Source organism: Neofelis nebulosa, chromosome 2 (genome assembly GCF_028018385.1).
Source record: "Neofelis nebulosa isolate mNeoNeb1 chromosome 2, mNeoNeb1.pri, whole genome shotgun sequence".
Classification (NCBI taxonomy): Eukaryota; Metazoa; Chordata; class Mammalia; order Carnivora; family Felidae; genus Neofelis; species Neofelis nebulosa.
The window spans coordinates 27,993,626-28,125,810 of NC_080783.1; the positions used below are offsets into that span (position 1 = coordinate 27,993,626).

The 132,185-nt window shown below is 38.9% G+C and overlaps 1 protein-coding gene across 1 annotated transcript; it reads right to left on the reverse strand.

The window, feature by feature from the left end:
* Positions 1 to 13,166: 13,166 nt before the first annotated feature.
* On the reverse strand, positions 13,167 to 97,223 carry PTH2R (parathyroid hormone 2 receptor). The gene is made up of 13 exons (XM_058707035.1): positions 96,601 to 97,223; positions 72,257 to 72,359; positions 63,923 to 64,033; positions 63,693 to 63,814; positions 55,256 to 55,353; positions 51,823 to 52,012; positions 50,484 to 50,637; positions 41,863 to 41,923; positions 33,958 to 34,024; positions 24,753 to 24,847; positions 16,963 to 17,101; positions 15,462 to 15,503; positions 13,167 to 14,398 (listed from the first exon to the last, which is right to left on the reverse strand). Exons 1-13 carry the CDS (start codon positions 96,673 to 96,675, stop codon positions 14,003 to 14,005), a joined length of 1,653 nt encoding a protein of 550 aa, XP_058563018.1. The 5' UTR covers positions 96,676 to 97,223; the 3' UTR covers positions 13,167 to 14,002.
* Between the last annotated feature and the right edge of the window lie 34,962 nt (positions 97,224 to 132,185).

Sequence of the window (132,185 nt, forward strand, 5' to 3'; positions counted from 1 at the left end):
TGAGTCCCTGTATGTCTCATGGAGGGGGACTGAAGGTGGAGGACATATGCAGAGCAGGTCCAAAGACAGACAACGAATGAAATCCAACTGATAAAACAAGACACTTGGCAACTCTTTAGAAAAGATGAGAGGGGCGCCTGGGTGGCGCAGTCGGTTAAGCGTCCGACTTCAGCCAGGTCACGATCTCGCGGTCCGTGAGTTCGAGCCCCGCGTCAGGCTCTGGGCTGATGGCTCAGAGCCTGGAGCCTGTTTCCGATTCTGTGTCTCCCTCTCTCTCTGGCCCTCCCCCGTTCATGCTATGTCTCTCTCTGTCCCAAAAATAAAAAAAAGAAAAAAAAAGAAAAAAAAAAGAAAAAAAAAAGAAAAAAAAAGAAAAGATGAGAATGCCCTTTATAGATTAAAAAAAAATTGTCTCTAAAATGAAAATCACTGGTAAAAAAAAAAAAAAGAGTTATAGTTAAATGGCAAAGAGACAACTTTCTTCCCTGTAAGTGCAGCACATAAAACACCATAAACACTAGCAAAATAAGTGATCTTCATGAAGCAAGCAGACAAATAGCAGTTATTCAGCATAATTCTAACCAACCATTATAATTCTTCCCAGGCAGGTCATCTATATAAAGCTCTGTAATAGGCTCCTATGGGTGCCATAACATATCACCACAAACTCAGTGGCTTAACACAATGCAAATTGATTATTTTACAGTTCTGTAAGTTAGAAGTCCAACAAGGGTCTCACTGAGCTAAACTCAAGGTGTCAATACGGCTGCATTCCTGCAGGTTCTAGGGGGGAATTTGTTTCTTTGCCTTTTCCAGTTTCTAGAGATTGCCTATGGGCCCTTCTGCCATCTTCAAAGCTGGCAACAAGAGGCAGTCCTCATGTTACATCACTGACTTCCTCTTCTGCCTCCCTCTTCTACTTTTAAGGACCCCCAGGTAATCCATTTATTTTAAGGTTAACTGATTAGCAATCCTTATACAACCTAATTCTTCTTTGCCAAGGAGCCCCACTTAGTCACAGATTCTGGGAATTAGTGGGCAAATATCTTGGGGAGAGGGGTTATTCTACCTGCCATAATCTCCAAGGAAGATCACCTCTGAATTATATACTATTAATCTCTAGCTGTAAATAATAGACCCCAACTCAAACATACCTCATGCATTTTCTTCCAACGATTTAAAAACCGTGGAACTTTTCAGCAACTTTAGCAAAGGTATTTCCATTGTATTTAACAAGAGCAGAAAGAGACGATGCCATGACAGTAAGAGTTATGTGACCAGAATCATTCTTGTTTACACTAGGCAATGGAATTTTGTTATCTCTGATATCAGCTTCCTTCAGCTACAGGGAAAACAGGGTTTCAAAATATAATATCCATGTCAACAAGCCACCCCTGTAACCTACCATACAATTTAGTCCTTTTTGCCTGTAGAACTTACTGTATTTCCAAAGAGAAAAATATCTGTTACATTAGCAACAAGTCAGAGAGATGACTTAGAAAGTGAAGCTATAAATAGTGTGGTTGGGGTATGAAAGGACAGAAATCATGGGATGAATTTTTCTTTTAATAGACTTATCTAAACACAACTGTGGTTTCAAGCCTAAATACCACTACACATAAAAATACTTGGTTGCAAAACAAACAAACAAACAAAAACACACTTGGTTGCTTAACTTTATTAGAAAAATTAAAATGATTTAGAATTTCACTCCCCAAGAACACTTAAAAATTTTTTTAATGTTTATTTTTGAGAGAGAGAGAGAGACAGAGCGCAAGCAGGAAAGGGGCAGAGAGAGGAAGACACAGAATCCAAAACAGACTCCAGGCTCTGAGCTGTCAGCACAGAGCCCAATGAAGGGCTCAAATTTATGAACCATGAGATCATGACCTGAGTCGAATTCGGATGTTTAACCAACGGAACCACTCAGACACCCCCACAAGCACATTTTTTTTAATTTTATTTTTTTAATTTACATCCAAATTAGTTAGCATATAGTGCAACAATGATTTTAGGAGCAGATTCCTTAATGCCCCTTACCCATTTAGCCCATTCCCCCTCCCACAACCCCTCCAGTAGCCCTCTGTTTGTTCTCCATATTTATAAGTCTCTTATGCTTTGTCCCCTCCCTGTTTTTATATTATTTTTGTTTCCCTTCCCTTATGTTCATCTGTTTCGTCTCTTAAAGTCCTCATATGAGTGAAGTCATATATTTGTCTTTCTTTGACTAATTTTGCTTAGCATAATACCCTCCAGTTCCATCCACATAGCTGCAAATGGCAAGACTTCATTCTTTTTGATTGCTGAGTAATACTCCATTGTGTGTGTGTGTGTGTGTGTGTGTGTGTGTGTGTGTGTGTACAGACACACACACACACACACACACACACACACACACACACCTACCACATCTACTTTATCCATTCTTCCACTGATGGAGATTTGGGCTCCTTCCATACTTTGGCTATTGTTGATAGTGCTGCTATAAACATGGGGGTGCAGGTGTCCCTTCAAAACACACCTGTATCCCTTGGATAAATACCTAGTAGTGCAATTGCTGGGTCGTAGGGGAGTTCTATTTTTAGTTTTTTTGAGGAACCTTCATACTGTTTTCCAGAGTGGCTGCACCAGCTTGCATTCCCACCCCACAAGAACATTTTAGAAAACTGTTGTTAAAGTCTGATGTAAGGCACTACCTACATCAGGAGATGTAGATTAAAGGGGTCTGGAGCCCAGGCAGGTCACAGAAATAATGGATAAAGCCAGGTGGGCATCTGGTGCACTCGCTCCATTGCTGTCCCGTCTGTAGAGGCCAGCCACCACCCAGCTCTAGCAGTTGTTGGCTCATATGATTGTCTGATATTTTCATAATTCAGCAAACATAATTTTTATGTGGAATCATTCATATTTTCAAGGTCGGCAACTTAATAATGGGCCTCTGAACGTAGATAAGACAATCCTTAATAACTACCTGATATTTTAGTTGATAAAATCAAGAGTGGTATAACTTACTGTCTAAGTGGATGCAAACATCAAAAACTAGAAGAAACATGTGTGTACACAGATGAGGCAAAGAGCCTTAGCATGTACATGAGGGGTTCTTTGTTCCTTCCAGGGAATACATTGTGCCTTATGTTCTGTCATGGCCCCAGCACATAGCATAGTATCTGTCACATAATAGGATTTAAGTGAAGGCTTATTTAATTAATGAGTACCTGAACTTTAAAGAAAACATTGGTGGGACATCTGGGTGGCTCAGTCGGTTAAGTGTTTGACTTCTGCTCAGATTATGATCTCACAGTTCATGAGTTCGAACCCCACATCAGGCTCTGTGCTGACAGCTCAGAGCCTGAGGCCTCCTTCAGATTGTGTGTCTCCCTCTCTCTCTCTCTCTCTCTCTGTCCTTGCCCCGCTTATGCATTCTCTCACAAAATAAAATAAGTCTCTCAAAAATAAATAAGTAAACACTTTTTTAAAAATAAAAATTTTAGAGGGAGGAGCCAAGATGGCAGAACAGCATGGAAGTTTTTTGTGTGTCTCGCGTCCATGAAATACAGCCAGACCAACACTAAACCATCCTGCACACCTAGAAAACTGATTAGAGGATTAACACTACAATCTACACAACCTGAACCACAGACTTCAGCGGTACACGGCGCGGAGAAGTGAACTTGGGGAGCGAGAAGGCACAGGAAGGGAGGTGCTTTGGGCGAGGAGAGAGGACAGAGATGGGGGACGGGGGGAGAATACAGGAAAAGCACCCCTCCCCAAAAGCAGCTGGAGAGAAAGTGGAAAATCGGAAACAGCCGCAGGGACTAAACTAAAAAGGGAGAAAGGAGAGGGTTTAAATTCCATTAAGACTGTAAACAAGGGGAGCGCAAAGGCTGCAACTCCGCAGCTCCATACCTGGCGGTGCTCTGGTGGGAAGGGCGAATCCCCAGGAACAGAGTGCGCTCCGGGAGGTTCTCAGGCCACACGGGCAAAAGCGGTTCCACTGCCAGAAGGACATTTGGTAAAGACTGCTGAAGCCACTTGGTCCCAGCAGACCCTAGAAAACGGCCACATTCGCTGGTGCTGGAACAAGGTCCTTAAGGGTGAAGCCTGGTGCCAGATATGTGTTGTGATTTTTCATAATCCCTGAAAAGCTGCTGCTACACTGTCTCGCGAACTTTTTCTGGGGCGGGCTGGCACCTGACCGCAGTCTCAGGGCACTGGCAACAGCAGGGTCCAGCGGGCGTTCCTGGGTGCAGCTGACATTCAGCCATTCTCACTCGGCCATTGCTCAGTGAGACCCTCGCACAGAGGGGCGGAACGGGTCAAAGCCATAGTCTTTCAGAAGTAAGGGGCCAGGGAGAACAGCCGCAGCTGAGACAAAACTCGGGAGAGAGGTACTGTCTGGGGCCTGGTCACGGAGAGTGAAAACGCAGGGAGTGGACGAGAGCTGAAGACAGAGGACAGGTGCGCGACTGCTGATCCGGGAGAACAGAGTGGGTGGCTGGGTGATGCCATTTTCACCCTCCCACGCATGCACATACCCACACGCACCTACGAGCACTGCAATACTCCGCCCCAGCAGGCTAGCAGCGCCATCTAGTGGAGAGCGGAGCCGTTACACTGAGCCCCGCCCAACTGGGCCAACTTCGCTCTTCAAGAACACAAGTCTCCCAGCCTGCTTAGTTTATGGACTATAAAGAGCTACAAGTCTGACTTCTAGGGAAAAATGAAGTAATTTCAGTCCTACATCAATCTGTTAGCAGGTCCATCTATTCAATTTTCTTTTTTTTTCTCTTTTACACTTCTTTTCTTTTCCTTGAATACAAAAAGAGAAAAAATTCATTTTCATTTTCAATTTTTATTAAAAATATTTTTCTTTAATTTTTATTACTATATTTTTTACGTTTGTGTAAATTTTTTCAAATTCTATTTTACTTCCATCAGTTTATTTTAGTCTACTTCAGTCTATTCACCTTTTCAAATTTTCAAACGATTTCCTTTTTTTCTTTTTTCCTCTTTTTCGTTTCTTTTCTTTTTCTTGAATGCAGAAAGAGAAAAACTTTATTTTTACCTTCAATTTCTATTAAAAATATTTTTTCTTTAATTTTTTTACTATATTTTTTACTTTTGGGTAATTTTTTTTCAAATTCTATTTTACTTCCATCAGTTTATTTTAGCCTACTTTAGTATATTCACCTTTTCAAATTTTCAAACGATTTCCTTTTTTTTCTTTTTTTCTCTTTTTCTTGTTTCTTTTCTTGAATGCAGAAAGAGAAAAACTTCATTTTTAATTTCAATTTCTATTAAAAATATTTTTTAAATTTTTTTATTATATTTTCTGCTTTTATGCAAATTTTTTCAAATTCTCTTTCCCTTCCATCATTATTTTAGTCTACTACAGTGTGTTCACTTTTCAAATTTTCAAACGATTTCCTTTTTTCTTTTTTTAATCTTTTTTCTCTTTTTCATTTCTTTTCTTTTTCTTGAATACAGAAAAAGAATAATTCATTTTTACTTTTAATTTTTATTAAAAATATTTTTCTTTAATTTTTTTCTACTATATTCTTTACTTTTGTGTATATTTTTTCAAATTCTATTTTACTCCCATCATTTTAGTCTACTTCAGTGTATTCATTTTTTTCAAATTCTCAAACGATTTCCTTATTTTGTTTTTTTTCTTCCCCCAACCCTTTTTTTTTCTGTCAAACCACATTCAACACCCAGACCAAAACACACCTAGGATCTAGCATCATTTATTCAATTTGTGTGGGTGTGTGTGTTTTTAATTTTTAAATTTTAATATTTTTTAATTTTAATTTTTCTACCTCATTAATTTCTTTTCTCCCTTCAAAATGACAGAACGAAGGAATTCACCCCCCAAAAAAGAACATGAAGAATCGACAGCCAGGGATGTAACCAACCCAGATACAAGCAAGATGTCTGAACCAGAATTTAGAATCACGATAATAAGAATACTAGCTGGAGTCGAAAATAGATTAGGATCCCCTTCTGCAGAGATAAAAGAAGTAAAAAGTAGCCAGAATGAAATTAAAAATGCTATGACTAAGCTGCAATCACGGATGGATGCCACGGCGGCAAGGATGGATGAGGCAGAACAGAGAATCCGCAATATAGAGGACAAACTTACAGAGAATAATGAGGCAGGAAAAAAGAGGGAGATTAAGGCAAAAGAGCACGATTTAAGAATTAGAGAACTCAGTGACTCATTAACAAGGAACAACATCAGAATCATAGGGGTCCCAGAAGAGGAAGAGAGACAAATAGGGGTAGAAAGGTTATGTGAACAAATCATAGCAGAAAACTTTCCTAACCTGGAGAAACACACAGACATCAAAATCCAGCAAGCACAGAGGACCCCCATTAGATTCAACAAAACCGACCATCAACAAGGCATATCATAGTCAAATTCACAAAATACTTAGGCAAGGAGAGAATCATGAAAGCAGCAAGGGAAAAACAGTTCCCTAACCTACAAGGAAGACAGATCAGGTTTGCAGCAGACCTATCCACAGAAAGTTGGCAGGCCAAAAAGGAGTGGCAGGATGTATTCAATGTGCTGAATCAGGAAAATATGCAGCCAAGGATTCTTTATCCAGCAAGACTGTCATTCAAAATAGAAGGAGAGATAAAAAGTTTCCCAGACAAACAAAAATTAAAGGAGTTTGTGACCACTAAACCAGCCCTGCAAGAAATTTTAAGGGGGACTCTCTGAGGGGAGAAAAGATGAAAAAAAAAAAAAAAAAAAAAAAAAAAATATATATATATATATATATATATATATATATATATAAAGCAACAAAGATTAGAAACGACCAGAGAACGCCACCAGAAACTCCACCTCTACAAGCATCATAATGGCAATAAATTCATATCTTTCAGTATTCACTCTAAATGTCAATGGACTCAATGCTTCAATCAAAAGACACAGGTTAACAGAACAGATAAGAAAACAAGATCCATCTATATGCTGTTTACAAGAGACCCACTTTAGACCTAAAGACACCTTCAGATCAAAAATAAGCTAATGGAGAACCATCTACCATGCTAATGGTCAACAAAAGAAAGCCGGAATAGCCATACTTCTATCAGACAATCTAGACTTTAAAATAAAGGCTGTATCAAGAGATGCAGAAGGGCATTTTATCATAACCAAGGAATCTATCCACCAAGAAGATCTAACAATTGTAAACATTTATGCGCCAAATGTGGCAGCACCCAAATATATAAATCAATTAATCACAAACATAAAGAAACTCATTGATAGTAATACCATAATAGTAGGAGACTTGAACACTCCACTCACAGCAATGGACAGATCATCTAATCAAAAAATCAACAAGGCTTTGAAGGACACACTGGACCAGATGGACTTAACAGATATATTCAAAACATTTCATCCTAGGGGCGCCTGGGTGGCTCAGTCGGTTGAGCGTCCGACTTCAGCTCGGGTCACAATCTCGCGGTCCGTGAGTTCGAGCCCCGCATCAGGCTCTGGACTGATGGCTCAGAGCCTTGAGCCTGCTTCCAATTCTGTGTCTCCCTCTTTCTCTGCCCCTCCCCCGTTCATGCTCTGTCTCTCTCTGTCTCAAAAATAAATAAATGTTAAAAAAAAAAAAAAACATTAAAAAAAAAAATCTCATCCTAAACCAGCAGAATATACATTCTTCTCCAGTGTACATGGAACGTTCTCCAGCATAGACCATATACCGGGACACAAATCTGCCCTAAGTAGGTACAAAAAGATCAAGATCATACCATGCATATTTTCAGACCACAATGCTATGAAACTCGAAATGAACCACAAGAAAAACTTTGGAAAGTTAACGAATACTTGGAGACTGAAGAACATCCTACTAAAGAATTAATGGGCCAAACAGCAGTTAAAGAGGAAATTAAAAAGTATATGGAAGTCAATGAAAATGATAACACCACATCCAAAACCTGTGGGACACAGCAAAGGTGGTCATAAGAGGAAAGTATAGGGGCGCCTGGGTGGCGCAGTCGGTTAAGCGTCCGACTTCAGCCAGGTCACGATCTCGCGGTCCGTGAGTTCGAGCCCCGCGTCAGGCTCTGGGCTGATGGCTCGGAGCCTGGAGCCTGTTTCCGATTCTGTGTCTCCCTCTCTCTCTGCCCCTCCCCCGTTCATGCTCTGTCTCTCTCTGTCCCAAAAATAAATAAAAAAAATTAAAAAAATAAAAAAAAAAAGAGGAAAGTATATAGCAATCCAGGCCTTCCTAAGGAAGGAAGAAAGATCTCAGATACACAACCTAACTTTACACCTTAAGGAGCTGGAAAAAGAACAGCAAATAAAACCCAAAACCAGCAGAAGACAGGAAATAATAAAGATTAGAGCAGAAATTAATCCTATCGAAACAAAACAAAACAAACAAAAAACAGTAGAACAGATCAAAGAAACCAGAAGCTGGTTCTTTGAAAGAATTAACAAAATTGATAAACCCCTAGCCAGTTTGATCGAAAAGAAAAAAGAAAGGACCCAAATAAATAAAATCAAGAGTGAAAGAGGAGAGATCACAACCAACACAGCAGAAATAAAAACAATAAGAAGAGAATATTATGAGCAATTATATGCCAATAAAATGGGCAATCTGGAAGAAATAGACAAATTCCTAGAAATATATACCCTACCAAAACTGAAACAGGAAGAAAAAGAAAATTTGAACAGACCCATAAGCAGTAAAGAAATCAAATTAGTAATCAAAAATCTGCCAAAAAACAAGAGTCCAGGGCCAGATGGCTTTCCAGGGGAATTCTACCAAACATTTAAGGAAGAGTTAACACCTATTCTCTTGAAGCTGTTCCAAAAAATAGAAACGGAAGGAAAACTTCCAAACTTTTTCTATGAAGCCTGCATTACCTTGATTTCAAAACCATACAGAGACCCCACTAAAATGGAGAACTATAGACCAATTTCCCTGATGAACATGGATGCAAAAATCCTCAACAAGATATTAGCCAACTGGTTCCAACAATACATTAAAAAAATTATTCACCACGACCAAGTGGGAGTTATACCTGGGATGCAGGGCTGGTTCAATATCTGCAAAACAATTAACGTGATTCATCACATCAATAAGAGAAAGGACAAGAACCTTATGATCCTCTCAATAGATGCAGAGAAAGCATTTGACAAAGTACAGCATCCTTTCTTGATAAAAACCTTCAAGAAAGTAGGGATAGAAGGGGCATACCTCAAGATCATACAAGCCATATATGAATGACCCAGTGCTAATATCATCCTCAATGGGCAAAAACTGAGAGCTTTCCCCCTAAGGTCAGGTACAAGACAGGGATGTCCACTCTCGCCACTGTTATTCAACATAGTATTGGAAGTCTTAGCCTCTGCAATCAGACAACACAAAGAAATAAAAGGCATCCAAATTGGCCAGAGGGAGGTCAAACTTTCACTCTTCGCAGAACACATGATACTCTATATGGAAAACCCAAATATGCCACCAAAAAACTGCTAGAATTGATTCATGAATTCAGCAAAGTTGCAGGATATAAAATCAACGCACAGAAATCAGTTGCATTCCTATACACCAACAATGAACTGACAGAAAGAGAAATCAAGGAATTGATCCCATTTACAGTTGCACAAAAAACCATAAAATACCTAGGAAGAAATCTAACCAAAGAGGTGAAAAATCTATACACTGAAAACTCTAGAAAGCTTATGAAAGAAATTGAAGAAGATACAAAAAAAAAAAGGAACAGATTCCACGCTCCTGCATAGGAAGAACAAATATTATTAAAATGTTGATACTACCAAAGCAATCTACATATCCAGTGCACTCCCTATCAAAATAACACCAGCATTCTTCACAGAGCTAGAACAAATAATCCTAAAATTTGTATGGAACCAGAAAAGACCCCGAATAGCCAAAGCAATCTTGAAAAAGAAAACCAAAGCAGGAGGCATCACAATCCCAGACTTCAAGCTATACTACAAAGCTGTAACCATCAAGACAGTATGGTACTGGCACAAGAACAGACACTCAGATCAATGGAACAGAATAGAGAACCCAGAAATGGACCCACAAACGTATGGCCAACTAATCTTTGACAAATCAGGAAAGAATATCTAATGGAATAAAGGCAGTCTCTTCAGCAAGTGGTGCTGGGAAAACTGGACAGCGACATGCAGAAGAATGAACCTGGACCACTTTCTTACACCATACACAAAAATAAACTCAAAATGGATGAAAGACCTCAATGTAAGACAGGAAGCCATCAAAATCCTCGAGGAGAAAGCAGGCAAAGACCTCTTTGATCTTGGCCGCAGCAACTTCTTACTCATCTCCGGAGGCAAGGGAAACAAAAACAAAAATGAACTACTGGGACCTCATCAAAATAAAAAGCTTCTGCACAGTGAAGGAGAGAATCAGCAAAACTAAAACCAGCAGAATGGGAGAAGATATTTGCAAATGACATATCAGATAAAGGGTGAGTATCCAAAATCTATAAAGAACTTATCAAACTCAGCACCCAAAAAACAAATAATCCAGTGAAGAAACGGGCAAAAGACATGAATAGACACTTCTCCAAAGAAGACATCCAGATGGCCAACTGACACATGAAAAAATGCTCAGCATCACACATCATCAGGGAAATACAAATCAAAACCACAATGAGATACCACCTTACACCTGTCAGAATGGCTAACGTTAACAACTCAGGCACAACAGATGTTGGCGAGGATGCGGAGAAAGAGGATCTCTTTTGCACTGTTGGTAGGAATGCAAACTGATGCAGCCACTCTGGAAAACAGTATGAAGGCTCCTCAAAAATACTAAAACTAGAACTACCCTACAACCCAGCAATTGCACCACTAGGCATTTATCCACGGGATACAGGTGTGCTGTTTCGAAGAGACACATGCACCCCCATGTTCATAGCAGCACTATCAACAATAGCCAAAGTATGGAAAGAGCCCACATGTCCATCGATGGATAAATGGATAAAGAAGATGTGATTGATATATATATACAATGGAGTATTACTTGGCAATCAAAAAGAATGAAATCTTGCCATTTGCAGCTATGTGGATGGAACTAGAGGGTATTATGCTAAGTGAAATTAGTCAGAGAATGACAAATATCATATGACTTCACTCATATGAGGACTTTAAGAGACAAACAGATGAACCTAAGGGAAGGGAAACAAAAATAAAAACAGGGAGGGGGACAAAACAGAAGAGACTCATAAATATGGAGAACAAACTGAGGGTTACTGGAGGGGTTGTGGGAGGGGGATGAGCTAAATGGGGAAGAGGCACTAAGGAATCTACTCCTGAAATCATTGTTGCACTATATGCTAACTAATTTGGATGTAAATTTTAAAAATTAAAAAAATTAAAAAATTAAAATAAAAAATTTTTAAATACAGAAAACTTAGGTTACTCTCACACTTGTTAACATAAAGAATTACACTCACACTTGTTACCATAAAGAAGTAGTGACATAGCTTTAGAATTTTTTTAATGTTTAATTTTGAGAGAGAGAGAGAGACAGAGAATGAGCAGGGAAAGGGCAGAGAGAGAGGGAGACACAGAATCCAAAGAAGGCTCCAGGCTCTGAGCTGTCAGCACAGAGCCCGGTGCAAGGCTTGAACTCATGAACCATGATATCGTGACCTGAGCCAAAGTTGGATGCTTAACCGACTGAGCCCCCAGGTACCCCAAGTGATATAGCTTTAGAATGTGGGGTTGGCTTAGAAAGTAAGAACCCTTAATATTTTCCATATTATCAAAATATATGTATTCTAAAATTTATTATGTCGCACTGACCAAGGAGGTCTTTTATAATGGGGCAAAGCCAGATTTTAACTTGAAAGTATAATATAACAACAACCCAAACCATGTATTTGTATGATATTTTTATGTTACAAAGTGCTTTCAATATATGATTTCTCTTATCATCAGAACATTTCTGTAAGGTAGACAGGTATTATCTTCATTTAATTTTTTAAAGAGTTTATTTTTTTATTTATTTCTTTTGAGAGAGAGAAAGAGAACACATGGGCAGGGGAGGGGCAGAGAGAGCGGAAGAGAGAGAATCCAAAGTGGGCTCCATGCTTTCAGCCCAGAGCCCAACCTAGGGCTCAATCTCACAAACTGTGAGATCATGACCTGAGCTGAAATGAAGAGTCCAACGCTTAATCAACTGAGCCACCCAGGTGCCCCACCTTCATTGTAAAGATAGAAAACTTGAACAAATGAAGTTAAATGACGTTATAAAGACTTACAGAAAACTAGCCATAGAACTGAATCTCTCAGCCCATGATGGTTCTCTCCTGACAAGGAGACAGCATGGCGTGTGACATTAAAGCATAGACTCAAATAAATTAAATCTGCAAATGGCACCTCCATAAACAGGATGAGAAGGAAATTACCTCTGTGTGGCACAGAAGAGGAAGGCAAGAATGAACATAGCAGGAAAGTATATTTTTGAAAAATGTGTGTGGACCTCAGCGTACCTTATTCATCATGACACTAGTGGCATGTTGGGTAAATCATTCAGCAAAATGAGATAGATCAGCTTGACCTGTGTTGTTTCACTTAGAAACACATTGCTCTGTAATATTTTCATGTCCTACATACCTTTGTCTCCCCCACTAGAGTGGAAACTTCATGAAGTTCAGAGGCTAAGACATAATAAGGGTTCTTAAGCACTCTCTACCCAAAAGAAATTAATTGAATGTTTTGATTGGTTAATGGGCAACGTATGTATTGGTTACAGTGGAGCATAATGGTCATGAACCGGGGTTCAAGTCCGTAGATCTGTATCTGAAGCCACATTCTGTCATGACTAGCTGTGCCACTTGTGGGCAAGTTAGTCCACCTCGGTGAGTCACGTTGCCATCTGTAATAAGGGTGACAGTGATACAACTTAACCGTTAAGTTTGTAGTGAGGATTAAATTAAGTTAATGCTTGTAAATAAAAACCAACGGGATGCTGGGTACCTAACATACACTCAATCAATGTTTCACTGCTGCAATATACTGAGGTTTCAAGTTCAGGGATGTGCTGGAGGTACATGCCAGTCTCCATCGATTTGAAGAAGGAACGTTGGGTTGGTTCTCAAAACAAAGTTAGATGCCGAGGGAAAATTTTTACAATTCACCCAAAATGTATTTTTAAAACAAACTTTTAATTTATCCCACATGCCATTTGGAATGTAGCAACAGAACAAAGAACAAAAGGCACGGATGCTGTGTGCCTTACCAGCGATACAAACGATTACAAACACAATCAGCCTGCAGACACAAACTAACGGGGAAAACCGTGTGACATGTCAAGCTTTACAGAGGAGTGAAGAAGACCTGAGATTTGGCTGGTCACAAAGGAGACATTCAAAAGAAGGAATATGTGCAATACTTTTTTGAGTAATTCTCCTTGTTCCTAGAAAGAAACAAATATGTCACAAATGTATTATCTTATCAAAGCCCAGCCCCTTATTTTCCAGTGTGTGTGTGTTCTTAGCTCACGTTTCAACGTACATCTTCAGACCCTAATGGCTCCCCTGCATCCCCCAAAGAAATGCAATGGTAGGAGTACCTTAAAATGAGAAAGAGAAAAACAGAATGCTCATATCTGAAAAGGGAAACGACACATACTGAATGATCTCTATCATACTTAGGGTGATATTTATGAGAGAAAACCAGAGCCAAGGGAGTGAAACGTTTTCTACCCAAGAGCAGCAGAAAAATGAACAATCACAGAGCAATTTGTCGCACAGCAATTTGGAAGAGAACTTGATGCCAACATAAGAGAATAAACTACTCCACTGACACTTCTTCTTTTGTGTCTTTAGGATTTATAGGATCAAATTCATGCAACCTGAAAATTTTTGTGAAATAACACTTTGAACCCTGAATTTTCAGTTCTGGGGCACAAGCAGAGGAATGCCAGCCAAGCTTCTCTCACACAACCAGAGGGACCAGCTCTTTAAAGTCACAGATGTTGACTCAGAGAACATCCTCCGTTTCTCCTCTGCTTCCTTCAGGGTCTGGGTTGAATTCCAACGGCCTGGGAGACTCTGCCATTGGAATCTCATCTCCTCGCCTGGCGTTACCTTCCTTGGTCTCCTCGTGGATCAAGTGTGGCAGGCAGTCCTGCTCCGAGTTACTCCAGACATAGCCGGGTAACGTCACGTGGCTGTCGGGCTGGTGGCCGGCTGTCTTGGTGGCTTTGCCAGAGATGAGCACCATGCGAGCGCTGGCAGCCACCTGCGACTGGCTGCTGGTGCTGTGGGTCAAGGTGGTGAGCACGGAGCCGTATCGGTGGCCGCCGCATGGGGGCGTCCTTTTCCAGTCGATGGAGAGATTCCACCGGCCCCACAACTTCTTCACCTCGGACTGAACCTAAGTCACAGGAAATATTGTGCGTCAGAAACCATCAGGGAGCCTGAAGCCTTGTTAGACGGATATTTGCCCTTCAGCGATAGTAATCGCCGAGTTTCCATTGTGTGCCAGGGAATGATGTACATATTCTCCCTCCACCTCAGAAAACCTCTACATGTTATTACTGGCTCCGAGAGAGGTAAAGGGTCTTGTCCAAGATCAGTATTTTAATATAAGCTGAAATGCAGCCCATAGAAACATCTGACTTGTGGGAAAGGGAACAGAGGATTCTGGGTGGAAGAGGAGGGGGGGGGGCGTAAATAGTGCCAGCTGTGCCCGAGGAATGGCATGGAAGGTACTCAACTTGAAATGTAATACTGTGACTTTGCACAGGCATACTGAGGGAGGAAAAAATGGGAAAGAAGCCCGTACCACGAAAAACAGGCACTGCAAATGACTTCTTAATAGGGTGGGGCTCTTGCTCCCAATCTTGTGGTTGAGGTTTCAGTTCCCCTGCTATTACCATTTACCAGAAGAGAGCTTAGTTGGAATTTCCATGGAAAGCAGTGGAAACCTGGTAAGCTGATAACAGCATGGCTAATGCTCTCCAGCCAACCCTTCAATGAACTAAAAGTGTCCCGTCACCATCGTGTGGTTTTTAAAATATCAAAATATTCTCATGGACTTGTCCCAAGAAAACTTATTTTTTAGCTTCTCATAGGACTTGAAGTTGAATGTAAGTTTATGTATTAACTGGAATATGAAATTAACCATCCTTCCAAGTATCAGTTTACATTCCAACGAGTTGCATGGTGTTTGGGTTTTTGTTTTTGTTTCTGATATCAGGGTTTGCAACTGAATTAACATTGAAAAGTGCTAGAAGAGGAAGACTTTAGCTTATTTCCATTCATTCTTGCTTTCTCAAAATAGTTTATGATCGAAATATCCCCTTTCTCCCTGCTCATTTTTTCCTGCCACTCCTGGGGATCCTGAAGAGATCCAGGCCACCCCGTGATGGCCATTTACAAGCTGACTCGGACCTACACCTATGGGGTGTGGGGTGTCCGGGGCTCTTCAAACCTACCTCCCCGTTGCAGTAGCAGTAGATGATAGACACAAAGAAACCCTGGGGAACAAAACAGAACGTTAGCATGCTGACAATTCATGAAGATCACAGCGCTGACGTGTCTTGTGTCAAAATATGTGAGTTGAAAAAGTGGGTGGTGGTATGATTCCTTCAGAAAATTATATGAACTACTCTCTCCTGATGTTTCCAAATCTTTAAGTTTATGTTATATTTGTCTGAGATCCTTCCTTGGTGTCAGCTGAACCAAACAAGTAACTGAATAAAACACTGTAAGATCCATAAAGAATTGATTCCCATTTTATTAGCTTCATGTATGTTGTCACTCAAGGATCACAGAATAGCACCTGGTGAGTACGAGGTATTTATACATTGTGAATGCTGGAAACTACACACATAGGCTATCATATGGCAAAAAGACAAAGAAACTTTTGTGTCACTCATTCAAAAGTATTTATTGAGCCTCTACAGTGCAAACTGCTCAGCATGCCAGGGGTGAACAATTTAATCAAGACAGATGGGGTCCCTGTTCCCTTAGAGCTTACATTCTAGAAGGAAATACAGATGGATAAAACATAAACACCTAGCCACGCTGGAAAATTGTAAGATAAAAAGGGCTATGCAGACAAAATGTGAAAGAGAGGAATGGAGAAGGTATATTGAATGGGTAACTCAATGAAGAGCGCTTTGAAGAGATAGCATTTAAGCTGGTTTGAGTGACAAGAAGAAGCCAGGCCTTGTGAATATTGGGGATGCTGTGGGGAGAGCCCTCCAGACAAAGGCAACGGCAAGTATGAGCCCCTGAGATAGGAATGAGTTTGAGGAACAGAGAGTGTGGAAGCAGGAGCGTGACTCAAACTCAATGGGTGACAGGGAGCACAGTGTGACACGAGGTCACAGTCGGGCAGGATCCCTGCCACATAGGGCTGGGCACACCAGCAAATGGCATTTGGATGTTATTCTGAGTGCAATGGGAAAACTCTGGGTACTTCGGGTAGATGGGTGACATGATCAAATTTATTTTTAAGATCCTCCAGACTATATACGGGGACTAGATTTAAGGCGACTGGAGGTGGCAGCGAGCGAGTGCCCCGGAGGAGGGAGGTGTCCGCAGTAAGCCATGTAAGCGATGACAGTAATTGTATTTTCAAATGAGATAAAACGGGTAGCAGCTACTTCTCCTTTTTTGTCTCCCTTTCCCTTTTGTGCCTCCTCCCTGCCTTCTTTTTCTTTGACTTTCGTTTATTTTCCATACACACACGCAGAAGTCCCTGCTCTGTACGTGTTCCATATTTTACAGCAATATGCTTTCTTGTCTCACTGCCCAGACTTGGTGAGAAGCAGCTCCTGCTGTGGGCAGAGGTTAAAAGCATAGGCTCCAGAGAATAACGCCCTTCCGTGGCCCCCCGGGAGACAGGTGCATGAAAGCGGGAGAGAGGAGCAGAGAAAAAAGTTGTGGGGGGGGGGGGGGTACCACAATGCAAGAGCCGGAGCTGTCTACCTGAAAGGAATTGAAGAAGAGCTCACAGTGCATCCGGACCTCCCAGCCCAGCCCGGCGAAGGAGTGGGGCAGGCACAGGAACACGATGTAGTGCACTCCAAAGACCAGCACCAGGACCAGGGTCGATTTGGCCAGTTTCCTGAAAGAAGCCTTTTTATTAACCAACTTAGAGTGCCAGTCCGTGGAGATGGCTTGCAGGAAAAAATCAAGCTTAGGAGAGGCTGACTTTTTCCCTGTCTCTTTAGATCCCATGGCTTCTGCTAGATATTTTTCCCCCCTCCCTCCTCTTCCTGTCACATTTATACTAAATAGAAAAAAGGGAACGATTAATTCAAGCTCGAGAGGGACTGAGAAAGGCTTAAGGGAAATAGTACTTTTTTTAAAAGCTAAATTTTTTATACTAAATCAAATTGTTTATTCTCACTTCCCATGATTATTATCCCTTAATTCTCTCTAATCTCATTTCTACTCTCCTGGATTAACAGATATTGTTTTCATAAAGCTATGAAATGCCCTTTGTTGCTGCCCTAAATTTACTTTAACTTCTATGTTTGAGACTTAAACGAGTATTACTTCCATTCATGTTAATTATCTTCACTTTCCACAGACCACATTTTGATTTGTTTTGTTCATTTTAAAATTAACTACTCCCACGGCACATGGGTAGCTCAATCAGTTAAGTGTCCAACTCTTAATTTCCGTTTAGGTCATGACCTCACAGCTCAGCTCAAGAGCTCACTCCCTGCCTCAGGCTCTGGGCTCTGTGCTGACAGCTCAGAGCCTGGAGCCTGCTTCAGATTCTATCTCCTTCTCCACCCCTCTCCTGCTTCTGCTCAGTCTCTCTCTCTCTCTCTCTCTCAAATATAAATAAACACTAAAATTTTTTAATTAATTAATTAAAATAAAATTAACTACTCCCTAGTTTCTTTATCAGTTGGATCTCCATTAATCATTTCATATTTTCTTATAAGCTGCATATGGTCAATGTTTTTTGCTGTCTGTAAATATTCTACAAATTATCTACAGTTCTAGGTTTTGTACCTTTATTTTGCAAGCTAAGCAATTTGACTTTATTTCCCTTAACTACTTTTTCATATATATTTTCTTGTGTATCTGGAGGAACCCCAGGTTTCCAGTATGTTGGTTGACTCTAAAATGGCCCCCAGTGATTCCCCACCTAATATTTACATTCTTGTTAATCCCCTTCCTTTGAGTGTAGACAGAAACCTAGGACTTGTTTCTAATTGACAGACTACAGGCAAAATGATGGGATGTCACTTCTGTGATTACATTTCATAAGATTGTAACTTTCATCTTAATAGCAAAGCCTCTCCCTTGTTTGGTCCAATGAAGCAAGCAACCATGTTGTGAGCTAGTCTACTGAGTGGCCCATGTGGCAGGGTGGGGTGGCATCAGCCAAGAAAAAACTGAATTCTGTCAATAATCTCATAAACTTGGAAGCGGATTCTTCCCCAGTCCAACCTTAAGATAAGCCTATAGCCCTGATTGACATCTCAGTTGACCCTTATAAGAGATCCTGAGGGAGGAGGTCCATGTAAACCATGCTCAGATTTCTGACCTACAGAAACGTTAAAATAGCAAGTTTTTTTTTTTTTTTTGGTTTTGTTTTAAGCCACTTATGTTTGTGGTAATTCATTTGCACAGTAGATAACTAGTACACCCCAGCACATCATTTTCTGGTGTTTGGCTTTGGGGTTTTGGGGGGGAGGGGGTTCTTTTGTACTTTTATCCAAGAATCTGCCAAATCTGGCTTCTTCTTTCTTTTTTTTTTTAATTTTTTTTTAACGTTTATTTATTTTTGAGACAGGGAGAGACAGCGTGAACGGGGGAGGGTTGGAGAGAGAGGGAGACACAGAATCTGAAACAGCCTCCAGGCTCTGAGCTGTCAGCACAGAGCCTGACGCGGGGCTCGAACTCACAGACCACGAGATCATGACCTGAGCCGAAGTCAGATGCTTAACCGACTGAGCCACCCAGGCGCCCCTGGCTTCTTCTTTCTTATTCCTCAAATATTCCCTTCTTTGGAAATCATTTATGCCCCAGTAATCTCAAACAATTGTAACCTTCTCCCTTTCTTACTGGTCTTTCCTCCAGCTACTTTTCTTTCTCCCTCCCTTCCTTCCTTCTTTCTTTCCTTCCTTCATTCCTTCCTTCCTTCTTTATTTGTTTACTTATGTATATACTTACCTAGTTTCCTTCTTAGAAATAGACAGTGTGGATAAGCAGAGATCACAATGGACTGAAACTAAACAGAACTGGATTCAGGTTCCAGATTTGCCATTAACTTCCTAAGTGACTGGGATTCGGTTTTCTTTCCTCTAAAATGAGGTAACAGAGCCCAGAAGTTTATAAGAGCTATAATAGTCTAAGGCTTTCATAGGGATCATCTTCCAGACACATCCACTTTCCTATCATAACCATCTTATCAGTTCCTGCAGGACCTGGGTGTCCCACAAAATCATATTCAAAAGCCTAACTTAGACATTTAGAGTTGCATATGTGTCCCATCTCATTCTCCTCTGCCTCTTGTATCTCTCAGTAGTGCCTAGACCATCTGCTCCTCTTGTCTCAGAGCCGTCTGCTCTGCCTCAGGCTCACAGTTTCCCCAGTGGCCTATGGGCTTTCCCCTGTGCTGTTCTAGCCCCACACTTCATACTTTGACTCATCTACAGTCTACTTAGTTTGAAAATTCTACCTTAAGTCTGTTTCATTCAAGGCAGCATCCATGGTAAGACCATGGATTTCTCTGACCTAACTAAACCTTTCAACTTTCAGAGGCTCCTTGGGATATGCCTGTCCTCCTGAATCCTGACAAGTGACTATCCTTTTCCATCACTGCATAAATGAGCAAGACACTGTGAGTAACTTCATGACATTGGAATTCAGTCTAATCAGATAAAGGGGGACAGCACTAACTACATTTGCAGAACTTTACAAGTCTTGTTTAACATGACCCTGAAAAGGAAGTTGCATTTCCTCTTTTAAGATGATTGAATAGGGGCACCTGGGTGGCTGAGTCCATTGAGTGTCCAACTTCGGCTCAGGTCATGATCTCATAGCTCGTGAGTTTGAGCCCTGCGTGGGGCTCTGTGCTGACAGCTCAAAGCCTGGAGCCTGCTTCAGATTCTGTGGGTGTCTCTCTCTCTCTCTGCCCCTCTCCTGCTCACTCTCTCTCTCTCTCTCAAAATAAATAAACATTAAATTAAAAAAATATTTTTAAAATGAATGGATAAATCCCCCTGGAGATATTCTCAAACTCAAGCTAACTTTGATTGTTCCTATTGTGTGTGACTAGGAGCCATAAACTAGGTTAAAACAGGAAAGAAAGAAGAAGAAAGAAAGAAAGAAAGAAAGAAAGAAAGAAAGAAAGAAAGAAAGAAAGAAAGAAGAGAGAGAAAGAAAGGAGAGGAGAGGAGAGGAGAGGAGAGGAGAGGAGAGGAGAGGAGAGGAGAGGAGAGGAGAGGAGAGGAGAGGAGAGGAGAGAGGAAAGAAAGGAGAGGAGAAGGGAGGAGAAGGGAGGAGAAGGGAGGGGAAGGGAAGGGAAGGGAAGGGGGAAGAAAGAAGTTCAACACATTGTGAAATGAGCACGAATATAAAATTTTAGGGACAGTTTGGTTCAAAGCAGAGCAAGAAACAGTTGTCAAAGACTGCAATTTAGTGGGAATCCTGCTAGCTCAGCCATCTGTTTTTTTCTCTTTTTCTATGACTAGGCTCTTTTACAGTTCTGTAGAGGTAAAAGTTAATTTGCAGCAAACATGATAATTGAATTTATTTTCTATTGCTATGTAACATATTATCACAAATTTAGTGACATAAACAATATCCATTTATTCACTCTCAGTTTCTATATACCCCACGTCCAGGCATGATGTACATAGGTCTTCTGCTCAGGGTGTCACAAGGCCAAAATCAAGGTGTCAGCCACCAGGATTGTGTTTTCATCTGGACATCAGGGCTCTTCTCCAAGTTCATGCATACTGCTAGCAGATCTCAGCTCCTTGAAGTTGTAGGACTGGGAGCTGGCTATTGGCCAGGGATCATTCAGTTCCTACAAGCTGCCCTCAGACTGTCCTCAGGTCCTAGCCATATGCCTTCACAACATGTGGGATTACTTCTTCAAAGCCAGCAGGAGGATCTCTCTCCAGGCTGTCACTCACAGGAGTCACTACCCCATCACTTTTGCCTTGTAATGTAACCTAAGCAAGGGAGAAACTGTCCTATCGCAGGTCTTGCTCAAGAAGGGGTATGGAGGATGATTATAGAGGCATGTACACCAGGGGGAAGGTAATCTTGGCAGGGCAGGGAGGGGCTGGGGAAGGTGGAGTATGCATCTTAGAAATTGGCCTACCATAGTAGTGCAAATAATTCCTGTCCACAGAAATGTAAATTGTGCCCAGTGGAATGTCACTAATTTTAGCCCTGTGGATATTAACAAGTTTTACTAATTTGCATCCATTTGTAAATTCATTTCAGCCTTCATGATTCCCTTTTAAGCGTGTGTAATGTCTTACCAGTTCCTTCATTAATGACTTCAATAAAATCTTTGAAGTGTGTTCATTTATATTTGTATAAAAGTTATGATTACATCCTCTTTGAAAATTTATCCTCCAGTGCCAGGGGTAAGTTGAAGCAGGGGCATGTACCAGGCCGATGGATACATGGGTCATTTGTTCGCTTATAAAGATGGATTTTCGCACTCACATCAAATCATTCAGCAATCCTGGGCACTGATTTGTTCGGCGTCCATCTGGTCACTCACGTCTTCGCAGCCCAGCTCTCTGAAAAGGCACAGCTGCCTAGTGAGATGATCAGGGATGCACCAACTGAACGTGGCCTTCTGGCTTGCTGAAAACACGGTGGCGGCTCTGCCTCCAAGGGCAAAGCCATGAGAGGAATGTAAAGGAATCGAAGGGTCCGAGGGACTCAGTGTCCTATTCAGAAAATAGATACTCAATTCTTGCAACAGCTCTCTCCCCAGGTGAAAAGTGTTGGAAGATCTCTACTTTCCTTGTCAGAGTCAACTTAGCTTTTTGAAAAAAACTACTATTTCCCTTAAGCCTTTTTTGATCCCTCTTGAGCTTGAATTAATCTTCTCCTTTTATCTATATACCTAACACTTTGTAAGTGCATCTCTACTGGTACTGTCCTCACTTTGTTTAATTAAATTAATCTCTCTCTCTCTATCTCTTTCTCTCACCACTCACACAAATTTTTTTGCACACAGAAACCATGTCTTCTTATACTTTGAATTCTTGTGTGGCACAAAAAGGGCACTCAGTCAATGAAGCTGTTGCCTATGACGCCCCTGTTACATACTATACTGGCTGCCTCCTTTTATTCTGCCAACCATGTAAGAGCTGTTATCATCCCATAGCCTGATGAGGACAGAGGCTTGGAAAAACAAAGTATTCGCCTAAAGTCAGACAATGAGTACAAGATTCAGCCTTAAAATCTGCCCTCTTTACTATCATACTGCATAATAGACATTGGTTGAATTTATTCCAAAAATAATAAATAATAAATACGATCTTTGTCTAACATTGAATGGAAAGTCAAATTAGCCAAAACATTCCAATGTTCTTGTCCATTCAATCTTGCATTTCTCATAGCTCATGTTTTTCCACTTCTGGCAATCTTTTCTTACTTTGCAAGGGGATTGAGTTGTAATTTAAAACAAAAAATGCAGGGGTGCCTGGGTTGCTCAGTCAGTTAAGCATCTGACTTCAACTCAGGTCATGATCTCACAGTTTGTGAGTTTGAGCCGTGCTTCAGGCTCTGCGCTGACAGCTCAGAGCCTGGACCCCGCTTCAGATTCTGTGTCTCCCTCTCTCTCTGCCCCTCCCCTGCTCATGCTCTCTCTCTCTCTCTCTCTCTCTCTCTCTCTCTCTCGAAATTAAACAATTAAAAAAAATTTTTTAAAAACAAAAAATGCATCAGCCTTGCTGTTAAATCTGATATATTATTTAATTTTCTACACACCAGTCTTGTTTTAAAATAACTGATGTGGTAAATAAAAAGAAAGACAGAGCCTTTCCTCACCACATTTTGAACTTTGGGCACTAGTAAGAATACGAAGGGTGTTTCAGTTATTAAAAAAAAAAATGTATGTGGCTGGAAAATACTTTCCCTGACTACCTGACTTTAGTCTAGACTCTGTTCAAATTAATCACTTCAAACTTAAAACACTTCTGGGCCCCAGATTATTTAAAAATATGTTCTGAATTCTGAATAGATTATTTTAATCCTTGATGAATTTTTCTCTTCCATTGTTTTGAGAAATACTCCCCCATGCATGAACTCAAAATATTGCCTATTCAAACTATGTTTTAAGATAATTCACCCTTTGTTCTCTCCAGAATTTTTTCTCAAGTCTCTTTGGTAACTTTTAACTGAGAGTTCAAGTTCACATCATTTAGAACTATAAAAATAAGGAGCTTTTATTCAGAACTAGAGAAATAAGCAGCTTTCAAAAACCTTTGTACTTTTCCACTTTATGGAGAAAATTGAAGAGCTATTTACATTTTCCACTGTTCTGTCATCCCCTGGCCTTTGTCTTCATCAGTGGGATGTGACAGGAGACAGGCTATATTAGTATGGCAAAGGTCCTTCACTGTAAACTCTTAGGCACAATTTATATTATAATAATACCGCTTGCAGCACATTAAAAATAATTGGAGCCTGCAGCTACTGGTTTGTTCAGTGTGTGTCTTATCCCAGACTCCAGTCTATACCCGTCATCTTTTCTGCCTGACAGTGAAAGTTGCCTACACAGTAGAGGGAAATAATTCAACAAAGGGCTTCGAGAACAGTTGTGACACTGAACCAAAATACTGACTATGGTTTCTTCCTTTCTGTGTCTCAGACAGCATTTCCTAACAGTCCAAGACAGAAAGAAGTGGTTATTACTTTGGGATTATAAAGATCAATCCACATCCACCTGACCACTGGATGTGTGTACAATTGGATAGAGGCTGTTATTATTCGGGACTCCCAAAACTGTCATTGGGAAAAGTGGGAATACCCTTAAGATAGCTTGATAATGATCATAAACACTCGATTTGCCCTTTTCTTCATGAAAGACTGAATAATGTGTCTTGCTCAGTGTATTTGAACGTTCTTAAAAATTTATATTTGGTAGGGGCCAGTTTGATGGACAGATTGGAAACGATACAGCAAACCCACCTTCTTGATATTTTCTGTTATGACATATTATCTTAAGAACACAGAGGGGCCCCTGGGTGGCTCAGTCGGTTAGGTATCCGACTTCAGCTCAGGTCATGATCTCACGGCTGGTGGGTTCGAGCCCTGTGTTGGGCTTTGTGCTGACAGCTCAGAGCCTGGAGCCTGCTTCAGATTCTGTCTCCTTCTCTCTCTGCCCTTCCCCCACTTGCTCTCTCTCTCTGTCTCTCAAAAATAAATAAACATTGAAAAAAAAAAGAACACAGATAAAATTGTCTGCTAAGATCATCAACAAGAGATTTTCTGGGTAGTCACATTGTTTATGGGAAAATCCCAATCTGCTAAGAACAGATAAAAAAAAAAAAATTATACTTAGTAATTAAAATGTAAGCACATTAGGAAGGTTCTGGATTACTTAGATTTGCCTAAAATATATATATGCATTTCTGATAAATGGCATAACTAAACCAAATGAAAATTCATATTCACAAATTCATCTCTCAGAGACATTTCAGATCAATCAATACCTGTTCTTTACTCTAAATAGTAACCAAAATATTTCCTCTGGTAGATGCCTGTCCTGGAATTACCTGTATTGCTTTTTTGTGTCATGCCCAACTGCATTGGTCTCCCAGATTTTGGTAGCCAGAACTCTAACCGTATTCAGAAACAGAATAAAATTGAGCTGAAAGAGAAGGTAATATTACAAAGAATTATTAACTTAGCCATCAAGATGTTTATAAAAAGTTATACAAATTGAACTTCTTTGTGTTCAAAAACCATAAATTACCCATTCCATATATGTGAAAGAGGGACTCTGAGATAAGATACTGGACAGCTAGTGATTCTTGAGTTGCCCTCATGAAAACACAGAGATAAAAAGTTTCAACAGCACTGGAAACTAAAAATGCCAAAGGATGATCTGCCAGAATCCATAAGGAATTTCCAAACCCAAGTTCAGATGAAGTCCTGTGGCAGACTGGCAGAATAAAGGATAATAGTTATACAAATGTAACTACCTGCCCTTTTTGAAATGAGTTCCCAGCTTCTGTATAGATCTTAGGGAGAGGAATAATAGAGTTGTTTGGGGGATGCTGTCCTTCTTATGACATATGAAAAGTATTGAGTGAAGTATGTAGGTTTAAAAAAAAAAGCAAATGATGCGGGGCATGGATGAAATAGATAAAAGGGATTAAGAGCACACTTATCTTGATGAGCAATGAGTAATGTACATAATTGTTAAACTATTAAGTTGTACGCCTAAAATTAACACTGTATGTTATGTACACTTCAATTAAAACAATATTTTAAAAACACTTCTCAGGCACACACAAAACAAGATGCTGTCTAAGAATAGGCCCCCACTGGAGGCAGTTAGATTGAATTTGAAATATTACAGGTGTGAGAACCCCAGAGACAATCAAGTTCTGGTTTTAAAAATGTTGGGGAGGTGTTGGTAGGATAAGCCCTTTTATGTCTGAGGGCCACAAGAATCAGAGAAGAGATCCAAAATGAAGAAAAAGAAAAGATCTCCAGGTCTAGGGTCATAGGGAAGTAGAAGCCTGAGGCCCTGGAGATGCCTGCAGTCCAGAAAGTGTCACTACTTAGGAATAACGGTAATGTGGGTTGCCAAGAGTGGGCTTGTGTTAGCGGCAGATGAACAGCAGGAAGAGAGGACCGATCAAGTTCTGGATCTTGGAAAATAAAACTTGTCTTGCCGAGTTTTCAACCATTTCTGGAATTCGAAGAATTTGGGTTGTGGGGTGATTCATGTGCCCCTCTCCTGGGTCCAGCTGATCGTCTCCATCAGCCCTCAGCCCCCTGCCACCTTCTTTGTCACCCTACCTACTGACTATGCTCTCACCTCTCACTGATTTCACACTTCTTATAAGAACTAGGGGCTGAGACTTGAGCCCCATACCCTGGAGGAAGGACACAGGTGCACTGTGAGCTGGTGGAAGAATAAGGATTTTTCAGGCCAGTAAGGGCTGCCATTTATTGAACACCTGAGTTTAAATGCTCACAGGAATATGGGACAAGCATAGGTCCCTTTATTACGGATGAAGAAACTCCAGCCCAAAGAGATCAATTGATTTGACCTAAGCTACCCAGCTATCAGGGGAATCTGACCCAGGTCTGTGTGAGTCTGTACTGTGAATTCTTAACCGCTATCTTATACCTTCTCTTCAGGAGGATAAAAAAAAAAAAATGCAAAACATGAGAGCTGAGGACCTCCATTCATCCTCACCCACCGCAACACCTGGCTCCAGACGTAAAATCATTTTCTTTTTTTTTTTTTAATGTTTGTTTATTTTTGAGACAGAGAGAGAGAGAGAGAGAGAGCATGCATGAGCAGGGGAGGAGTAGAGAGAGGGGGACAGAGACTCCCAAGCAGGCTCTGTGCTGACAGCAGCAAGCCTGATGAGGGGCTCCAACTCCACAATAGTGAGATCATGACCTGAGCCAAAGTCAGATGCTCAACCGACTGAGCCACGCCGGTGCCTAAGACACAAAATCTTTTTCAATAAGAGGGTGAGAGCTGCTCACAGATGTCACATGAGTGCTACTTTGTGAACAGCCACTCATGTCAGGCCCCATTAATTCTACTCTCCCTATGACTACAGCCCCGGGCGATACAGTGCAGCTGGGAGTCAAACTGGTGAGAAGCGATGCTGTGTAATTACCCTTAAAGGACGAAGTGATAGGAACTAGAGCTGGCAGAGCTATGGAAGCAATGCCAACTGGGGACTATCACTTGTCATTTCCTCTTCCTGGAAAAGGAAAAATTGTAGATGGCTTCAGGCAGGCCAACCTTAAACTCCATCCATATTAAAAAGCTCGGGGCGCCTGGGTGGCGCAGTCGGTTAAGCGTCCGACTTCAGCCAGGTCACGATCTCGCGTTCCGTGAGTTCGAGCCCCGCGTCAGGCTCTGGGCTGATGGCTCAGAGCCTGGAGCCTGTTTCTGATTCTGTGTCTCCCTCTCTCTCTGCCCCTCCCCCGTTCATGCTCTGTCTCTCTCTGTCCCAAAAATAAATAAAAAACGTTGAAAAAAAAAATTAAAAAAAAAAAAAAAAAAAGCTCACGACCAGGAATTGGCCAGCGGACCACACTAAATAAATACTGAAAACTCCGAAGAATTTGACTACAGAAAATACACACATCCAAAACATCAGTTTAATAACTAAGATGATGCATTTAAGGACAAGGAAGTGGATTATGGAAAGAATTAAGAAAAACTAAGATTGAGTAAAACGTGCTGCCTTAAAAGATCAGCTAACGAAATATGCCGATACTGCGACAATAGTTGGGTGAAATTCCAAATAATTACTCTGAATAATTTAGGAAAGTATAGAATAAAGGGTAATTAGAAACTAAGTTATTGACCACTTAAGTGTATTATGCGAAGTGACTCAGTCTTCACAGGAGATAGGCATATTATTGCCCCATTTTACAGATGAGGAATCTGAGTAACAGTTTACACAAATTATTCCCAGTCACACAGCCAGCACGTGGCAGAGGCCTCCTGAGGCCCTTGCCGCCTGGACGCAATAGCATGCACTCAACCACTGCACCGTACTGTCCATAAAGTAGAGTTGAGTTACCGCAGATTGAGATGGAGACAGAAACTTAAAGAGCAGGATGGATTAAGAAAAGATTGTAAAGAATCTAAACTATAATCAAGTTTGGGGAGCCTGGATGGCTCCGTTGGTTAAGCATCTGACTTCGGCTCAGGTCATGATCTTACGGTTCATGAGCTCGAGCCCCACGTCAGCCTCTGTGCTGACGACTCAGAGCCTGGAGCCTGTTTCGGATCCTGTGTGTGTGTCTCTCTCTCTCTCTCTCTCTCTCTCTCTCTCTCAGTCCCTCCCCCACTCATCCCTGACTCTGTGTGTGTGTGTGTGTGTGTCTCAAAAAATAAACATTAAAAAATTTTTTAAATAAATGAATTAAATAAAATAAGATATAATCAAGTCTTAAAATCAGTATTAGAAACAGCAAACAGCAGATCTAACAAAGCAGGAGAACATATCCAGCAATGTGGAAGACCACTGAAGACGCTTCCCACATGGAAGGTAAAGAACAGAGACCCACCCACACGATAAGGGGAGAGGTGCTTGTGTGGACAACAGGGAATTGCAAGTTATCATGCAGATTTATTTCTCTTTCTGCAGAAAAGATAATGATAAATTGAACAAACCAATAAAAATACAAGAGGGAGAAGTCCCTGCGCCAAAGGAAGGTCTGAGCCTGTAGACGGAAAAATGACGTTATACGCGGGGCAAATGGAATGATAAAAGAACGAGACCAAGAAGAAGCGTCCTGGTGACATTCTTCAATTTTATTTTAGAGGATGAAGACACGATTCTAAGAGAAAATTAGAGAGTCCTCGCATCTTTCATGTGAACCTCTTGTAAAATTTTGCTTAAAGGTCTACTTCAGGCAAAGCACAGATAAAACAAAGAAAAAACCAAAACCGAGAAGATGAATAAAATGCCCCCCTCATCAGCATTAAAACCAGTCACATATAGAATCAATTTTATGCAAATGTGGTTTTTAAATAATGCAAATGTAAACATTAGATTCTCTCTCAATTAAAAATTTAAAGATGGATTCAAAGTGACGCACAGTTGAATTGAAACAAAGAACTCAAAACTTCAGCCTGGAAACCTCTGGCCCCGCAGGCTATCTCTGAGACTTTGTTCCCAGAGCCCTCTTGGCCGGGATCCTTCTCTCACTCCCTCTGCTCCCCCTCCCTCACGAGGGTAGCTCATTTTCCTAGGCTTCAGGCTGAATGTCAGCTTTCCTCAGAAGCTGTTCCAACCTCACCCCAGCACTTGTCACGTTTAAATGTTTGCCTCACGCACTTTGCTTAAGCTTCAGGAGGAAATGGTGTCTGTCGCCTCACCGTATCACGGCCATTGCCTCACCCAGCACCCGCAATGTTCTCGGTGTTTAATCGGGACTTGTTAAATGAGTGAATGAATAATTGACTGCGTGAGATATGCCCTCTCCAAGCCCTAGTTATATTCTGGGAAATCAGCATATCCCCCTTTCATGTAGAGTGTTCACTTCTACGTGTCTATCATAAAACACATCGTCAGAGAAAGAAGTCAGAATTTATGTATAGGAAAGCCCACTGTTGTAAAACCTCTATAAACCCATCTCTGGGCCCCTGCAATTTTCATCTCTGCCTTTGGACACATGCGGGGGAGGGGTGCTTTCTCCTGGTCCCGATTGTCCCTGCCAGGGGGCGCTGCTCAACTGACGTGCACTTTCGTTCTCCCCTTCACTCTCTCCAGCCCTGAAGGAGACAAACCGAAGTATTTAATGAGCAAATGTGGGAAGAATATGGACTTTGTTTGACCTGGCCCATCCTTCTTTGCCTTGGGAGCTTGCCACGAGCACACTTGCCCTGCAGCGTCTCCAGGGTTAGGAGTCTGCCCCTTAGCCTCCTGTGTGAATGTAGGTCCTCCTGTCTCCGGGGGCGGTGGCCCCCTTGGTCAGGATGGATTACATCTGCCAACTTCACCTTTACCACTTTTTCTAGACCATGCTGCCCTGCGTGCCCTCTTCTTCCTTCCATCGATGTTCTGGAAGGCCCAGCACCAAAACAACGCTGCGTCTCTGCTGTCGACCAGGAAGTATTCCTCTCAGAGTTTGATGTTATACAGAAGAATTTTTTCTTAATCATCCTCAAATCAACAGCGTGTTGCAGGTGAAAAACAAATTGTTATATTGGCAGATGTTTATTATCAGAACAAAAAAATGAATGTTTTCTGATGTTCTCTTAAACATGGTTTTAACACTTGTGAACAAGACAAAGCCAACAACAGTGCTATAATTTTAGATTGTGTGATTCCAAAATACAGTGGTTCATCCTAAATTTATACTAAAGTCTGATGATCTCTAAAATTCGATTCTCTCGATATGACTTCTTCAAGTTAGAACCTATAAATGCTTATTCTCTATAAACTCCTATCTTCTCTTAAATTCAGTTTGCTTTATATATAGCTTAGAACTTCTGATCACATTTGCTCCCAGATTTTACTCCCAGATACACAAAATTCCAATTAATAGAATCTCTGCTATTCCAGTATCCAAAGCCAGAATTAAGTGAGGGATCCAACCTATATTTAAAATTCTTGGCAAATAATTTCTGATAGCGTATATGGAGCATATCTAATTACATAAAACCCTGCCATATGCAATGCAAGTTTGAAAGACAAATATTTTATCCAAAGTTAATATATAAAAACTATAAATATTGCCTTCAAAATTGGAAGACCTTTACCATAAATTCAAGAAACAATCTTGACACGTTTTGGAGTGCAAGTGACAAGAACATGGTCAAAACCGTGCTTAGTCTTATTTTGTCACACTATCTGTGACCTTTATCTGCGTGGACTCTAGTTACCTTCTCTGGAAATGAAAAGGTCACGGGAAATGCAGAGGTTCTGTAATTACACAGCACTTTGCTTGGTGCTCTCATTTCACTTCTTGCCTCTTACCAGTTCCCCAGGGCATCTACTTAGCACACCGGTTTTATTTTTTCAACAAATATTTATTGAGTGGCCACTCTGCACCAGGAAACCTGCTAGGCACTAGAAATATAGAAGTTTAGGGAAAATATGGTTCTTGATCACATAATCCTTGTAGCTTAGAGGGCAAGATGGACGCTCAACAACTAGGAGCTTCACACATTGTGATGATCTTGAGAAGGAAAAAAACCTCACCTTGCTCTGTGGGTTATGACAGGTGTGACCTAATTTAGACTGGAGGCATCAAGGAGGCCACAATGAAGAAGTGGCATTTAAAGTGAGGAATGGAAGAAAGCACACCCCCACCTTCCAGGGGTACAGAGCAGAATGTGGGAGAGCCCTGAGGAGGCAGAGGTGGACAAGTTCAAGGATCTGAAAGGAAAACAATGTGGCTGAGGTACTGCATGTAAATGGTGCAGGCACGAGTGACCGGGGGCTTCTCTAGACTATCAGGAACGTTAGGTTTTATTATAGGTGCAAGGAGTTCATTGGGTAGAGACAGTGGGCCTGAAGTTAGAATCCCCACTTACCAGCCACTTACTCCATCACTTACTAGCTGTGTGACCTCGGGCAGTTTCCTCTTCTAGAAGATTAGATAAATCTATGTAAATAAAGCACTTAAAACAGTGCCCACTGCAAGGTAAGCACTGTGCAGTGTTTGCTGTTATTTGTCATGCTTCCCAGTTTCAGGACGCTGAGGAACTGAGAGGAGGGAGCCTTGTCACTCAGAACACGAGGACGAGGTTCAGGCACACCTCTTTCCTTACAGACTGGTTCTACAGTGAAATGAGAGGATCTTAAAGGGAACTGTGATAACTGAATTGTAATACTAAAACAAAATGGTCGCTCAAAGAACAGAAAGCTTCTCTTGAATCTTCTCTGATTCATGAGAATAAATGGGTGTTGTGACATTGGAAAAACATTTAAAAATTCTTGCTTTGGAGCTGTCATAATTTTAGTTCGAGAATATGAAAGTGGCTTCCCCTAAGTTTTCTTCAAAATGCATTGAGTGTACCATCATTTCTAGCTCTCTTTCCCCAATGGGGAATCTTCTAAGAACCTCCATAATCACCTAACTTTACTGTTTTACTTTTCAGTTTAGAAACCTCAGCAAATAAACTTCTCATCCATGTTGACGTTGTAACTAAGATCTGCAAACAAACAAACACAAAAACACAAAGATTTGGCTAAAAAATCAATGGTTTGGGGGGTGCCTGGGTGGCTCAGTTGGTTAAGTGTCCCACTTTGTCCCAGTCAGTTAAGCGTCCCAGATCAGGTCATGATCTCACAGTTTGTGAGTTGGAGCCCCTGGTCAGGCTCTGTGCTGACAGCCTGGAGCCTGCTTTGGATTCTGCATCTCCCTCTGTCTCTGCCCCTCCCCTGCTTGTGCGCTCTCTCTCTCTCTTTTTCTCTCTAAAATATAAATAAACATTAAAAAAATTTTAAATCAACGGTTTCAATGGAAGACGTCCTATGATTTACTTTTCTCCACTGTCCTCTGCTTCAGTTATTAATTTTGCGAGAATCTCTTAGACTTTTCACAGGTCTTTTCTTTCCAGCAAATGAAAACTCAAACTTGATGTTCTTAAACTCACCTACATTTTCATATAATGTTTAATTATCTCTTATTTCACAATTCTAGTACAAAGCACTGAAGACACTAAAAGTAAGAAGACCCCTTAAAAAGAGGATGGTAAGTGATGGATGAGCGAACCCTGTAGAGGAGGAACTAGGAGGAAAGAAAATGAAAGGTGGGGAAGCACAGATGAGGATAGAGTATTAGCAGATAAAAGGGAAATCAGAGTGGTAAACACCAGACCCTACTTCATAAAGTTAATTTGTATCTTTAACTTCATTCATGTTCCCCCAGGGATATAGTTTACCACCAAATGGTTTGATGGGGTGGTTTATCCCCAGACTAAGAAAGCAGCCCTTCATTAAAATTAAAATTAAATGATAAGAGTTTATAAATGTAAGTCATTCGTTCATTTACCCACAGTCTGTTTATAGCTTCTCCTATGACATAGAATCTGTTCTACTTTGCTAACATGCTGTTTTCGCAAGGATACAAACCGGCTTCTCTAAAAGTGTTCTACATTTTATTTCCTCCATAAGCACTTACACCAATGGGCTTTTGAAATGAAGAGTCCTTTTCAATCTTTTCTATTTTTCTTTCTGCATTTTTCCTATGAGATAAACAAGCTTTTCTCTGACTCTGGATAAATACTACAAAACCTCAGTCCCATTAATAGCTGTCCCTCTGTATCCAGTGTGGCAACATAATGACAAACTGGGTGATGCATTGTGCTACAGAAAACAAAATGAGAAAAGTAAGAAACTGGAGAACAAAGAAAGACAAAAAAAAAAAAAGAAAATCATTAAGAATTAGACTCCTACATTACTTTCAAATGATTTCACAGTTAATATGGGAACATAAGTCATTGTATTAAGATGTTTATAATCTTGAATTAACACAAGAAAACATGAGATGGTATAATTTCTTCATCAAACCACAGAGAAGCGATAAAGCCTTCAAGGGAAGTCAAGAGTAAACATTTTGGTGAGTTTTGTCAGACACAAAGAAGTGTAACTTTGTTTTCTTTCACAACACAGATACAATACACCCGTGAAATATTATAGGCAGATAAGGTCCATGCAATACACATTGCCTACTCCAGTCTTTTTCTATTACATATCAGACAGGATTCTGTGGAATATGTCTCCACATAGCATCCTCTTAACTACTGGAAGACATTATGCCAAGGAAGAGGTTTAGTCAATGCTTTATAATGAAGCATCCTATCATTTTTCTTTCTCCCAGTAATTCCTCTGTTCTCCCACTATTTGTCCTCTCCTCCTGACCTACTTACTACCAGGTGATCAGAACAGTAAAGTGGAGCTATAATATAACAGATGTAAAGAGAGAAGAGTTTTAGGACCTTCCAACTCCTTGAACATGTAAATGGTCACAGATATCTTGAAGCCCTGGAATTTAACCATGCGCTAGCTGATTAAAGCAAGGTCTGTGCTTTCTGCATGGATCTCAGCATCAGCCACAAGTACTGGTATGATCCTAGCCCAGACTCTCCCAACAGCTATTGCTGTAATGTGCGAGTCTCCTAAACCTTTGTAGAAGAAAGAGACAGACACACTCTTTGTAGAAGAAAGAGACAGACACACTCTCTCTCAGTTTTAGCAGCAACTTAATTATGCATCCTATTCCTTTCTTTCTACTACACAGGCTTTTTACACTCACCCCGATAGCTGCTAAGATTGGAGCTTGATAAATCCACTTGATGTTTCCAGCACTAAGTTCCCAGCATCTGAGATATGAAAAAGAATTTTCATGAATAAATTGACAAGCAAATAGGCAGTGAGAACCAAGTAGCATTTTAAGTTTTACCGAACATTCCTGTCCCAAGCTTTTTTTTTTTAATGTTTATTTATTTTTGAGAGGGAGAGACAGAATGCAAGCAGGGGAGGGGCAGAGAGAGAGGGAGACACAGATCTGAAGCAGGCTCCAGGCTCTGAGCTATCAGCATAGAGCCTGATGTGGGGCTTGAACTCACCAACTGTGAGATCATGACCTGAGCCAAAGTTGGATGTTTAACCAACTGAGCCACCCAGGCGCCCCCCCACCCCGTCCCAAGCTTTTGATTGAAAGATAAGTAGACACACATACATACACACACACACACACACACACACACACACACACCCCTCACTAAATACCCAAACTAGTGAAAAAATGTGTAATGGGTCTTGGTTTCCATACGATGAACTGTGGAGCATTATAAATACTGTTTAATTTTATATCAACAAGAGTCAAAACCACAGTTCCAGAGCCACAAAAAATTATTGTCTTACAAATGTGGTGCACCTGATACTTCATTTTCTTATCACTGGAATGAGAAAGTCTTCTCACTTCCAAAAGTTCCAACAATTCTATGTTATAACTCCACACGCTATAGAATACTGACAATAATGTGAATCATTCTTATCCATCGAAATGCAATAAAAAGCTGACAGTGGGTGGCTCAATCAGTTAAGCATCCAACTTCGGCTCACGTTACCGGCTCTCGCAGTTCATGAGTCTGAGCCCCAAGTTGGGCTCTGTGCTGACAGCTCAGAGCCTGGAGCCTGCTTTGAATTCTGTGTCTCCCTCTTTCTCTGTCTCTCCCCTGCTCATGCTCTTTCTCTCTCAAAAATAAACATTAAAAAAAAAACTGACAGTAATGCAAATGATCCTTGTTGACAGATATGCATTAGAAAACTAGAAGCAAGTGAAAATATACATAGAAATGAAAACTAGTTGTGTTTGGTGGAATATGATTGATTATTGCCTTATGAAGACTGAATTTTTGCATGAATTTATAAATTTATTTCAGTGTTCATTTTGCTAAATATAAGCGTGTGATTCCTATATTTCTTCTTTGAACGAGTTATAACATCTTACTCGTTCCCTCATTAATTAGTGGGTTAAAAGATCTTTGACAATGCTCATTTTACATTAGCATAAAATCCATGATTTTATCTTTGACTGTAAAAAGCTTGTTTTTTAGCAGTACTTAATAAAAACACTATATGATTTACCTATTTGTTATGTTTATCTTCTCAACTGCCATCCCAACTAGAATTTAGTTTCTACATGAACAGGGAACGTTTTTCTTATTTTCTGATGTAGTATAAGTGCCTATAATAATATGGAGCATGTAGGTAGTTGACAAATATTTTTTGGATTGAGTTGAATTGAAAGTAAGTTGACTCAGTCTCACCCAGGCTGGTCTGCGATTGGGTGAAATTGGAATAAATGGAACAGTGTTGAGAAAAACTAGTTCTGCTTGAAACTTTAATGTAGCACTTTAAACAGTTTTTATACATTAAAGATACATGACTAAAAGCTTCTTTCTTGGGTTCTTTCTCCTTAGACAAAACCTAGCATCAATTGTAGGGACAATAAATGAAATTATATAAAAAATATTAGGGATAGAAGGTAATTTTTTAATTCTAGATGATAAACTTATCAAAAAGTTCCTTTTAAATTAATGAATAAGTTAGGGATAATACAAAGCAATTTCAACTATCCCCTTGAAGGTAAAACATTTTCAGTATATATGTAATGACCATATAGTTTTAAATTTTAACATTTTCATACAGGTGATACATTCCCATTTGAAAAATCAAACTATATGAAAAGACAGCCATTGAGACATCTCAGTTCTTCCCATCTTCCAATTTTCCTCTGCCCCTGTCTCTCTCTGTATACATCACATCTTTTATTACTTTATTGTATATGTTTCCAGTGTTTTCTTATGCATATACAAATCCAAATATTATATCTTATTTTCCCCTACCCTACGAAAAGTGCAACGTATACTCTGTTCTGCAACTGGCTCTTTCCTTTTAACAGTACATTTTTTATTTCTTTTCCTATCGGTACCAAGACAGCTCAGTAGCACAGCATTCCATTAGAAAGATGTACCACAGTAGAATCAACTAGACCCCAAGACCAAAGTATAATCCTGACCCTGATACACTACAATCTGCAGAATCAATGGACTTGAAGTTTGAATAACATGGAAATCAAAGACAGGGAGATTTTGCACTCGCACATTATTAAGCCTTTCCTAGCATTATTTGCATGCATGTATTTTTCACGTTATTCAACCATACAGGAAAGATAAGTGTGACTGAGTTGTGCAGAATGTCTATCACGCTACCCGAAAAATGCTTCCTACTAAATGGAAAGTGGCATATATTGTATGAATATAAATTGAACACTGATTCACTAGCTGCAAGGCTCTTGAATTCTTTAAATTTTCTTTTTGCTTTGACTTTTGGTAATATCTCCACAATCTTTCTTTGCCTCAATGACATTTCATCACGGTGTCTCCTAACACACTTCAGTTCAGTTGTACAATTGCAGCTCTATAAAATACTTCTATTTGGAACTAGGTCAAAACCAGCTACCTCTAGAAACAGGAAAAACTTGACTTTGATAATTTTCAATGTCAAAGTTTCAAATTCACCCTTTGATATGAAAGGCAACTGAGATGTCAGATTTTTTTTTTAAGAAAACACTATTAATCTTTGCTTTTCATTCATTCATTCCTCAATGTCCCAGCTCATGCTGTGTTTGTTAACATGGCTCAGAAACTACCCTCTGTTCAGACTTCACAAATTAAATTTTAACACTCTCAAAAATGCGGAAATGAATGTAACTAAAAATGAAGTTCTGAGTAGTGAGCATGAGGCACAAGGGTCTGACTAAAAACTAGGAACTAGGACTTCCTGGAGCCAGAACTGGGAATAGGAGAGGCACTGTTCGCCAGAACAGATCCAGGGAGTTGTGCTGACTGAACACCACATTGTACCCACAACTCACAATGTGACAAGAGCAGGGGAAGTGCAGAAGCCCTGGGAACCATGCAGATTTCCTCGAAATGATAGAAGCTATCTTTCTTGGTCCTTTGCACAACTGGGTCCCACCTTTCCTGTTGGCATCTCATCTCCTTTGAATGAGCAGGGAGAAGGTAATAAGGTAGCTAATGGGGGGGGAGGGGGGGTTGCTTTCATTAAGTAAAAAGAAAGAGAAACAAATATAGTCACTTTTTAAGCTCATTTGTCCAATCAAAACTACTCAATTTTCTTACCCTAGCTTAGCCAAATAACTTTTGATAGAATTTTAGAACTGTAAGACTTCCTTTGTGTATTCAGTAGCATTTAGAGGATCTTCCAAAACTGAGTCTGGTCGGCTTACCTCTAATGGGCAAGGCTACAGAGAAAATCAGAGTTCTAGCTTTAGAAGGCCAGAGTAGAAAAAAGAAGAATCTCAAATATTTGAGACAGGAGCAGAGATCCCATTCATCCTTTGAGGATGCCCCAAGCTGGCTCCAAAGCTGAACTTTGTGGCAGAGCACTCTCTGTAGGTCAGATTATCCTCAAGAAAACGCACAAAAACTTTCTATCCAGAGACAAGCTGAATTTCATGAAAAATCAAGTTAGGCAACTTTGAAATCATGCTATGTATGTGATAATACAGTTTTATTTTATATGCAAAATAAATATAAAATGACCCCTTAACCCAATTATCACGTTCAGATCAGGACACTATAAAATTCAAAATTTTATTCTGAGTAAGGCAGGAATAAATGTTTTGCACAGAGGAGTCATATGATCTAACTTATATTTAATTTTTTGGCATTAGTTCAACTGTTTCAGAGCAATATTCAGCATCAGTTGTACTTTTTGAAATATTGTGTACCTAAAGAATGTTTTGCCTCAAAAACAATAGACGTATAATTTTTTTCTTAAAAAAAATACATATGACTGTTAATGGTGTATGATTCAGTTTATGATTTTCAAGGAAGAATAAAAGATCGCTAAGAAAACTAATTATCTAATTCAATATAAAATGCATTGTGAATATTTTTGCTTGCTTTCTATGCTCAAGGCTTGGAATATCTGTTGAACGGATGAATGAGTCAAAATTGCTACAGGCTGACCGTAGGTTTTGGAGATGTAACCTGATGTCTCTGGGAGTCATTTTATTCATCTCTCAAATGAGAGGATTGAACAAAAAAATACCTTAGGATCTATTTTCTCTAAAATTCCAAATCTAAGTTATACGGTTACACATCTCAGGGTAAAATTATTTATCATTATTTAGTACCTCTTTACTGACTCAACCTACCCCGCAAGAAATCAAATAGCAGACACTGTAAGTTTTCTTTGACATTTCCAGTATCATCGTATACATACAGCAATAATGATAATGTTGATAACATTAACCCTCAATTATTAGCAAATTTAATGTTTGCATATAAGTTGGCGTTTACAAAGCCCTTTCATAAACGGGCTCTCATCTGATTTTCAAATCTACCCCCTGCAGACTCACAACCTTACTCATCACCAAGAATATTTTCATTTTACAAATGGGAAGTCTGAGGCTAAGGGAAATGGCCACAATTAACAAACGGATGAGAAAATGCATCTCCTGGTAACTCACAGTTTGCATCGAGTCAGACTTTATCTTGCTCAAGAGACACTTAGCAAATGGAGGAAAGTGGCCAAATAGATCCATAACAACTGATCAGCAAGGATTGAAGAGTTCTCTATTATAAAACAGAGAAATTCACTCCTACCCGTTTGTAATTCATAGGTTTTTTTTTTCAAATCTGACAGTTATACATGCACATCAAGAGAAATAAGATAGTATGTAAGAAAGGGAAAATAACAGAATATACATACAAAATGCTACAGGAATTTGTTAAGGAAGATTTTACATGGTGGAATAGTGAGTTCAAACATACTGAAGTTGCAGACTACTTGTAGTTATGGTTTTCCTTTCTGAACACCATGAAATGTAGATTTAATCGTATCATGTGAATGAGAGAAACGTGCTAGTAAATAGCTCTGTATGTTTACATACAACACCGATGCCACAGCATGAGCTCACACCTTGCAAAAAATGTGAACTATTAAAAAGTCCATCGTAGGCGATGAATTATTTCTGATTTAGAGAATAGAACTACAAGTGGTAGAAGGACAAAACGCAGATATAATGAAGGCATGAAAACCTGTCCAGGGTACAATAGGCATTGTCCTCTCTGCATCCCTCCTTACCAGAGGTGTTGAAGCAACTGAAGGGTGAGCAGCTGTCAGTGATAAAGTAAAAGGAATCCCTCTACAACACTCCTCCCCCACAGAAAATAAAAATACCACTAGTCTTAAAAGAAACATCTACTCTGCTCATGGTATTTATTGAGAGCCTCTGGAGCCCAACTGTCTAGACAAATTCCTTCTCTACCACTTGTGGCTGTGCAATGTTGGGTACAACGATTCTGGCCTCAGTCTCACAGGGTTGTTATGAAGTTCAATTAAACTAATAGTTACAGAACCCTTAGAAAGTGCCTGGAATGTGGGTATCATTCAAAAATGCTAGCTACTGGAGTGCCTAGGTGGCTCAGTCAGTTAAGCATCTGACTGCTGATTTCAGCTCATGTCATGATGTCATGATTTGTGAGATCGAGCCCTGCGTTGGGCTCGCCCTAACAACATGGAAACTGCTTAGGATTCTCTCTCTCCCTCTCTCTCTCTGCCCCTCTCCCCACTCCCCTCAAAATAAGTAAGTATTTTTTTTAAAAAAAATGCTGTCATCTTTATTATTACTTTTCTCCCATTTTTCCTTTCATGCTGGTAATGATCTTTATAAAACGCAAATCTGTTGTCATTGTCACTGAAAGGAAAAAAAAAGAAAACAACCATCCTAATGTAACCTATAAAGATCTGGAAGATGTGGCCCCCATCTCTTCTCCAGCCTCATTTTTAAGCTCTAACTTTAGCAGAATCAAGGCTCCACTGGCTCGATAGGATAAGTACCATCAGTTAGGATTAATGAAAACATCAGTCCTGCTTTCTAATGGAATAACATAACAAAAACATTATTTTTGGTCAGACATTACATATAGGTATAAATTAATGAAATAAGGGAATAATACTTGCTAATAAGTATTTAGTACTTACTATTCCAAACTCTATTCCAAAACTCTAGGTATTTTACATACATTCCCATTCAATCTTACAACAATGCCGTGAAGAGTAATATTCATTTTACCTGCACTTCATTGGTGAGAGAGGCCAGGTAGTACATCTGTTTTCACAGACCAACAAGTAGTAGAACAGGCCTATGAGTTACCTGCACCTGAACCCTTCCTCATTATGTCCACATTTAGTGCCTGTCAGCTACCAGGCTGTGCTAAGCGTTTTGTCTGTATTAATGTCCTGTATACATTATTATCTCTGTTTTATATCAAGAAACGGATGTACAAAGAGGTCATGTGTGTTTCCCATGGTCTTGAAGCTAACAGCAGCTAAACCAAGATTTGAACTCAGGTCTGTGTAAGTCTAAAAATAAGGTCTTTTACCATCATTCACCATCACCGCACTGTACTTTAAAATGCTACTTCAGGGGCACCTGCATGGCTCAGTTGATTAAGCATTGGACTTCATTCAGCTCAACTCACGATCTCATAGTTCATGAGTTCAAGTTCCACATAGTTCATGAGTTCATAGTTCATGAGTTCAGGTTCACTGCTGTCAGCACATAGCCTGCTTCAGATCCTCTGTCTTCCTCTCTCTCTGCCCCTCCCTCATGCACTCGCACACACTCTCTCTCTCTCTCTCAAATAAACATTAAATAATAATAATAATAATAATAATAATAAATAACAATAATAAAATGCTACTTCAAATTAGCCCCAGGCTACTTGGTAATCCTAGTGAATCACTTCCAATGTGCATTTGTTTTATTTTTTGAAAACATTTAATTATGCTATAAAAGACCAAAAAAACCCAAACGGGTTGGATGAAACCCATAGTTTGCATCAAATAGAGATAAGTATGTAATAAGTGGAGCCCATGCATGTTAAACATAAGTATAACTGGGCACTATATATTCATGATACACCATATATATGAGACAAAAAATACCCCTGATAGACAGGAAGTGCTCAATATCCTTGACATCTTAATTCCACCACTGATTGGTGAAACCCGTGCCCATGTATTTTTTGCCCAAGGAACACAAATAAAACCCAAAGCTGTTTAGCAGGCTAACTGGCCAGCTATAACTATGACCAAGTATACTTTCTTCTCATCAATCCGAGAAAGCAATTGTGTGTCATTGGCCCAGGGCACCTTCTGTCTGTGGGTCTCCTTGCTGCAACCACATCTCTGGTCTTCAAAACCACACCATCAAGTGGGGATGGCTGACATGGACAGATTGAGAGAGGAGATCTGAATATTGCCTATCCCATGACTCAGGTGGTGCGACCCTTCCACATGCTTGCACCATTATCTTAAGCATGTTAACTTACCTATCTCCTTCCCCTTGAATTCTTACAATATGTTTTAAAATGATATTACAAACCAGAGAGATCAAGCATCCTAATCTGGTCTGTGAGTCTTTCTGTCCCAAGACCTCTGGGATGGATAGCTTGCTGGTAATGTATCAAAGGCTATAATTTCACCAAGGTAACTTCCTACATGATGTCCATAAAAAGAAATGTGGCCCACAACAGCAGCCAGTGTAAATTCCAGGCAGGAAGACTGAGTCTTAGGAAATTTTAGGCTCTCTCTTTACCTCTTCTTTTTCACTCACCTTGCGTCAGCCAGAGTCGCTCGCGCCACAGCCCAGGCTGCAACAAATGCTGCCGGGAACCCTGTAATCAAAAAGGGATTCAGGGACCATACTTACTTTAAGATTAAAGGAATTTTTAATCTCATACTCAGCACACATAAAAATATACTACTAAAAGTTGAGACAGGAAAATAGACATGAAAAAATATGGGTATATCAACACAAAATTCTTCTTAGTTTTCCTCTTGACCCTCCTGAGAAATGAGCCAGGTACATTGCTGTCATTTGCCCCTGAAAGTCTGAAGATTTGAAGGTTGGCCCAATGTCCCCTTGAGGGATGTAGGATCAAGCCATATGGGGAGGGGACAGAAGTTCCTGGAGTTAGAAGCAGGTAGCAGTTGGAGCTTTGGACTTTGATTCTTGCCAAACTGATAGCTACAAGCCTTCACGGAGGAATGAAGCCACAGACTTCATGAGATGCTACAGGGAGGCCATTGTAAAAAATTAGAGCTTTGCCATTCTAAATGTGCAAGCCATTAGAGAAGCTATACTAGGACGTTTTAATCTGTGTAGCCTCTTCTTTTGAGGGGGGTTCATGTTGGCTCAAGACAAGCATATGCATGCATTAAGACCATAGCGAAGGGTGAACCCTATGTTACTTTGAGGCTTTGAGTGCTGAAATATGTGTCCTTCATAAATGATAAACACCTCGTGAGCTTGCAATGTCAAATCTATTACACTGACTTTCCACAAGTGCATAAAGTGTGCCCACAGTAAAGGCTGACTGTTCAGTCCATGTTATAGTTGATTAGACTCTGACATCACAAAAAAAAATCGCAAACCATAACTTTTATGGAACATGACAAAACAGGACCAAAGGGTTGGATGGACAGCTTCTCATTCTGTGGAATTTATGAAAGTGGTTTGAAGAAAGGAAAGACAGAGCATAATGAAAACATTGCAGAAGTTAGGAAGCACTTTACAAGGGGAGAGAAAAAGTTTTAATCTAACTTAGGACATTTTTATTAAACACAATATTAAATTCTTTACTTTTAAAAACACATTTGTAATTTTTTGAGTTTTCCTTTTTAGCAAAAAAGTGAAAAAGAATAGGTTCAGATGAAGAAAAATGCCATTAAAAGTGAAAATAAGATGGTGCCCTGTAATAGAGAAAGTTTTGGCCTCCTTGGTGATCATCTCATTGAATTTAACCTCAGCACCGCAGCCTGTGTGGTTATTTAATTTTATAACTCCATATTCCAATTTTATTTATTGCTTGCACACAACATCTAAATTTCAAATTCTATGTTCCAGAAAATTGTTTTTATCAAAATAGATCTACCCAGGGGGCCACCTGGGTGGCTCAGTCGGTTAAGCTTCCAACTTCAGCTCAGCTCATGATCTCACGGTTGGCAAGTTCGAGTTCTGTGTCAGGCTCTGTGCTGACAGTTCAGAGCCTGGAGCCTGCTTGGGATTCTATGTCTCCGTCTCTCTCTCTCTGTCCCTCCCCTGCTCACGCTCTGTCTATCTCTTTCTCAAAAATAAATAAACAAAAAAAAATAGATCTACCCAATTCTGATTATTTCTTAGGTTCAGTTCACATATTTTATCTATCTCTCCATCCATCTATCTACTCATCTACCTATCCATCCATCCATCCATCCATCCATCCATCCATCCAACCATCCTTCCAACCATCCACCCAGTAAGCATTTATTAAGTGCCCATGTATGTGTCAAGGATTATTCTACTTTCAGAAAATAAAACAATAAACAGATCAACAATATTCCCATTTTTCTGAAGCATATTCTGTAGGGAGATGCAAAATCAATAACATAACTTCAGTTATCAGTCAGAACCCTGAGGAGGAAACAAGAATGATGCTGTGTAATGAAGACAGCCTGGCCCCTTCTGCTAGGGTGGTTCAAAGAGCCCTGACATAGCTCTCTTTACTGTTCTGCTGCCTTGGCTATTTTAAAAAAGTGTCTGCCTTTGATCAGAATTTTCACATTTTCTCATTTACAGGTCTTTATCTTTTGCTTCCTTTACAATCTCCCAATCAAGCAATTTCCTGAATAAAGTTCTATACACATTGATCAAGGGCGATTGAGCTGGAAATCTGCTTTAGATGATCATTATAACAAATATCTTCTGTCAGACACTATGTCTTCATGAAATTACTTTTCTCATCCTCTTGGAAGACTCTCACTCACAAAGCTAGCACAGAGGCAACCATGGAGGAAAAAAGAATTGAAACCATTTTTGGGATTTAAGGATTTTTGATTACCAATCTTGGTATCACATCATTACATAATTGGGAACACATAAGTATAGAGGAAAATGCTTGAAATTTAGATGTTATTTTGAGTCTGAATGCCAATTTAAGTAAATTTACTGTAAATTCAAATGTTACTCAATATATACATTTACCTTGAGAGCTGAGTAATCTTCATAAAATGTCAGTATAAATAAGTGACTCTGAGAGGGAAGCAATCTCTGGTCTAAAAATAAGTAAACACAGGGGTGGAGGGTGCCTGGGTGGTTCAGTAGGTTGAGTATCTGACTCTTGATTTCAGCTCAGGTTCTTGAGTTCAAGTTCAAGGTTCCTGAGTTCAGCTTACAGTTCTTGAGTTCAAGCCCTGCATTGGGCTCTATGCTAACAGTGCAGAGCCTGCTTATGATTCTCTCTCCCTCCCTTTCTCTCTGCCCCTGCCCCGCTCATGCTCTCTGTCTCAAAATAAATAAATAAACATAAAAAATTTAAAAAAAAAATAGACATGGGTTCTCATGTGGCTCCATTACTATTCCCCTTTAAAATGAAGTTTTGGGGGTGCCTGGGTGGCTCAGTCAGTTGGGCAACAGACTACACTCAGGTCATGATCTCACAGATCATGAGTTCGAGCCCTACATCAGGCTCTGTGCTGACAGATCAGAGCCTGGAGCCTGCTTTGGATTTTGTGTCTCCCTCTCTCTCTGTCTCTCCCCCACTCACATTCTGTCTCTGTCCCTTAAAAACAAATAAACATTAAAAAAAATTTAATAATAAGAAAAATTAAAAATTAAAAAACTAAAATGAAGTTTGGGACTAATTAACAGAAGTCAAAAATGCTTAGGCAATTAAAACCCTTCTTCAAATAAAAACTTGGGCAGCAGTCCACACATAAAACAGGGAGGCTTTGAAGCCAAAGGCAGTAAATAGGATCTTCTCGTCTTGGTCTACGGAGTTTCATCTCGTTTTGGATACTTCACAGGCTTCATAAAGCCCTGCCTCATCCTTATTCTCCTCCTGTGGTGCCAGGACTATTTTACAATAGTAAAATAGGTTGATCATGAAGTGTAAAGTTAGTTCTGACAATTAGAGACCCATCGTGACATGGGATTCCTGGATTAGCTACAGACACACAATATCTTAATAACCAGAAATCTTGATTCCCCAGGGAATCTAGTCAACATACTGACTGCTCAGACATGAAGTTCCAGGCTATACCTCCAGTTCCTGCTCTACCCACCACAGAATGCTGGAATTCCATTTCCATTGCCTATCTATCTCTTTAAGGAACTTAGAAGTGGCTCCATTATGATTTTTGCAGAATCGTTCTCAACTCTGAGGAGATTTGGAGCCAATACTGAAGGAGCACATCTTTTTGTCAGGAAAATTGCAAAACCTTTGAAAGTCTTCCACTGTTACAAGGAAGAGTGTCTACTTCTGAAACTTTAGAAGAGCTACCTCCTCCTGACATGGAATTGCTACAGGAAACAAGAATTTTTTTTAAGTATGTTTTATTATTGGGGCGCCTGGGTGGCTCAGTCGGTGAAGCGTCCAACTTCACCTCAGGTCATGATCTCACAGATCGTGAGTTCGAGCCCCATGTCAGGCTCTGTGGTGACAGCTCAGAGCCTGGAGCCTGCTTCAGATTCTGTGTCTCCCTCTCTCTCTGCCCTTCCCCTGCTCATGCTCTATCTCTCTCTCTCTCTCAAAAATAAATAAAAACATTTAAACAAAATTTAAAAATATATATATTATTACTAAATATATATAAAAATATATTTTATTATAATCCAAAAAATGCAGTAATGTACTGCAGGAAAGGACAGTCTGAAATAAAAGAGTTACAATAAAAAAGAAAATATGCTTACTGAATTAAATATTGCCAGTGGGCAGAAACTGTAGATCGAACTGGTGGAGATGAGGTGAAATCTTAAAACCAGATGAACCCACTGAGATAAACCTACATAATCGCTACATACGGAAATCTAAACTTGACTATAATTTGTTTTCTTTTAAAGAGGTAATCATCCACATAATTTTAATTTTTTTAATGTTTACTCATTTCTGATAGAGAGAGAGAGAGAGAGAGAGAGAGAGAGCGCGCGCCAGGGAGGAGCAGAGACAGAGAGAGGGAGACATAGAATCCGAAGCAGGCTCCAGACTCTAAGCTGCCAGTACAGAGCCCGACGTGGGGCTTGAAATCACAAACCATGAGATTGTGAACTGAGCTGAAGTCGGAAGCTTAACCAACTGAGCCACCCAGGCGCCCCTGTAATTTTAAATGGTTAGTAGTAAAACTTCAAATTACATCTGAAAACCTTGTTCTGTATCTTACATAAGGTAAGGCTAAAATATAGATCTTTTATTGACTCTGTTAAATGTAATTTTAAGACAATCTTCAGTAGAAATAATAAGGGAATTAAAAATCATGAAGGATGGGAGAAATGGCTTTTCTAGATTTTTAATTGTGTAAAGGTATCATTTGACTATCAAAAATAATTTTTGTGGAGAACAGGTCTTATAGATCAAATATTTTGAATATAATACATCTGATCAGAACAGGCAAACACAAAACAAAATGACCTACTGGTCAGACTGCATGTTTCTTGTGTAGTCTTTATGACATATCTCTGTATTTCAATTATATTTACTGCCAACTGGATAATCAAAAAATATTTGCTGAATTGACATCAGCTTATACAGACTATTCTCCTGATTATTTTCAGAGAATACAGAATAGGAAAATATTCTACACAAAAGCTTGGCAAAAGAGACATGACTAATTGGTAGAACCAGGATAGGTGATCTTATATGATAATATGTACATCCTGGCACCTTATCTAACAGTTGAAAATTAAGAATGGTTGCTACTAGGGGCACCTGGGTGGCTCAGTCAGTTTAGTGTCTGACTTCAGCTCAGGTCATGATCTCACGGTTCGTGAGTTCGAGCCCAACATCGGGCTCTGTGCTGACGGCTCAGAGCCTGGAGCCTGTTTCCGATTCTGTGTCTCCCTCTCTCTCTGCCCCTCCCCCGTTCATGCTCTGTCTCTCTCTGTCCCAAAAATAAATAAAAAACGTTGAAAAAAAATTAAAAAAAAAAAAAAATGACTACATTCAATAAGAATGAATGAATAAGACTGATACCTTTTCAATATAGAATTAAATATATAGATGGGGCGCCTGGGTGGCGCAGTCGGTTAAGCGTCCGACTTCAGCCAGGTCACGATCTCGCGGTCCGTGAGTTCGAGCCCCGCGTCGGGCTCTGGGCTGATGGCTCGGAGCCTGGAGCCTGTTTCCGATTCTGTGTCTCCCTCTCTCTCTGCCCCTCCCCCGTTCATGCTCTGTCTCTCTCTGTCCAAAAATAAATTAAAAAAACGTTGAAAAAAAAAATTAAAAAAAAAAAAGAATTAAATATATAGAAAAATAATGCATGCATGAAAGAACAAAATGGAACCAAGAACAAAGCACCAAGTTTATGAGAAAACTGAAGCAGGAATAGGAAAAATTACAAATGTGGTTGGTTGAAAGAAAAGAAATATAGTCATCATCAGAATTTGCCTTTACTCCTTGGTATACATCTTGTTTTGTGATGAAGATGTAAAACACAGTTATTTTAAACATTTGCCTTCAATTTACTAAAGGTCAGATATGGCATCTCTTCTTCTTTAGACTGTAATTTCCTTCCTTTCCAATTTATTCTTAAGAATCAGCAAAATCAATGTAAATGATAAAGCTGCACACATCACCATAATGTGAGCAATAATGTTCTGAGTATTATTTAGCCGAAGAGAGCTTAAAGTTATAATGACTGGGTCCAATGAGTAACATAGGAATCCAAGCAAGTTCTCTTCTCTAATGAAGCTCATAAGTCACATCATTGGAAGAAAGCACAAAATTGGATTCACTCTAAACTATTTCCAGCCAAGGATCCTGCAAAGCAGCTATAATGTTGTTGATCATTGTTTTTCTTATAGGAATTTAGAAAAATGAGTCAGAAATAAAAGTGATATTTTCCAATCAGACTGTCAGGGCTAAAGGAAAAATAGTCTATTACTTAAATGGTCTTAGTCATTTACTTCATTAAATGGTAACTGCATTTAAGTATTGGAGAGAGATTCTTAAAAATATACACCTATAATTATATATGCCCTAGACTAGAGCATTTTTTTATTATATATTATTGAACAAGCAAGACGCGTGACAATGAGGAGAGCATTTTGAGGGTTAGAACATTTTTTTTAAATGGAGTTGCAAAGACAGTCAGAAGGTAGACTAAGTGGAGAACTGTAATTCTATAACGATTGGTTGTTAGTGTTTCAGACTGTGGTTAAGTGCACATGACATATCCATGTAAAATGCTTTTCAAAGAAAGTTTCCATGTGAAGCCTACTTGATTTCATGTTTGTTCTTAAACCATTTGATAAAAAGTTTTCAAGTAATGATGCTTCTCTACTGTAGTTATAATTCCAATGTCAAAGTTCTTGTGGACAATTGAATAAGAGTTGTAAAGGAAGGTATGAAATTCATACTTGCATGGAAGCTCACTGGACTGTTTTTTAAAATTCTGTTTTTAAAAATTTTTTTTAATGTTTATTTATTTTGGAGAGAGACAGAGACAAAGACAGAGCATGAGTGAGAGGGAGAGGGGCACAGAGGAAGACACAGAATCCCAAGCAGGCTCCAGGCTCTGAGCTGTCAGCACAGAGCCCAACACGGGGCTCAAATTTACAAACTGCAAGATCTTGATCTGAGCCATAGCTGGAGGCTTAAGCAACTGAGCCACCTAGGTGCCCCTGACCAAATAAGAGTTAATGGGGGAGTTAACCATCAAACCAATAAGTAAAGAGAGAAAAAAGAATTTATTATGTGTGACCAGTGGTGTTGAAATCCAAAATATAAAATGTAACTCAGACAAATGTTTTCTATCAACACCTTTACCAACTTCTAGTAATTATGTACGTACACAGATGTAATTTTGATTTGAAGGCAAACTGCCAAACACTATTGAGGAAATTTCCAAAGTACTCTAAAAAAATAAAATGTATCTTTTTTTTATTTTTAGTAACTGCTAGTCAAAGGGAGAGCTTTAAAACAGACAAGCTGCCTTCAGAAATAAAACTTTATTCACAACAATCATTTCATAATAAATGAAATTTTATAGTAAATAGACCCTTTGCTTTCTTAAATCTTATTCCTTAACTAGCAGGAAATTCAATATTCCTTACTTCACATTTTCAAATGTTAAAACAATATTAAGGCAAAACAAGCAAAGAAATATTCTTATTTTGCAGGAGGAAAAAAAAAAGCCCTTCAAATGTAATCTTGAACCACCTAGTTAATTTTTTTCCAATGCCAAGCACCTCATAATCTGAATATTAAAACAGCAATTGAAGGACGCCTGGGTGGTTCAGTCGATTAAGCGTCCAACTCTTGATTTCGGCTCCGGTCATGATCTCACGGTTTGTGAGTTCAAGCCCCACATAGGGCTCTGCACTAACAGTGAGGAGCCTGCTTGGGATTCTCTCTCCCTCTATCTATGCCCCTCCCCCACTCTCTTTGTGTGTGTGTGTGTGTGTGTGTGTGTGTGTGTGTGTGTGTGTGTTTTCTCTCTCTCAAAATAAATAAGCTTTAAAAAAATAAAATAAAATAACAATTGAGATCTGCAATTGTTGATCATGAGGTTTCTTAATTGCAGCCACATAAGAGTTTTAAGTTCTCTTAAATTTGGACAAAAAAGCAATATCCTTTTCCCCATGTTATGTTGAGTTAGTGCCTAGTCCAGTCTAGTACTGATAAGGCATTTTTGGAATGTGAGCTGATTATCCTTTTTTTTATTTACATATGCATAAAGTAATTTGAATATTTTTTTCCAAAAGACATGATAAGTCCACATAATTAGCTTGTAATTCGTATCATTAAATGCAATGGAGATGCAATCTCATAAATTCCTTCCTGGAATTCTCACCAACTTACCAATGATGTATCAGTACAGCTTTGAAATTTAAAAATCAAAATATTTAGAATGAAATCATTGCTAAATCAGGACACTGACATAAGACATTAGCATAGCAGTTCTAAATGTCTATGGCTAACAATGTGGTCTTTTATATTCCTGCCAAAGAATTCTCTCAAGAATCTGGCCTAAGAACACCAACCATAAGTTAAACACAAAAAGTTTCTTACCACTGAGGGGCTTACAGACTTGATCTTCATAACTTTCCCCAATGAACAATGGAAGAGAAAAAAGGAGGTATAAAGATAAAATGGGGAGAGATTTCAGGAAAATGGCTGAAAGTATGCTAAGGATAGGCTTAACAGAAAGTCCTCAAATCTACAATCCAGTTTAAAGGGAAAGGAGACATAAATACCTTACCCCAGCCTATCAAGGTGAAGCCCCACAGGTATTTGGTGTCCGAAAAGAATGCCACAAAGATTAGACTATGCAGGTAGAGACCTTCCACCAAGATCCAATAGTAATTTGTAGCCAAGAAGTAAATAAACATCACAACAGCAATCTTGCACCCAATCTGTTACAAATAAACCAGAATTGTATCATATTAGAACCCTAAACTGTGCTAGAGGCAATATCAGACCACCAAAAAGCAGTTCTCCATTTCTTTTTTATAATCTATTTCCTGTGTCTAGGAAAGCCAAGACTGCTGGAAGAGAGAACAAAGTTATTTTAAGACTGCATCTCTAAGACTATGGGCTTGATTCTATTTTTTTTAAATAAGATTAGAAGTTACCAAAAAATCACTTTTCCTTAATTTCTCCTGTTTATCAAAATAAGACTTAATCATCAGAAAAAAATAGGAAAGTACAGAAGAGCATAAAGAAGAAATATTAGCCATTGTTCTACCATAAGTTTATTTTATTCTTGTCTTTTTTATGCCCCAGAAGTCAATGGCTAAAACAATAAACATTTAATACATCTTATGATTCTATGGACTGACTACGTGATTCTGCTGATCTGGGCCAGGTTCAGCTAATCTTGGCTGGGCTCACTCACAGAGCTCTACCCTCGACTGTCACACTAGCACGTCTACTTCATCCTATTGGATAAAACAAGTCACAAAGCCAGCCCAGAATCAGAATCAGGAGGACCTACAAAGTTACAGGGCAAAGGCCAAAGATACAGAAAAGGTATCAATTCATACCATCAAGGCATATAAACTAATATCCTTGATTTCCAGATATATTGCATCTGTGATCTAATTAACTGAATTATTGTGTGATATATTGTGTGATTCTGGTCACTAAATAACCCCAGGACATTTGAGAACAGAATCAAGTACTCTGTTGCCTTATATTTGAACAAGTCTTTGAGTCTACAATAAAGAAACTAAATGTTGTGGGCTTTTAAATCCCACACTTCTGGTTTTGCAAGTGGGCTTTTTACTTTTGAAAGCCACGACAGCGGCTAGAAGCCATACACCAAATGCACTCCAGTGATGTGATTTTTGACGTTTCCATGCCAGAATGTTCTGGAGGAAAGAGCCCAAACACTTTTAATAGTCTAAGATGATGAGTAACTAGGTGTGAAGCTTGAGGACAGAACTGAGGTAGTAAACATTATACAAATTGGTCATCTATTTTTGTTAACTCAGAGATGAGATAAGCCCAAACAAGTTAATATTTAGTGGACTGTAAAATGTAACGTATCTATAACGTTACATGAATCAGTAATGAGAGAAAATGGCGAAAACACTTACATACTGTGACTTGTCCACAGAAGGCACTTCCATGGAACTCTGCAGGTCACCCTGCATTACCAGAGACTGCAGCTCCTTTACTCCTACGTGAGTATGGACCACTTTGTCCTTGACAAAGATGCTTACGGCTCTCAGCATGAAAGACACAAACAGGTGCATGTGGATATAGTTCCTAGTGCAATGTAATCGTCTATGGGAAAAAAAAATATCCAGTACTTCGATTTGGATGAAATTAGAAATGGGGAAAGAAAATACATAAATGAGCCCACACTCCTCCACAAAAGGATAAAATATAGTACGCGTGAACAAAGACAGAAACCCATTACTATATATTTCCAATAGAAACAACTGGGATCAAAAACTAAAATGTAACTTTCTGAGATAATAATTTCAAATTTATCCTGATCTGCTACCATGTTTCTTCTGATCTGGCAGTTAATTATTATACTATATTATACTGTAGCCTTATACTAAACTATATATTAAAGTAATACATGGTTAATGAAGAACCATTTTGAAAAGGGATAAATATTAACAGTGGAACTTTCACATTTTCAATACATCCTCTGTAAGAAAAAGTAAAATATTTTGCTAGCATTACACAACTTTATTTCCAAGTAATGTTAAAGAGTAAACAAGCTTATTAGTACGTTAGGGACAGATATGCATGTCCATTCTGCCCAGATAGTCCTCCTCACTGATTCTTTTGGGGGAGTTTGTTCACAAGCAAGTGGGATTTGACCAGATAGGTTTTCAGGTGTCTGTGAAAACCATTGACTGAGAATAGTGCCATCAGAGTGTATAAATAGGTATTGACTTTTAGAAGACTCAACATGATTTACTATCCTATAAAAAAAGTACTTTGTTTTGTGAGACAGAGTTTCTCAAATTTTTGTATACCATTCTGCTATACAGTACAGTAACTGTATAAAAAGTACTATCTAGAAAGAATTTGTTAAATAGAGTGATAAATTACCATGTAAATTGAAGAATTACTACTTAGTGATTTGTATCCTCCCGAAATTCTATGTAGCTTTTTTTTCTCATAAATATTCACCTATTATTCTAAACAACCAGAGCTACACTTAGTATAACGGAATGGACTCTGGATAGGAGTTGGAAGATGAAGGTTCTGTTTCCAACTGGACCATCTGTGACCTTGTGACCTTGGACACTGAGCTTCAGTTACTTGGTCTCTAAAATGGGATAATACCGCCAAGTCAATTTCACAAGACTGTTTTGAGAACCCCTTCATAATTTTACAGATCTGATTGTGTTCCCTTTCTACTTTAAAATTTTCATTAGCTCCCTATTCTCTCCCCTTACAAGACAAAACTCAAAGCCTTTGACAAGGGCCTGCAAAACCCAGTGCCACTAAATCTAGTTTCTTCCTGGCCATTGCTACCTGGCCACTTCTCCCTATGAATCAAATGCTGCCTTCACATTGGACTCTTTTATGTTCCCAGCATCTACTCTGCTCCTTCCTGTCTCTGAGTTTTGCACATTCCGTTCCCATCTTCTGGAATGTACTGAATTCCTTCTCATCATTGCAGTATCAGTTCACATGTCAGTTGTTCTGGGAAGTCTCTCTCTGTCATCTAGTCAGTTTTGGACTAGCTCCTTGGTGTTCCCAATACCTTTTATAAAAACTTGTATTATAGTATTAACATTATTTGATTTGATAATCATTTAATGAGTCAGTCTCTCTCAATGGTGTATATACTCCTTTTCCAGTCTGCAACATATCTTAACTTGTCCTCCATCAGTACTAAAAAGAGTCTATCATATGGTAGAGAAAAATGCTTGTTGAGTAGATGGACTAGTGAATCAATAAAGAAAAAGTTTTGAAAATGTAAACTATACTACCATAATAGGAGTAATCATTTTAGAAGAAGTAGTTGGAATATTAAACTAGTCACTTATTTATTAATTCAACAAATATTTACTAAGCACCACTACATATCAAGTACATTGCAGCTACTAAGAATGCTACAATGAGCAAACAAAAAAAAAAAAAATTAATGCTCTTATGTAGCTTTACATTCTAGAGGAAGAGATAAATAAAAAGATAAGTAAAACATCAGATAGTACATTAGATAATGATAAATCAAAAGAGAAAGACAAAACAGGAAATACATATGAGAAGTTTCAAGGAAGGGGGATTGTAAGATGTTCAGAAACAAAACGTAAAACATTTTGTTTTTTAAATATGTCATCTACCCTCATCTCTTTTCCCACACACAACTTAGCACTAAATTCTTAAAATCGTATTGTCTTAATGAATGTACCTCAAAACCTTCCATTTCTAGCCAATCCTCAAAGCCACTGCTGTTGGCCAGGCCACAATCTTCTTGTCCGGAGTTATTCTGACAGCCTCTTCCAAATGAGCTTCCTATCTTGCTTCCCACCAACTCACCCTCCACCTTACAAGTGACCTTTCATGTCACTCTTCGGCTTAAAATTCTTCAATGGCTCCTCATTGGTCTTTGGATAAAGTTCCAATTTCTTCATATAACCTTCAGGACTCAAAACATCCTCAACCATGCTTACCTCTCCTGTCTCACTCACTGCCCATCACTTACCTACACCACAACTCTGAATTCTCAAATATTCCATGCTTTTCTTGATATAATCTTTTCTTGATATAAACTCTGTTCCCCAATGGTCCTTTTCGGTTAAATCTTATTTATACTCCTGTGTCTTTTGAGATTTCATTTCATTTGGGAGGTCTTTCCTCCTCTTCTTACTCTGCCCTCCCAAATTACCATCCACCACCTGAATCATAGCACTTCTCACACTGTATACTAGTTGTTTTCTCAGCTACTTGAGTCACAAACTAGCTGCAAACATCATGAGTATACCTTTCCCATACATGCTGTGCACTGTTTAATCTCCATACTGGTGCTCAAAATTTTGTATTGATTTAGATTAAGTTCAATTGAATCGGGCAAAAGTCTCAGTGGATAAAAAATAAACCACAACAGAAGCAATAAATATGATTATTTTATATATCTCATCAGATAATTTGGGAAATCATTTTAAATGAATTTCTGTCCAATGGCACCAAAATCATTTGGGAAAAATGAAGTCTTTGCACCAGGAATGAAAATTTTTGTAACTCATTCTGCTCCACTTTGCATGCATCACTTTGCAAACAATACACTGTCCTGCAGATCTATTGGCTTACTGGTTCCATACTGCTTTGATGCTTTTAAAGATTTTTTTAGTTTTTAAACAATAACAAAAACGAAAACCCTGAATTTCCTCATAAAAATAAATCTTCAAAGCCAAATGATATCATAACACTAGGCTGAATTCAAAAACTTGCACTGAGAAAAATATTTGGGGGCAGAAATTTTGACACCTTTACATCTTCTATACATAGGAAACAGAACCTGTCCCTTCACGGAAAAAGGGGTAAGGGATCACTCACCTGAAGTAACCAATGATGAGAATAGCCACAGCCAAGGAACCGAAGGAGACAGAATATCCAATTGTGTACATGACATAGAGGCGTTCGAAGAATTCTTGCTGAAGGGGAAGAGATTTAATTAGAAAAACAGTTTTCAACAAATAAGTAGATGTGCATAAACTTAAGAATCATGTCTTCCCCTGTTTACAGACAGGCAATGTGTTATCCCATTTACAGAACATTGATTATTCATCTGGTCTTTCTTTTACTTCCTAAATTCAAGTCAGAGTTAAAGATATAATAATCTTTGACATTTCTTGCTTAATTGAGGCAAAATTAAATGTTGCAATATTTACTTCATGAATTTTTGTGCTGTCCACTTTAATTAGTGGAGCTGTATATCTAATGTGATATTTGAAGTAAACAAAACACATATTACATGACTATTTTAAGAGGAAACTGGTAAAAATGATGTCATTTTTGGAATACTATTTCTAGCTTTCTTTAAGTTTTTATTGAGCTGTCATTTACATAAAATACAGATCTCAAATGAACTGTTTGATGGGTTTGACAAACCAGCTGTGCTGTGCCCCTTGAGAGTCCAGAAACCCACCCACCATTCATCCCCTTGTAACTACTGCTCCAATTTCTGTCATCGCAAATTGGCATCATCTGTTCATGTACCTCATGTATTTTTTGACCGTTCTTAGACTAAGAATTAAATAGTATATACTGTTTTTGTCAACATACTGTTTTTTATATTCACCAATATTGTTACATGAATCAATGATCCATTCCTTTTTAATTTTTTAAATGATTATAATTTCACAAAAACTGGAAAAGATAGTAAAAAACGTCCAATGTATCCTTCACTCAGTATCCCCCAGTGGTTACATCTTAACATAATTATACTAAAATATCAAAGGCAGAAATTTGATATGGTGCAATGTGTGTGTTTATAATTCTACATCATTTTACCACATATGTAAATTTTTGTAACCAGCAATGCAATCAAGATACAGAACTATTCTACCACCACAGAGTGGGGTCCCTTAAAGTCACATTTACCCGCCTCTTCCCCAGCATCCCTGACACCTAGCAACCATTAATCTGTTTTCTACCTTTATAATTTTGTCATTTCAGGGGCATCTGGGTGGCTCAGTCGGTTAAGCCTCCGACTTCGGCTCGGGTCATGATCTCACGGTCTGTGAGTTCAAGCCCCAGTTCAGGCTCTGTGCTGACAGCTTAGAGCCTAGAGCCTGCTTCAGATTCTGTGTCTCCCTCTCTCTCTGCCCCTCCCCAACTCGTGCTCTGTCTGTCTCTCTCTCTCAAAAATAAATATTTAAAAAATTTTAAGTTTAAAAAATTTTGTAATTCCACGAATGTTATAGAAATAGAATCATACAGTGTGAGACCTTTTGAGATTGTTTTTTTCACTCAGAGTAATGACCTCAAGATCCATTCAAGCTGTTGCATATATCAAGTTTGTTCTTTCTTATGCCAAATAGTATTTTATGGTACGTATGTAACCTGTGTATAGCAGGTTTAATAGATTTCTTCAATCTCTGTTAATTGGTATATTTAAACCATTTTTCAAATATAATATTGATATGTTAAGGCTAAGTCCATTATTTTATTTTTTTGTTTTCTGTTGTTCTATTTTTCATTTCTCTGTTTTATTTTTCCTGCCACGCTGTGGGGTTACTTGAAAATTTTGTAGAATTCCATTTTGATGTCTCCTTTTGTTGTAGGTATTACTGTGTACAGTTTAATGTGCAACTTTTGATTATTGAATGGTTACCTTTCTTCTTTTCTAATTAAGCATTGAAAGCTATAAAAAAGCTCTGTTTTTACTGCTTCCCCCAATTTTTGATATATTCAGCTTTGATAATTATTCAGTTTAAACTTTTGCCATGGGTCACATATTTCCAACACATATTGTCAACTGTCTACATATTTTATTTTAATTGAATTCAATTAGTTCTTTTGTGTTGAGAAAATAGACTCTGTATGATTTTAATCTTGAGATTTATTGACACTTGAACCTTTGGTGTGTAATTTAAAAGAATGTGAATTGTGTAGTGTTTGGCTATTGTATTCTATAAATGTCATTTTAATCAAATTATTTGAAAGATATTCTATGGAAGTTTTTACCTAATTGTTTTACCAATTACTGACAGAATGGCATTTTTATAAATTCCAATATGATAGGATTTGATGATGTCTCCCTTTAGCTTTGACAATTTTTGTTTTATGAAGCCCTTAGATGCATGCATATTTAGGATTGTTATTTCCTCCTGGCAAGTGGATTCTTTTATCATTCTTATATGTCCTTCCACATAGATAATATTGTCTTAAAGTCTACTTAGTCACACTCTTAAATATGGAGAATAAACAGAGGGTTACTGGAGGGATTTGGGGAGGGGGGATGGGCTAAATGGGTAAGGGGCATTAAGGGACCTACCCCTGAAATCTTTGTTGCACTATATGCTAACTAATTTGGATATAAATTTAAAAAATAAAATAAAATAAATTAAAAAAATGTGCCTGAAAAAACCCTGACTATAAACACATTCAGCATGAATTTGTGCTGGGTCTTTACCCATAGATATGTGTCAACCATTTGGGAGGCTACAAGGTCAAATGCAGAGTGAGGAGAAAAGAACCTTTAAAAACAAATAAAATTTTGGGGCGCCTGGGTGCCTCAGTCGGTTAAGCGGCCGACTTCAGCTCAGGTCATGATCTCGCGGTCTGTGAGTTCGAGCCCCGCGTCGGGCTCTGTGCTGACAGCTCAGAGCCTGGAGCCTGTTTCAGAGTCTGTGTCTCCCTCTCTCTGACCCTCCCCCGTTCATGCTCTGTCTCTCTCTGTCTCAAAAATAAATAAACATTAAAAAAAATAAATAAATAAAATAAAATTTTGTTTGGTTAAAAAAAAAAAAGTCTAGTTAGTCACACCAACTCTCTTATGCTTAAGGTATGCTCTGCATATAACTTATCCCCCCTTTTGATATCAACAAATCTATTATCTTCACATTCATCTGTATCTTTCTATTTAGAGTACATTTCTTTAAGACTGTATATAATTAAGCCATACTTTTATTACCCATTCTGCCTTTTAAGTGACTGTTTACTTCATTTACATTGAATACAATCATTGCTAAGGTTGGGTTTAAATATAACACATTGGTATTTGCATTCTGGATGTCTTACCTTTTCTTCGTTCCTCTATACCTACTTCCTTACCTTCCATTTGGGGAGCGGGGGTCCAATTATTTCTTAAAACTGCACTTGTGTTATTTTTTAGCAATTATGCATCCGGAACTCATCAGAGCCTACATTACATAATATTGAACTATCTCACAAACTAAAGTTTCCAATTGTACACTCAATTTTGCTTCCCAGACTATGTCCCTTTTAGATTTTGTCTACATAATTTATAAACCCTAATAAGAGACTATTATGTTTGCCTTAAGCAGTCAATAGACTTTTAAATGAATTAAATTATAGATACAGATATAAAGATTAGATATAAAACAGCAATAAATAATGATAAGAATAGTTTTGTTTATTGATTTAGTCTGTCATTTTTAAAAAAATTTTTTTAATGTTTATGTATTTTTGAGAGAGAGAGAGAGAGCAAGTTGGGGAGGGGCAGAGAGAGGGAGACACAGAATCTGAAGCAGGCTCCAGGCTCTGAGCTGTCAGCACAAAGCCCGACATGAGGCTCAAACTCATGAGCTGTGAGATCATGACCTGAGCCAAAGTCAGATGCCTAACCAACTGAGCTACCCAGGTGCCCCTAGTCTGTCATTTTTATCCACAATTTATACCCATTCCAGTACTTCTCATTCCTTCCTACCTATCTATGCTCCCGTCTGGTAAAGTTCTCTTTACCCTAGAGAACTTTCTTGATTATTTCCTATACTGAAGGTATGAGAAAGATTCTCTCATATTTTTTGTCTGCAACGTATCATTTTCTTACTTTTATCTTAATGCATATGATCACTTTAAAGATGTTATCCCATTGTATTCTGGCCTCCATTGTTTCTGACTAAAAGGCAGGCATCTTTTTTATTGCTATTCCCTTGGATATAATGTGCCATTTTTCTTTTTCTGCTTTTAAGATTTTCTTTTTTTTTTTTTAAGTTTACTTATTTATTTTGAGAGAGAGAGAGAGTGCAAGTGGAGGAGGAGTAGAAAGAGGGAGAGAGAGAGAATCCCAAGCAGGCTCCACACTGTCAGCACAGAGCTCGACTCGAAGCTCAAAGTAATGATCCCCTGAGATCATGATCTGAGCCAAAATCAAGAGCCTGACGCTTAACCTATTGAGCCACCCAGGCGCCCCTAAGTGCATTGCTCCTTTACCATGCTGTATCCAGTATGTTGTTGAATATCAAATGAATTCATTTTTGAACTGAATATTTCAATTTTAGAATTTGTTATTTTTTAAAGTCTTTATTTATCTGATTTTTCCATCTGTTATGTACCTTTTTCACTAAATCATCTAACATATTTCTAATAGTTATTATTAGGTACTCATCTGCAAATTCCAACATCTGGATCATCTGGGGTTTTTTTCTGCTGTTATTTTTACTAGAGATTTTGGGTTCCTGCCTCATAATTTGTGTTACATTCCAGGCCCCATAAGTAACTGAGTAACAGGGACTAAAGTATATGATGGTAACAGCCTGAAAGGCAGGCCTCTTCCTCTGTCAGGGTTCTTTAGGGAGGCTGAGTTACTCTGTTGCTAAGCTGAGTTGAGCTCTGTTGTAGTTTTTTGTTTTATGTTTTTTGTGATTCCTTTTATCCTGGTTTTAGGTTTTGAGAGCAGAATCAAGACTCCTTCAGCAGACCTGGAGATCTTAGCACCAGCAGCCTCTAGTGGCCATCATATGGATTTTAGCACACTTGACATTTTCCAAGCCACAGAACTTGTGCAGCTACTTGAACCATCCGTCAGCATTTTGAGTTGCTAGCGATCTTGCTTTGCTCTCCTGCCCTTCCCTGGCATACGGGCTGTACAATTATGCATCTAGTGAAGGCCCCACGGGGCCTCTGTTCTGTCCTATGCCTTTGGCTAACTGCTGCCTCTCATTCTGAGAGCCCTATACACTCTTGGGGGATTTCTTTCAGCCCACTTGTGCTACCCCCAGCCTTTGGCACACGGCCTCCACACACTCAGGGAAGCCCCATGGGAAACAACTGGTTGGTGGGTGAAAGCTCACTGTGAATGTGGCTCACTTCTTGGAAATCTAAGCCCTCGTGCCAACCCTTGTCTGTTAAAAGTTGGTTTAAAAGCCTGGCTCTTTTCTTTCTGTCCCCTTCGATGGTGTGGTTGTTCCTCTTCTGCTACAAACCCAGCGATAAACAGCAGTCACAGGTCTCTTATAGGAAGGGCTTTCCCACTTGCAGAATTAGGATCATTTAGAGTTCTTGGCATCCGTAGCTCATCATGAGTTATTACAAATTAACAATTTTGCATCTTATTCAATCTATTCCTACATCCTACAGCTTCCTACATCCTAACTGAAAACCAAAGATTTTGCCTCTTGTTCCTTTTTAAAAATGTTTACTACATTTTATTATCAATTAATAAAATATTAAAACCTTCTATAGAAAATATTTGGATAATGTGTAAAATATAAAAGAGAGGGGAGGAAAAATCTCCTGAATTCCTACCAACCAAAAAGAAGCATTGTATTTTGTGTATTTCTTTTCATTCTATCTCTATGAAGCATTTTCTATTGTTTTGACCATCTACATTCTTAATATACATACAACTTTATTACCTGGTTTTTTTTTTCTGTGAACTGTATAACAAAGGAACTTCCTAAGGCCACAAAGTCTTTACAAAAAACATTTATATAAGCTTATTTAACCTTCTCTGGAAGGTGCTTCACTGAAAACTTATATTCTTCAGAATATTCACTATAATAATTAGTGGTTCAATGAACATTTTGTCCATTCAATTCCTCCCAGTCCAAATCTTTATACTCGAACCTTAGACATAACATTATAAGATGAAAGGTTATGACCACTTTGAAGTGTTTTTCATATATATTGCTAAATTGCTTTCCAGAAGTTCATTTAGCCTTTAGAAATGAGATGTATTATATGGTAATTTTTAGAGTATACTACTATTTTAAGTATAATACTCTCAAAAATTTAATAACCTTATGGCTTATCATAAGAGTTCCTTCCCATCTTTTTACTAATAGTAACTGTCTCATTTTGTCAAGCCAACAATAAGGAAATTATTTAAGGAACAAAACAACAGATGTGTAAAATATCTTCATCTTATTTTCCCCAATAAAGGTGTTTATTCTTAATGCACACTCTTTTGGTTTTTACTTCTTATTCCTTATACAAAAGCTCTCCTTACAACCATTAAGAATTAATACCTCATAAATAAGTAATATCACTTTGCCCTAGAGTATATCAAAACTTCAGGAGATATCCAGTTTTCTTAGTAGGGGATATTTAGTTTTCTTAAGTTTTCTCAAATTATTGCTTAAAGGTTGTAAACAATAGAAAACACTCTTTATCTTTTTAATTGAGATAAAATTATTTATGCTAACAAAATTCATCAAAATTTTTAGTTAATTTTTAAGCTTATTTTTTATTTATTTTGAGAGAGATAGCAATCAGGGTGGAACAGAGAGACAGGGAGACAGAATCCCAAGCAGGCTCCCCACTGTCAGTGCAGAGCACAACATGAGGCTCGAACTCACAAACCATGGAGATCACTCCCTAAGCCAAAATCAAGAATTGGATGCTTACCTGACCGAGCCACCCAAGTGCTCCTCAGTTAATTTTTAGATCATTTTCACATGAACTAGTACATAGTTGGGTGTATTACCATCCTTGGCTACTTTGATTGTTGGAAGATATAGTAATCACAAAGAGTGTTTGTAAGAGTAGAGTTCAGTGTAAATAAAACCATGATTTAACTGAATGGCCATTTAAAAGCTGTGGAAGATTTGCATCATCATTTAACGCACAAACAAATTCATCACAGTAAACACTGTTTACTTGTGTCAATGAAATTAAAATTATTTTGAAGCATTTAATATTAACTCATTGTTAGTTTTAGCTCCATAGTGGAATACATCATCTCCTCACATTGACTAATTTTATGCAAGAAGCTTGTCAACAATGAAATATAAAGCTGAAGTTCTTTCAGGAACTTACTAGAGTTCATTAAGGTGATAGCACTATGTGTCAGAAAAGAAGAAAGTTAAGAAAGGAAATCCTAGTAGTGCAAAATCAAAGACATCTTCAACTCACCGCTTCCCTTACTGCTCTCCCTACTCACCACCCCCGACTAAAAAAAAAAAAAAATGAAGCATAAAGAAAAATGTCTAATGCTGGCAGTTTATGTATTATAGACTGTTCTCAGGTCCACCATAGAAATAATTTATACATCCATTTATCATACTCACTCCTAACATCATATGCATATACGTCAAGAATTTTACTTACGAGGGCTGAGTGATAGGAATTTAAGCATGACTTTTAAAGCATATATATCACTTAAAATTGATTATCTAGAAGTTTCCAAAGTTTACATATGATTGCTATACTGTAAACAGCACTGATGAGAAATCTGGAGAACAGGATTCCACTTTAGATCCTGTCATCAGCGAGCTGGGTCAATCTAACACCCAAAGTCTCTGCTTCTGAGTTGACTCACGTGTAAAATTAAGGTGTCGTCTGGAAGACCTATAGGATGCCCTTGCTGCTCCGTAATTCTACAACTCTAATCTTTCATATACTAATGAAATCACCTACTGGCTAATATTATGAAATGAAAAATACATCTTAAAAATACAAATCTCCTTCAGGAATATAGAGTGAAATGAGATGGAACCATTCATAGGTAACAAAACAAGTCATGAATCCTGCTGCTGACTACCTATCTCATTTTACACATAATATAATGTAATATAGCATAATACAATATAATATAAACATAGTGTGCTATAACATAATAGACACCGACACATATTTATTAATATATATGCCTGTATCTCAGCCAGATAACTCTAGCCTAAAGAAAATACAGATTGTTTTAGGTCCTACACCTTTCCTTAACTAGATATCTAAAAAGATTCCAAACTTACTTTTATCTTTTATAATCTTTTTGTCCCAGAATAAAAAGGTTTTTACATATAGTAGTTGACAACCAAGAACTGCATAAAAATATTATTCTGTTTTCCCTTAGGGATTTGCAAATACAAAAATATGATTACCTTTCCCTTTTTTTTTTTAAGTTTATTTATTTTGATAGTATGGGGAGGAGCAGACAGAGAGGATCCCAAGCACACTGACAGTGTGGAGCCAGACACAGGGCTCAAACTTAAAAACCGTGAGATCATGACCTGAGCCGAAATCATCAGATCCCTAACCCACCCAGGCACCCAGGCACCCAGCCACCCAGGCACCCCAATATCATTACCTTTCCTATGCTGATATCTGGCTGCAGAAAGCGAAGGCACTCTGAATAATTAGCCCATGTTTTATTTAAACTGTACATAAAATCCCACGTCCCATTGGGGTTACAGTGTCGGAAAGCAACTCCTGTAAAGACACGAAGAAAAACATTGAGATTGCTCAGTTCCCTTGGCATCCATTAGGGGCAAAAGTACATTTCTATTCCAAATTAATCATTGCAGAAAAATTTAATACCTTTATGATTGAAGTCATAAATATAAGGAGGGCATGGGACAGCCAATATTTTCCCCACTGTTCCTCTGGGCCAACAAATGAGTCCATCCCATTCTGGGAAACAATTTCCCTCTAATAAAGGAAAAAATTAAAAAGCAAATAAACAAAAATGCAATTGGAACCAGACACTAAATGCACTCAAAATACCTGCAGCAAAATGTAAAACAAATTAGTAGTTGTGAAACTAGGTGCAAATGTCCTAAGATTCATCCACACAGCCTCCTTAAAGGTCCACTAATAAGAACACTTGGTTTGCACAAATTAAAAATATTTTAGTGATTCCAGTATATATGAGTTATAGCAATTACTATATATAAGAAACATTGGAATTTATTGTGAACAGCTTCTATAGTTGTAGCTACATTTTTTTACTCTAGATTTTAAAAAATTGATGTTAAAAAATATGATATATGAAACAGATTGAGCTTCACAGATAAGCTCCAAGATTTGGATTTGCCTTTTTACCAGTGATCCTTTTTTTTCTTTTTTACCAATAATTCTAGACATTTGTTTAAGTCTAACACTCATCTTAAACAAAATTCTCACAAAATCTACTTTCTTCAAGAATCAAGTATAAAGATACAGAGTGGGGTGGTTGGGGGGGGGGGGGCGGGGAGGGGATTGAATGGACAAAATGCATCCAGAACCCAATCACTTCTCACAATCTCCATTGTCACACCCATGGTCTAAACTTGTCAAGCCATGATATTTACACAGAACAACCTAAAACTTGGAAACTCCTGGGGCACCTGCATGATTCAGTCAGTCAAGCGTCCAACTCCAGATTTTGGTTCACGTCATGATCTTACAGTTGGTGAGATCAAGTCCTATGTCAGTTTGTGCTAACAGTGTGGAGCCTGCTTGGGATTCTCTCTCTCCCTCTTTCTCTGCCTCTCTTTCTCTCTCTCTCAAAATAAATAAATAAACTTAAAAAAAATGAAATGAAATTTGGAGACTCCAACTTTCTCTTTTCAGTTCTATAGTTACCCACAACACAATATAACCGCACATTAGTGAAGTCAAACTGGGATCAATATTTGGAGTTTTGCTTTTAACTATTTGAATCATTTTATAACTAGGTTTTTGCATTTCCATTTTCTTTTCTTTCATACACATGAGGAAAATACTTGTTCTCTTTCTATTACAATTTTTTTCATAAGTAAAGCAGACAATAGTGTATATATGTGAGTGTGTGTGTGTGTGTGTATACACATACATATGTACATCACCTAGAATTGACACTTGCTAATAGTTTACCGTATTTATTTCATCTAATTTATTTTTTGCTATGGTATTTTAATGTAAATTGCAGACAGCATAACAGCTGACTCCTAAATATTTTAATATGCATCTCAAACTTTAAGAGAATTTAAAAATTGAAATTTCTTAAATTAGCTAGTGAATTCAAAATGCCATTCTAGTTTTTTACACATAAATTGAAGAAATTTTTCATTGAAACATAAATCTGGCTTCCAGATTCGTTCTTCCTCTCCTTTCAGTTATTCACAAAACAGGCCAAAATCTTCCAAAAGGCTTCCCATCTCACTCCCAGCAGAAGCCAAGTCTTATAAAGACATTAAAGACTTATAAAGACATTATAAATGTTTGAAAGCCCCTCAAGATCCCACTATTTATTTATCTCAGCTAAAGTCCTCCTGCTCTCCTCTCAGTTCAATTCCCCCATGGCCTCAACACTTATCACCCTCCATCCTACAGACTTTTACTCACATTGTTACTTCTGAATAAACTTTCCCCATTTAGAATTACATTCAAAACATTCCTTATCCTCTTTCCTGCTATATTTTTACCTGAGCTGTCATTGCTTTCCAATATTAAGTGTTATTTTAGTATTGGTTTCTGAAACCACAAGGACCCTGAAGGTGGGGAATTCTGTTTTATTCCACGCATTAGCCACCCAGCACTTGACATGGACTTGATAAAGTCAGTCAGTGCCAACACTGTGTTCTTCAGGGCTCCTCTCCATTACCTGTGTGGGAACTTCCAAGAAGAGAACATATCCTCCATTTCAAAATAAGAGTACTTTTAATGAGTGCTGTATTCATTTTTCTATTGCACCAAAATAAATTACCACAAGCGTAATGTCTTCAAATATCCCAAACTTACTATCTCACTATTTCTTGAAGTCGGAAGTCCAGTGAGTTCAACTAGGACTGAGCTCCCCCTTTCCTTGCTGGCTATCAGCTTCTAGCAGCCACTTGCATTCCTTGGTCATGACCCCTTCCTCCATCTTCAAAGTCAGGAGGCAGGTCAACCTCTTCTCACATTTCAAGTGTCTCCTCCACTCTCCTTTTCCCTTACTTATTTGCCCACCTTCTCCTGCCACTTTGAAGAAGTCATGAGATTACAGTGAGCCCATCCAGATAATCCAGGATAATCTCCCTATTTTTAAGGCCCATAACCATAATCCCACCTGCAATGCCCCTGTGCCATGTAATATAGCACACACAGGCATAACACCAGATATTAGGGTATGGACATCTTTGGGCACCCTTATTCTGCTACTACAGGTACTATCCATTATAACTCTCTCAATTTTTCAGTTACCAGTTGCACTAACTGTAGCTGAGGAATTTTGTTCTAGCTAATGTTCATGATATCAACTTGTTTGTTCAGTTTTGAATAGTCATGCAAACACTGATCTGTACAGAAAAGAATCCAGCATAAACCTGAAATTATCTTCTTAGTGTCCTCCATATCACATGGAAACAAATGACTTGATTTGCTTTGGGGACCGCTGAAGCAAGAAGAAAAAGAAAATGTCTTCCCTCGCCCACACTGTTCCTATAAAAGAGAACGTTTTCTTGGAAACAGCCTCACTTTGCTCACACAATAAAAGCCTGGCCTTTACATGTCACAAGCAACCCAGGAACCCATCACACTGGCTCCTGCTTCTGGTGCACAGCTTCACCGGCTTCTTTCCACCATTACCTGCATTTTGTTTTCCTTTCTTGTTTAAGCAGAGTGCAATGAATCAGTCTGTTTCATCAACTTTACCCTAAGCACTCTTCTGTATTTTGATAACATTCCACATGGCTTCCCATCCATTCACTTTGTCTTTAACGAGTCATGCATCCTTATTTATCTGGACTGTCCGATCCTTTACTGGATATCTATTGTGCAATCTACATAAATTGGACGTGGACAAACATTTCTTGTGCGTTCCTGTGTTCTGGTAACAAGTTGTCCCTATAAAATGTATGCTGCAATGTCATTTGATATTTTCTGGCAAGAGTTAGCCATATGATGGAATAAGGTCTTACTATAAGTTTAAAATCCAATGACCAGTTTATTCTATAATTATGTAGTTTTTAAACTGCTATGGAGCCAAATCTGCTGACATTTTCTTCATGCTCTAAAGGGGACACTTTTCTAGTTCCCTGCAAGATACTACCCGACACACACACATACCCCCAAAATTCAGAAAACCAACATTCCCCAAAAATGTTTCTGTAGATTGTGTTCATCTCTCTGGTGGCCCTTTGACAAAGATAATAATAAATATTCACAAATGTTGAAAGGATTGGGGAAGCCATGACCTCACAAAGATAATACAGAGAGATCTTAATTAACATCTCCTCTTTGATCATCATTTCACATTTCATGTGAGTAAATACTTTCATTAGTTAGCAAGAAACTAATTAATTGCCTGATGACTCACTTTACAAATTACACCATTAATTACATTCCTCGTAATCTTTTCTGTATGCCAGGACAAACTACTTATTAGTGAAGCTCCTCAAACCGTGATATTTACACAGAACAATCTAAAATTTGGAGACTCCAACTTTGTCTCTTTTCAGTTCTACAGTTACCCATAACACAATATAACCCCACATTTGTGAAATCGAACCAGGACCATTAATATTTTGAGTTTTGTTTTTAACTACTTGAATCGTTTTATAACTAGGTATTTGCATTTACTTTTCCTTTTCTTTCATAGACATGGGAAAATGTTTCCTTTTACTACAAAATTTTTTTCATAAATAAAACAGGGAATATTGCATATATATACATTACCTAGAACTGACCTGTTAATATTTTACCATATTTATTTCATCGAATTTATTTTTTGCTGTGGGCTTTTTAAAGTAAATTGTAGACAGCATAACACCTCACTCCTAAATATTTTGATATGCATCTCTCAACTTTAAGAGAATTTAAAAATGGAAATTTCTTAAGTTAGCCAGTGAATTCAAAATGTCATTCTAGTTTTTTACACACAAATTGAAGAAATTTTGAGTCAATTTACATATAATTACACATAATTTTTCACTGAAAAGTAAATCAAAGTTTGACCAGATTTAATTCTATCCTATTAGTATGGGAAAAGGTCTCAAAGAAAGGATCTTTTCTCTTCTGATATTTATTCATCTACATATTTCACATGATTCACACCTTCAGAAATTTTAGATGTTACATAAGTTTATATCCAGATCATTTATTCTTTTTATGTGTCACTCACATGATATGTCACCAATTCATACTTGCTTGCCTTTGACCATCCTATTCCTTCTGCCAGGAATGTCCTTTTACTCTCCTCCTCTACACATCTAATTCCTGCTCCTTTACTCTTAAAATGAGATGATTATTCCTCCAGGAAGCCTCCTCCATTCATCCCCAATCAATTAAGATACTTTTTCACTGGTTCTGTAGTTGGGATGCTTCTGTTGTTAAACTCACACACCATACTGAAAGATGTCTACCTCCCTTACTAGGTCATCATCTCATGGGGCAAGGACATCATCATGGGGCAAGGACAGAAACAATTCATTGTTTCCAGTGCTTACCACAGAAGCAATACACGGTAAGCACATAATATATTTCTCAAACTCTTAAAGGGACACTGAAGATAACAAGGTTGGACTAGCTAGTCTCCATCTTCCAGCTCAAAATTTCATGAGATTCCATAGAAAATAGCTCATTTAGCCTTGATAGATAATAATCTTTATAAATCCCTTTATGGTGATGTCACTTCTTGTTAGTAGCCCCGCATGTTTGAGATATCAGAATCAGTGTTCTTCACAGGTGGCATGAATAAATCTCTTTTCTGACACTTTTAGTGTCAGAGAGCTCCTTTCTAGTACAAGGCAACTACAAAGACTGGATTAATACAAAAACTTGCTTTCTTAAAACACAGTTTTGCTAGCTATAAATGAATGGAATAAGGTGCACCTAGGTGGCTCAGTCGGTTAAGCATCCAATTTTGGCTCAGGTCATGATCTCACGGTTTGTGGGTTTGAGCCCTGCGTCCGGGTCTGTGCTGTCAGCTCAGAGCCTGCTTTGAATTCTGTGTCTCCCTCTCTCTCTGCCCCTCCCCCACTTGCAGTCTGCCTCTCTCTGTCTCTCAAAAATAAATAAATGTCAAAAAAATTTATAAATGAATGGAATAACACTGAGGCTAGAAATTATTCCATAGGCTCAGCAGGCAATGCATTTGGGGCTTTACCCTGGAGGCCTCTACTGATTTGCTAGCTTACAGCTTGGATTATGATTCTGTTCAGGTAACAAAAGATGAGCCTGAAGCCTGATGTATTCAAAACATTGAACAGAAAACCCCTGTATAACAGGATCCCCCCCCAAAAAAAATGACCCCTTTAGTGAAGGAACAAGAAACAAAGCTTTCCTTCAGAAAGAGATTGGCTTGTTTCACTCCTGGCTCCATTTAGAATTTGACTAGAAAACTATTATAATAATAATAAAAAAAGAATAGAAAACTATAGAAAAAAAAATCTTTGAAAATTTCTAACCATAAGCTCACACTCATGTGTAGCCTAAATTTATTTTAAAATAGACGTAGGTAGGTCAATAGGCACCTCACAGAAGCAGACAGAAATTGTCTCTGGAAAAATGTGCTTTAAATGAGGACCTCATGAGTTCTTTATCATAAATCATTGGACACACAGGAAATAAAGCCACCACGTATGATAATACGCATTGACAAACAAAGTCTATGGATATTAGAATTATCAAATGCAGAATATAAAATATGTTTAAGAAAAAAAGAATAAGTTGAAAAGATATTGAGGATAAAAAGACTATCAAAATTAAATATGAAGATTCTAGAATGCAAAAAATGGATAATCAAAATTAACTTAGTAGATGGATTAAACAGCCATTAGACAAAGTTGAACAAAGAGTTAGCACACTGGAAAATATATCTGAAGAAATTCCCAAAATAGCAGTAGAGAAACAAAGAAAAGGTAAATACATAAGACATGAAGACACAAAGAGTAGCATAAGAAGGTCCTACGTTTGTCTAAATAAAGTTCCAGATGGACACAATAGGAGAACAGGGGAGAACAAAGTTTCAAAGACAAAATAGCAAAATATTCCCTGAATAAAGCAAAATATTCACTGAACAAAGACACAGACCCTCGGGGGCGCCTGGGTGGCTCAGTCGGTTAAGCGGCCGACTTCAGCTCAGGTCATGATCTCGCGGTCCGTGAGTTCGAGCCCCGCGTCGGGCTCTGTGCTGACTGCTCAGAGCCTGGAGCCCGTTTCAGATTCTGTGTCTCCCTCTCTCTCTGACCCTCCCCCGTTCATGCTCTGTCTCTCTCTGTCTCAAAAATAAATAAATGTTAAAAAAAAAAATTAAAAAAAAAAAAAAAAAAAAAAAAAGACACAGACCCTTGGACGCTAGAAATCAAATTAATCCACAGGTAGATACAGAATAAAACTGTAGAACATCAAAGTCAAATAGAAGCTCTTAAAAGGAGCCGGAGAGGAAAAACTAACCATCATCAAAGACCAAAAACTGATTTGTCACCAATAACAGTGGAAGCTAGGGGGAAAATGAAATAGTATTCAGGTGCTAAAAGTAAATAATTCTCAACCAAGAGTCACATGTCCAGAAAAAGTGTATCTTTGAAGATTGAGACTGAAATAAACACCTTTTCAGACAAACAAAAACTGAGAGCATTTGCTGCAAGCAAGTTCTAACAAAGAAATTTTGCAAGACATATCTCAGCTTGAACAAAAATTATAATATACAATTAATATAAAATCATATGACTTTATTAACATAAGATAATATGAAAATACGGGGCGCCTGGGTGGCTCAGTCAGTTAAGCAGCCGACTTCAGCTCAGGTCATGATCTCACAGTCTGTGAGTCTGAGTCCCGCATCAGGATTTGTGCCGACAGCTCAGAGCCTGGAGCCTGCTTCAGATTCTGTGTCTCCCTCTTTCTCTGCCCCTCCCCCATTCACACTCTGTCTCTCTCTCAAAAATAAAATAAAAACATAAAAAAAAGTTTTAAAAATTATATGACAATAGCATACAATTTGGAAGCAATTAAAGTATTTCAAATTGCTTATATTATTCAAGCAGGAGAAGGTATTAATAAACTTTAAACTTTCTTAAATATTTGGAGACTAGAATGAAGTAGATCAAACCAGATATTTCACTATAGGGCATAGCTTTAAAGATATTACCTGCTGCATTCAGAATGTTGGGAATTTAGGGAAGCTCAGTAAACTGCAGCTCCCTTTATTAAAAAAAAAAAAAGACTTTAAATATATTCAACTATTAAGGCAAGACATTTTCCCATATAAAACATTATAGTTTTCCCACTCCTCCAAATATTCCAATAAACAGCTTTTCTCAATGGCCCCAGTGCAAACTATGAGTGACCACCAGGCTGTGAGGACCACCACGAGCCATAGTTCCTGTACAGCTCCAACAATAGAGCAATCCAAGAGCGTCAAAGCCACCGCAAGCTCACCTGTAGTGTTGTAGTTCTGTTTTTTCAGTTTCCCACTTGAATTTGGAACTAATTGAGAAATTGCATAAAGAGTCAGGCAGATGGAAATTAAATAATCACCTTATTAAGGAGAAAATATTTTTTGAGAACAGGGCCTAGGTACATATAAAAGGGCCTGCTTGTTTGTTCTTCTGATCTTTATACGTACTACCTAAAACTGCAAGCAATACCCACCGGAACAGAGCCTGCCCCTCCAAGCTTACTAGCTGGTTAAGGGCAGACCAGCATGCACGCTCTCTGCAGGCAAACAGATCCCAAAGAGAGGCCTGAGAAAGAAACCGATGTGCACATGCTCAGAGGCTATTCTGAAATTCAGAAACCAGGCAAGTCACTCCGTCCATTGGAAGGGAAGAGCTTGTAGTGAAGGAGATGAGAAGAACACGATTCTGCTACCACGCCCTTCCACATAGAAACATGCAATGACTGATGAGGAACTCCCTACTACCAACTCCAAAGGGGAATTTGAAGTCTTTGGGAGGACACAAGGAGACACGATGTTTTCAGCACCTTTACCTCCTCCCTGGGGCTGAGCTGTGATGTTGAGCTCACATTGTACTTTAGCTTTCAGGACAAGGACAATCTGCTCCTCCATGGTAATGGTGCCACCAGAATCCAGCTGTAGAAATGAACAAAATACAAACAGAACAATATTTCCATTACATTTTTTAAGCCATGGTATAACCTTTCATTATATACTGATACAGTTGAAAATTAAAGTTTTGATAGCCAGCTATCTGAAATAGTCTTTTATCTGAGTCAAACTTTCTACAGGATAGCTTTCATCAGATACATTGATACTGATTCCCACCCTGAAACATGCTTCTAACCTACAGCAAGTGAATAATAAATTCTTGGATGAGTTCACCTAGATTTGGCTTTAGCACCACCAGTAATGGAGAGGAAATTCTACTATTGGAAAACCTTATTTCAATGAAATATATTTTAAATATGACCAAATATTCATAATTGTTCAGATTCTGTTGCTTGGACCACCTGAATCTGATGCATATATAAAATGTACATCTTTATGCTGCACATCAGACTCAGTGAGTCAGAATTTATTTCTGGAGGTGGTGGACTGGTAATCCTTGTGTTTCCCAGGGACGCTTTGTGGTTCTTGCACTAACTTTAATGGGTTTGACAACCAACATACTTGAAGGTACAAGATAATGGTGAAGATCATTCTATTAGTCAAGTTTCAATCAGAGAAGCAGAACTATAAGAGATTAGGATATACAGAGAAATAAAAGTAAAAATAGAATAGAATAAGTAAGTACTTGTTACAAGGATTTGACTAAACAGTTGTGGGAGGTGACTAAATAGTTTCTAGAAGGCCTTTTTTTTTTTTTTTTTTTTTTTTGGTCTGATACTGGAGCTGGAAATCTGCAGGTCAGGCAGTTAAAAAGAGATGAATATAAAGAGAGGGAGAGAGTAGGAAGAACTTGGAACCATGAGCATGAGCTAAAACCAAGAGGACACAGTAGAATGCATGTGAGTTCTCGGGGCCTCCAGCCTTCATGTTGTAGGTGTCCCACAGAAACTGGCATTCTTTATCATGGACCTAAACACACTTAGCCCAGGAATCAGAGAAGTTAAAGAAGAACCCAGGAAAATATGAATCTGCTGCAGGCCTGGCTGCTATCCCCCACAATGAGATGAGCCAATAGAGAGCCAACAATGCGTGTGAGATACGAAAGCACCTGCCTTGACCATCTGAGTGTAAAAAACAAAATGGCTGTTGCCTCACTTCTGCCTTCCAACACTCATGAAAGCATGTCTTATGTGTCACCCTAACCAGAAACATAAAGGGAATGGGGATTCTGGGAAATGCGGTTTAAACAGCTAAGCTGACACATTACAAAGCCACCAAAATCTACCCCTGTCAACTTGGCACCCACACATATCTCTTTAAACCACAATTAATTTCCAGAAAACTCAATAACAAAGTCACGCTCCATCTAACATGACACAATTTGTTTGGTACTGAGAGTGATTCCAAAGAACAGAATTTAAGGAGCAAAAAAATCTGTATTTGTCATCTCTAGCTGTATAACAAATTGACCCAAAACTCTGTGGCTTACAACAAGCATTAATTATCTCACAGCTTGGGATAAACTTAGCTAGGTGGTTTTGGACTCAGTCTCTTATGAGGTTTCAGCCAAGACACTAGCTACAGGTGTGGTTACCTAGACTTGATTGGGACTAGAGGATCCACTGCCAAGGTGGTCCACTCACACAGGTATTGGCAGAGGGCTTAAGTTTCTCAACGGCTGAGAGGAAACATTAGTTCCTCACCCTACGGTTCTCTATGGGTGCTTAAGTGTCTTTACAACATGACAATTGGCTCCCACCAGATGAGTAGTCCAGAGAGAAAGCAAGGAGAAAGCCACCATGCCTTTTATGATCTACTCTCAGATGTCACTCATGGTTATTCCCATCATATTCCATTAGCTAAAAAGCAAGCCACCAAGTCTCACTCAGGGGGAGAGGAATTAATCTGTACCTTTTAAAGGGAGGTGTCAAAAAATTTATAAATGTATCTGTAGTCAGCTGCAATTTTCTGCAGGTGCTCATCTATTTTCCAGAATGAGAATACTGAGTATTGTGGTTTTTGTAGATTTATTAACAATAATAGGGTCCAGAACTTTGCATTTCTGTTTTCTCCTAGGGGCTTAGAGATTCTTTTTATTTATTTATTTATTTATTTATTTATTTATTTATTTCAAGTTAATTAACATGCAGTGTAGTATTGGCTTCCAGAGTAGAACCCAGAAGTGATTCATCATTTACATATGACACCCAGGGCTCATCCCAACAAGTGTCCTCCTTAATGCCCATCACCTATTTAGCCCATCTCCCCCCGCCCTCGACCTTCCCCCTCAAGCAACCCTCAGATTGTTCTCTGTCTTTAAGAGTCTGTTATGGTTTGCCTCCCTCTCTGTTTTTACCTTATTTTTCCTTCTCTTCCCCTGTGTTCATCTGTTTTACTTCTTAAATTCCACATATGAGTGAAATCATATGCTATTTGTCTTTGTCTGACTGACTTACTTCGCTTAGCATAATACACTCTAGTTCCATTCACATTGTTGCCAATGGCAAGATTTCATTCTTTTGGATCTCCAAGTAGTACTCCATTGTGTGTGTGCATGTGTGTGTGTGTGTGTGTGTGTGTGTATATATATACACCACGAGCCATAGTATATATATATACCACGTATATATATATATATACCACGTCTCCTTTATCCATTCATCTTAAATCAAATGAGATGAAAAACCTATCAATTTACCTAGGTGACAAACTCCCAATAACACAATCCTTTGTAAACCTCGAATATTTAATTTTTGGTTGTAAATACTTATTCTCTAGAATCATTCCTTTAAGGAAATAAGGAAAACAAACCTTTTTATGTTTTGCAATAAGACATTAGGGACTGAACATTAGAAATAGAAGGATGTTTGTATTAGGCATAAAAACACCTAGAGATTACTGATAATTATGATTTTAAATAACATATAAAATGATACACTGGCAGGTTAACTTGAAATGGGGGATACAGAAAATATCTGTCATTAGAACTCATATCAGCATCAAAAATAAGTCTTATTTCTGAAAACTATGAGTTTATTATTTCCTAACATATTTACAATACAGAGTTGCTCAGTGAATATTCTGGAATATAGTTTTAGAGATTTCTGGATAATATTCATAGTTCAATTCTCACATTTATTTTAATAATATTTATGAAATGAGAGAACAAACAAAAACTGATTTTTTTGGATTGGAATACATACCATAATTTAGTTATCAAGCAAACACAATACAGATTCTGAGTTAAAAGTATCTACTCTAAAAGTGAGCCATAAAAATCTCATGTACCCAAAAGGGAGAATGAAATGGAAGCCAATGAGTCATCTAAGTGAGCATGGTAGGAAAATTAACTTCTTCCCCTTCATTCCCCAGAAACAGCCAGGCACCATTCACATTTTGTTTTGCTTTATTTTTTGGCTGGGTTGTTTGTTTTTTTCCAATTCAATAGTTATTTTCTTGTACCTCAATCCTAGAAAACACTGGGTAAGCTGTGCCCAACATTCAGAACTAAAAATTTGATTCAGAGAAATTTGATTTCAGTTATCAAACATGAACATTGCAAATCACCCCTTGTAAATTTTTATTTGAACAAATACAGTTTTTGTTTTCTTTTGTGCAGACTTAGCCTTTTTATTGGGATCATCTTTTCAGGAACATAAGCATCATATAAACTTTAGCTTCTACAGATATTTTACTCTACACATGTGGCCAATTTAACCAGGAGCAAGTTTGATTAGAATGTGCTAATTCATGAACTTTTAAATTGCTCTTTAGTCATTCCAACTGAGGATAAGGAAATGTTTAACATCTTTTATATGACTTTCTCTCCCTCCTTAGTTACAGTTACAAGTGTTCTTCACCATAGAGAGACAGTAAAATCATAATGTACTTAAAACAGAAGAGGAGTTTTCATGTTCAATGCCTATTACTCCAAAAGCAACAATTGCATCCAAAGCAAAATGGCACATTTAGTAAAAACAAGATGTTACTAATTTTTCCTGGGCAAGTGATCATTTACAATTTGAAAGAAAACGATGTATTTTACTGAAAGTACTTAACGTTCTTGTTACACATACTGACTGGTTAAAGTCAGAATATGCAAATCTTCATAATTTCAATATTCACATTTATTCCATTTTTAAGTAAACATGCACCCATAAATTAGATGTTTTTGAAAAGAAGCATTCTGGAACTTCTACTTCTGGCATGATGGGGTAGATATACTTTTCTCTATTTCTTTCAGTAAGTACAACTAAAAACCCTAGACATTATACATAAAATGAACATAAGATAAAATTCTGAAATGTGAAGAGCAGAAAGCAGACCAGCTAGGGACCTCAGATCCCAAAGAACAACACAGTGGTGAATTCTCTGGGTTTTCTTTTTGCCTCGTGTATTTGGGACTTGGAGGTGAGAAGCTGGTAACTCAGAAACACCAAGAGACACTGACCAAAAAAAAAAAAAAGCCTCCAGAAAACCTTGCTCTCTATAGCAAAGAAGGAAAGGAGGAGCCTGACTAGACAGAAAACTCTCACACAATAATAGCCCAATCTAAGCCAAACACCACAGGAGAAAAGCTGCAGTTTTATCCTGACACCTCAAAGGCCAAGTGGAGCGCCTAGTCTTCTACCTTGGCGGGCTGTAAGGAGGTGACCCTACACTCTCTCCAGAGATAGTTTCAGAGCAAAGTAGAGAGCCAGGACATTCACCCACACTGCTCTGGGACAAGTGCCCTCGCCTTTCCAGTGTTACTGGGGAGCCTGGACTTCCACCCCCTGCTGGCAGTAACAAGGTATCCCTCCATCCGCCCTCTGGGGTGCTGTCAGGAAAGACTGAGTAGCGAGTAGCAAGTAAGTCAGCCTGCAACGAGGCCACCCCATTGTGCTGTCAGTGGAGACCACATGGGGCCTACAACTCCCATCCCCACCCATCAGTAACAAGGAGCCCCATCTTAGGTGCCAACAGCAGCTGGCTGGGGAACCTGAACTTCTATTGACACCCTTATTTCCCCAACTATATTAATACCAGATAAAGTATACTTCAGGAAAACAAACTTACCAGAGACCAAGAGGGACATTGTATGAAGACAAAAGTGTCATTCCACCAAGAAAACACAACTATCGTAAAAGTGGATGCATCAAAAAAAAAAAGTGAAGCAAAAATTGATAGAATTGAAAGAGGAAATAGACAAATCCACAATTACAGTTTAAAATTTCAATACTCCTTTCTCCATTGATAGAACAACTAGACAGAAAAGCAACAAAGAGATAAAAGAACTCAACAAGACCACCAACCAAGAGATCTAATAGACATTTATAGAACACTTCACTCAACAAGGCAGAATACACATTCTTTCCAAGTGTTCACAGAATATATATCAAGGCAGACCACATCCCTGGCCATAAAACAGATCTCAACAAGTTTAGAAGAACTGAAATCATACAGAGTATGTTCTCAGACAATGGGATCAAACTAGAAATCAAAAACAGAAAATAACAGGAAAATCTCCAAACACTTGGAAACTAAACAACACACTTCTAAATAATCCATGGGTCAAAAAGTAAGGCTCAAGGGAAATCAAAACAATACACTGAACTAAATGAAAATGAAAACACAAAATATCCAAATGCATAAGGCATAGCTAAAGCAACGCTGAGAGAAATTTACAGCACTAAATACCTACATTGCAAAAGAAGAAAAGTCTCATATCAATAACACAATGTTCCATCTCAAGAATCTGGAAAAAGGAGAGCAAACTAACAATAAAACAAGTAGAAAAAAAGACATAATACAGATAAAAACAGAAATCAATAAAATTAAAACAAACAAACAAAAAAACACAGTAGAGAATGTCAATGAAACAAAGAGCTATGTCTTTGAAAAGATGATAAAATTGACAAACTTCTAGCAAGCGGACAAAGAAAAAAAGAGAGAGGACACAAAGTGAATTATAGAAATGAGAAAAGATTAGTGGTTGCCCCAGGGCTGAGGAGAAGGAGATGTGAGAGAGGCTATAGAACAGCAACAAAGGCAATTCTTTTGGAGATGGAATATATCTGTATCTTGACTGGATCAATGTCAATATGCTGGTTGTGATATTGTACTATAGTTTTGTAAGATGTTACCACTGGGAGAAATTGAGTAGAGGGTACAGGGTTCTCTCTGTATTATTTCTTATAAATGCATATGAATCTACAATTATCTCAATAAGTTAATATTTTAAAAAAGAATCCACCTAACTTGAAAAAACACAATATAATATTTTAAAATATTACCTCATTCTAGTAAATGAAGATTTGCCACAAGGTGGTTGCAAAAAACAAAGGTAAGTAAGACCTGTTAAAATATGATGATTTTATAATTTTGCAAAAATATCTCCTTTATAAAATGAAGTTTCCTTAATGTGTATAATGCCTTCTTAGGAAGTTATTGTAATATTTATATACCAAATCTGACTCTAAGTCAGAAAGGATTGAAAGAATTTTTAAAGAGAATGAATTTCTTTAGACATTCTACTTTCCATACTCCAAAAGGAAGGTGAGCTTGTCTATAATAAAAAGATTTGTTTGGAATTCAGGACTTGTCATATAGTCTAGTTTCCTGGGCCAAATAATAAATCAGTTTTATTAACTTTCTACTCCATGTTTTCACACAGGCCTCAAAAGAGTTCATATAGACCTATTAATATTTTATTTTACTTTCTTAAATACTGATTTCACTCTCAGGAGTGTGCGTCCCTGAGAGCAGGCAAAGTTTTTATTTTGTGAAGTGAGATGGAGACTGAAACATGGTTTTAATTATTTATAATTTATTGTCTGTAATATTGGGTTCTAACAAAGAAAAGGAATCTGTTATAATAAATGATAGCTTTGAACCATCCACCTTTAATTAAAACACCAACTATGAAAGTGTTTCCCCATTTGTCCTTTGTTAATTCAAAGTAAAACAAGTTATATGGATAAAATACACAGAATACACACACACACACACAACATAAGCGTCCAGACTTCTCAAGATTTTTGTTTGTTTATTTATTTCAAGAGAGAGAGAATGAGAGTGAGCATAAGTGGGGGAGGGTCAGAGACAGAGAGGGAGAGAGAGAGAATCCCAAGCAGTCTCCACACCATCAGTACAGAGCCCAACACCGGGCTGGATCTCACACCATGAGATCATGACCTGAGCCAAGATCAAGAGTCAGACGCTTTGTTGACTGAGCCACCCAGTCACCCTTCAAGATTTTTAATCCTTTCACAAACTGACCTCTAACTCAGAGCTAATCCAAAGTCCAGTCCATTTTTCACATTAGGCAATAAACCATAAAACTTCCCATGACTCGTTCATGCAGGAAACAAACCGAAAGCAGTTTAAGAATATAATGTATCCAGGGACACCTGGGGGCTCAGTCAGTTGAGTGTCTCACAGGTCTTGGCTGTGGTCATGATCTCACAGTTCATAGGATGGAGCCCCACATCAGGCTTTGCACTGACAGCAAGGAGCCTGCTTAGGATTCTCTCTCTCTCTCTCTCTCTCTCTCCCTCCCCTACTCTCTCATGCTCTCTCTCTCAAAATAAATAAATATTAAAAAAGAATATAATGTATCTATCTGTGACGTGGCTCAAAATCAGTTAAGAAGGCAGCACTAGAAATGTGATCACACAGAACTGTCATTTTTCACACCTGTCATTCACCCTTTCTCTTTCATTTTAACCACATGAATTTATTAGGTATTTGTAGAGTCCAATTACTACTTAGAAAAAGCAATGTTAATTTCTTAAGTAATTTAATGATGATAGAGGTAAAGAACAGATCAGCCATTGCTAGGTATTGGGGGAGGGAGGGACAAGGGAAGAGAAGGAAGAGGTTGTGGCCATAGAAGGAGAGCAGGAGGGATTCCTGTATTGAAACTGTTCTGTATTTTAACTGTGGTGGTAAGTCTCGTGTATCTGCTTATGTGTGATAAAACTACATAAAACTGCCCCCCACACGCACATGCCCAATGAATATATATAAAACCAGTGACATCTGAATTAAAGAGGCAGATTCCATCAATATCAATTTCCTGCTTGGGTTATTGTACTATAGTTATGAAAGATGTCACCACTGGGAGAAATTGGGTGAAAGGTTTATAGTATCCCTGTATTATTTCTTACACTGCATGTGAATCTACAATTTTCTCAAAATAGCTTTTTAATTCATATAATAGTTTTTAGTGAATTGTATTTAGTTTATTAATGATTATAACCATGACAGATCAACTAAATGTTAAATGAAACATAATAGAATCTATTAATTTGAGGAAATTAAGTTCAAATATAATAAGACTACTTGGCAAAGAATGTGAATGCAAAAGAAACCACGCATTAGGTAGCTCCCCATAATTTACAGATTTCTATAAATATAAAAGGTTCCCTATTATTCTCAATGAAACCCAATTAGAACTGAGAATTTTTAAATTCCCACCCATTACCAGATCTCCTAAGCAAGAAACTAATTGTCAACTATTACTCATCAACTAATTTAAAATAACTCCCTTGACAATCAAATGAAGTAACTATGTGTATCTTCCTCAAAAGTAATTTACTTATTTTACACAAAGTTGCCATCAAAACATAAAGTCAGAGGTAGCCAAGTTAAAAACTATGCACATAAGATCAAGCAGGTTTGTGCAACATTCAATCCTTAAGGCAAAGGCTCCCTTTTCAAATCTCAGCAAAGTTGGCTCAAGATTTTTAGTTATTTAAAAACCTAATTAGTTAGTTACATCTGAAATGGCTTTCAAAATCTTTCCACACTAAGAATTTGAGAAGTTTTCTATGAACATAGAAAAGCTGAACATTTCCTTTGAATGAGGTCTCTGCAATTAGGGGGAAACACATGATTTCAAATACAGGCATACTTCACTTTATTGCACTTCTCAGATACTTTTTTTTTTTTTTACAAATTAAACGTTTGGGGTGACCCTGCATCGAGTGAGTCTTTCAGCACCATTTTTCCAACAGCATTTGCTCACTTCATGTCTCTGTGTCATTCTCGTAATACTTGCAATATTTCAAACTCTTTCATTTATTATTATATTAGTTATGGTTATCTGTGATCAGTGATTATGACTCACTGAAAGCTCAGATTATGGTTAGCATTTTTTTATTAATAAAGTATTTGTAATTAAGATATGTACATTGTTTTTTTCAGACATAATGCTATTATATACTTCATATACTACAGTATAGTGTAAATATAACTTTTATATTCACTGGGAAACCCAATAATTCTTTTGACTCACTTTATTGCAATATTCACTTTATTGCAATGGTCTGGAACCAAACCCATAATATCTCCAAGGTAAGTCTGTCGATCTTAAGTGTTTCACCATAAAAAATAAAAGTAAAAAAAAGAATGAACGAAAAAGTGAGTGATTGATGTGCTAATGACCTTGATAATGATAATCATGTCACAATGTAGACATACATGAAATCATCATGTTGTACACCTTTGAAAGAATCACATTGTACAACCTAAAAAAAACAGTACAATACAAAATAAATAAGCTACCTTCACCCAAAAAAACAGTGTTGCCCTATTTGGGGACATAACAAATCATCAAGAAGATGACTGTTTCCTTCAAGCAGTTGGCAACAAAAATTTGAGATACAGAAAATCAGGCTGCAGGCCAAATTGCATTGGTCAACATTCCATCCATTTGCATCTATGGTGTCACCACCTGAGGCAACACATCTGTCATGCAGCACAGCTGTGGATTCCTGGGAAGTAGTGACTGGGAAAAATAACATGGTTGATATCCAATGAGAATGAGAAGGCTAATTTCCAGCAAAAGCAATGAGGTAAAAATCACCATCAATAATAAGGCCCACAAACTATAAGGTAAGTTTCACATAGTAGAAACTCTGTGCACTCATTAGCTATAACAATTGTGCATGTACATTAAGAGAATAAAGGAAAATTACTATGAGAGCTTGTAAATTAAACCATCTATGACCCCCCAAAAAACAGGGGGGATGAATGTTGGAACTAAACTCTGGTTTCCTTGATTTCTGATACGAGGATGTAACCACCGATCACATAATAGCTGGCTTTATGGATGAAAGAGAGGAGGCAAGGTGTGACTGTTCTTAGTTGAATGAGTAATAGCGGGGAGGAGGAGGAGGAGGAAGAGATAACAAGTAATGAGGAATTTACTCAGCAGATATGGGAATAATAAAAGGTTTCTAAATCAGGAAGAAGTGTGAATCCACATGGTCTTATTGGAGGTAAAGTAAAATTTAACCCAGTGGGGTGGGGGTGGGGGGATAGGGGAGTGGGAGAGAGCTATATTTGACAAGACAGTGTGAGATCAGTGTAGTTTGGGACACAAACATTTGGACAGATAAATGGAGAGACAGGCAGAAGGGCCAAGAAAGCAGAGCAGCATGGAAGTTCTCGGCTTCTCTCATCCTGAAATGCAGTTAGATCATCACCAAACCATTTTGCACACCTAGGAAGCTGATTTGAGGATTAACACAACAATCTGCATAACTTGAGCCACAGAACTTGGCAAGTATGCCGTGAGGAGAGGTGAACTGGGGGAGAGAGAAGCCACGGAGGGTAGGGAGCTGTTTCGTGTGGGTTTTTTTTAATGTTTTATTTTTTATATTTGAGAGAGAGAGAGAGTAGGGGAGGGGCAGAGAAACAGAGACAGAATCTAAAGCAGGCTCCAGGCTCCAACCTGTCAGCACAGAGCCCGACGCAGGGCTTGAACCCATGAACCATGAGATCATGACCCGAGCCGAAGTTGGACGCTTAACCGACTGAGCCACCCAGGCACCCCAAGTAGGGAGCTGGTTTTGCAGAGAGAGAACAGAGAAAGGGGAGAAGAGTGCAGGAAAAGCTTTCCCTCCAAAAGAGTGGAAAGAGAAAGAGTGGAAACACTTACAAGGGACTGAACAAGAAATCTGTTCCCCAAAACCATTGACAGGGAGAAAGAAGAGGGTTTCAATACCATTAGGACTCTATAAACAGGGGTGCACAGAGTCAGAAATTTCAGAGCTCAGAGTTCCTATGCCAGAGACTAGGAAGCTGGGTGAATCCATTTTCACCTCTCCTGTGTGTGCACATAGATGCATACGCACACCTCACTGATCCACCCCAGTAAACTAAGAAGGGCCACCTAGTGGAGAACAGAGCCATTACACCAAGCCCCACCCAACTGCACCTTCACAGCAAATGCCCTAGAGGACCATCACAAGTCTCTCTGCCTGCTGAGTATATGGACTATAAAGTGATTCATAGCTTGAATTTTAGGGGAAACTAGATGTAACTTCATTCAGGTTTCATTCTGTTGCTGGTCTATTTTTTTTTCTTTGTTCTCCTCTCTTTTCTTTTTCTTGGATACAGAAAGAGAAAAAATTTATTATTTTCATTTTTTTTAATAATTTTTTAAATTCTACTTACTATGTTTTTTGGTTTTTGTAATTTTTTAATTCTATGTCACTTTCTTCATTTCATTTTATTCCATTTTATTGTATATACTTTTTTAATTTTTAAACTTTTTCTTACTTTTTTCCTTTTCTTTCCCTTTTTTTTCTATTCTATCAAGTTTCTTTTAACAAGCAGACCAAAACACACCTAGGATTTAGCTTCCTTTATTTGATTTTTTGTGTTGTTTTTAATTTTTTAACTTTCATTTTTTATTTTATTAATTTTTTTTCATCTCCAAAATGATAAAACAAAGGAATTCACCCCAAAAAAAGAACAGGAAGAAATGACAGCCAGGGCTTAATCAATACAGATATAAGCAAGATGTATTCTAGAATTTAGAACCATGATAATAAGAATACTAGATGGGGTAGAAAAAAAGCATAGAATCTCTTTCTGCAGAGATAAAAGAGGTAAAATCTAACCATGACTAAATTAAAAATGCTATAACCGAGATACAATCTCAAATAGATGTCACAGTGGCAAGGATGGATGAAACAGAGCAGTGAATTAGTGATATAGAAGACAAAACTATGGAGAATAATGAAGCAGAAAAAAAGAGGGAAACTAAGGCAAAAGAGCATGATTTAAGAATTAGAGAACTCAGTGACTTATTAAAAAGGAATAACATCTAAGTCATAGGAGTCCCAGAAAATGAAGAGAGAGAAAAAGGGGGTAGAAGGTTTTTGTGAGCAAATCACAGCAGAAAACTTTCCTAATCTGGAGAAAGACACAGACATCAAAATCCACAAAGCACAGAGAACTCCCAGTAGATTCAACAAAAACTTGCCATCAATAAGGCATATCATAGTCAAATTCACAAAATACACAGACAAGGAAAGAATTATAAAAGCAGCAAGGGGAAAAACATCCTTAACCTACAAGAGAAGACAGATCAGTTTCACAGCAGACCTATCCACAGAAACTTGGCGGGCCAGAAAGGAGTGGCAGGATATATTCAATGTGATGAATCAAAAAGATATGCAGCCAACAATTCTTTATCAAGCAAGGCTGTTATTCAAAGTACAAGGAGGGATAAAGAGTTTCTCAAACAAAAACTAGCAAGGGGAAAACCTGACAGTGACAAGCAGAAGAATGAACCTGGACCGCTTTCTTACACCATACACAAAAATAAACTCAAAATGCATGAAAGACCTAAAAATAAGACAGGAAGCCATCAAAATCCTAGAGAAGAAAGCAGACAAAAACCTCTTTGACCTTGGCCACAGCAACTTCTTACTCAACATGTCTCTGGAGGCAAGGGAAACAAAAGCAAAAATGAAGTATTGGGACCTCATCAAGATAAAAACCTTCTGCAAAGTGAAGAAAATAATCAACAAAATAAAATGCAACTGATGGAATGGGAGAAGATATTTGCAAATGACATATCAGATAAAGGGTTAGTATCCAAAATCTATAAAGAACTTACCAAACTCAACGCCCAAAAAACAAATAATGCAGTAAAGACATGGATGAAAGACATGAATAGACATGTCCATTCCAAAGAAGACAACCAGATGACTAACAGACACATGAAAAAATGCTCAACATCACTCATCATCAGGGAAATATAAATCAAAACCACAATGAGATACCACCTCACACCTGTTAGAATGGCTGCAATTAACAACTCAGGAAATGACAGATGTTGGTGAGGATGTGGAGAAAGGGGAACCCTTTTGCACTGCTGGTGGGAATGCAAACTGGTGCAGCCACTCTGAAAAACAGAATGGAGATTCCTCAAAAAATTAAAAATAGAACTGCCCTACAACCCAGCAATTGCACTAATAGGTATTTATCTAAAGGATACAAAAGTACAGATTCAAAGGGGCACATGCACCCCACTGTTTATAGCAACACTATCAACAATAGCCAAAGTATGGAAAGAGCCCAAATGTCCATTGCAAAATTAGTCAGAGAGACAAATATCATCTGACTTCACTCATGTGGAACATGTTGTATTAGTTCCAGATATATAGCATAATGATTTGTCATTCCACAATATATGCAAATATCAAATCATCCAGTTAACATCCATTACCATACATTTACAAAATTCTTTTTCTTGTGATAAGAAATTTTAAAATCTATCCTCTTAGCAACTTTCAAATATTCAAGACAGTATTATAACTATAGTCACCATTCTGTACATTACATCCTCATGACTTACTTATTTAAAAGACTTTTTTTTAAGTAGGCTTCATGCCCAGCACAGAGGCCAAGGCAAGGCTTGAACTCACAACCCTGAGATCAAGACCTGAGCCAAGATCAAGAACTGGACACTCAACAGACTGAGCAACCAAGGAACCCATGACTTACTTATTTTAAAACTTATTTTAAAACTTTTAAAACTTGTTATTTTGACAACCTTCACCCATTTTGCCCTGTTTGGGGTTTTTTGTTTGTTTGTTGGGTAAGGTATTTTGGTGTTTTTTTTTTAATAGCACTATTAAAATACAAAGAACTTCATATATTTAATGGGTACAATTCAATGGGTTTGGACATACGCAAACATTTATGATACCATCACCCAAATCAAGGTAACAGACGTAGCCAACATCTTCCAAAGTGTCCTTGTGATTCTTGTCTGGTTTTTGTTTTTTGTGGTACAAAGAGTTAACATGAGATCTACCCTCTTAAACTTTGAAGTGCACAATACCATGTTGCTGACTATAAGCACTATATTGTCCTGCAGACCTCTAGAACTTGTTCACCTCACATAGCTGAAACTTAAATAGAAAGATGTTGTTCAATGGATAAGGTATTCTTTGTTTTCCTGTATCTGTATAATGAAAGCACAAATCTTATCTTGCTTTCAATGTAAAATTGTGCCAATATACATCTGACTAGATAACCTAGGGAAATTTCTTGGCACATATATCTGAAACCACAGGTAGAGCAGGCTTCAAAAGAATGACAGAATGTAAAGTTCACAAGGGTAGGGATTTTCAGGTTTGGATTTTTTTTTTCACTGTGCATCCTTCCTCTACCACTTGTCTTTGTTTGCCACAAAGTTGCTGAGGAATTAAATGGATGTTGGAAAGGTAATAATAATGCTCCTTGCCAGGGCGCCTGGGTGGCTCAGTCTGTTGAGTGTCCAACTGTGTCTCAGGTCATGATCTTGTGGTTTGTGAGTTCAAGCCCCACAATGGGCTTGCTGCTGTCAGCTCAGAGCCTGCTTCCAATCCTCTGTCCTCCCTTTTTCTGTCCCTCCCCAACTTGCAGTCTCTCAAAAATAAACACTTTCAAAAAGTGCTTCTTGGGGCGCCTCGGTGGCTCAGTCAGTTAAGTGTCCGGCTTCAGGTCAGGTCATGATCTTGAGGTCCATGAGTTCGAGCCCCACATCAGGCTCTGCACTGACAGCTCAGAGCCTAGAGCCTGCTTCAGATTCTGTGTCTCCCTCTCTCTCTGCCCCACCCCCACTCACACTCTGTCTCTCTCTGTCTCTCAAAAATGAATAAATGTTTAAAAAATGTTTTAATAAAAATAATTTCTTAAATGCTTCTTGCCTTCCTCTTAAAGTTGTTGTGAGGATTAAAGAAAGTAATCCATATAAAGCATCTAGTTAAAGGCCTTTATATGGTGAACACTGCATAAATATTAACTAGTATTATGAAGCCTATACTTTTTTTAAAGATTTTATTTTTTAAGTAATCACTACACCCAATATGGAGCTCGAATTCACAACCCTGAGATCGAGTCACACGCTCCACCAACTGAGCCAGCCAGGTGCCCCACCAAGTCTATATTTTTATCACTTTCTACATATATTTGACCAACATAAACTTAATGAAGCAAAAAAGAAAAAAAAAGTGCTGAACATGAGAACCTTTGGCAGAGATCGGCAGGCCTTTCCCATCTCTAGTTGAGGACCTTCTGTCTACACTGCACAAACAACTGAAGTAAAAGACAAAATACACGAGAGAAGGAGAATGGACAGATGCCACAGGATGGGAGACAGAAGGCACAGAACTCCTCTTTGCATTGTTGGCATTCGGTCTCCTCTAGAGTGGAAGCTCCTTGGAGAACGAGGCCATGTCCTAATCCCTTTGAGAGCCTGCACCATAAAGGTAATACCTAGTAGCCCACTGTAATTTTGCTAAATTGAAAACAAGAAGACCTAGGGAAAAAGAATTTTATTTGCAGGGTACCTCCTTCTGTTCACAGAAAAGATGTCAGCCAGTTTTCTACTCATTTGACACCACTCATTGTGCTGGTTTTGCAGCGAGGATTGTTGAGTATATTTATTCTACAAGTATCTACCAAGACCTTTCATGGAGAAAACACTACTTATAGACACTGTGGCAGAAGATAGAAATAAAAGAAACCCTAGCCATAGATCTGGCCCTCAGGTAGGTCAGGGGCTAAAGTGTGGCTCTTGGGCACTTACTACACAATTAGCATGAGTGGTAAAAAAAAAAAAAAAATGTGATAGACCCACAGACAAAATGCCATTACTTATATATGACCAATCTGGTGAGAAACAGAAGTATATTGCATTTTGTGGATTGATTTTTAAAAGGCATTTTTAAGACTGTGGGAAAGCCCCATGTGTCCACCTATGGTTTCTTCTAATTTTTAGATATCTCTAACTTCAATTAATCCACATGAAAACTGTGCTTAACTTTCACTTACATGACTACCCAAAAGCTTCCGGATGTCATGTCTTACTGATTTTATTCATCTAGGAAATAAGATGCCAGAATATATGCTCAGAGGAGAAGTTCCACCTTGGGCTCATTATATGCATGAGTGCCTTTCTGAAGGTAGATTCTCTTGTAGTGTGGGCAGAAGGATATGCAAGCTTAGACATATCTCATGCCCACAAAATTGGTTTAAATGCATTGTTAAACATAATCTTTGCTCTCAGAAAGTGCATTTTAAAAAAATAACTGAATTTTTTTTTATAGAAAACAGCACTAGCCTCATTATATAAATAAGGGAAGTGACAAGTAATATAAATTATTCTTATTCAAGAATTTGCAACCAGTTTGCAATTTTATGTAAATGGTTTCATAAAGGAAAGACAGAAGTTTGCCTTAATGACACATAGAAGTCCATTCCAATCTAGTCACACGAATATTTGGCCAGAGTGTTAAGCAACACTTTTGTTTGTTTGCTAGGTGTTTAAATATATTATAGCTACGTATCTTATTTTTTTATTTTTTTTATTTATTTATGTATTTTGAGAGAGTGAGAGAGAGAGAGCGAGCACCAGCAGGGGAGGGACGAGAGAGAAGGAGAGAGAGAGAGAGAGAGAGAGAGAGAGAGAGAGAGAGAGAAGAGAATTGCAAGCAGGTTCTGTACCGTCAGTGCAGAGCCCAACGCAGGACTCAAACACATGAATTGTAAGATCATAACCTGAGCCAAAATCAAGAGTCAAACACTTAACCAACTGAGCCACAAAGGGGCACCCAATACGTATGTTATCATTAACAAGAGTATTTGACTTATTTGCGAATTCAAGCAGCAATATATAATACTTCTTCTATCTACGATCATGCAAACACTTACCAATATTCAATTAGTATCTACTAGGTACCATATTCTGTAGAAAGTTATTAAGAATCAGTTCTTGCCCTCATGTAGTCCACTATCTGTGGCAGAACATCAAAACAGCTATTTTTAGACATATTTTTAAAGAAATAGCATATCATTTATGATTTTAAAACAAAAATCATACATGATGTAATTCAGAACTTTCTACATGAGCCTTACATTTAACAAACCAATAAAATTAGCACTGATGAACATGAGCGAATATCATACTTGATAAATCTTTAGAAGAAGTCCCAGTTGAAGTAATAATAATAAACAAGATAGAATGCCTATAATAATCACTACCATTCAATATTACATTGGGAGTTCTAACTAATGCAATAAGACAAAAGATAAAAAGAAGTAACAGATATAGTTATTGGAGAAAATTGTTACTGCTCCAGAATAAACTCGGTAGGTATGAATCAATAACTAAAAATAACAGTTTCTCTATACCAACAGTAGCTAATTAGAAAATATAATCAAAATGATGATGATGATGACAATGATGGCAGGGAGAATGAGCAAACTCTGTGACATGTACTACATTAAATGCTTCTCCTGAGGTTTTCATGATGTGTAACCCACACACCAACTCAATGAATTTGGCCTTAGGTCATCCCCATTTTTCAAATGGAGACACTGAGTTTTTGAGATGTTAAGTGATAGCTAGAGAGTAGGAAACATAGATTCCAAATTCAGTTCTTAGATTACAAATTCAGTTCTTATATCAAAGTCCATCATCTTAACCATTTTATATACTTTTGCCCCCTCCAAAAAGCTATGATTTACTTTCTTTGAGCATCTATAAAATTCCATCAGCCAATGGAATAACGGTCAGGCTCAACACTGAGCCTGCTTGTTTATCACTTATTAGGACAAGAGAGCTCTGGAAATATTGAACTCTCTTAGAGACCAACAGCACTTTTCTCTCCATCTCCATGACTAGAAAGATGCAGGTTCTGTGACATCCTTTGTACCCAGGGCAGTTACTTCTGTCCCTTAGAAGAGAGTGATTAATTTTTAAAATTAAAACTGGAGTAAATGCTTAGAGACTTCAGTTCCAAGTGGGATCAAAGAGGATGAGTTTTCTTAAAATGAAAGAAATACAAATGATCTCATTCAAACATGTATGCTACCCAAAGGCACCATGCTAATTGTCACAAGGTGTTCCAAATTGTTTATTAGTCCCTTGTCCCCTGTGAGTTTACAATCCAGGGGTAATCTTACAAAAAAAACCTATCTGCATACCCTCTTTTAAACAAGTTAGCCAGCCCTTTTAATTCCACTGTAGTCTCATTCTTGAGACTACATCTCATCTTGAGAATATCATCTTGAGACTACATCTTGAGAATATCATTCACACACGTGGTTTCAGGGACCCCCTATGAAGTGCTGATGTTAATCCAGAGCTTTTCTTAAGCTTTATAATATCCAACCATCTACTAAATAACTCAGGTACCTCACACACAGCTTATCTAAAAATTTCACTCATCATATCTGCCCCGACCCACTCTTCCTTCACCTGAATGTACCTTCTAACTACCTCTTGATTCCCTCTGCCTACTTGCATCTCCAATTCTACAAAGACACACCAGTGTTCTCAGAATGGCTGCAACTGCCTTCCAATTACCTGCTCTGTCTTCAGAATGGTTTCTTGAAAGGGGAACACAGATATTAATCAAGTACTCACATTAATAAATACTCAGAAGATAATTTGTTAATAAATTAATAAACACTATGAATAAAATGTCCAATTGCTGTCAGAATGTAATTGGGTTCTGAAGGAGAAACTGTAAGGAATAGAAGGAACAGTGTTGGAGGCAGAAAATAACCTTGAAAAATTCACACACACACACACACACACACACACACACACACACACAAAGCCTTTAGTGGCTCCCAGTCATGTTTAGAAATAATCTCAATCTGGGGTGCCTGGATGTCTCAGTAGGTTGCTCAGGTCATGATACCGTGGTTCGTAGGACTGAGCCCCACGTCTGGCTCCACTCTGACAGGGTGGAGCATGCTTAGAATTCTCTCTCTGTACCTCCCTGACTTGTGCTCCTGCGCTCTCTCAAAAATAAAAAATAAATAAAATAAATTTTAAAAATCTCAATCTAATAATCATCCAATAAAAAGCCCTTAGCCAATCTACTTACAGAAAAGATCTGGCATTTTCATTATTAGACACCTTAAGGCTTTTGCATGTTTGCATATTTTTCTTTTTTTTCTTTTTTCAAAAAAAAAGTTTATTTTTTTGAGACAGAGAGAGAGAGAGACAGAGAGAGCATGCGCAGGTGAGTGGCAGAGAGAGAGAGAGACAGGGAGAGAGAGAATCCCAAGCAGGCTCTACGACGTGGGGCTCGATCTCACACCGTAAGATCATGCCCTGAGCCAAAATCAAGAGTCAGTTGCTTAACCAACTAAGCCACCCAGGCGCCCCGGTTTGCATACTTTTCAATTCAATATTCTCACATCCCATGAGATAAACACCATTATTGCCCATCACTTTAGAATGGAGGAAACGAAGACTCAAAAGGCACAATGGGCTGCCTAAAGTCACAATGCTGTTAAAAGATTTAAAGAGTAACTCAGGAAGAAGGCAAAAACCCCAGAAGAAAGAAAGAACATGGATTCTAGTACATGACAAAACCAACTGAAGCTCAAGATGGGAAAATAAATGGAATGTGTGAACATCAGTGAAAGATAGTATTTTTATTCACAAAGAATTGAGGAAGTTCCAAAGACATGAAACCTCTCTGTGCATTGGCAGGAAAAGGCCATATCTAGCTCCCTTCCATCTTGGAGCTTCTGGGCTGCCAGGGCTGAAGATTCTACCCACAGTGCAGCCACAGAGAAGTCCACCGCCTTAGGGCTACAAGGCTTCCCCTATGACTAGAAGACAATGAAACCATCCTGGCTGTCAACAGGTCAGAAGGAGAACCAACCAACCACTGGATCTTTAACTACAGTAGTGCTTATGGAAATAAGTACAATGCAGACATAATCCAGGCAAGTTTCAGCTTGATTTTGCTAAGAACAGTCCCTTAGCTTACCATCTTGGAGAAGCTGCCTATGTCCTCATTCTGTCCTCCTTCTTTTTTTTTTTTTAATTTTTTAACGTTTATTTATTTTTGAGACAGAGAGAGACAGAGCATGAACGGGGGGAGGGTCACAGAGAGAGGGAGACACAGAATCTGAAACAGGCTCCAGGCTCTGAGCGGTCAGCACAGAGCCTGATGCGGGGCTCGAACTCACGGACCGTGAAATCATGACCTGAGCCGAAGTCGGATGCTTAACCGACCGAGCCACCCAGGCGCCCCTGTCCTCCTTCTTAAATCTACCAATGATGGCTTGTTGGTAGTTACATCTGTTATCACCACAATCTCCAACTGACACAGAGATTGACATACAGGCTGTAGGCTTACTCATTTTATTTATTTATCGATCTATCCCCTTTTACCTCTATACCCCACTTCTACTTCTCTACCTTCCCAAATGCAACCACTTGTGTGAATAGACATATACACATATATCTTTTATCTCGATGTTTATACAATATATATTGCTGCTTCATGTGCTTGTATTTAAATGTATGTAAGTGGAATTATGTCATATATCTCATTGTTTATATGCCGTATCTTATCCTCTTTGAAAGGATCTCATATATGCTATTTTGTGTACCTTGAATCTACTGCTTTTTAAGTTTCACAGTATCCCATTATGAACACCCAGTTGACCCCAACACCACAGAATTATTGCAATAACCACTATGGACTTGTGTGAGAAATTCCTTGGGATATATACACAGGGGTGAATACTGTTGGGACAGAAGGTATGAATAGACATAACTTAGCTAAGCAGGGCCACACTGATCTCCACAATGAGAGCACCAATCTGGGGGGAGTGAGAGGGAGAATTTCAGAGTAGAAGCTAGGGTCTAAATCATAACTACTCTACTTGTTAACTGTGTGACTTGAGAATATTACCTAACATATTTTAGCTCCATTTTCTCATGAAATGGATAATTACAGTGCCTATCTCATAAAGTTACTATGAGAATTAAATGAGATAACAATAGATTAAAATGTTTAGCACAGTATTTAGTACTTGGTAGGTAAATAAATATTGTCACTGATTTTCATCCCCTCCCCACAAGTAAGAGATTTGATTCCCCAGTAGACTCTGAATCTTTACACTAGAAGGTCAGTATAGCTTATCCTTCTTAGTGAACAAAATAAGAGTAGAGAGATCAAGTTTCATGCCCAAGGAGGTTTCATGTTATCAGAGGAGGAATTTGAACATGGTTTTTGGGTTCCGAGGCTACTGCTCCTTCCCCCACACCAGAATGTCCCTGAAGTGATTACTGAAAAATAAAACCTGCCCGTTGGTATCTGCTCAAACCTAGTACTCTATAGAACATATATACTTCCATCCACTATGTCATGATCTTCTGGGAATTTTCTCCAGTTGTGGTGATGGATTTGCATTCACTTCCCTGCCCATATACTGTCAGAGCCACACTGATCTGCAGCCATGGAGCCTGGTGTAGGTGACTGAATCATGTGGAGTCAGCTGACTCTCGAGCCCAGCAAAACCAATGTTGTTCCTTGATAATTTTGTAAGGAAGGCAGACACTGAGATAGTCATTCAAGAAAGAACCAACCATCTGTCTGTAAGGAGTATGGTTGCCTGATAGCCTCCAGCTGCCCGACTTTCAAATGCCAGTCTCAGATCTGGGGCCAAGTGCACAATTACACAAACAACCCTGAGCTAGTAAATAAGCAACAATGGGAGTACTAGGAGCTGGCCACTTTATCGCCACGTGGGACTCCTCCGATGGGCAACCTTTACCCCTGAGGTCTGCGTGAGGTTGGCCGAGACTCTGGCAGATTTGCATCCCGATGTGAAGCTCTCCCTGTCCGATCATACTTTCTCACTCCCTTCTCTTTCAGAGGCATTATCCCCCCACCAAACAAATCTAATTGTAACACTAGTTCCATCTCAGAATCTGGGTCCAGAAGGACCCAGTGACAGAGTAAACAAAATACTACACATATTTATACAGTGCTCCCCATTGCCACATGATCACCTGCCTTTAGGAAAGGCATTACTGGGCACTGTAATAACACCTGAGGCGTGAATGCATGGGTTTTGAACTGTGCATTCAGGCCAAGGCAGCAATTTCACCAACCAAAAATCACAGAGATATTTAAAACCAATTGACAGATACTAGTCTATATTATCTATTTTGGTATGTGATCCAATGTTTACTGAATGTTAAACATTTGTTCTACACAAGCTTTTCTGCTTTGATGCATTCCCTTCAATATATTCTCTAAATTCAATATACATATTAGCTGGGAATGAAGACGAAGAAACTGAATATCAGAGAAGGTGTCAGTGTGTTGACCTAAATCACTTTCTTTTCACTTCCAGATTTCGCTTAACCTTCAGATTTTGCTTAAGGGGCCAAAAATGTAACATATTATCACAAACTGTCATTTCATACAATTCTTAATTTATAAATATAAATTGAAGTCAGTTTAAAGCAATGTGTCTTAACCAGAGCTAACTTTGCTTCCCAAGGGACATGTGGCAACATCTAGAGACATTTTTAGTTGTCAAAACTGGGCAGGTGTCAGGGGATGCTACAGGCATCTAGTGGGAAGGACAGGGGCGCTGCTAAATACCCTACATGTACAAGACACTCCCCACAACAAGGAATTATATGGCCCAAGATGTAAATAGTTTAAAATTACAGAAAAAGCATCCAAATGTCCTTATTGTTTTATTGAAAGCTAAAATTAAAGGAAAAATTCTTCCCACAATCCCATAGTGATTGGGGTGGGGGTGGGGGTTGTGCTAATCAATATCCTCCATTCCCTTGGAAAAAGCAATCTAGAACACTGAATAAAACAAATGGTTAGAGTTCATTTTTCCCTTATACAAGGAAGCAATGTTTTTAAGCACATTATTCGTATTTTATGAGACAGAAACACAGGAAATATATTAGAGATCACCAGAGTTCCATAACTGTCACCAAATTCTTAGGGTGTCTTTTTTTCCCATTTGCTCATATTCCTTCTGTTATGTTAGTGAAAAATTTTCAGGTTTGAGCATACCCTACAATTGCTAATTGTATTAGTCAAGATAAAACACACATATTGTTCGATTGATTTTTTAACATAAGTAGTTTGCATTAGACATCCTGGTCATGCTAGGTAAAGCCCAGTATTTAGCAGAACACTATTCCCTTTACCTTAGCGCTGTTAGGATAATTGACATATAAACTGGTCATCTGAAAGCCAAAAACATAGTAGTAAGTTTGGACAGTATCAGTACATAAATCAATGCCTTGATTTTCTCATGGTTAAAGAATGTAAAACAAAAAAACTAACAAAAAAAAAAAAAACCCAAAACACAACACAGAAACACTTGGGGCTCCATTTGATGGTCAAGGTGCGCCCCCTGCTGAAAAGAAGAGAGAAATAATGTTGATACAGCTTAAATTCACAGGGCTCTTCTGCATTACACCCACAACTACACGCATCTCCTTACAGTTCATCTGAAAAGCTGAGTGTAAACCCTACATTTTATTTGACTCAAAAAAATGTGACGTTGAATTGTAATTTGCACATTATAGAGGTTCCATTCAAAAAATTCACCCAGAAAATCTCTAAACAGTATTATCGGTACAAAATGACAACTATCACTGATTCTTAACATTAGCAAACTGAGCCTTATTTAACACTGTATTTCTCTTCTATCTAACATCTTCGCATTAATGATACGTGATTCTCTATCAGGGAAAGCCGGTTATCCCGGCTTTCAGTAGTAGTTACTATCAATCCTAGAAGTTCAAGTTCTGAAAAGTGACAGTAAATTGCCAGCAGACAAAAATAATTTGGACTAATTAAATGAGAACCAAGGAGTGTAAGGGCAAGAAAAGTTCATTCACCTCCCAGCCTCGCTTCCTGATCCAGAACCCGTGAATATCCCTTCACCTTGCATATACCAAGACAGTAGTCTGAATAGTACCCACCCCAGGACCCTCACCTAAAGTAATTCTTTGCAGCTCCACTAAATGCCTGTCAAACCCTGCTGGGTGCGTGTGTGTGTGTGTGTGTGTGTGTGTGTGTGTGCGCGCGCGCCCGGATGTGTCGGCGTGAGCCCAGCGCGCCTCGGTCTCCGTCTCCCTAACGCAGTGTCCCGAGGCTCCGGGAAGCAGGTGCCGCGGGGCACGGACTCTTACCTGGGCTCCGACGAGAAGGCAACCTCCGAGCAGCAGCCACCCCCAGACGTGGGGCGACGCTCCCGGCCCGGCCATGCCCGGACCAGCCCGAGCGAGAAGACGGACGCTCACCCCGGACCCCGGAGAGGCTCCCCACTCGCAACTTGGCCAACGCGGGGCAAACTTGTGGCCGGGAGCGCGGCGCAGCTGGGGCGGCGGGAGCGCGTCTCGGATCCCCGTCCTGCGCGCCGCCGCCCGCGCCTCGGTCGGGTCTGCCGGGGAGAGCGGCTCGGCTCCCGGCCTTGACTCACCGCCCCGCGAGGCCCGCGTGGGAGAGGGGGGCGCTCTCGGACCACCACCACCCCCCGCCCCTATCCCGGCGCGCCCCGCGTGGAGGCAGGAGGGGCGGGGGGACGCTCGCGCTCCTCCTGAAAGTCACTGCGTCCCGCAGCCCAGAGGACCCGAGGGCCACGGACCCTGGGCGCTGCTGCCGCCACCCGCAGTTCCCGCCGTCTCTACTTCTGTCCACTCTGTACCCGCTTCCAACCCTCTGTCTCTTGGGGCGCCCTGGGTCCTCGGGGAGTGGTCTCAAAGTTCCCTGCTGTCCAGAAGAGCCACAGCCAAGGCAGGCCCTGGGTAGCGTGGTGTGCTGCTAAGCACCTGTGTGCTAAGGACTGCCCACAACCCTCTCAAGTTCTCTGATTGCCTTTCTCCTAACCACTGTTTATAATAATTGTGGGGGGCGGGAGGGGGAGGGAAGGAGAGGGAGGGAGGGAGGGAGAGAGGGAGAGGGGGAGGGGGAGAGAGAAAGAAAGAGAGAGAGAGAGAGAAGGAAGGGGGAAAGGAGGAAGAGAGGGGGAGGGTGTGGGAGAGATTCTACTCCAGCAGAAATCTCTGGGTCAAAATTTCTTTGCATCATTTTGAGTTTTGGGTCCAGACATTAAAGAAACTCAACTGACATTCGTTTACAGTTTTGTGTGTGTGTGTAAACATCTTCATTTGGGACAAAACCTGTTCCTTATTTTTCTTACAGGCATAAAAGATGTCAAAGACCTTGCTTTACAGACATTGAGTTCGGGAATATTCAGTCTCCCAGGATCTGACCCAGTTGGGAAAGAATGATTCTTATAGAGGAAACAAAATAATTCCCTCGCCTCTTGACAATGAAGATCTGAGATTTGTCACAATTGGCTTTCACAGGAGTGCCAAAGTGAAAACTGGGTTTGCTTTTAAAATTTGTAGATTATTAATGGTTGACCACTGTAAAACACTAGAAAGGGATAACTTTTATGTCTGTTTCTACATGTCTAAAAATGTTTACTCCTATCTATTTTAATAGCACTGTTTATATTATGTACATGTATTGTGAAAAATCTCATGTGCTCTTCGGAAGCAGCAAAATCTAAATTATACAACATACACACAGGCACACACCTGTAAAATTACCAAGTACAGTTCACTTCCTATTTATTCTATCAAAGATTTATTCACTCTCTGTGGTGATTATTATCTAACATCTTCAGTTTGATTAAATTATTTAGAATTATTACCTGTTATATTATCCTACTCTAGCAAGAAATAATGGCAATAGAAATAATACTGATAGATAGCATTAAGTCATTTATTCCATTCCCATTATTCTTCTAAGAACTTTACATAAAACTAATCTTTCCATTAACTGTGAGAGATAGGCATTATTGTTAGCCATATTTACAGATAAGGAAACAGACAGTAAGTCATTTGCCCAAGGTCCAAATATTCTTATTTTCTTAAGTGTATTTATTTATTTTGAGAGAGGGAGAGAGAGAGCATGAGTGCAAGCAGGGGAGGGGCAGAGAGAGAGGGAGAGAGAATCCCAAGCAGGCTCCACACTATCAGCACAGAGCCCAACGCGGTGCTCAATCTCAGGAACTGTAAAATCATGATCTGAGCCGAAATCAAGAGCCAGATGCTTAACCGACTGAGCCACCCCAGTGCCCCAAGGTCCAGATATTCTATTGTTGTGTCACTACTAATCATGTGCCCCTCTATTTGTGCAAAAGTATTATTACAGATTTTTTTCCATATTCCTTAGACCTCACAAAACCAGAAACACTTTTCCAGCCAGATTTTATTTTTCTTTGTTTGCCCTCCCTAAACTTGAAGATGATTTACCGCACATTACAGCAGTGGTTCTGAGCCAAGGATAATTTTGTCCCCCAGGGGACACCTGGCAGTGTCTGGACACATGTTTCGTGTGGCACACTACACAGTACTAGCATGCAGTGGGCAGAGGCCAGGGATGCTGGCCCACATCCCACAATCCACAGGACAGCTTCTCGTGACAGACAAATCCCTGTCCCCAAACGTCAATAGTGACAAGGTTGAGAAACCCTGCATTACAGTAAAAAGGGTACCCAAAACTGTCAGCTGTTTATTAACTAGATGTTCAATAAAATAAAACAGGCCTATACATTGGAACTTACAATCAATTTGTGTAAAACTTATGCTATTTAAGTGGTTCATTCATACAAACCGGTAAAAATCCCCAGGCTCTAGACTAAATTTATTCAAAATTTTGAAGATATTAAATCATGCTAAATGAAAAAGTTAGGTAAAATAAAAAATAATAACACAAACTGCTATGAGATCATCAGGATATTTGTGACCCTTGCCGGAAAATATATAATTGCTGATATTGTGGGTAAACTAGGAACAATTAGTTAAGCTCAGTTGTAAACCAATAACTTAAAAAATACAAAAACAAAAAAACAAAAAAAACCTTTATGTTGAGTTGATGGAGTGACTTACCCAACAAATCTCTTTGCAAATTATATCTTGTCAAGCCTTAAAATCAATGAAAGATAAGTGACAGCTCTCATCATCCCACAAATGAAAAACAGGGTCTTGATCATTAAGGGATTCAATCCCAAGCAAATCATAGCCCCAAGGAAATGATCTGACTTCTGGCAGTTTTGTTTTGTTTGTTTTTGCAGTTGTTCATTGTTGTCTTTTGTAGGTCCCCTATGTCACATACTGACCTGTGTCAGAATTAGCTGGCATGCTTGTTAAAAATGCACATTCTTGAGCTTTACCTCAGACCTGCTGAACCCCTATCTCCAGGGATGGCACTTGGAAATCTACATTTTTACAAGCTCCTGGTAATTCTCATACAAGATAAAGTTTCAGCACCACTGTTTAGACCTGGTACATGCAGCTGGCGCGGGCTCCCCGGGGCAGTTGTGAGGTCTGATAGCCCAATACTTACTTCTCTTCCATGAAACGTGCACTATCCTCTGCGACAAAAGGGCAGGGGTGGTGGCTCAACAGCCTACTTTGTTTTGTTTTGTTTGTTTGTTTTTTTAATTTACAGGGAGGGGGACAAAACAGAAGAGACTCACAAATATGGAGAACAAACAGAGGGTTACTGGAGGAGCTGTGTGACGGGGGATGGGCTAAATGGGTAAGGGGAACTAAGGAATCTACTCCTGAAATCATTGTAGCACTATATGCTAACTAATTTGGATGTAAATTTTAAAAACTAAAAAAATAAATAAATAAAAAGAGTCTCTTACGTTTTGTCCCCCTCCCTGTTTTGGTATTATTTTTGTTTCTCTTCCCTTATGTTCACCTGTTTGATCTCTTAAAGTCCTCATATGAGTGAAGTCATATGATATTTGTCTTTCTCTGACTAATTTTGCTTAGCATAATACCCTCCAGTTCCATCTACACAGCTGCAAATGGCAAGATTTCATTCTTTTTGATTGCCGAGTAATACTGTGTATATAGATATAGATATAGATATAGATATAGATATAGATATATAGATATATAGATATATATACATACCACATCTTCTTTATCCATTTATCCTCTTCTTTATCCATTTATCCATCGATGGACATGTGGGCTTTTTCCATACTTTGGCTATTGTTGATGGTGCTGCTATAAACATGGGGGTGCATGTGTCCCTTCGAAACAGCACACCTGTATCCCTTGGATAAATGCCTAGTAGTGCAATTGCTGGGTGGTAGGGTAGTTCTATTTTTCGTTTTTTGAGGAACCTCCATCCTGTTTTCCAGAGTGGCTGCACCAGCTTGCATTCCCACCAACGATGCAAAAGAGATCCTGTTTCTCCGCATCCTCGCAAACATCTGTTGTTGCCTGAGTTGTTAATGTTGCCATTCTGACAGGTGTGAGGTGGCATCTCATTGTGGTTTTGATTTGTAGTTCCCTGATGATGAGTGATGCTGAGCATTTTTTCATGTGTCGGTTGGCCATCTGGATGTGTTCTTTGGAGAAGTGTCCATTCATGTCTTTTGCCCATTTCTTCACTGGATTCTTTGTTTTTTGGGCGCTGAGTTTGATAAGTTCTTTATAGATCTTGGATGCTAACCCTTTATCTGATATGTCGTTTGCAGCCTACTTTGTAAAGTGGAGATATGGGGACAGGAGGGTGTTAGCCCAACTTCCTCAATTGCACAAGAACAGCCTTATTGTAAGGAAGACCACTTTTGTTCTGGTTGTTGTTACTCCATTTCTGAGTGTAGGTGTCTTCCCATGTTCTAACGCTGTGCTTCTTTGTGTTCGTGGAGGAGCACCACAGGATCTGAAGCTCTGCTCTGCTTCCTCAAGCTCCAGTGCTCCTTTCTGAGCTGCTCTTGAGCAAACCCACACACTGTCTCTAGGGACTAACGGGAAAAGCTTTATTCTAGGAGCAAAGATCCCTGCTATCAGCTGCTCTAGGTTTGGGGAAAGGGCAACAAAAGTGCTAAAATAATTAAATAAATGGAGATTAATTAATCAATGTGATTTAATTGCCTTAATGACTCGTTTAAGTCCCTTCAAGCTTTTTGATCCCAAGTTTGTGTATGGTTTTGGCTGTTGTTGCTGTGTCTCTGATGGTGTCTGTGTCTCTGTGTGTATGTGTGTGTCTGTGAGTGTGTGTGAGTCTGTGTCCGTGTGTGTATTTGCAGTTGTATCTGCTTTCAGCATTCCAGGAATTTCTCAAAAACTCTAGTGTACCAATCTCAGTCTTTGATGTTTTCCAGTAGAATGAAGTTTGATTCTTTAAAAATACAGGGGCCCCTGGATGGCTCAGTCGGTCAAGCATCCGATTTTGGCTCAGGTCGCGATCTCATGGTTTGTGGGTTTGAGCCCCACATCAGGCCCTATGTGGACAGCTCAGAGCCTGGAGCCTGCTTCTGATTCTGTGTCTCCCTCTCTCTCTGCCCTTCCCCACTCATCCTCTGTCTCTCTCTCTCTCTCTCTCTCTCTCTCTCAAAAATAAATAAACATTAAAGAAAAACAATTTTAATACAGAGTTGACCCCTGTACAATGCAGGGGTTAGGGGAACTGAACCCTAGTCAGTCAAAAATCCATGTATAACTTTTGACTTCCCCAAACTTAACTACTAATAGCTTAAACAGTCAATTAATGTGTATTTTTGTATGTTATATGTATTAAATACTGTATTCTTAACAATAAAATAAGCTAGAGAAAAGAATGCTATTTCACAAAAGAATGCTATTGAGAAAAGGAAGGAAGAGAAAATACACGTACAGTACTAAACTGGATTTACCAAAAAAATCCACATATAAGTGGACCCTTGTAGTTCAATCATGATGTTCAAGGGTCAATTATATATATATATTTTTTTCTCTCATTTCAATGAGGCTTTACACAGGAAGTAGAAACAAATATATATTCCCAGCCTACTATCGTTTTCTGGAAACCCAAGTTAAAATATATTTTAAAAATTCTTGGGGCACCTGGGTGGCTCAGTTGGTTGAGTGTCTGACTCTTGATTTAAAGCTCAGGTCATGATCCCAGGGTCCTGGTATCGAGCCCCATAGCAGGCTCCATGCTGAGTAAGGAATTTGCTTAGAACTCTCTCTCTCCCTCTTCCCCCTTCCCTGATTCTAAATAAATAAATCTCCCTCTTCCCCCTTCCCTGATTCTAAATAAATAAATCTCCCTCTTCCCCCTTCCCTGATTCTAAATTAATTAATTAATTAATTAATATTCTTAGTCACACTTTTTTAAATAATATCTGCTCCAAAAGCAAATTTTGAGAATGCAGAAAAATCATAAAGAGGAGAATAAAAATCAATCAAAATTCCTTTATCTAATCTTGTGTCTACACATAATTATTTTAAAGTAAAATTGGCCTTTTAGTGTATATAACATTTTTTAAAGGAGGAGAAACAAACAGACTCAATAAGAATGTTGGGCTGGATCAGTTTTATTATTTAATTTTCTATACTTTCTATATGTTTATTGTATGATAACATATTCTGGAAATAAAAAGTTATAAAAATATTCTAGAAACAAAAATATCACTGTGGTAACTTCCTTGAACATATATTTTAATGTAAATCATTGAATATTATCTTAAAATTTTAAATCAAAGTTTTTGTTAACCATATGCTTAAATTTAAAGTTTATTGTGTATACATGTATTTACAAAGTGAACTTATTTGTAATCTCAGTAGAGCATTTTCCTACACTCTTGCTTTCATTAGTATTATTATTTTTTAGACTCCCATCCATTTAACAAGAATGATATGTCATTATTGCCTTAATTCTATTTTTTAGTTTGCTAATACAGTTGACCGTTGTATATATTTATTGGGTAATTAATTGCATTCGTTCTTTTTAAAATCTTTTCTTTCCTCTTGATGGAAGAAATGAAGTGGCATTTACCTGAAGCCAGATAGCCTGCGTTTGAAATCCTAGCTGTGTCTTAGCTGTGTAACTCTGGGCAAAAGTTTGTTCGAAAAGTTAAATGAGTTAACAAACACAGGTATGAAAAGCAAAGTCTAATCGAGGGGAAATACTTAATAAATGTTAGCTATTATGAGTAGTATTAGTATTGATTAGTATTAATCATTATTGTTATCAATGATTTGTCTTGTGACCATAGTTTCAGAATGGGTAAAGGACTCTGTTGAGTTTGAATTTTCCTACTTATGTAGAAAACCACTGTCTATATTTAGACTATTGAATCTTTCTCTGGTATAAATACCAAAATGTTGCTCTAATGCTATATTCAGCCTAATTATTTGTACAATTAAACACGTGTAATGCTTAATCAGTGCAGAAATTTTTTAAAAGCTTTTATGTATCTGAATCTATCAATGTTTTCTTTGATAGTTCCTTCCTTAGTTTCTATGCCAAGAAAGAAATTGCACACTAAAAATTAAAATATTGGGGCGCCTGGGTGGCGCAGTCGGTTAAGCGTCCGACTTCAGCCAGGTCACGATCTCGCGGTCCGTGAGTTCGAGCCCCGCGTCAGGCTCTGGGCTGATGGCTCGGAGCCTGGAGCCTGTTTCCGACTCTGTGTCTCCCTCTCTCTCTGCCCCTCCCCCGTTCATGCTCTGTCTCTCTCTATCCAAAAATAAAAATAAATAAAAAAAAAAAAAAAAAAAAAAAAACGTTGAAAAAAAAAAAATATCTTTTCATCAAGGGTACCTCGGACACTCAGTCAGGTAAATGTCAGACTTCGGCTCAGATCATGATCTCATAGTTTGTGAGTTCAAGTCCGCATCGGGCTCTGCACTGACAGTGAGGAGCCTGCTTCAGATCCTCTGTCTCTCTCTCTCTCTACCCACCCCTGCCCCCCACCCCTCTCTCTCAAAAATAAATATTTAAAAAAAATAATAAATAAAATATCTTGTCATCAGATTTTTTCTAGTTCTTTTTCACTATCTCATAACTCTACACTTAAACTTTTTTTTGAAGTAGCAGATATTTTAAATGGTGATTTAACAGTTTTCCCAGGTACCTAATCTGTTAACATAGCATGATGTGTTCAAGAATCCATCTTTTTAATGGGAAAGACATTTTGAAGGGGAGACAGAGGGTGAAAGTTTGCTGATGGCTCTAAAATCACAACCTCAGCACCACATAAGGCTGCTATGTTAGAAGGGGCTTAGAAATTAAAGCAGAGCTTGCAGAGAGTTTAAGAGAGCATCTCTCCATTTTACCCAGGATAGAATCCCATTCATCAAACCCAGATGTCAGAGGCCCCTGTCAAGCTGTTGGCAGTGTTCCTTCTGAGCGTGTAACAGTTCGATTTGGGAAGCTGGAAGAAATGAAGCCTCCAAGGCTTAGATCGGGGGACTTTCGGGCTGGCATTCAGGAAGTAGGCAGAGAGCAGCAAGGAAAAGCCTGGCCATCTATACACAGGTGTAGGTCAGCTACTCAGAAGAGAAAAAGTGTTCCACAAGGAGGGAGCCTCTGCCTGGACCCCAAGCTGATGTGCAAGGGCTCATATGCACGTGGCTTTCCGTCTGTTTAATCTGGGATGGTTGTTATTATTAATAACTGGCTTCAAATGTTCATGTGAGAATTAAGTGAGGCAACGATGTCAAAGAAACTTATCAGCTGTACAAAATTACACAAAGGACAGTGAGACAGTATTTACAGGACACTTTCATACAGCTATCACATTCGAGTTACAGTTGTTAATATGCAAAGTCTTCTAAAATATTCGGTAATTAATTTGTAGCTTAAGGGAAAATAATGAAAAGGAAGCAACAGCAAATCTTAAGTTTTTCCTGCTGACGATTAAAGGGAGTAATTAAAAAATTCAAAGCCCACCTCAGTCAAGATTAAGCCTAAGGAAAATTAAGAAGTTGGACAATTATGTGTGTGGCACCATCCCACTTCCTCTCTCTCAAATTTCCCTTTGCCCTCGCTTGTTAAATGCCCAGTGGTTTTCACTTGTTTCTTGAAAATTAGATGCGAACCTCTTTCCCAGTATCTAACTCACACCCCAAGCTCTTCCTCCAAGACTTCTGCCCTCTGTTTTTTTCTTTCTATATGCTCTGTCTGTAGAGGTTTTAAAATATGTCCCCAAAATTCTTTGAAACATCTAAGAGGTTGGGGGGGGGGGGGGTTCTATGTCTCCTTCCCTTGATTCTGGGTTCTGTGACTGTTCAACAAATACAGTGAAAGTGAACCCTAGCCTTAAGAAACTGGAAGCTTCCAGTTCTAAGGACTCCCTTTCACTCTTGGAATTTAGCCACCATGTTCTGAGGAAGTCCAAAAAGCCCACAGCGAAACTCACATGGAGCCAACTGAGGACTTCAGCTCTCAACTCTGACTGACAATCCAGGCAACAACCGTCACCAACTCAGGAGCCACAAGAGTGAGCCGTGTCCGAAATAGATCCTCTGGCCCAAGGCGAGCTGCTTCAGCTACTGCTCTGTGAAGCAGAGATGGGCCCTGATCAAATTACAGATTTCTGAGCTAATTAGTGGTGGTAGTTACTTTAAGTCATTAAGATTTGGGTTAACCTGGGGTGCCTGGGTGGTTCAGTCAGTTAAGCAACCGACTTCAGCTCAGATCATGATCTCACTGTTCGTAGGTTCAAGCCCTGTGCTGGGCTCTGTGCTGACAGCTCAGAGCCTGGAGGCTCCTTCAGATTCTGTGCCTCCCTCTCTCTTTCTGCCCCTCCCCCTCTCATGTTTTTTCTCTCTCTCTCTCCCTGTCAACAATAAATAAACATTAAAAAAAAAAAGATTTGGGTTAGCTTGTCACAAAGCAATAACTGAACACCATGCCACCATCAACTGACCCAGAATAGCCTACAAGATATTGAAGGAGAAAAAAAGTTGGAGAACACAACTTTTTTTTTTTTTTTTTTAATTTTTTTTTTTCAACGTTTTTTATTTATTTTTGGGACAGAGAGAGACAGAGCATGAACGGGGGAGGGGCAGAGAGAGAGGGAGACACAGAATCGGAAACAGGCTCCAGGCTCCGAGCCATCAGCCCAGAGCCCGACGCGGGGCTCGAACTCACGGACCGCGAGATCGTGACCTGGCTGAAGTCGGACGCTTAACCGACTGCGCCACCCAGGCGCCCCTGGAGAACACAACTTTAAGACCTACTGTAAAGCTACAATAATCAAGACAGTGTGGTATTGGCAAAGGAATAGACAATACATCCGTGGAACCCAATAGACAGCCCAGAAACAGACCCCCACAAATAGGGTCTCACTGATCTTTGACAAAGGAGGAAAGGCAATTCAATGGAGCAAATAATGTCTCTTCAACAAATAGAGCTGGAACAACTCAACAGCCACATACAAAAAAATTAATCTACACACAGAACTTACACCCATTTCAAAAATTAGCTCAAAGCGGATCATAGACTTAAATGTAAAATGCAAAATAATAAAACTCCTAGAAGAAGACATAGGAGAAAACCTAGATGACCATGGGTATGGTGGTGACTTTTATATGCAACTCCAAGGACATGATCCATGAAAGAAATAAGCAATGAGCTGGACTTCACTAAAATTAAAATGTTCTGCTCTGAAAAACCAATATCAACGTCCTTAAGGAAATTCAGGGGAACCTGGGTGGCTCAGTCGGTTAAGCATCCGACTCCTGATTTCGACTCAGGTCATGATCTTCCAGTGTGAGCCTGCATCAGGCTCCAGCTTTCTCCCTATCTTTCTGCTCCTCCCCCGCTCTCACTCTCTCACATACATAGGTATTAAAATAAAATAAAATAAAATAACATAAAATAACATAAAATAAAATATTCAAATTATAACAATGAGATAGTCAAAGTATAACAATGAAATACATCTTTTAGAATAGCCAAAATCTGGAACACTGACAAAACTGAGGCTATGCATGTGTGGGGGAAGTGGACATAAGGGAGATCTCTGTGCCTTCCTCTCAAGTTTGTTGTAGACCTAAAACTGCTCTAAAAAATAATAAAGTCTTTTAAATTTTTTCATCTAGCTGCCGGCATGGGATATGAGAACAATTTGGTTTCATTGTTAGCTCACTTGTGACCATGACTCAACCCTGGCCAAATGTTGACTAGACAGGTAACCCCTTCTGCCCTAACACTCCATTTTGTCTTTCCAACATCATATGGCCTCCTCAGAATTGACTCATTCTTCTGTCAAGAATTTCTAAGAACTGAGATTCTTCTTTAGAAATGCCATAGAATATGAGTAGTTGAAAAATCTTAGAACTTCATCCTAATATATAAATCACCTCTACAAATCTATAGCCATATTTCCTCAATAAAAGGATACCTGGGGTAGTGAGATTTACATGGAAAACACCTGACTGGACTAACCAACAGCATAGATTAAATGGCCACAAGTGATGATGACAAGGACTTGTATTTTATAGTGCTCTATAAAATATCTACACATTTTATAAATTCCCTTCATACATTCATATCTTGCAAAATATTTGTGTCAGCAAAACAGCCCAAACAGCCCTGCGGGCTGTTGGGACCCCAAACAGCCCTGCGGGCTGTTGGGACCCCAAACAGCCCTACGAGATGAGGATTAAGGCACCCATTTTGGTGTCGGTACCATTTAAACCAGGAAACTGCAACACAGAGAGAGGCTAAGTGACTCGCAGAAGGACACACAGCAGGAGGTAGAGACCACAGCCCAGGTCTTCTGTTTCCACATCCATCACTTTTCCTACCAGCCTACCCTACCCTTCTGCAATGCACTTTAGTATCTGCATAAAACTCCACAGACCTACTAAGTGTCTCTTCATTCATATTCTCATTTCACCCACAAAGACAATTTTCTACAAGAATCACATTGTTTTTAAAGAGATGCTGGTTAAACTAATTAGTCACACTTCAGGCAGTATGTCATATCTATCAGTGATTTATTTTTTGAGTCTCTCAGAAGAGGGAGCCATATGCTCCCAAGAATGTACGAAATAACACTTAAAAGAGAAATTTAACCTCGATAAGAAAAAGAATGACCCTTTAATTTGGAGACGGATTAGGAAAGAACATTGAGATGTTTAATGTAGTTGTTTCTCTATTTATTAAAAAAAACGGGGGGGGGGGGTGCTCAAGAAATCTTGAAGAAGGTAATCTGATTAAAACTTTTAGGCCTTCAGAAGTCATGACGGTTTGTTAGCAATTTACATTAACTGCTTTCTAGACACTGATGCTCACTGTTAAGAAGAAAATATTGGGGTGCCTGGATGGCTCAGTTGGTTAAGCATCTGACTTTGGTTCAGGTCATGAGCTCACGACTTGTGAGTTCAAGCCCCATGTCGAGCTCTGTGCTGACAGCTCAGAGCCTGGAGCCTGCTTCAGATTCTGTGTCTCCCTCTCTCTGCCCCTTTCCCTCCCTCCCTCCCTCTCTCTCTCAAAAGCAAAGAAACGTTAAAATTTTTTTTAATAAAAAAAGAAGTAAATGTTGATAAAGAAATAGAACATATTCTTTGTGGCCTAAAGAATGTATATAACAAAGCAAAATATCAACATAGCCAAAATAATGTCTTACAAAAATAACTACGGGCTACAGAGCGAGGGAGTAACCGGGTTGGGGCTAAGGATACCTGAGGAAGGTTTCTAGGAGGTGGGTAGATTTGCAAAGCTTCTGAGGTGATATGACAAAGGGAGAGGGCATTTATGTGTTTCCCATGGCATGAACTCACCACGAAGCTGGGTGGGTTTATAATATTTATATCATATAAATGTTACAGAATAGAGCCATATTATAGAATGTGTACAAGGAAACAAGAGGAAAATGGCCTTGCCAGTAAGGACAGGAAGATGAGAAGTAGCAGGGCCTGGGAGTCCCTCATTACCTGGATAAGACACGGAATTGGGAATGGCATGGCAGCCAGTCACGTGCCACTGCAAAGTTAACACATGAAAACGTTTGCATGGGAGGGGTGCCTGGGTGGCTTAAGCCTCCCACTCTTGATTTCTGCTCAGGTTGTGATCTCATGGTCATGAGATGGAACCCTGCTTCTGGCTCTGCACGGAGCATGGAGCCTGCTTGGGATTCTCTCTCTCCCTCTCTCTTTCTGCCCTTCCCCGCTCATCCTCTCCCTCCCTCCCTCCCTCTCTCTCTTAAAATAAATAAACAGTTTTTTTAAATGTTTGCATGGGAAAAGTGTTCCGTTTGCTCTGTGTAGAACGGATGCAGTGAGGGGGAGCCATGGACTGGTGTCAGCGGGCCATTCCTAGGAGGAACTAGAACAGAGCAGGCACTGTGTGTCGGGCACACGAGCTTCAAAGGAAACAATCCTGTTGTCTCCAATGCTTTCCCAAGAGGGACACCGAACCCTGTGCGGGTGACAGAGGATTTCAGAGGAAACATGGGGACTGAGCGTGCAGAGTGGCTATGCCTAAATTAACAGAGGAGGCCGAAGAGGGTAAAAAGGATGATGGGGTTAAAAACAATCCCCTCCAGGCGCCTGGGTGGCGCAGTCGGTTAAGCGTCCGACTTCAGCCAGGTCACGATCTCGCGGTCCGTGAGTTCGAGCCCCGCGTCAGGCTCTGGGCTTATGGCTCAGAGCCTGGAGCCTGTTTCCGATTCTGTGTCTCCCTCTCTCTCTGCCCCTCCCCCGTTCATGCTCTGTCTCTCTCTGTCGAAAAATAAATAAAAAACGTTGAAAAAAAAAAAAATTTAAAAAAAAAAAAAAAAAAACAATCCCCTCCAGCAGGAGAAGGAGCCAAGAGGGCGGAACAGCATGGAAGTTTTTAGTGTGTCTCGCGTCCGTGAAATACAGCCAGACCAACACTAAACCATCCTGCACACCTAGAAAACTGATTAGAGGATTAACACAACCATCTGCACAACCTGAACCACAGAATTCAGCCTGTATGCGGCGCGGAGAAGTGAACTTGGGGAGCGAGAAGGCACAGGAAGGGAGGTGCTTTTGCAAGTGAGAGAGGACCGAGAATGGGATGGGGTGGGGGGAAGAATACGGGAAAAGCACCCCTCTCCAAAAGCAGCTGGAGAGAAAGTGGGAAATCGGAAACAGCCGCAGGGACTAAACTAAAAAGGGAGAAAGGAGAGGGTTTAAATTCCATTAAGACTGTAAACAAGGGGAGCGCAAAGGCTGCAACTCCGCAGCTCCATACCTGGCGGTGCTCTGGTGGGAAGGGCGAATCCCCAGGAACAGAGTGCGGTCCGGGAGGTTCTCAGGCCACACAGACAAAAGTGGTTCCACTGCCAGAAGAACATTTGGTAAAGACTGCTGAAGCCACCTGGTCCCAGCAGACCCCAGAAAACGGCCACATTCGCTGGTGCTGGAACAAGGTCCTTAAGGGTGAAGCCTGGTGCCAGATGTGTGTTGTGATTTTCCGTAATCCCTGAAAAGCTGCTGCTACACTGTCTCACGAACTTTTTCTGGGGCGGGCTGGCACCTGGCCGCAGTCTCAGGGCACTGGCAACAGCAGGGTCCAGTGGGTGTTCCTGGGTGCAGCCGACATTCGGCCATTGCTCACTCGGCCATTGCTCAGTGAGACCCTCGTACAGAGGGGCGGAACGGGTCAAAGCCACAGTCCTTCAGAAGTAAGGGGCCAGGGAAAACAGCCACATTTGAGACAAAACTCGGGAGAGAGGTACTGTCTGGGGCCTGGTCACGGAGAGTGAAAAAGCAGGGAGTGGACGAGAGCTGAAGACAGAGGACAGGTGCGCGACTGCTGATCCGGGAGAACAGAGTGGGTGGCTGGGTGGCGCTGTTTCACCCCTCCCGCGCATACGCCTACGCACACGCACCTATGAGCCCTGCAACAATCCACCCCAGTAGGCTAGCAGCGCCATCTAGTGGAGAGCGGAGCCTTTACCCTGAGCCCCGCCCAACTGGGCCAACTTTGCTCTTCAAGAACACAAGTCTCCCCGCCTGCTTAGTTTATGGACTATAAACAGCTACAAGTCTGACTTCTAGGGAAAAATTAAGTAATTTCAGTCCTACATCAATCTGTTAGCAGGTCCATCGATTCATTTTCTTTTTTTTTCTTTTACACTTCTTTTTCTTGAATACAGAAAGAGAAAAAAACTTATTTTCATTTTCAATTTTTATTAAAAATATTTTTCATTAATTTTTATTACTATATTTTTCATTAATCTTTATTACTATATTTTTAAATTTGTGTAAGTTTTTTCAAATTCTCTTTTACTTCCATCAGTTTATTTTAGTCTACTTCAGTCTATTCACTTTTTCAAATTTTCAAACTATTTCCTTTTTTTCTTTTTTTCTCTTTTTTTATTCTTTTCTTTTTCTTGAATGCAAAAAGAGAAAAACTTCATTTTTACTTTCAATTCTATTAAAAATATTTTTCTTTAATTTTTTTACTATATTTTTTGCTTTTGGGTAATTTTTTTCAAATTCTATTTTACTTCCATCATTTTATTTTAGTCTACTACAGTGTATTCACTTTTTCAAATTTTCTTTTTTTAAAAAAAATTTTTTTTCACGTTTATTTATTTTCTTGAGACAGAGAGGCAGAGCATGAATGGGGGAGGGTCAGAGAGACAGGGACACACAGAATCCAGAACAGGCTCCAGGCTCCGAGCTGTCAGCACAGAGCCTGATGCAGGGCCCGAACCCACGGACCACGAGATCATGACCTGAGCCGACGTTGGACACTCAACCGACTAAGCCACCCAGGCACCCCGGCTTTTTCAAATTTTCAAGTTTTTCCCTTTGTTTTTTTCTTTTTTCTCTTTTTCGTTTCTTTTCTTGAATATAGAAAAAGAAAATATCCATTTTTATTTTTAATTTTTATTAAAAATATTTTTCTTTTTTTCTACTATATTCTTTACTTTTGTGTATATTTTTTCAAATTCTATTTTACTTCCATCATCTCATTTTAGTCTACTTCAGTGTATTCACTTTTTCAAATTCTCAAACGATTTCCTTTTTTTTCTCCCCCACTTTTTTTTTCTCTAATCTGTCAAACCACTTTCTTTTTTTTTTTTTTTTTTTAATTTTTTTTTTTTCAACGTTTTTTATTTTATTTTTGGGACAGAGAGAGACAGAGCATGAACGGGGGAGGAGCAGAGAGAGAGGGAGACACAGAATCGGAAACAGGCTCCAGGCTCCGAGCCATCAGCCCAGAGCCTGACGCGGGGCTCGAACTCACGGACCGCAAGATCGTGACCTGGCTGAAGTCAGACGCTTAACCGACTGCGCCACCCAGGCGCCCCCAAACCACTTTCAACACCAGACCAAAACACACCTAGGATCTAGCATCATTTATTCGATTTGTGTGTGTGTTTTGATTTTTTAATTTTAATATTTTTTTAATTTTAATATTTTTTTTAATTTTTCTACCTCATTAATTCCTTTTCTCCCTTCAAAACGACAGAACGAAGGAATTCACCCCCAAAAAAAGAACATGAAGAATCGACAGCCAGGGATTTAACCAACACAGATACAAGCAAGATGTCTGAACCAGAATTTAGAATCACGATAATAAGAATACTAGCTGGAGTCGAAAATAGATTAGAATCCCTTTATGCAGAGATAAAAGAAGTAAAAAATAGCCAGAATGAAATTAAAAATGCTATAACTGAGCTGCAATCACGGATGGATGCAGCAACAGCAAGGATGGATGAGGCAGAACAGAGAATCAGCGATATAGAGGACAAACTTAGAGAATAAAGAAGCAGAAAAAAGAGGGAGATTAAGGCAAAAGAGCACGATTTAAGAATTAGAGAAATCAGTGACTCATTAAAAAAGAACAACATCAGAATCATAGGGGTCCCAGAAGAGGAAGAGAGACAAACAGGGGTAGAAGGGTTATGTGAACAAATCATAGCAGAAAACTTTCCTAACCTAGGGAAATACACAGACATTAAAATCCAGGAAGCACAGAGGACCCCCATTAGATTCAACAAAAATCGACCATCAACAAGGCATATCATACTCAAATTCACAAAATACTCAAGCAAGGAGAGAATCATGAAAGCAGCAAGGGAAAACAGTTCCCTAACCTACAAGGAAGACAGATCAGGTTTGCAGCAGACCTATGCACAGAAAGTTGGCAGGCCAGAAAGGAGTGGTAGGATATATTCAGTGTGCTGAATCAGAAAAATAGACAGCCAAGGATTCTTTATCCAGCAAGGCTGTCATTCAAAATAGAAGGAGAGATAAAAAGTTTCCCAGACAAACAAAAATTAAAGGAGTTTGTGACCACTAAACCAGCCCTGCAAGAAATTTTAAGGGGGACTCTCTGAGGGGAGAAAAGATTTTAAAAAATTATACATATATATTATATATATATATATATAATATATACATAATTTGATATATATATGTATATATATATGGTATATATATATATATACATATATCATATATATGTATATATGATATATATACATATATATATCAAAAGCAATGAAGATTAGTAAGGACCAGAGAAGACCACCAGAAACTCCTACTCTACAAGCATCATAATGGCAATAAATTCATATCTTTCAGTACTCACTCTAAACATCAATGGATTCAATGCTGCAATCAAAAGACACAGGTTAACAGAACAGATAAGAAAACAAGATCCATCTATATGCTGTTTACAAGAGACCCACTTTAGACCTAAAGACACCTTCAGATCAAAAATAAGCTAATGGAGAACCATCTATCATGCTAATGGTCAACAAAAGAAAGCTGGAGTAGCGATACTTCTATTAGACAATCCAGACTTTAAAATAAAGACTGTATCAAGAGATGCAGAAGGGCATTATATCATAACCAAGGGGTCTATCCACCAAGAAGACTTAACAATTGTAGACATTTATGTGGCGAATGTGGCAGCACCCAAATATATAAATCAATTAATCACAAACATAAAGAAACTCATCGATAGTAATACCATAATAATAGGAGACTTCAATACCCCACTGACAGCAATGGACAGATCATCTAATCAAAAAATCAACATGGAAACAGTGGCTTTATATGGCACACTGGACCAGATGGACTTAACAGATATATTCAGAACATTTCATCCTAAAGCAGCAGAATATGCATTCTCCTCCAGTGTACATGGAACGTTCTCCAGAATAGACCATATACCAGGACACAAATCAGCCCTAAGTAAGTACAAAAAGATCGAGATCATACTGTGCATATTTTTAGACCATAATGCTATGAAACTCAAAATCAACAAGAAAAAATTTGGAAAGGCAACAAATACTTGGACACTGAAGAACATCCTACTAAAGATGAATGGGCTAACCAAGCAGTTAAAGAGGAAATTAAAAAGTATATGGAAGTCAATGAAAATAACACCACAACCCAAAACCTCTGGGATGCAGCAAAGGTGGTCATAAGAGGAAAGTATATGGCAATCCAGGCCTTCCTAAAGAAGGAAGAAAGATCTCAGATATACAAACTAACTTTATGCCTTAAGGAGCTGGAAAAAGAACAGCAAATAAAACCCAAAACCAGCAGAAGACAGGAAATAATAAAGATTAGAGTAGAAATTAATGCTATCAAAACAAAAAAAACCCAAAAAACAGTAGAACAGATCAATGAAACCAGAAGCTGGTTCTTTGAAAGAGTTAACAAAATTGATAAACCACTAGCCATTTTGATCAAAAAGAAAAAGGAAAGGACCCAAATAAATAAAATCAAGAGTGAAAGAGGAGAGATCACAACCAACACAGCAGAAATAAAAACAATAAGAAGAGAATACTGTGAGCAATTATATGCTAATAATATGGGCAATCTGGAATAAATGGACAAATTCCTAGAAACATATACCCTACTAAAACTGAAACAGGAAGAAATAGAAAATTTGAACAGACCCATAACCAGTAAGGAAATTGAATTAGTAATCAAAAATCTGCCAAAAAACAAGAGTCCAGGGCCAGATGGCTTTCCAGGGGAATTCTACCAAACATTTAAGGAAGAGTTAATTCTTCCTTATTCTTCCTTATTATTATCCTATTCTCTTGAAGCTGCTCCAAAAAATAGAAATGGAAGGAAAACTTTCAAACTCTTTCTATGAAGCCTGCATTACCTTGATTCCAAAACCAGACAGAGACGCCACTAAAAAGGAGAACTATAGACCAATTTCCCTGATGAACATGGATGCAAAAATCCTCAACAAGATATTAGCCAACTGGCTCTAACAATACATTAAAAAAATTATTCACCACGACCAAGTGGGATTTATTCTTGGACTGCAGGGCTGGTTCAATACTCACAAATTAATCAATGTGATACATCACATTAATAAAAGGAAGGATAAGAACTATATGATCCTGTCAATAGATTCAGACAAAGCATTTGACAAAATACAGGATCCTTTCTTAATAAAAACCCTCAAGAAAGTCCGAATAGAAGGAACATACCTTAACATCATAAAAGCCATATATGAAAAGCTCCCACTAATATCCTCAGTGGGGAAAAACTGAGAGCTCTCCCACTAAGGTCAGGAACAAGACACTCTCACCACTGTTATTCAACATAGTATTGGAAGTCTTAGCCTCTGCAATCAGACAACACAAAGAAATAAAAGGCATCCAAATTGGCCAGGAGGAGGTCAAACTTTCACTCTTCGCTGAACACATGATACTCTATATGGAAAACCCAAATATGCCACCAAAAAACTGCTAGAATTGATTCATGAATTCAGCAAAGTTGCAGGATATAAAATCAATGCACAGAAATCAGTTGCATTCCTATACACCAACAATGAACTGACAGAAAGAGAAATCAAGGAATTGATCCCATTTACAGTTGCACAAAAAACCATAAAATACCTAGGAATAAATCTAACCAAAGAGGTGAAAAATCTATATGCTGAAAACTATAGAAAGCTTATGAAAGAAATTGAAGAAGATACAAAAAAAAAAAAATGGAAAAGATTCCACGCTCCTGTGTAGGAAGAACAAATATTATTAAAATGTTGATACTACCAAAGCAATCTACATATCCAATGCAATCCCTATCAAAATAACACCAGCATTCTTCACAGAGCTAGAACAAATAATCCTAAAATTTGTATGGAACCAGAAAAGACCCCGAATAGCCAAAGCAATCTTGAAAAAGAAAACCAAAGCAGGAGGCATCACAATCCCAGACTTCAAGCTATACTACAAAGCTGTAACTATCAAGACAGTATGGTACTGGCACAAGAACAGACACTCAGATCAATGGAACAGAATAGAGAACCCAGAAATGGACCCACAAACGTATGGCCAACTAATCTTTGACAAATCAGGAAAGAATATATATATATATATATATATATATATATATATATATATACACAATATATATATTGGAGGGTATTATGCTAAGTGAAATTAATCAGTCAGAGAAAGACAAAAATCATGTGACTTCACTCATATGAGGACTTTAAGATATAAAACAGATGAACATAGGGGAGAGAAGCAAAAATAATATAAAAACAGGGAGGGGGACAAAAACATAAGAGACTCTTAAATATGGAGAACAAACAGAGGGTTACTGGAGGGGTTGTGGGGGGGAGCGATGGGCTAAATAGGTAAGGGGCACTAAGGGATCTACTCCTGAAATCATTGTTCCACTATACGCTAACTAATTTGGATGTAAATTTTAAAAAATAAAAAATTAAATTAAAAAAATATATATATTTATATATATAAAAAATCCCCCTTGGGGATGCCTGGGTGGCTCAGTTGGTTAAGCATCAGATTCTTGATCTTGGCTCAGGTCATGATCTCATGGGTTTATGCATTTAAGCCCCACATCCGGCCTCATGTGGAGTCCCAAATCGGGCTATGCACTGTCAGTGCAGAGCCTGCTTAGGATTCTCTCTGTCCCTCCCCTACTCATGCGCATTCTCTCTCTCAGAATAAATAAAAAATTTTTAAAATACCTTTTTGCAAGTCTTGGAGCCCAAAAGTATGGGAACAGTGTTGAAGGCAGGAAAGGATACTGCTTTGCCAGGGGAGAAATGCTCATCTTTAACACTTGATGTTGTGTTTCGGGACCATTGGAACATACAGGCGGCAGGAGGGGGAGAATAGCAACAGAGAACGTGGAATCGGAGTGGGGCCACAATGACAGCCCTGAAGACAGATTTAGGAACGGTCCTGATACAAGCGGAGGCTGAGACCACAGACTGGATGGATTACTTGAAGAAACTCAATGTAGGGGCGCCTGGGTGGCGCAGTCGGTTGAGCGTCCGACTTCAGCCAGGTCACGATCTCGCGGTCCGTGAGTTCGAGTCCCGCGTCAGGCTCTGGGCTGATGGCTCGGAGCCTGGAGCCTGTTTCCGATTCTGTGTCTCCCTCTCTCTCTCTGCCCCTCCCCCGTTCATGCTCTGTCTCTCTCTGTCCCAAAAATTAAAAAAAATAAAAAATAAAAAGTTGAAAAAAAAAATTAAAAAAAAAAAAAAAAAAAAAGAAACTCAATGTATGCAAGAATACAAATGACTTCCTTGTATAATTTGTATACACACATCCAGTATACCCAAGCGTGGCATAACCCTGTTATGCATCGTTCACACACCTGGGGTAATGGACGGGCAAGCAGAGTGCTACAAAAACAGGCCCACCGCCTCTCGCATCCTATCCAGTTGGTTTCTACTCCACAAATACGAAGTCAACACTTGTCAAATATTTATTAAGATTTACTATGAAATGGGCATTTATCTTCTCCAAAACACTTTGTTTTGCTTTTTAGGAAAGATATGAGAGATACAAATACATGTAGTTAAATATCCATTTAGACACCAAATATCTTGATAAAAGACTACCTTGCTTAGTTGAACATAACACACATACATCCTATTTCCAATAAAACATAAATAGGCTGAAAAATTAAAGAAATTATTCTTAGCAATTATTTATTGAACTCTCACTGGCTTAACTTGAAAATATTTAGATAAAATTAAGTTATTGTCTGATTTTTTCCATATCTAAAATAATTTTCCCTAAATTAAATCAATGGGGTCTGTAGAAAATGTTATAGATAATATAATAAAACTAATACCAATGTAACCACTAATATAATTTATTCAGAGCCATCCCTTAGCAATCTGGGCAATGTTGCTGTTTTTACTGCATTACCAGGCTAAACTAATATTAGGGGGAAAAAGGTTCTAATGAGACATTCAAATAGCTCTTGCCATTTTTGACAATTTAAGAATATCCCACTGCAGTATAAATAAACATATCTTTTCATTTTAGGTGGTCCCAAAGATAGGTACTGTTGACTAATTTAATAACTAAGCAGATTTTTTTGGCAACTGCTTCTCAGGAGATTATATTACTAAAGAGAAAAGTCTACTGAAGTCAATTCTATCCCCTTACATTTCGGGAAATTCGAACATTACTATTTAGAATTCATATTTTGTTTTGTTGGCCATAAGCAAGTATGCTACCAGCCTCTGGACATATAACCACCACAATATTTATTTTAGTAAGCTATAAAGAGCAGCATTCTCTGCAGAAACAACATGGGCCAAATAACTAAAAGTAATAGCTAGAGATTGAGGATCTATTGAAATAAGTGCTTTTTTTTTCCCCTATGGGATTATTAATGAAGGTTTAAGTCTCTAGAGACAGAGTGAGTAGAATGTCAATATAAAGGGCTGGAGGGATATTACGCAGGGATTTGGAGCTCCACGCTGAGAAAGAAAAGGTTAAGTCGAAGGCAGGCAGACTTTCTATCAGAAAAGAAAGTCGGGGCACCTTGGTTAAGTGTCTGACTTCGGCTCAGGTCATGATCTCATGGTTCATGAGTTCAAGCCCCAGATTGGGCTCTCCACTCTGAGCAGGGAGCCTGCTTCATATCCTCTGTCTCCCTCTCTCTCTGCCCCTCCCACGAGCTCTGTCTTTCTCTCAAAAATAAATAAACATTAAAAAAAAATTGTTTTTTGAAAGAAAAGTCAAACCTCAACTCTCTTTCAAATGTGCTGTGTTGGGGGTCTCTAAGCACACCACCTTCACTCTGGATGACTTGCTAGAAGGACTCAGAGGACTCAGAAGCTGTTATACTCATGGTCTCAGTTCATGGCAGTAAAAGGATACAGATGAAATTCAACAAAGGGACGCAGCGCAAAACAAGGTTCAGGAGGAATCAAACACAAGCTTCCAGTCGTCTTCTCCCATTAGAGTTGCCCAGACAAGCTTACTTCTCCCACAAATGAAACGTGACAACTCATGAGGAGCACTGCAAACCAAGGACACTCACCCAAGCTTTGGGGCCCATGGTTTTTACTGAAACCTACTCCAGCCTCCAACCTACTGAAGCAAAAATAGGCATTTGCCTGGGATCACATTTTTAGCATAAACTATCTGGTCAAACTAAGGCATACAAAACCACTCTTATCCAGCAGAACATTCCAAAAACTCAGATCTCATCTCCCAGGAACTTTTTTGGGAATGTGCAGGGTTTGAGCACCCCAAGCCTACTGAGTTAACCCATTCCTGCACATACACTGATGACCAGACTTCCCAGTAAACTTACTAATGGTACTTAGTAGGAGTGGAAAGATGATGATCTGTATCTGCAGAATGTTTTGGGAGGACATGTCTTAATTATGTAGGTTGTTTATTATAAATACACTTAGCATTTGCAATTTATTGGTGGTACAATTCGTTGCAAAACAAGGGCTATTCATGCAAACAGTTAATCAATGGGATATGAAGAAGAGATGTTCCCTAACCCAAATTACTCCTTTGTTTGAACAATGTTTCTACATAAGCTGATTAGGAAGAGTCTTGTCTATTACATCTAAACCAAAGCTCCTCCTACTGCATAAGAGTAGGGCCATTTTAAAAGCCATACTGAATGGTCTCAGACTTCTCCAAGAAAAGACTATTTTATTTGTGCCTGGTGTTTGCCTGATCTTTTGAATCATGAGTCAAGTTTAGTGCTGGTTAAGAGCTAGTATTCAAGACGGTGTAATGTGATAATTCAAGCCTTTGCTATGTTATCACAAGGGACACAGGTCAATGAGACAACTCTTCTCTGCCTTAAGAACCAAATTGTTCCAGGTATGTATCAAATGGCACAAAATCAAGATAGCAAATTAATTAGTAATATAATAACTTTGGGGAAGAGAGAAGTCCCCTTAAATATTTTTAACAGAACAGTCTAATTATATTCCTAAACCACGTCCATATACCTCATATACTGCCTCTAAAAGGACTCCCTTAATAATGATATCATGAGCCTTAAAAAGCTTTTCTTTTTGAATGCTTTCTTCCTTTTTTCAGGCTCTATGTCTAAGGACATACATCTATCTAACCCATCCACTAAATCACCACGGTAATTGGAAATAGGTGGAACACTGATCTAGCTGCAACAAATAAACACTTCCAACCAAGCATTTCTATAAACCCACAGTGAATTTGTCAGTCCATTTCTTGCACAGGACGTGTTTGGCTTTCACGGCCATCCAGCAACAGATCCTTCTAGACAATACCAAGGAGTGCTAAGTGTGGGACCTAAATGCTACATATTAAAAATTAAGTAAACATTATCATTTCAAGAAAGATAATGAAGATACATGTGCACTGAAACTTAAAATACATCATTCTAAAAGAAAAAGAAACTAGTACTTTTGAGTGAAGTGCTTAGGGTGGTAAATTCAGTGTTTTCCAAGATTTCTATGGCTTAAAGAATCTTAAGAAACAAAGACCCCCAAAATTAAGTTTCTATTGTTGAGCATTATTTTTAGACTGGATGAATAAATTGCTTTCTGGTCATAAATCACATGTATTACAATGATTATTATTCATTGGATAAAAAATATTTACTTTCAACAACTATTTTCTGGTACATGGTATTTGGAGACCAAGAAAAATATTAGTACCCTCTCAAAGACAGGACTAAAAGCAACTTGTTCATCTTTCCAACAAATATTTCTTTAACACCTACTATGTGCTGATGGCTATTCTAGATTATTGCAATATAGCTATTTTTTTTAGAAAATCTTCTTTCAAGAATCTTAAAAATTTTCTCTTTGATGATTTGCAATAAAACATCAATGTTAGAGGCATGTGGGTGGCTCTGTCAGTTGAGTGTCCGACTCGATTTCAGCTCTGGTCATGATCTCGGGGTCATGACTCAGAGCCCCGCATCGGACTCCACACTGGGCGTGGAGTCTGCTTAAGATTCTCTCTCTTCCTCTAGTGCTCACGCTTTCTCTCCCTCTCTAAGAAACAAACAAATACATCAGTGTTGAGAACACTATGTTAGCCAGAGTCACCTTAACCCTGATACACTAACTTCTCCTCATGGGCCACATACAGCTTAGACTTTGAGGAAAGTGCCACTCCAAAGTCAACCTGCTTTCCATTGACAACCTGCAAACTAACATGCGCTAAATTGTATTTGTAGGCTAGAAATTAAAAGATGCATTTAATTATCAGTCCTCCAGTGCTTCTGCTGTCTTTTGGCATTTATGAGAGTTAATAAACTGCCATGGTTTCTGCAAACAGAACTGGCAGTAATCCACAATTGATTGAGTTAATTAAGCAGAACAATTGGCAAGAGCTAAAAATAATGAGAAGAATTTTAATGAAATGGTGCATAATGCTGTAGACCTACACTAAGGAGTATAGACAATCTATTTAGAGATTTTTTTCCTAATAAATTATGTGTGTGCTTGCTTTTAATGTACCGCTGTAAAAAGCATGGCATATTTCTAACATTCTTAGTAATGGAAAATAGCCTAATAGAAATTTAGTCTTTTCTAACATCTTGAATGTGTAATATTCTCTAATGCTTAAATTCAGATATAATGAGACCATCTCCATTATGAACACCCTATAATTATTAATCAGAATCTCTTGATTCTAAGAAGAAGGGGGCAAGGATGTTGATGCTAAGGCTACTTTATTCAATTCAACATATTCATGAAATGTTCAAATAATCTTCCATTGCTTTTCTAAGTGTGTGCTATGCTCCAAGGAGTCTGTGCTACAGGATTTTGCTGGTTATATCCATGAGTACCGGACTGGGTACCAGACCCTGGGTTTGTATTCTCTCCTCTAAAAATTGCATTTGAAGCTGCTGGGGGCAGAATTTCAACCAAACATCAAGAGAAGCAGAAATTTAAGGATATTGAGCAGTGAGTTGCAGTATCTTCTCCTAATAGTTTGGCCATGGTCTTTGACAGCTTTCTTTTTTTTGAGAGACAGAGCATTTTTGAGAGACAGAGCATGAACAGGGGAGGGCAGAGAAAGAGGGAGACACAGAATCTGAAGCAGGCTCTGGGCTCTGTACTGATAAGCCCGATGCAGGGCTCAAACTCATGAACCATGAGATCATGACCTGAGCTGAAGTCGGACGCTTAACCAAATGGGCCACCCAGGCATCCCTTGACAGCTTTCTTTCAAAAGTCGTGTTTAGTACACCATTTCCATTTTGCTTAAATAATGCGATTCTTATGTCAACATGTCTGTAGCAGAGAATTTACTATTACTTGGACATTCAAAGCACACAATTTATAATGATGCATTTTATGCAAAGATAGAGGACTTCAGGATTTATAATAGCTATGTACCCACATAGTAGTAGGTAGATAGGAAGATAAATACGATCTAACAGGTTATTTCAAGCCTTGATGGAATGGAACCCAGGAGTGGATGCAACAGAAGAAAAGCTATCTATGACAGACAGTGCTGAGCAATGGCCTGGAACATCACCCAAGGCAACACCTTACAGAAATCATATGTGGAATTGTAGCTTCGATGGTGTTGGGGCCAACGCAGACTGAAGGGTGAAGCCTTCAACTGTTACAAGTTCACTCATGGCCTCCATCCCCAGCCATGTAGCCTATGTTCTGAGGAAGCATGGCATGGTATTGGGGGACTGACTTTGAGTGGGATAGCCCTGCACCCACATCCAGGTTCTGCCACTGCCGGAGTCATCTGTGATCCTGGGAGAAGTTATTTAACACCTGTCCACCGGTTTCCTGTTCTTTGTAAAATGAAGGGGTGAGGGGGTGGGGAGGGACGTCTGGATCAGAGTTGTTGCAATGATGTAATTAGTGACTGAGACAGATGTCGTTAATTCCCCTTCAGAGAACAGTCAAGTAAAAAGATTTCAATAGTGTGACATCCTCTAGGTAATAACAGTATGATGGCAGAATAAAGAAGCAAAAGCACCTGAGCGATATTTTGCCTCAGTCATTTTCATTATGGAAAATGATCATCTAATTGCAAAGAATGGAGCCACACTTTTAAGAGGGGGATAAAATTCTAATGTAATTAAGTGACTCCTCATTTCTGAGGCCCTTTTCTAAAGGAACTAGAACAGTAGTCAGGGACTTCAGCAATCAGGAAGGTAGGGACAAAGAGTAGAATAGGGTAGAGACTTTCAGGAGGGTGTTCCTTTGAGGGTGCAATGTACTGCCTCATGGGATGGGGACACACAAATGTGCATTGGGACAAAGGCCTGTTTATTTAGGATTTAGCACCACTATGTTCTAGCTGTGTAATCTAAGGCACCCTGGACTCCACCGGGAGCTTATCTGTGAGATAAATATCTATGTCTTTTCTACCTCATAGAATGTTTCATGAGAAACCAAATTTGACACAACATATAAAACTGTTTTAAAAATACAAGGTGCCATCTCTGCAAGTATAAGACTATAGGATGCTCATGATTATAGTAGTGCAAATAACAATCCAGATCTCAAAAAGCAGAAACATTTAGTCAAACTGTTGTTCCTTTGCCTATGGAAGTTCAAGAACTGAAAAGTAGAAGAATTTTTTTTTTTAATTTTTTTTTCAACGGTTTTTATTTATTTTTGGGACAGAGAGAGACAGAGCATGAACGGGGGAGGGGCAGAGAGAGAGGGAGACACAGAATCGGAAACAGGCTCCAGGCTCCGAGCCATCAGCCCAGAGCCCGACGCGGGGCTCGAACTCACGGACCGCGAGATCGTGACCTGGCTGAAGTCGGATGCTTAACCGACTGCACCACCCAGGCGCCCCAGAAGAAGAATTTTTTTTAAAGAGAGGACATAGACTACAAATTGCCATTTAACCTTAAAATTAAAGCCTTATCTGCTATGGGCTTGAATGTTCCGTCTCCCCAAAACTTATATGTAACCCCCAATGTGATGTATTTGGAGGTGGAGCCTTCAGGAGCTAATTAGGTCATGAAGGTGGAGCCCCCATGATGAGATTAGCTCTTAGACACAAGAAAGCTGATATCTGTAGATAGATTAGATAGATAGATAGATAGATAGATAGATACATGATACATTGGTAGATAGATAGATAGATAGATAGATAGATAGATATCCGCCACGTGAAGATACAGCAAAAAGGTGGCCACCTACAAACCAGGAAGAAGGAACCAAATCTTCCAGCACCGTGATCTTGGACCTCCCAGCCTCCGGAACTGAGAAATGTCTGTTGTGTAAGCCATTCATTCCATATTTTATTGCAGCAGCCTAAACTAAGATATGACCAAATCAGTTACATTTATTAGCAGGTTCTCTCTGTGTCTGTCTCTCCCTGCCTCTCTCTGCATCTATCTTTCGGTCTCTCACTCTTTCTCTAACTATTATTGATTGCAATGTGCCAAGTGCTATGCTAAAAGCTTCACATGTATCAACTTATTTATGCCTCACAACTCAATAAGGTATTGGCGTGGATACAGTCTAGATGTATATGAAATACATATGTAATTACACAGCTGTGCTGTATCTATGTCAATACTATGCCTACATCTACTTGTATCATCATCTGTGTGTACCTCCATCTAAATACATCACAATACAAATACAATGTCATATACGTATACACATGTCAATGTGAGTTAAGTGAGTACAATTCATCAGGGCTTAATTCATATGTCCAGAAGATGAATACAACAACGAACATAAGTCTAAATCTCACTCTCTCTGGCATAAGATAATGAGAACACCTCTTTGTGCCAGATATATGAAATGAATCAAAGATTTGATGATTCAAATATTTTCAGGAACTTTCTGTATCTGAAGAGACACAGGAGAATCGCGAGTGGGGGAACAGTGATCTAGCTGCTAAAAGTCATTACTCACAGAATCTGGTGAAAATGAATGCCCAGAAATTTGGGTCTCCGAGTCAAGGCAAAAGGGTGGTCGGTTTCTTCACGTGTGTTTCAAATGGGTAGAGTTGTTTTGTTTAATAAGAGAAAGCTTCTTTACAGTTTTTCCTCCGTTTCGCCCTATCGACCAAGTATTTAGTAATTTTGGCAATAAATTATTTGTCAAGGATTCTTGTTGGTTTGTTTTTTGTTTTTGTTTTTTTATCTTCTGTGTCTAGCTCTTCAGAAGTTTTTTACAATGAAGCCGGGAGAAGCCACAGCACGTTTAAGAGCCTGATTCGACTTCAAATCCAGAGTCCTATAAAAAGATCTGACTTAGGAGCTTGACTGGTATTACTGAAAATTAGAGGATCAACCACTGAAAAAGATCACAGCCCAGGGGAGGGAAGGACTGCTTTGCTCTGACACCTCTGGACCTCACCAGCCTTTCTCCCAGATGACCACAGAGCAAAGTCTAGAAGTAGGAATGCTGGGTCAAAGCACAGGAACATCTTTAGAGTTTTTATTATGTGCCTCCATTGCCCAAAATGTGTTGGCTTGCAATCCTAGCCATAAAATTTATGCAACAATTTTCAGAAATATTAATTTGACAGGCAAAAATGGCATGTCATTATTTTAATTTGCATTTCTTTGAGTATTAGTGAAGGAACGTTTTTTAACACGTTTATTAGCCACACTTACTGCTTGTTTTATAAGTGACCTGTTCATATCCTTTACTCAATAGGCCACTTTAAAAATAATCACAGCACACACACAATTGAGTTAAAGGACACCGTTTCTTGGAACAGGTCACTTCCCCTGTATTTTTTAAAGAAGGGTACTAAACAAAAGTATTAACACTATCAGGTAGTGATTGTAACTTGGAGAACGGCAAGTACAAATAAAATTTCTCTATCCAATATTTTAAAGCACAAGTCTTTTATTTCTGTTCTAGGAAGGGAGTGCCGGAAGAGAGATGTGTGGTTTTCAAATGTTCCTGCCGTTTTCGCTTACGGTCTTTTATTTCAGTCCAAAACTCTCAACCGGAATCCGTTTGCCATACAGACATAACAATAATCTCTCCTTTGGGGGTGAGCACCTAACTGCTTCGTTCTTTTATGGGACTATGTCACTTTTTAATTTAAAAAACAATTCATCTAAAAGAAACATTCTCAAGAGAAAAATGTGTGTGTGTGTGTGTGTGTGTGTGTGTAAATAAAGAAACTGGGACTCAGCAGTAGCACTGAATCAACAACTGTCTTTACACCAAGTTGTTATCAGGGGTGCCATTCCTTGTGGGAGAGGTAACAGAAGGGGCAGATGTTTGGGGTTTACTCATTCTGCTGACCAACTTCAGGCTTTGAAAAAGCTTTCACAGGTCTCTCTTCAGATCTCCAGAGCCCCTCGTCAACATGCCTCAAACTGGATATCGAGCCTCCCTACTTTCAAGGATTCCATGTCACCATGCCCTACTTTTACTGGGTTTTCTGACACAAATAACTACTCACTTGTCCTCAAATCCACTGGCATGGCTGGGTTTTGGCATGAGACACCCACCCTTTCTTCCCACCAATCCAAACCCTGGTCAAGCACCTGGCCAAGCCCTACCTGAACCAAAACACCTGCTCATACCTGTGTGGCCTGCGCAGAGTTCACTCTGCTAACAGGTTTGTGCACTTATTTCCATGCGACACGTGCAATTGCTTGGTCAGATGCTCTCTGGTTAGGACAGCTAGTTTTCACAGTAAATGTTAGGTGGAAACATTCATTCCTTACTATTAGCTGACACAGAAAGGGTCCTAATTAGATGGAAAAGCCTGACTTTTCCCCATGTCTCACCCTCCATTTGCTCCTCTCAGAATACTACCTTCATCGCGGCAAATAGTCATTCAACATGGAGGAGATCAGTCTTGCCCCGAGCATGTGGGTCCCCCCTGAGGCTCAGTATGGGACTGGGATGCACCCCGGGTCTCAGCAGGGAAGTGACAGCAGCCTGTTTTCACAGGGATGATGAACACCAGTCCTCACACTCATATAATCACGCTCAAGTTTAGCTGTTGGCAAGCTACATGTTCCCGGTTCATTACTTCAGTGGAATGTTGTATTTCTAGATTGTTTTCCTGGGATCATTTATAGGTCAGAAAAAAATTTTAGGTAAAGAGGTTAAAAGTAACCGTGCTTTTCTATGTTGCAAAATGTGGCCAGAATAAAATCAAGCTTTAGAGGTGTTAGAGTCATCACAGCATGAGGTATGAGTTTCAGAAGAATCTAAGCATTTCTACCTTTTGCCGTAATTCTACCAGAAAATTTAAGGAATTCCTTACATATTCTAAAGTGCCGTGGGGTCCCTGATAATGTTCTCTCTCTTCAGCTGTGAACACCACTCCCCTAAATTTCTCTTGGTAGTGACCAGTGAGCAGTTCAACAGAGACAGCAAATCGTTGGAGGAGGTCATCGAGACCACATGACCACCGGCTGACATGCAAGCTGGACCCACAAAACTCACCATCTCTCATATCCTTGAAATGTACATTTTGCCCCCCATTCCTATAGCTGGAGCCATTTCAAGGATGCAACCTTGAGAGAATAATGTGTGGTTGAGAGCATTTGGGTGGTATACACGACCGAACCCAGTTAAGGCCTCTATACAAACTTTTAAGAATCTGGTGTGCACGGTGAGAGTGGGGAGTAGGGGGCCAGGCTGCAGAGATCCACTCATCTTGCAACTGCCCAAGAGAAGCCCCCTATGTAAGTTTCCTCGAGTATCAAAACTGCCACCTACCAACGTGAAGTGGTCTGCCCCTTTCTTCAGTGTCTTCTTGTATCCCATGTACAGGGGCCAGGTTCAGATTCAGATAGGGAACTCCTGAGGCTGCAAACCAACACAGACACACCTTCATTTCACATCCGTACTCTCTGACAAATTTCTGCCCAAGGTTTAAAAATCAATTGATAAACATTACACTTAAAAGAAAGAAAAATATTTAGCACCTTACAGCTTCTGACTACTTCCCTTCAGGTATTTTTCTCACTGATGAATTTCTAGACAGCCTAACAGTTTTACTGCAGAAAGGTTTCCATACATCCCTAGGTCTGCCCATCAGGGTGAAACAGAAAGAGGGAACTGATTAGCGTGTAGGTGCAGTTCTTGGGCAGAAGAGACTAATAATAATGATAAGCCGAAGCCCCAGGTCTCCCAAGGGACGGCAATGGGAAGGTGCAGCAAGGAGCTTGGCGTGGAGTCACTGCTGAAGACCCAGCCTTATGACCCAGGGCACACACCAACGGCAGGAAGCGAACCTCAGACAGTAACAGAATACTAGTCAGCACTGAGCTAATAAATGTCCAGCTGAGTTGGCAGCTGGGGTGACCTGTACAGCCATCCAAAATTTCCCTGGAAGAGCTTACGCTCTTCCTGCCTCCATCTGATGGTTCAGTTACTAGAGCAGAAAAGGGCCTGAAGGCTGAAGAATCTGTCTGCTTGTGAGTAGAGATCAGACTCTGGAATGCAGCGGGATAAGGAAACTAAAGCAAAACTTTCCAGCCCAAGTTTCCTGTGCACCTGCTTCGTCTATCCACACTCTCCATGCATTTCCCACACAATTTCCCACACTGATCGGGAGGCTATTTGATTCTCTAAGGTGGTGGACATACAGCATCAAAATAGCTAATCTATGACTTCTTTTAAAAATCAAGTGTGGTAAAACCATTGTAAAAAACAGTTTGGTAACTCCTTCTCGTTATAAACATATACTTAACCACAGGACCTAGCAATTCCACTCCTACGTATTTACTTAATAAGGTAGCTATTATTGCCCCCATTTTATAAACAAGTAAACCAAGGCTCAGTGAAGGTAAGTGACTTGCCAAGGCCACAGCATTTGTCTGTGGTGGGTGCTGAAATCGAAACCCAGGGGTGCTATCCCCTCCTCCCTACCAAACCTGGCATCCCATCATGCTATCCCGTCCCATCATGTTATGGTGCCTCCTTCGGAAAAAAAAAATTTCAATCCAAGTTTAGCTTAAGAAGGAAGTAGTCAGAAAAATGAAAGGAGACATCCTTTTTAATGCTTCATTATCAAGTAAACCATATTTTTTTGAAGATTTTCATTGTACTGATGTTAACACCATTCATGTTTGTTATTTTATTAAAGCCTGGAAATATTTAATATGCCTAATCAATTTTCTATGATGGTGACTTCATGAAAATGGAGGCTGTACAATCATTACTGGAAGTATTCTGCTCAAGCTTAATGGAGACCAAATTCTCCTTTCAAGACTGGTTTGGGAACAAATAGAACACAGTTACTTGGGTCGATGTCATAAGTTAAACAAGACTTCCCCCCTCCCTCCCGGAAAACAATTTTACATTCACTTGCAATTGGTTTGCTAGCATAATATTATACTGTAGAACCTACCTTCAGTAATTTTACTATCCTCTAGACAGGTTTATGTTTATGTCTACAGAACAGAGAAATTACTAAAAGTAGGCTATCCAGGTCTGTAATATTATGCTAGCAAACAAACAGCAAACGAACACAGAATTGTTTTCTAGGAAAACAACAAAATAATTATACACTTTGATTGATATAAATAGGCCGTGATTTTACCTCTAATTTAAGATGGAAACTATCTTAATGATTTATGAAGCCGATGGTTGGTTAGAACAAAAATCTTGATTGCACCAACGGAATCTTTTACATCCTTTGTAGTAACAACTGGTTAGAATCCAAAGAGAATAGCTGAGAACAGGTGTCTCTATAATGCACTGCTAGCATTACTCCTGTTTGAGAGGAAGTAGCTATTATTGAATTTTATTGGAACAGAAATAACTTTTCATTGCAGAAGAGGGTCTTCCTTATATGTGAGTCATTATTTTCAGTAAGTAAAGATTTGACAACTAGATGAATCAAAAACAAGATACCAAACAAAAAAGAGAAATGCCAAAATCTACACAATGATAGATTGGGCTCTATTTAGAACGTCCATAGTCTTAACTTAGCCATAAATGCTTGCCTGTGATTTCAGGATTTAAGCTAATTTAGCAGGAGCCCAATACAAATCTAGCAACAACTCTTAATAATTTGGCTACCTTCTTGCCTTCCTGTATTTTTTTTAATGTTTGTTTATTTTTGAGAGAGAGAGAGACAGTGTGTGTGTGAGTGGGGAAGGGGTGGCAGGGGAGAGGGGAGGGACAGAGGATCCCAAGAGGGCTCCACACTGATAGCAGTGAGTCCAGTGCAGGGCTGGAACCCACGAACCGTGAGATCATGCCCTGAACCGAAATCAGACACTCAACTGAGCCACCCAGGCACCCTGCCTTCCTATATTTTTCCATGTCATTATGAAATTCTTAAACTTTCATGAAAAGGCCACTATATTTCAAGTGTATATACTTATACATTTTTAAATTTTTATAACATTTAAAAATGTTTCACAACCCAGGCATGTGAAAAGCCTGGGTTGATCATTTTAAAATGTTTGCTAAATGTTTTTAAATTCACAGAGCAGTGGGGACTAGGGAAAGCACATACATTATCAGATGTCTTGCAAAGTCAGTTCTACCTGGAAACCCTTGAATGTCATGGCCACTGAGTTGGCTCTATACTTAAATTAAAAGAGACCTGAATTCTGTTAGAGCTCAAGTCAGTCTTTAGCACAAAGGAAGGATACCAGCTCTGTCTAGGAGACTAAATATAGCTGAATAACTGAATTTTCCCTCATTTTACTCTGAATTCCTGGTTTTATGTTCATGGATACTGCATTAAAAAAAAAAAAAAAAAAAAAAAAAAAAAACACATGTTCTCAAGTTCCTGAGAGAGGAGGCATTAGGTGCTGAACTGAAGGTAGTTATCAATGAAATGTAATTTAGATATTTGAAAGAGGCATTTTTATTCACAAGGAGGTGGGAGGGAATGGGAGTGCATAATAAGGAAAGATAGAAGGAGAATTGGAATACTGCAGAAAACAGAGCCCATACATGTGAATATGACCAACACACATGCTAAATATTATGAGATCAAAAAATAAAATGTTGTGTCTTAGAGTGGAACCTAGACTTTAATAGAGGATTCAGATGAGTGTTTCCTTTTTTTCTTCCTCTTACTTAATTGCCTGTGTGGGCTGGGAAGCAATTCCAAAGATAATAGTTAAAACCCTGCGGGTACTCTTTTACAGATCAATTTACTGATTGTACCTGAGCTTCTGCTGATCAATTCTTACAGAAACATGAAATTTCAATTTCAAACAAGGACAAGTGTTACAAAAGCATTTTCCTATCTGATGAAAATCGTCAGATTTTCCAGTCTTGATTTAAATTTTTTTAATGTTTATTTATTTTTGAGACAGAGAGAGGGAGGGAGAGAGAGAGAGAGAGAGAGAGCGAGCAGGGACCGGGGCAGAGAGAGATGAAGACACAGAATCCAAGGCAGGCTCCAGACTCTACGCTGTCAGTACAGAGCCTGATATGGGACTTGAACCCACAAGCCAGGAGATTATGACCTGAGCCAAAGTCGAATGCTTAACTAAGTCACCCAGGCGCCCCCAGTCCTGATTTTATTTACATGTACAAAACACATTAAAATAGAACAGCAGGCATTTTGATTTAAATAAAACTATTCTAGGGGCGCCTGGATGGCTCAGTCAGTTGAGCATCCGACTTCGGCTCAGGTCATGATCTCACAGCTCATGAGTTCGAGCCCCAGGTCGGGCTCTGTGCTGACAGCTCAGAGCCTGGAGCCTGCTTCTGCTTCTGTGTCTCCCTCTCTCTCTGCCCTAACCCATTCGCATTCTGTCTCTGTCTCTCTCAAAAATAAATAAAAATATTAAAAAATATTTTTTAATAA

Excerpts from the sequence above, each read along its gene's own strand:
- PTH2R (XM_058707035.1), bottom strand. The coding sequence starts at position 96,675 with ATGGCCGGGCCGGGAGCGTCGCCCCACGTCTGGGGGTGGCTGCTGCTC. Across the intron at positions 72,360-96,600 it reads GCCTTCTCGTCGGAGCCCAG|CTGGATTCTGGTGGCACCAT; the intron begins GTAAGAGTCCGT and ends TCATTTCTACAG. Across the intron at positions 15,504-16,962 it reads TCTTCTTCAATTCCTTTCAG|GGTTTCTTTGTGTCTATCAT; the intron begins GTAGACAGCTCC and ends TTTGTTCCCCAG.